This window comes from Lytechinus variegatus, chromosome 6 (genome assembly GCF_018143015.1).
Source record: "Lytechinus variegatus isolate NC3 chromosome 6, Lvar_3.0, whole genome shotgun sequence".
NCBI lineage: Eukaryota > Metazoa > Echinodermata > Echinoidea > Temnopleuroida > Toxopneustidae > Lytechinus > Lytechinus variegatus.
This window is the reverse complement of record NC_054745.1, coordinates 27,159,180-27,303,358: the sequence shown is the minus strand read 5'-3', so window position 1 is coordinate 27,303,358 and position 144,179 is coordinate 27,159,180. Positions and strand designations below refer to the sequence as shown.

The 144,179-nt window shown below is 37.5% G+C and overlaps 3 protein-coding genes across 3 annotated transcripts; all 3 read left to right on the top strand.

Annotated features, from left to right (window-relative positions):
* Window positions 1-24,708: 24,708 nt before the first annotated feature.
* Window positions 24,709-58,565, top strand: LOC121417296 (mucin-12-like). Its single transcript, XM_041610951.1, has 26 exons — window positions 24,709-24,792; window positions 29,352-29,496; window positions 30,444-30,554; window positions 31,382-31,529; window positions 34,526-34,648; window positions 35,338-35,484; window positions 35,855-35,941; window positions 37,995-38,048; window positions 38,784-38,976; window positions 39,286-39,313; window positions 40,812-40,907; window positions 42,664-42,768; window positions 43,410-43,592; window positions 44,289-44,603; window positions 45,086-45,475; window positions 46,200-46,329; window positions 46,504-46,545; window positions 47,497-48,030; window positions 49,939-50,289; window positions 51,405-51,545; window positions 51,834-51,983; window positions 52,616-53,127; window positions 54,161-54,434; window positions 54,778-54,987; window positions 56,589-56,759; window positions 57,605-58,565. Exons 2-26 carry the CDS (start codon window positions 29,389-29,391, stop codon window positions 57,631-57,633), a joined length of 4,632 nt encoding a protein of 1,543 aa, XP_041466885.1. The 5' UTR covers window positions 24,709-24,792; window positions 29,352-29,388; the 3' UTR covers window positions 57,634-58,565.
* Window positions 58,566-85,874: 27,309 nt separating this feature from the next.
* On the top strand, window positions 85,875-89,183 carry LOC121417295. Its single transcript, XM_041610950.1, has one exon. It carries the CDS (start codon window positions 86,023-86,025, stop codon window positions 87,358-87,360), a length of 1,338 nt encoding a protein of 445 aa, XP_041466884.1. The 5' UTR covers window positions 85,875-86,022; the 3' UTR covers window positions 87,361-89,183.
* Window positions 89,184-101,291: 12,108 nt separating this feature from the next.
* On the top strand, window positions 101,292-131,518 carry LOC121417294 (recombining binding protein suppressor of hairless-like). The gene is made up of 12 exons (XM_041610949.1): window positions 101,292-101,456; window positions 106,449-107,362; window positions 112,130-112,304; window positions 113,963-114,076; window positions 116,236-116,401; window positions 116,948-117,122; window positions 118,185-118,322; window positions 120,102-120,214; window positions 122,878-123,018; window positions 125,928-126,083; window positions 127,963-128,066; window positions 129,448-131,518. The coding sequence occupies exons 2-12, from the start codon at window positions 107,140-107,142 to the stop codon at window positions 129,776-129,778; spliced, it is 1,836 nt and encodes a 611-aa protein (XP_041466883.1). The 5' UTR covers window positions 101,292-101,456; window positions 106,449-107,139; the 3' UTR covers window positions 129,779-131,518.
* The last annotated feature ends 12,661 nt before the right edge of the window (window positions 131,519-144,179 follow it).

Sequence of the window (144,179 nt, the reverse complement as noted above, 5' to 3'; positions counted from 1 at the left end):
ATATGGCAGCCGTCAACGAGTTGTGCTTTTATCAAGGCTTTCCGATTAAATTTTCGATATCTTGGCCAATCAATGCGAGCGACAAGTTCCGAACGCACGCACATCAATATGTACAAGCGCAAAGCAGCGGCACAAATCGCGATAGGTAGCGACTGGTAAATACGTCTGTAATGATGATGATGTCATCCAAGATGGCAACTTACGTTGACCAACGAAAGGATCGAAGATGACGATGTTTCGATCATCATTTCAAAAGAATTAGCGGTAACTGCGGTCTAAGGTACAATATTTCTGAATTCTAAACATTTTTTCGTAAATATGGATGTGATTTCTTTTTCATAATGTGACATTTTATCAGGCCTCTACAAAAAAATTTTTCGTCACTTGCCCTGTTGGGCAAGTGATGAAAAAATTTGCTTGCCCGATAGAAAAAACTGCTTGCCCAATTTTTTAAATAATTTTTTCATTATGACTGCACTACTCTTATTTTTATTAAGGTATAGGCCTACAAAATAACAATTGAGAATCATGTCCAGTATAAAAGAACACACATTGAAAAGGATATTTTCAGCAACGTAGGCCTGAATCTTAACGTTTATTTTGGAGAAAAAAATCGATATTTTATGGGCATTTAAGGTTTTAAAAAATCCTTCAACAAAAGTTGCTAATATTTCATATTTTGCATCTTTAAATCCACGAAATGGCTACCTGCTTACCATATTTCCTTAAAATTGCTTTCATTTACCGTAGTTGGAAACTATAAAGAAAGCCAGTGAAAAATGTTCAGCTCTTAATTAGTTGGAAACCATCAAGTCTTTACTTCATCATTTTATGATGTTGCACTCGGTCAATAATTTTTATCTACATGTTTTCACATGCTACTTTTTTTTTCTATTTTGAGGAATACCTGTTCACTTATTAATGAATTATTACTAACATTGTTTAATATTGTATGACTTTTAAGTAATTTTTTTCACTATATGCTTAGAATCTTGGGTGTGTGTGTGTGTGGGTGCGTGTGTTTGTGTGACTGTGAGTTGAACTTTGATATAAATGAATTCAATATCTAATTTCTACTTCGCCTATTCCAGTACAATAACCTGTACTCGGCCATGTAATAAAGGCCCACATACCCTAACTTTTCCTGAAGTTCTTTGAAAACGCAGACTTCTACGAAAATTGCATTTCTCTATGGGGGAGTCTAAATTCGGTGAGAATGTATTCATTAATAACTTAAATATACATGACAATGAAGAAATCATCAAACTTTATTGGAAGTTTTGAATAATATACCCGAAATGTAAACTCTGTCTGAAACAGAAAATCACCATGTTTGAGGCCTTTACTGAGTGAATTGTCCCCCAGAGCTCTGGCAGAGAGACAGAGCTCAGACTGGCTAGCTAGTATGCGCACGTGCGTGAGCCTCCCGCCGGCCTTGTAAAATAGATGGAGCTTTGTTTGATGATTTATTGTCTGATATTTATCTAATCCCCTCAAAAAGGGAAAAAAAATGAATTTTAAGTTATAATTAACAAATACGGCAAGTTATTTTGGATGTTGATAGGCCGTTTTGAAAAGCAAAGCCGAATGACAACTCACCAACGGGAGGTTACTCGACTCTGTGATTTATTTCCTGTGTAATTCTAATTTTTTTATCACAGAATTGTGATATCGGAAGGGGGAAAATGTGCATTAGAAATTGCACATGGTGGTAGTCATAATGGACCCCTATACTACATTCAACTATTCCCGGCCATTGCGTTGATTTTTTTCATACCTGGTACCATGTGTATGGAAATACGTGGTACAGAAAAAATAACGCAATTTCGGAATTTGAAACTGCGCTACTCGCTATTTTTCAAGGCTTATTCATGATTTTGAGTGTGGATTTTGGATGATTTATGGAAAAACGAGGTACGGTACAGAAAAAAAGACGCAACAACTACTTGCCCGATCGGGCAATTGACTTTGAGAAGTGCTTGCCCGCACGTCATTTTCACTTGCCCCGGGCAAGCGGGCAAGCAGGTTTGTCGCGCCCTGATTTTATGTACAAAAAAACGATCGGAAAATCGGGTTTCCGCTGTTAGATCTAACGTTACTGCTAAAATACGTTGTCTGTACGTACGGGCCTCCAAGCTCTTCAGTCTATGTATTGGTGAGTGAGCCAACGCAGTTCAGCGGAACAACCAAAATACAGAGACTGAAGCTTTTGGTCTTCTTAATACTAACTAGCCATAACGTCAAACCCTTGTGAATGTTTCTTTGTTGATCGATTTTGATTTTTTTTTCTCCCATCTGTAGTTCTACCACTGGTAGAACATCATGAGGGTCACCAAACTTCTACACAGAATTTTGAAATTTTCAGTAGAAAATTATTTATGCTAATTTATTCAAAATTTATTCATAAATCACAGAAAATTCCTCTAGAGAGCTTCTTTTTATTTGTTGACTGATTTTGATTTTTTTTTCCTTCCATCTGGTAGAGCTGCATGAGGTTCATCAAACTTGTACACAAAATTTTAAAATTTTGTCTTAAAAAATTATTTATGGTAATTTATGCAAAATTTATTTATAAATCTCAAAAATGTTTTTTGTCTTCTTCATTAGTTGATCAATTTCAATTTTGTTTGCCTTATATGATAGCTCGAGGTGGTGATACAAAATTTCAACATAGAATTTTGAAACTCATTAAATATGCTAATATATGTCATATTTTCAAAACTCACAAAAATACCTAATTTATGTTTTGATTGATTTTGATTATTTTTGTTCCATCTTAGAGCTACATGAGGTTTACCATAATTCTACACAGAGCTTAGAAATTTTGACTAGAAAATTACTTATGCTTAATTTATCTCAAATTTATTTCAAAATCACAAAAATGCTTCTTAGTTCTTTGTCATTTCTTCATCATTTTTAATTCTATATCCTCAATTTATGTCACCATATAATTCACTACAGTGTCAAGTGAGCTGGAATCAAAATTGTGCTAAATTTTGTTGCGAGATGCCGTATGAGCTCCACATCATTGATGTGCTACTGAAAGTTATTTTCTTATTCAACTAGATCGAGATTCTAGATACCCTTTTAAAAAAATTTCCAGAGTTTCTTGTTCTTTCCTTTTTTCGGGGGGGGGGGGGGGATTTTTTTTCTCTCTTTTCTTACCCTCCCCCTTTTGTTTTATGGTTTTAACTCTAAAGCTGATGTGGTAAGATGTGTACCACAGGCCCGGGTGGGGCATGCGTGATACCCTTATAAAAAAAATTGAATGGTATACCATTGACTACCATTTATCATACACCATTGATATACCATTGGAATACCATTCGCAAAGCACCCACCATACACCAATGGTATACCATTCAAGCCTCAATGGTATACCATTCAAACTAATTTAAATAATTGGGACGTTACTATTACCATATTCATGAGCACCATTTACCATTCATATACCATTGATCAAACACCATTCACCATTGATCTACCATATGGCCACTATAGACAGGTTTACCATTGACCACCATTCACCATTCAGCCACCATTCACTGGCCTACCATTTACCATTCAGCCACCATTCACTGGACACCATTGGCCTACCAATTGCCTTTCACCATACACCATTCGCCTACCATTGACCATACACCATACACCATTCATGTACCATCCACCATCCGCGTACCATTCATCGTACACCATTCGCGTACTATTCACTGTACACCATTCACCGTACACCATTCGTGTACCATTCAACGTACACCATTCGTGTACCATTCGACACTCACCATTCAACCACCATACACTGTTCACCATTGATTGACCATTCACTTTACACCATTCTACCATACACCATTGACCTACCATTTACAGTACACCATTGGCCTACCATACACCATTGAACCACTATTCACCGTACACTGTAGGCTTACCATACACCATTGGCTTACCATACACTGTACACCATTGACCTACCATTTACCATACAATACTGTCATACCATACACTCTATACTATTAGTCAACCATTCAAATAACACCATTGGTCATACACTATAGACCACAAGCGTACATTCAATGGTAGACTAATGGTAGACAGAAGAACAAAGATGTGCAATGTATAGTAAGCCAATAAAGTACAGTGAATGGTAGACCAATGGTGTACAGCATATCTCTGGGGTTAATGGTAGGCTTGATAATGGAATAAGTATACACAAGAAAAATAAATGAAAGCAGTTATTTCAAGAACGTCATTAAATTGTTTTTACTATAAGAAGTTTAAGTACAGCATAAATGGCACAGAGTATTCACAAGTATAGACTTTATAATTAAAGCACATAAGTTATTAATATATATGACTTAGTCTTAGCTACTCGTTGATATCTCTGTCAATCTTGTTATGAAAAAAATAAACATGTATCAAGACAGATCGAGTTTGATTGAAAAACACAACAAATGAAGACTAACATTTCCAAGAATAAACCTGTTCTCTCTTATTGCTTTTTACATGGATTGAGTACTTGGCAAAACCACTGTTCTGCGTACAAACCTGATACTTGATGTTAAATCTGTTGTGTGTAATTGCTTTCAACAATATTAATAAACATTTTTTTACTGATAAGTTCAAGTACAAAAGAGTATTGACAGGTATGGCATAAAAGCACCATATTATGAATACATGTGACTGCGCAACACTACAAGAGATCAATGATTACACTCCACATAGGTATTATGTTAATCTTCCTATAAACAAATTTACATGCAAGACAGAATTTGGACAACAAACTAATGAACACCAAATTTTGAAGATTAAACTCAAAATGTGCGATAGCCTTCACATGGCCAAATGAATAAAGGGTACCACACCTAGAAGAAATGAAATATCCCCAAAAGATGGGAAAATAGTACCCCCGTCCCCCAAATTGTTCCCTTTTTTCTTTTCACCTAAAAAGATATATCAATGGCGTGTTTCTACAAAGAATTGTTAAAAAGTATTACCCGCCTAAGTATCCAGAATCCTGGATAAGTTTCCTGTAGAAACAAACGCGATGCAGTTACTTGATAAATTGCATCGCGCAAAATACGGTTTCTCATAACCATCTTTGAGAGGTGGTTATTGCCATGTAAATCCGTTTAACTTTTCTGTAAACATGGGGCAAAATAGCATTCATGTCTGGCTTAAGTGCTTGAACCCAGAAGTGCGATCTCACAGTATACATATATTCTGGCCTGTTTAATCTCGCCAGCTGATCGCGAAACATGTATACCTGCTACAATGAGTGAGATCTACCATGAATTTTGAAAATTTTCCTGACGAGATGCAATTTTTGACATACCAAAATGCAATGTTGATGTTATAGGTTGAATTTTCCGATTTCTGCCGTATTTGCGAAGCGAAATGCAAGTTAATCAGATTATTTGGTCTGTAGAAACAGCTTGGTTTAAGAGCGATAAGGTTATTCGAGTCTGGAAAAGATAAACTGTTTTTAATGATTTACTGTAGAAACATGCCAAAAGTTTATCATAAATACAATAAAGATACATTAAGAAATAAATAATATATCACACATAGAAAGAAAATATAATGAAAATAGGGAAAGAAAATTATTCAATTTGGAACACTAAAAAACATAAAAAAATAGAGACCTCTTTTTGCAAAATATATAGAAAATAATATATACAAGATACCCACTTATTTCTTTTCTGTATGTTTTTGCTGTGCTGAATCAGATGAATAACTCAAGTATGTGTGAGAAATAATATGATTATTGTCTTACACAGAATCAGTAGTCAATTGTAATTTTTTACAACCTAGCTTGGACAAAATTTGAATTCATATAATACAAAAAATATATAAATTGTGATTTTGTATATTCATGAGGACTTGAAGAGAACAGTTTTACAAAAAAATAACAACTTTAATTCGTCATAACTTCGTTAATCCTCAACAAATTTTGATGAAATTTTAAGTGCTTTTTGTTTGTCTGATGTACACTTTGAATTGTATCACATAACTTTCAGTCTCGAGTACCTCTAGCCCTTCAATCGAATGGGTTGGACGACTGGTTACATTTTATACATAAAATAGTTATAAGGAGAATGAAGGGGACCATAGAAAGAAAGCATGAGAAAAGGGGAGATTTTGGTAGGGAGAGAATGAATCAGAAAAGCATCATGCTGAAAATTTCATTAACATCTAATAATAACAAAGTTATTGAATTTGAAATTTTAACAATATTTCGGTAAAAAATATAACCTAATGTACACATGATCGTCAGGAATATTTGCTAGGCTTATTGTATAAAATGAAATCATAATTATTTAATATTTTCATACATGTGTGTATGATATGTCCCAAGTATCATATCATTATTTCCAGCAATGAATATCTTCACATTAAAGGTCAAGTCCACCACAGAAAAGGTTGTTTTGAATCAACAGAGAAAAATCAGGCAAGCATCATGCAAAATATTTCATCAAAATCGGATGCAAAATAAGAAAGTTATGACATTTTGAAATTTCGCTTATATTTCACAAAATAGTTATATGCACAATTTACCCACATGCATATGAGAGAATCGATGATGTCCCTAACTTTTTGGTTTGTTTTTCATTGTTTGAATTCTACAATATTTCAAATTTTACAGATTTGACAATAAGGACCAACTGGACTGAACCAAATAATGTTAAGCAATGGTAACTCCACATGTTCAGTGAGAAATAAAACTTTATTTCATAGGTCAATGGGGAGAAAATTATATTTCATATTCAAAAAAACAAAAGAAAAGTGAATGAGTGATGTCATCAGTTCCCTCATTTGCATACCGACCAGGATATGCATATAACTATTAAGTGAAATTGAGTGAAACTTAAAAATGTCATACCTTTCTTATTTTTCATCCGATTTTTATGTTTGATTTTTCTCTTTTTAATCAAATCAACATTTTGTTAGGGTGGACATGTCTTTGAAATAAATTTTCACTCCATTTTTTATAGTTCTCGGAGGACAAAGTGTAAATAAGCACGACTTCTTGTAATAAAATACAAAAGAACAAGTGGGGATATGACATCAGCTTGGGTACGTCATGGTCTAGTGGTTCTGACTCTCACCTTACAAACAGAGGGTCATGAATTTGAGTCCTAGCCATGGTGTGTTTTCCTTCAGCCCGAAATTTATCCACACTGTGCTGCACTAGACCCAGGTGAAGTGAATGGGTACCCGGCAGGATTAATTCCTTGAAGCTGTAATAAGAAATATTGGATGAAAACAATGCAAAGGACAGTATATTAGCTAAGGGTTCAAAACATCAATGCTTGTCGTGTGTGTAAGCTTTCTTTAGAAGTTCATATATTTTTTTAAATATCGAGAAATTTGCAGTATACACTACCATTCAATTGAATGGTGCCAATTAACAAATACCAACAAAACATTTTGTAAAATATGATAAATAAATTTATGTTTAACCATAGATGGGAAGAAAATAACCTATTATCTAATGGGAGGCCCCAATGATGACAAATACCACAACAAATGAATACCTGAGGACAAAGCGTCCACCCCTCCCCCTCAGCCAACATACTGATTTTTTTTTTCAGCTATGCCACTGCAGGAATACAATCTGTTTTATCTCATGAAGCTTTGCAATTTTTCCTACTGAAGAAAATTCTTACACACATACCTTTCATAACTCCATTTTTTCTTGTACACGGCACGTTTTCTGTGTTCAACACCCGTCGTGTCATTCCCAGATAAGGCTGGACCATTAACCTTATCATCCAGTGTATCCGTCGTCCAAACTTTGAAAATGAAATAAAATCAATTTGAGTGTTGTAAAATCTGCATGTATGTGCAGATACAAACAAAAATAGAATACTAATATAGAAATAGAAAAAGAATGATCTTAGAACTTTAATTTTAGAGATATTTTTCATGGATCTCTGATTACCAGCCCAGAATTCAAGAAAACAATAAGGAAATGTGATATTGTTCAGCTTAGTTCAGACAAGGCTGTATTATAACTGTGCATGATTTATACTAGTAATAGCTATGTCATCTGAAATCAAATTTCCAGAGCAACAATTTTCAAAAGGAGGGTAATCGATGACATAAATTCCATTTCCCTGGTATTGACAATCGCAGAAGCGGATCCAAGTGGGCACATTTGACCTGGGGTCCGTTGTATATTTAGAGTTGCAATAAATCGCAACTCTAAATATCATGCGCAACTTGATTTTCAACCAATCAACAGCGCACATTTGGGACTTGCGATTGATTTTTTACCTGCCTTTAAACGCAACTCTTTCTGCAATGGACCCCTGTGCCCCCACCTTGAGAGCAAGATAAGAATGTGGCTTTCTTACACAAGTGTTCCCCCCCCCCTTCGAAAGTTACAGCAAATATTTATATTGAAAATATTGTCTCATACAAGAGGATCTCTTTTTTGGTTTGCTTGTTATTCAAAGTTTCCTTGGGAAAATCTGCCCCACTACCCCCTTTGAGAAATCATGGATCCGTTCATGGACAATCATATGTCAGTGGATGAATTCCAGACATTGTTTTAGGCAAGTTTTGATCAGTAAATAAATAAAAACAGATAAAATGTGATCACAGGACAAACTTAAAAAAAAGGATAAAATTTACTTTAAAAATTGATATGCCTAGCCCCATGAAAAAAATCTAATAATACCCTCCCGCATTAATGCTTCACAAGTTTCACACCAGCCAACTTCGAGCAAAACTCCCCACCAGAAATTGTCTACACACATTTTGAATACACAATATGCCCACCACTTTTCAAAATATTGCGGATTGCTTGGATTTGCCGTTATGTTGATATGGACCGAAGTTATGCGACCAAAAGATTCGCATGAGGCATGTTGGCTGTTTGTTCGCCTCATGTAAGCATGATTTGTTTGCTAACTTCAGTCCCAATAAACATTACAGCGAATCCAAGTAATCCGCGAAGTGATGTCTACGGATTAGATCAACTCATCGAGATCGAAGACTAAATACAGCCGTTCCAGATATTTTGAAAAGCGGTGGTATTAACATCGAAATGTGACTGAGAGACCTGTCATGACATTTGGGAACAAATTTTGGTGACGAGGTATGCTGGTAATCAGCCGGTGCAAAACTGCATTAGCGCCATTTTTCTCTGCATAATTATTGCAGCCTCTGTAGAAAAATTGAATAGGAATCGTTTGTCACTCTGTCCAGTCACAGTTCCACACACAAAGTGCACATTTCACCATACGTGCCATGAGTGGTAGAGTGTAACTTTATAGGGGCTGCGTAGCCTTTATCATTTTTTAAACTTTAGGACCCCTTCCATGTTTCACCTCCATTTTATCTCATTTACCAACATCCATCAACAACAACAAATTTATAGGCCTAATTCCAAAACATTATTTGTCGGCAAGTTTTCAATTTCAGTGAATTAACGTTGTGCAGTATAGGCCCTACGTGTTTCACAATTAACGTTTTGACAGTCTTGACATTAGATTAACAAATCATTCTTTCATGAATTCAACGTATTCAGAGACGGTTTTTGTAAAACATTGACAATAAACATCAGGCAATATGAGCGAATTACTAATCTATTCAATGCTCCCCGAGCTAAACTCAGCCAACACAAAGCATAAGCACTCCCTATCGTCATAGCCACGTCCCGGCCGCGTAGAGCAGCGGCCAGCGCCAACGGGGCAATGGCGGTGGCAGTGTAGTGGTCGTGGCAGTACACCGACATCTAACATTTTGAGACAATTTGAGAAATAAATCAAAGAAAATTGTTATAGAACTTACTGTTTAGACTTCTACAAATGACTTTGAAGTCGCTGTCCGAATCTGACCCATGTTCCTTTAGTTTTTGATGAATTATCGACGGACTTATCAACAGCAAAACGGCGGTCCCGGTAGATGGAGTTTTCTTTTTCAAATATTGTAATTGGCGGTTAGACGCAAGTGCGCGCGCGCGCGTGCAATAGAGCTAGCTAGCAAGCAGCCAATTAAGCGGCCCGGCCCTGCTTGCCAACGCATATGGGGGGGGGGGAGGGGGTGGATTAAAACCAAATCAGGGGTGTCTTCTTTTTCCTCTCGATTGCTTCTGGGTTGGAAACCATGATGGCGTGAGTGCCACTGTTTTCCTTGGATCTTGGAATCTATGAAAAAAGTTTTCGATCCCTTCACTTTTTTTTCCTGTTCTCTCTCTTATTTTCTTTTTTATTTTCGTTGTCTTTTTTTTCTGTTAATCTTTCTTTTCTTCTTTGCCTTTTTTCTTTTCTTGTTTTTCCCCCTTTATATATATTTTTTTACTCACTCCTCTTAGTTTTAATTTGCTTTTGTAATGATTGAAATTGAGATTTCATTCAGTAGATTTCTTTTCTGTTACATTGTACTATACCCTGTATGGCGGCAGGGAATTTTGATAGGGGTGAGGGAGCAAGACCATGTGGATAAATCATTTCAATCAAGTAATGCCGGCCTATAGAATAGCTCTCCTCTTTATAAACGCCGTCCACAAGTGGGAAAGAATATTTAGGGTCTAAAAATAGAATTAGAATTTTGAAAATATCATTTGTAAAAAAAAAGGGTGAAATAATTCATGATTGGAAGCAGCTATAATAGCGTACAAATGGGTTCAGATGGGGCTTTTGACGTTGCAGACAGACCAAATCAGGGTTTGCGGATGGGAATTTGATAGAGGTTGGGGGACCAAGACAACCAACAGTGAATTCATTTTGAGCAAAATATGGGGCATTGCAAGAAACTTGCAATCGAAGCAATCGAACGCAAATCAATTTCAGACTCCAAAATCATGAGAGTCATACTTTTCATTGCAAACTTGCAACTGATCCATAAAAAAATCCAAATTGATATGTTCTAGATAAACTTAATGTATCATCACCTGTAAATTTGCATCTGATCAAATTTTGGGATTGATTGCAAATATCTTCTTGAAACACTCAATATATAGTTCTTTTTACAAAAAGCGGCCATAAACAAGCAAAATGATTATAAAAATAGAATAAAACTTATTAATTAAAAATTAAAACCCTTTTTATCAAAAAAGATTTCATTGACCGATTGATTTTATTTTTGCACCCATTGCATCAGATTTAAATTTAGACGGTAATATGTACAATTGTAAAATATAACAAATTTATAATATTGTATCATAACCACTGGATCAATAATATTTAAACACATATAGACCTTTTACTTAATAAGGACAAAGACAATTTAAAAGAATGAAAGAGACCATGTTTACAATCATGAGCGATTACACTTGATTTGGGGAAGCTACTCGCATAAAAGTCACAGGTCAAATATTTAATTGACTCTAAATACCTTTTAATCTTTGATATATTTTCTTTAAATCTTCGGAATTATGTTAATGGGTAATGCAATTGGGCATATCATTCACCATTAACACAAATGGCATTCATTAGGCAAACACCACTAAGCCACTATAGCTTTACAATTATCCAACATGATTATATATACCACTAGGCACATATTACTAAAACACCATATTGATACCAATCATACCATTATAGAGGCACATACTACTGAGACACCATTGAATACCACTGAGACACCATTGTATACCACTGAGACACCATTGGGTATATAATGGTATACCATGCAGTCATACCATTAGAGGCACATACTACTCAGACACCATTTGACACCACTGAGACACCATTGGGTATAAGGTATACAATTCATCATACCAGTCATACCATCATAGAGACACATACTACTGAGACACCATTGAATACCACTGATACACCATTGTATACCACTAAGACACCATTGGTGCATGGTATACCATTCATTATACCAGTCATACCATTAGAGGCATACTGAGACACTATTGAATACCACTGAGATACCATTGTATACCACTGAGACACCATTGGATGTATGGTATACTATTCATCATACCAATTATACCATTACAAGCACATACCACTGAGACACCATTGAATACCACTGAGACACCATTGTATACCACAGAGACACCATTGGGTATATTATGGTATACCATGCAGTCATACCATTAGAGACACATACTACTGAGACACCATTGAATACCATTCATTATACCAGTCATACCATTAGAGGCATATACTACTGAGACACTATTGAATACCAGTGAGACACCATTGTATACCACTGAGACACCATTGGTGTATGGTATACCATTGATCATACCAATCATACTATTACAGGCACATACTACTGAGACACCATTGAATACCACTGAGACACCATTGTATACCACTGAGACACCATTGTATACCACTGAGACACCATTGGATGTATGGTATACTATTCATCATACCAATCATACCATTACAAGCACATACCACTGAGACACCATTGAATACCACTGAGACACCACTGGGTAAATGGTATACCATTCATCATACCAATCATATCATTAGTCACATACCACTGAAACACCATTCGGTATATGGTATACCATTTACCATTAAATAAACTACCAATTACCATTAAGAACTTACCATTGAAACACCACTTAAATACCATTCGCGTACCATTTACCATTCAGATCACCATTCAACTACCATTCGGCACCATTCAAATACCATTGGCGATTTTTATAAGGGTAGCTCAAGCTCCCTAGTATCGAGGGATGGTGGTGGAGCAGAGATACTCCAGAGCAGGCTCAGCGCTTCTCCATCTTTTTTACTCGAGGACCACTTTGGCTCTCAAATTCTTTTCGAGGCCCACCTACCAAAATTTTAAGAAAGCGATATGACTACTTGACTCGACTCGAAGATAGACAATGGTTTAAGGAGCATATTAGTGCGTATACTTTCAGTAGCCCGGCCTTTGAGGGCCTTTGAGCCCCTACTTCAAACATATACAACCATGACAACATAAAAACTTAATAACAAGAATGCTGAATACCTTCAATATTTGACACACATTGCTTATGATTTTACATGTACATCACTGCCCATCATGATGAATCCAAATTTAATGCATTCAGGGTCATATTTTCTTACAGTTTTATTCAGAGACTTTTCAATTTGTTTCCTCCCTCACCCTTTTAAAATCGCTTTTAAAAAAAAGGTCCATTTTGATGAAAGTATGTTTTCGTGAAATTTGAACATAACCCTGAAGCACGTTCGAAACAAACAGTTCAAGAACTAACTGCATTTGCAAAGGTCGGGTAAATGGGCGACAATTAACTAAATTGTACACAATATGCATACATGATGAGGTTTACATCAAAGTTAGGTTGAAACCATCACAATGTATATGCATATTGCAACATGCATAAAGCATTTTTTAGCTTTGTTTGACCCACGTAGACCGATCAAACAACATATTCCGGCTGTCGAACAGGTCCAGGTCTGTGAAACATACTATAGTTTTTTCCCCCATTTTTTTTTCTTCCTCTGTTTGAGAAGCGCTGGTCTCGATCGATAGACTATATCTCTATGGATTGGATGGTGTGTGTAACACACTGGCTTGTCATGGAGCACTCACACAACATGCGAGGTTAGTAATACTAACCTCGCACAACGCATGTGATTTCATAGTGGACTTCGACGTTTTCATTCATCAGACGAATGTGAGGGAATAAAACACGCCGAACCTTTCAATATTTCTCCACTATGTAAATCTTGTAATTGTACATTCGTATTTTGAGTTCATTTTAAAAAGGAATTATTTATAAAAGTGTTTTTATCGCTTACCTTCAGAAGTTCAGATATCAACCATTTAATCCGTCCTTAGTTATCCTTAATACTGCGGTGGAAATTACGCAAACAACAACCGGAATTAAATTTTTCCTATCGAACATTCTCTATTCAAGTCGTCGGCGCATATTAGGAAATTGTACCAAAAATCAACAGGTTGCATCTCATGTATATACTTATAGGTAAAGTACGCCATCTTTTGACAAGATGATGAAGAAAGTTGATTGAACGAGCAAGAAAATAATGCTGATTGCCTAGAATGCAGCTAGCAGTACAAGCTGCAGAAGAACCGTAAACAAACCGGCTTATGAATAGTATCGTGCGCCCTCTTTAGGCAAAAATTGATATCCACGCTGATCCAGAGGCATCTACGTGAGATCATGAAAAAATGCTTTTATGTTATTAAAAAAACAGCAAAGAGAAGTCAACAAACGATCCATATGGTTTGGTAAGTGTCATAGCACAATTAGAATTCTTAGCTATGATGTAAAGTCATAGTTATTTGAGCTAAAAAGGTGTGAAAGATTCGCGTGTTCCAGGTGCATATGAATCTTTTACACGCGAGATGATTTGAAACCATGGGTGGTCATGGAGAAGAAACATCCATCCCTGTGCTCTCATCAGTGCATGAGTGCTCAACAATGAGTAGCGCAGTGCTGCATAGTCAGGCCTGCACCAAGAACTAATCCTCAGTATAAAGTATACTATGGGTTAGAGGCTGTGGGCACACGACAATAAGCCAGTTCGTAGTTCCTTTCTGTGCATGATCAAAAGATTCTACGCATGATCAGAGGAAGGTCATTTGTACTAAAGTGATAAAGCGGTTTAAAATCTAATGAGATAAGCACCAACTTTGATGTCTTGATTATTCATTTATTCTTTTGAATTGTGGTTTTCATTCACATCAACAAAAAACAACAATGCGTCCACAAACGACTGGTATTTCACATTTTGCCAAGTACATTGTGCAACATATATACTGTACATGTATGCATTCAAAGTAGGGAATGCAACAAATACCTTGATAAAGTGTTCATTGGTGTGCTATTCTAGTCACCTGGTCTATTCATTTTCTTCATCCTGCTATGTAAGGCAAGCTTAATATCTTGCTTCGAAATCTACCTATCTTAATGAAAGAAATGAAAGGTTCTTTGACCAAAATTGTCCCAGAAGTAACTACGAACTGGTCTATAGACCCAAACCCCAATTGAACTCTGCATTCATCCATGCTTGGGTGCACAACTCAGATATGCTGCATAGTCAGGCCAGTCAAGGGATCTTATCCTTACTTGGAGAGTCAGATATACCGGTACCGCTCAGAGGACGTGTTTCAACAACTACTACAGTACAACTCCTCCTCGCCCTTTATCTCGACAATCCGGGTTTCTTCTTACCTGGCTAATCCCCGAGGTGCATTTACAATAGGAATCAGTAGGTACACCTGTATTAAAAGAACTGTTTGAATTTTCTTATCGACAATAATGGAATAACACTTCATTCACAATAGTTGTGATAATTGAACCTTACTTTATTAGGTACTCATGTATTCAATGCGGCGCCGATAAGGGGCGAATTACAATCGTCACGAAAACATTATAAAAGCACTCCACCACAAGGTGGCGCTATAACACAACTTTAACTAGAACTCTAACAAACACTGGCGTGGTCACTTTTTATCTCTTCATGTTAATTTGATGCAAATGTACGCATACTAATCATTTGCGACATAACAAAACGCACCTCCATAACAAATGAAAAGGGTATCATCTTACATAAAATTTAAAGATATATATAGCCCTAACAAATAAAATATCTGCTAATTTGACTTCACGTATATCAATTCCATCAATAACATTAAAAATAAAATATTGATTATCAGGTAATACTGTCTGAACCTGCTTGCTATTCATGGTAAAACGCTTTCACTAAAATAATGTTACTAACACAACATCATTATTAAATCAAATCCCATTACCAGCCAATTACATAAAATAACCAAAACTAAGTAAACATATGTACTCCCGATATACCTTTCTCACAAAACGATGACGTACATAAATTGTAGAAGATTGTGCTGCGCACAGTGCACCCTGAATAAGTCTAAACTACCTATCCATAGAACCAAGCGGCCACGATAAAAGCCATGGGATGGATACATTGGCTGCAATATGACACAGGGCATTTTAACAAATCTGTCGTTCCAAACACAAATAAACTGTACACCATTATGTGACCTATAAACTTGCAGGCCTATAACAAGACATCTAAAATCTTAAACAAAACGAATTAATGTGTTCTTTAAAACAATAAAATACTGTCAATTACTGTTTTATCATCAATCTAAATAAGCATATTCACAGTCATAACAAAACCAATAGGTGTGAAACCAAAGGCAAGCTATGTAGGGCAACCTTTCGACACCAGGTGAGAGCAAGCAAGGATCATCTGTGTAGAATAACTGGTGTACCCAGTACAACATAAAAAAAATATCATGTTAAATGTAAGAGAACAAACAAAAAAAATAAACTGTTGTAAACAAAAAAAAATACACACGCCCAAACATGAATAATTCATGTCCCATGCCATCTAAGCAGAAAAACAACAAAAACTATGTGGTCATATCATCTGCATAAGCATAGTAATAACATCTTATTCTTGCCAAACAAAGATATCACTAACCATAAACCAGATATATACATCTATAAACCCTGGATCATATACTCTTTTTCAAAATAAAAAAAATATTTCATAACCCTTAAAACCATTCATTGCCAAACACACAAAATGGGCATTGACTCATGCAAAACCTTCGACACATTATTAAAAAACAATCAAGAGAGTAATTATACATCTGCACACCTCCACCAACAGTCTGTCACACCAGAGACCACATAGCTATGCAAACTTGCACAGATCACTGCTTGAAAACAACGTCCCACACACAAATGGTAAAATAAAAGGCGTATTCTTTTATAAAAAGATGTAATGAAATAATCTTGATTACCACATAAAAAAAAAATCAGACACCACGACATAAATCCTGCAAAAATACTCGCGCACCAACAATATGATATAGGAACTGAAATACATATCAAACACAAAAATTAATAAATACATGACTTTAATGATTGCATGTAGCATAAAGGGTGCATAAATACTGTATTTGACTCAAATATGTCAACTCCCCTTCATACAAAAATAAAATTTAGCATAAGCAGGCAGTACATATCCCGAAAAAAATACAACAAACAAATTCAATGACATACTGGAAATCAGACGATTCACATCAAAACCAAATAACCGCTGGACCATCCGGACCTGTGAAGAGGCAAATAATAGAAACGTGCATGACAAATATGTCACATCAAAAAGGGGTATGCCTTGCACAAAAAATAGTATCATTATACACTTCAATATAAAATTGTACAGAGGGAAATCATAACCTGCATAAAATGTGAAAATGGAAAGAAAATATTAACATAAAAACATCATACATGCAATCAAAATTGTTCATCAGTGCTGCACCATGAATAGGCCACGAACAGCTAAGGTAAAACACCCAATAAATGTCAACATAGTGAATGTTCAGTTTCCAAGGTTCCGCCTGGGAAGATGCCATATAGTTCTTAGGTATCTTAGATGAAATTCATGTCAGGAGGACGACCGGGACGGCGTCCTACGGCTAACCAAAACGTGGAGAGGTTTGGTCGTTCCTGCGACATAGGAGTGATGAGCAGTGCAGATGACATCTCAAGAACAAGGTGCAGATGAGCCAAATGAACTGTCATGTGAAGTGAAGCAAGGATGGCCATAAGAGCGAAAGACGCACGAGGCCCGTTGCTAGCATCGAAGGGGCGACCAAGTGAGTCTAGAACTTCCATGAAGAGGTCACGAGTAGGACTACTGTGATGGCAGTGACGGATGGTTATAGACACACTACTAACAACAGAAGTTGGACTTGAAGTAGGGCCCAGCGAATTCTTGTCAATCGCCGAACTGAGTAGGCATCCTCGTAGGTTTTTGTCGACATCTGGGGGTCGACCTGGTGGGTCTATAACCTCTGTTGTGAGGTCATCACGAGTAGGGTCGCTCTGGTGGTAGTGAGAGACCAAGGAACCAGTGATGTTCAGGGAAACACTGTCTACATAGTTAGCAAAGTCAGTTTTTGGGGTAGCTTCCAAGGAAGACTTGTCAACTTTCAAACACTGTAGGAGGTCCGGTCGATGAAAGAGATCGCATGGAGTTTGAGCACCAATACAGATATCAATATCAGCAGGAACAAAGGTGGTAGGCTTCAAGTAATGGTGAGAAACTGAGACAAGATCTGACTTAACTTGCTGGCACATGCTTGCATCCTTCTTGATACGGTCGTCTAAGCTAGGAGACGGGATGCCAATTACACCTGTGAGTGTGGTGCTTAATGGCGAGTCGACGACGTTACCTGAGGAGTCCGAAATAACGAAAGACGCGCACGACAATGTCTCAGTGTCATCGGGCATGTGCGGACTACAGACATGCGAATCCGGATTGTGAATGGCAAACGAACGATCAGGACCATAAGTGTATGATGGTCCATCACCTATGGTGATGCGGCGCTTAGCAGGACGGATGGTAATATCGTGCAATTCGATGAACGGGATTCCTGCATGAACTCGAATATGCGGCGCATCTACGACGTACGCGTCAAAACGGTAGTCTTTTCCATCCCTTGCGAAGGTTAGACTTGTTGTACCAGTAACTGAAAGACACGAGAAACGCTCAGCGTATCCCACAGATTGAAATAATTCTGTAGGCATAATAACACCACCAAGACTCTGCACCAAAGACACATCGATGAGGTTCTGTGGTGAACCACTGACGAGATCGACTCGGACAAGTTGTTGGCCATGGAAGAGATCAACGCTTGGAGTACAGGAGATGCTGGCCACTGGAGACTGTGGCGAATGTGTAACCTTGTCCTTGGATCGGGTCTCACCTAACTCCGGTGAGCCACTCTCTCCAATGCTGGAAGAATCTTCAATGACTACTTGCGGTCTGCCTGACTTTGGCAAGACCTCAACACGACCAAAAGAACTGATGTCTGCTAGACCTGTTCTAACAGGCAAAGGGTTTTCACCATATGAAATATTAGAACTATCATAGCAATCATCACTCTCAGATGAATCAGAAACAAGATCTAAAGACTCAAATCCATTCTGACAATCATAACTGAATCCCAAATGATCAGGGCAGACCAATCTAGAAGTGTACTTGTAGGCTTTATGACAATAATCAATGTTAGTTTCAGACTCTTGCGAGAATGAGGGCTCATTCATGTGATGGTGATTATAACTTGGACTAGGTTGACTAGCTGTATTATAGAACTGGTAATTATGAGTGAAAACACTATAGGGCTTGTCACAATTAGTAGATCTATCGTGCGAGTTGGAACTAATTTTATATCCGACAGAGGTGGCATTATCCTTAGTACTAGTATTATCTTCTTGCTCATACACTGTACAATGTAAAACACTACTGGCTTTAGGAAAGGACTGATAAGGGTATTCACTGTCAGAATCATCATCATACTCAAAATATTCATCATGATCATCACATTCATAATAATCGTTCAAATCACACAAATCAAGATTGACATGATCACTCATAATCATATCATTTGCGTTATCTCTATTAATTTGGATGAATGTGGAATTATCACGATTATTGATTTGTTTATGTTGGCTGTGTGTAGTGCAAACGTAGCCTCTCTCTTGGGCACGATTCTGGCGGCGGCTCTCTCGGGCCTGGGGAAGGTACCTGTACATGTACCGGGGATAACTAGCCATCATAAAAGGCTATGTGTGGGAACTGTAAGCCGTGAGAAGTACATGATCAACTAGTTAACAACTACCTATCACGAAAAATGCTGCTTTTCGACCGAATGAATGCTAGGGTAGCAGTGGCCATCCTATTGTGTGGATGACAGGGATCGAACCTGATGCCACCACGACAATAAAAGAATAACGCTTCATTCACAATAGTTGTGATAATTGAACCTTACTTTATTAGGTATACATGTCTTCAATGCGGCGCCGATAAGGGGCGAATTACAATCGTCACAAAAACATTATAAAAGCACTCCACCACAAGGTGGCGCTATAACACAACTCTAAATAGAACTCTAACAAACTCTGGCGTATACTGATAAGGCCCCCAAATCTGTGCAGTATCCCTTGTCTGTGCATACATGTACTGGGCATTTTCTAATACAGTGTAAATCAAGACACGCAACACCAAATTTAAGCAAAGTATTTATAACAAATGTACATTGTCGCATCTTAAAACCAAGCCAATTCTTATACCGTAATTAGGCTCGGGCTCTATGACACCAAAATTTATTAATATGCTTAAATTTGGTTTGTCAAAGTAAAATGCTTAAATAGAAATTAATTGAATGCAACAGTAAGCATTTTAAAGCCAGCTAAAATACAAAGTACCCTAATTTACTTTTTTTCAATCAGTATTGGCCCTGAAGTTTGATACTCTTAATTCCTTTACCATTATGTATTTCAGATTGTTTGGTTGAAAGTCTAGTTATGTCAGCGGTGGGTGCCATGGCCCAGAGCTCGCTCTACAAATCTATCCTGGCGAGCGAGATGGACGTCGACCCGGAGATGAGCAATCTAAGCTTTGCTCTCAGGTGAGTGTGAACTCTTTAAATATTAATAATAATAATTTAAAGCTAAATTGCCAGTTGTGGTAAAGATCTCAAAATGACTTTTTACAGAATCCAATATAATGACCACTCAAGTGTCTGTTTGTTGAATAAAAAATATGTGCCAAAGGATTCTGGAGGAAATTGTGTAATTGCTGAGAAATAAGCATAATAAGCAGCGATTCAAGCACTTCCGTTGGGTCTTTATTCCAACAATAATAATATGCACTGTCCCACCTTTGCCTATCTGTGTTGGCGATCTTTAGTGTGATCGTTTTTCAGCCTAGATTTTATGATTTCAGAAAGTTCAGTTTATTTAACCGTACCAGATCTAGATCCTCGATGATATAGTTACAATTAAGCCTGGTTTAACAGACTTTCTTGTGAAATCAGTGTTTACTGCAACTACTGTCATTTATCTTTAATTTTCTAGCACACCGTTTGACCTGGGTCATGAGAAACTTCCCGGACCACTGCCTCCGTTACCTGCTTGGATGTTGGACACACCCATGTATAGTAAACTACCCATGGTTCCAGCGCCTAAGGGCAAGATTGTTCTCTTCACTACTGGTCTATGTAAGAAGGTATGTATGTATGTCTGCTATTAATCTTTGGCGATAATAATAATAGCGGCATATTTACCCAGGGTAGCCACTTCAGTTCCAAAAACTGTTCTCCCAGCGGGCCCTGCTATTATTATTACTTTAGCACGGCTACCTTGATCGGGCGCTGGAGCATTCAAGGAATTTCTTCCCACCGGGTACCCATTAACCTCACCTGGGTCAAGTGCACCACAATGTGGATAAATTTCTTGCCGAAGGAAATTACAATGTAATAAAGATTTGCATTGTGTCACCGAAGACTGGATATCGTAACCACATTGAGACCTATATACATGCAGGCCTACTTCCAACTGGGTATTGTGGCGTGCGCCTGTAATCCAAGCTATGTGGGAAAGTTACAAATTGATGTGGAGGTTCAAGCCCTGGTAACGTCTTTTGGATGGTGACGTTAAAGGTCGGTTCCAGACGTAAATAATCATATCTGATTGATACATGTCTGACAAAACTCAAATACACACACACACACACACCTACTTCCTTATCTTACACTGGTATACAGATACGAGGTGGGTTAGTTGATTACCCTCCCCCAAAAAACATATTTAAATAAATGGATCAATAAAAAATCTGTATTTGTATATATATACACACCTGTACAAGAACATTCTGCTCAATAGGGCCGTCTGCACCAGCCCGAGTTTCCAAATTAGTGTGCTTATTTCTGATCCAGCAAATTATCCCGATCTGAACAATCTAGAGATTATTTGTAATGGAGATGCAATCATGGTGCTAGTTCGCTGGATTAATCGCAAGATTGCACTCCCTAGTCATCTTGGGATTATTGCAAAAAAGCACACTATTTTACGAATTATCCCACTAATTCGCAGGTGCAGATGGGATTATTCACAGCATCAGGCCATAATGCATTGATGCCTCGCTCGAGCAGTAATCGCTCTCCTTGCGATGGTGGAGATGGGGTTTCTGAATCTCGAGATTAATCGCAAAGAGGGCCGATTGGGCTAAAAACTCAAGATTGAGCAAACTCGGGCTGGTGCAGCATCGACTAAAGAGTTGAGGGGCCAAGCAATTCAAGCAATTGTTTACTCACGATGGTTTAGCCAAGCCCTTCCTAAAGTTTTTCTGATCAAGGGAGCATTCCCAGAAAGGACTTGTCATTTTATCATATGGTTTATTAACTTTAGGTCTTTTTATGGCAAGTTCCCCAAAGTCTATGCAGTCCCCTTTGTCTACTCATACGTGGATCTGCACGATTCTAGTAAAAGAAGATACGCGACGACCACAGTCTTTACTCATGCAATACATAGAAAGATGTTCCTTAAAAAATCTGACTCAAAATGGTGGAAAAATAACGAATTTGGGGCATTTCATGTGAAGACTTCAAAATTCAGCCTTTTTCATCAAAATCCCCAAATCGCTTGCAAAGGGAATGGGTGCACAGACATCGGGTACCATTTTTTGTTTCAATCTGGAAATGACCACTCGAGGTTTTTTCCAAGAAAATCATATATCTCTTTAAAATGTTTATGAGAAATTTGGTACACGTACTCATAATAATATAAGGAACATCCCTATCGTACTAGAGATTTTGGGAAATAAAAAGAAATTCATGTTAACCCTATCTAGGCCGGGGGGGGGCCTCGGAGGCCCCCCCCTCAACGAATCGCGCGATATTTTTGCCGTGCAAAATTTTTTGACCGCGCCGCTCGCTGACTTTTTACTTTCAAGTCTTGCGCAACTTTTGAGACCAATTTTGCATCACCCGGGTACGTGGTTCCGAAATTACGCAACATTATGTAAGTGCATGTCAGACCGAAAATTGCTCAAAAACGTGATTTCGTGTACAAAGTCAATGCAAATTGTGTTTTCAACCAAAATTCATAAATGTATGATTATTTTTAGTTTTTCTAGTCTAAATGTATTCATTTTATGCTTTTTATGATCACAGAAGAGTCCCCAACAAATTTCATTGAAAAAACAATGAAAAACAAAAGGTCAAAAAAACAAAGAAATACATAAGAAATTGCAAAAAACAATATAATACATAAGAAAATGATTTGATATCACAATTTTTTTCATGTACACTTGTTAAGGACACCACAAAGAGTTTCTGTACCAAAAATTAGTACATTTGGAGCTTTATTTAGGGAGTTAGAGGGAAAAGTATGATTTCGCATACTAATTACGCATAAATTAGCATAATCACTTAATAGCGATTCGCATGAAATAAATTACTATACAATCTTGTAGATTATGCCCAAGGCAACCCGCGTGCCAAATTTCGGCGCGATCGACGGCCGAGATCTTAGGGGGGGGCCTGGGAGGCCCCCCCCCGGCCATACGAACTACCAAAATACCCCGGCCTAGATAGGGTTAAATCTAACCCAAAATGTTAGTTGCGCAGACTTGAGGACCACCATCATGTATTTGGTCGGACACCTGTGCTGTCCAGCAAGTCAAAACCAAGGACAGTTGCCAGCTTTGACAGCTTGTCAGACCGCGAGAAATGTTGATGAAACGGTTTCCAGAACAGGTCATGTACATGTATAGTGGTAAGCAGTGGACTCGGCACTGAATGCAATGTTTATAGGCTCTGCGTACTTTTACCAAGGCTTTAACAAGGCTGATCGGTCACTCAAACGTTCAAGGAATTCCTTCCCACCACCCGGTCACCCACGAACTACACATGAAAGGCGAGTGTCGATAAATGAGTGCCTTGCCAAAGGACTCAAGTGCTGCATTGGGATTTGAACCCCCACCTTTTGCTTTAAAGTCTAGGGACTTATCCACTGATCCACAACACATTGATCAACCTTTTTTCTGTCATATTTCCAAATTTTTTTGTATTTAGCTTCATCAAACGCCAGAAAATCTTGACTTTGATCCCGTTGCTGCCGGGTTGTGCTGCGAGTATAAGAGCCTCCATGACCCTCACCTCAAGAGCCATTACACGAAACAGGTCACCTACGACAGACTCATCAGTTCGGGATACATCACGCATGATGGCATGGTAAGCAGAATATGATTAATTGATGGTCGTACAAAATGTGAGATTGGGAGATACATTGAGTGAAACATTAAAAAACAATATATAACTAGATAAACAGGTGGATCAAAGATAAACAGTTGGATCAATTGATACAGTAGGAAGAGATAGATGGATGGTTGGATGGATGGATGGATGAATGGATGGATGGATGGATGGATACATAGATAGATAGATAGATATAGGATAGATGGATGAATGGATAGATGGATGGATGGATAGATGGATGGATAAATTGATGGATGGATGGATGGATGGATGGATGGATGGATGGATAGATAGATAGATAGGTAGGTAGGTAGATAGATATAAATGAAGTGATTGATGGACGAATGGAGAGAGGGATGGAGGGAGGGGGGAGATGGATGGGTGGGTGGATAGATGGATGGTTGAATGGATGGGTGGATAGATGGATAGATGTATGGACGGACAGACAGACTGATGAATGGATAGATTCATATACATGTATGCATGGATGGTTGGATAGTCTCATTAAACCTGCATCTCTTGATGTTCTGGTAGGCTGAAAATGATGGACTTTATATATGAAATGGCTAAATAGTTGGACAGATGAAAAAAAATATATAGATTTTTTTTGTATGATCTTGTACTAGATGATGCACTTTTGTTCCCCTATGTTTGATCCTCCAGGTCAAATGTACACTGAAAGAGTTCAACGACTACCACCAGTACCTGAAATCTGTTCAACTTGAAAAGATCACACAGGAACGGAAGAGAACGGTGAGCTTTTAAACCTTTTCAATTGATGCAAGAGGCATATCCTTCAAACACAGACATGAGGAAGCATACACTTTACCCAAGAAAGTGGACTAAAGGCCACCGCATACCATTCGACTGTTCGCGATCCTATTTTGGAACAAATTGCTCTTTGCTCATTTTCTGAAAATGTGAATGGAACATATCATTTTATTTGAGGTTATAATTAATTCAAAGAATACTAATATAACAATTTTGAAAGATTGCAAACTTTTATTTTGGAGTCAAAGCCAAATTAGTTTCAAATCTTATGACGTCTTTCCGACTAGATATATATATTTAATACAAAGAATACTAATATAACAATTTTGAAAGATTGCAAACTTTTATTTTGGAGTCAAAGCCAAATTAGTTTCAAATCTTATGACGTCTTTCCGACTAGATATTAAATTCATTTTATTTTTTATGAAGGATGAAATCACAGTCACAGATTTGAACATAGGTATTCGTACGATGATTTCAAACATTACACAGTAAGATATTCCAAGTCTCAATATTAGCATCAAATTCTTCAACATTTTATTCTAAAATCGGGCCGAGAACAGTCACAAGGTGTGAGATGGCCTTTGATAACCATTTGGAATGTTTTTATCATGCAATGTCATCTATTTGTCTAGTTTCCATTCTTTTCTTGCTATACATGTTCATAAATCATTTCTTTCCCTATTATGGGTGCTTTATCATTCTCCCTGTCTAAATCTGTGTACTTGTTTTTCCTCACGTCTTTTCCCATGCACATAATCTGTCTTTTGAGTTTTCTTGCTTTTCCTCTCTCTATTGTTTCTCTCTCACTATCGCTCTCTTTCTTACTCACTTTCTCACTTTCCGTTGTACTCATTCTATCTCTGTCGTTATCTCTCTCCTCTCTTTCTCTCTATCTCCATCTTTCTACCTGTCTACCCGTTTTCTCTCGCCGTCTTTTCCATCCCCAAGTTGCATGAGGAGAGGGACCGTCTCCACCGACAGCGCAAACAGAGCATTCGCAAGGATGTTAGCGAGAGAGACCGGCTTATCAAAGATTCTCTCATAAAGCAAAAGAAAGTTAGGGAAAAAGAAAGAAAAAAGTAAGTAGGGGAAGAGTGTAGTAGGAACAAGGCCTGTTTTGCAAGGTTTTTATGACTTCCGCAAGGAAGATATACATATGAAAGACTCTTTATTTTAATTTTTTTTAAAGGAAAATGAAACCTTTGGAACAAGATCGCTTGTGTGAAAACAGAAAAAACAACAAAAGTTTGAGGAAAATTGAATGAATGATAACAAAGTTATGAGCATTTAAAGTTTAGATCATTATTGTGATGCAGATCCTATTAGGAATGCAACAAAGATGTGTGATATCACATGTTAACAACTTTCCCATTGCTTTTGTATATATATTTCACATGAAATGCCTCTTTTATATTAGTAGATCATTAATTCTTTTTGCAGGAGGGCTTGTAATACAGATTTTCAAAGAATATATAATGGATAAAGAGTTTGTATCACCATGGAAAAGAGCAAAATGAGACATTTTGGGGGATATTTTATAGTCCATCGAAGCGAACATTGTTCACATTTGACATGACACTTATCTGTCGCATTGCCAATGTGAGGATCTCCATAGCATTAGTGATCGCAATATTCAAACACTCATAACTTTTTTATTATTTGTCCGATCTTTTCCAAACTTTCTTTGATCTCATTCTTTGATATTTCCTTTCCACAAAAACCCACTTGTTTAAAGTTTTCATTCCTCTTTAAAGAGAGTTAGAGAGAAAGAAAGGAGTAGGGGGTGGAGTTGCATGCAAAGCATATTTTTCATGAGTGTTTACTCCTAGCAAGGAAGATATACTTTAACATAAATGTTTCGTATTACTGACCAGAATAAAGTTAGAAAGGGAAAAAAAAGAAGTAAGTATGGGAATTGATTGAAAAGAAAAACGACAATACATATTATGCAAGGGAGGCGCGATAGCTCAGTCGGTAGAGCGGGGGTTTCGGATTCCTAGGACCCGGGTCAGATTCCTACTTTGTGTGCTAGTGCCCTTTGGCAAGTCATTAATCCTCATTTCCAGGTCCCTCGGAGAGGACCTTAAGCCATTGGTCTTCTGGTTGCTTGCTTACAAGCATTCATGCTTTCTTAGCAATCAGGTTAAAAAAAGTCATAACCATAAGTGCAATTTAAATAGAAATACCAATTCTCTAATTTAACGGAAACCAAAACCTAAGAAGAGAAGCAATCTTTTTTGAAAGAGTAAAATGAGAGGAACAATTTGAAAAAAAGTTTCATCGAAATCGGTTATGATATAAGCAAGTTTTGGAAGTTTGAAAACTCTTGTCTTAGTTTCTATAGGGATCCTAAAATTGGCAAAACTTCAAAATGGCTGATTGATTTGTGTACAACTCTCCATTTGATTCGTACACAGATTTGCAGGTCTTCCTCAATATCTTTGAAATGGCATCTTGCCTCCTTCTGAGCACAATATATGTCATGGGAAAATATGATTGACATCACATATGTCAAGGTCAGGGGAAGATAATGTGAAATATGCAAAATAAAGGAGAAAAATTGAAAATTTGTGTACAAAACAAATGGGGAGTTGTCCACAAAATCAGCCATTTTGAAGCATGTTTGCAAATTTGAGGATACCCTTAGAAAGTACAACAAGACTTTTCATTTAAATGTCCATAACTTGCTTATTTCATAACCAATTTTGATGAAACTTTTCTAATTGTTCCTCTCATTTTACTCTTTCCAATAAGATTGCTTCTTTTCTTGGGTTTTGGTTTCCTTTCAAGCAGAAGAAGTGTTATAGGAAGGAAGAAATAGAGAAAAAGGGAAGAATGAATGGTGCAAATAGCATGTTGTGCAAGGACAGAATTCCACTGAGAATGATCTGTTTAAAGATAAATGCCAGTTAAGGTAACGATCTCAAAATGAGTTTGAACAGAATCCATTAAAATGACCACCCAAGTGTTTGTATGTATAAATAAAAACATGTGCCAGTTGACTCTAGAAAACATGTAATTGCTGAGAAATGAGCCAAAAAAAGCACAGAATTCCATAAAATGTTGGGTATTTTTCCCAAGTAATATTAATACACAGTTCCACATATGCCTTTTTGTCTCGCCCACCAGAGGTGAAGGCGAGACTTAATGATCCAAATGTCGTCCATCCGTCACAAACCTTGTGACACGTAACTCCACAACCGTAAGTCGCTTTTCAACTAAACTTGGGCTGGTAGATGGAATTGGAGGACCTGCATGTTATGCTGCAGTCTGAGGTGACATGATAAGGTCATTGCCAGGTCAACATTAAAGTTTGCATGCAGGACTTTCTGATGACACCTAACTCCGCAACCGTAAATCACTTTTCAACCAAACTTGGATGGTAGATGGACTTGAGAAACCTGCATGTCATGATGCAGTCGGAGGTCACATGGTAAGGTCAAAGGTCATTTTCAGGTCAACATTAAAGTTTATGTGCAAGACTCTTATGACAAGTGTTATTCCATCTCAGTCATTTCACAATGAACTTTCGATACAATTCTGTTGCGTGCCCTCGCAAATCATGATATTTCTGGTTATTTTCATTAGTTGGCGAGACACAAAATCGCTTTCGCTTTGTTGTAAAAGTGGTCATCAGAATTATCAATTTTCAGCAAGAATTTAATGATTTCACAAAGATAAGTTTATTTCAGTGTATGATAATATTGTGGCAATTAGATGTCAGGTCCACCCCAGAAAAATCTTGAATTTAATTCATAGAGAAAAATCAAACAAGCAGAATGTTGAAATTTTATTCAAAATCGGATGTAGAATAACAAAGCTATGGCATTTTAAAGTTTCCCTTCTTTTTCACAAAACGGTGATATATGCACAACTCAGTGACATACAGATGAGTCAGTCGATGATGCCCATCACATACTATTTCTTTTTTTTTTTATTATTTGAATTATGTAATATTTCATTTTTACAGATTTGTCAATAAGGACCAACTTGACTGAATCATATGATATTAAATAATGCTAATTCCACATGTTCAGGGAGGAATTAATCGTTGTTTCACTTGACAATAAGGTGAAAATTAGAATATTTCATATAATAAAATACGAAAGAAATAGTGAGTGGATGACGTCCTCAGTCTCCTCGTTTGCATACCGACCAGGATGTGCATATAACTGTTTTGTGAAATTAAGCAAAACTTTAAAATGTCATAACTTTCTTATTTTACATCCGATTTGATGAAATTTTCCGTGTTATACACTGTACTTGTCGGATTTTTCTCTTTTTATTCAAATCAATTTTTTGTTGGGGTGGACTTGTCCTTTAACCTTGATTTCCATAGACTTTCTCATGAAGTGATTGGTGCAACTACTTTCTATTACCTTTAAACAGAAAAAAGAGAGATTTGTGGATCAAAGTTTCTCTCATTAAGGAGGTTAGAAGAAGGAAAGTAAAATGTCAATGATAATAAAATGATAATAAGATCACCAATAGTAATACTACTTCAAAAAAAAAACAATTACTGTTATGTTCTACAATAGGTTATCCCGCAAGCTCCAGAATGACTACAGGAAGACAATGATGAGGCTGTTGGACCAACGCCGTAAGAAGAAGGCGCTCCAGCAGAGCAGACGTAAGGAGAGCGAGGAGAAGCATCACAACATCAGGGCAACGCTGGAAGAGGAGGTGAGGGGAGGATGAAAAGTGGTGGTGGTGGTGGTGATAGTGGCAGTAGCAGTGTTGATGATCTTGATTGTGGTGGTGATGATTATAATGAAGGTGACGGTGCTGATGATGATGATGATGATGATGATGATAATGATGATGATGATGATGGTGTTGTGGTGGTGATGATTATGATGATTATAATTGAAGGTGGTGATGATAGTTGTGGTTGCAGTGGCGAAAATGATGATGTTCTTGGTGGTGATGGAGATAAAGATAGTGGTGTTGATTTGTGAATGTGATGATGGTGATAATGATGATGATGATGATAATGATGATGATGGTGTCGCTGGTGATGATGGTGATGATGATGATGGTGGTGTGGATGCTAATAAATGATGATAATGATGATGATGATGATGTTGGTGAGGATGCTAATAAATGATGATTATGGTACTAATGATGATGGTGATGTACATTGTGGTGGTGATGATTATGATGATTATAAATGAAGGTGGTGGTGATAGTTGTGGTTGCAGTGGCGAAAATGATGATGTTCTTGGTGGTGATGGAGATAAAGATAGTGGTGTTGATTTGTGAATATGAGTGGTGATGATGATGATAATGATGATAATGATGATGATGGTGTCGCTGGTGATGATGATGATGATGGTGGTGATGATTAGATATAATGTATATTTTACTCTCTTTTTAACAATTTTATGAATGTTTTGGTCATGAGCTATATAAAAAAAATCAAAAGAATGAAGTAACATTGAATAAAAATAAATGAAAATAAATCTTTATCAACCCTTGCAGTAAATACACATACGTATGATGGTGTCTTGTTTTACTCAACATTTTTCTCATCTCTTGAATGAGATGCTCTTTTGTCCATTAACCATTGTATGGATACTGAAGTGAATGCAACTTATTGTTTTTTCATCCCTGGCTCTCGATCATAACAGGCTCAATTAAAGAAGAACATGATCAAAGCTAAAAGAACGTCCGAGGAGATCAGACGAGAGGAGCAACTAAAAGCACAACATGAAAAGGAGAAGGAGGAAAAGGAAAAAAAGGTAATTCAAAATAGTCAAGGAAAAAGAAGTAAGTAATTTTTTTTTTATTCAAATTTATAGCACATCATGAAAATCAGATATTTAAAAAGGGTAATATGCAGTGATGAATGTGAATGCTAATGTAGCCAATTCAAAGCATACAGGCTTTTCATATGAGGCTTCAAAATTCTATTTGTTACCATTTCTAATTTGATTTCTGGTCGATGTAAACGAATGTCGAAGTTGAAGATCAGTGGACTAATTGGACTAAAAGCTAGATTAATGAATTAAACTGTTCTCACAAACTCCCCCTGACCAGGGGGAAAATTACATAGGGGTTTCTGGGGGATTTCCCCCCCAAAGAAAACGTATATATGTATATATGTTTTTTTATGTATATGTATATTTATATAGATAAAAAAAAATGAATAAATAAATAAATAAAATAAATATATGTATCAATAACTAAATATATGGATGAATAAATCAAATTAAGAAAAAAATAAATAAATGAAAATCAAATTAATAGATAAACATATCAATAAATATATAAATAAATGATAAATAAATAAATAAATACATGAATACATAAATAAATAAATAAATAAATAAATAAATGAATGAAGAAATAAAGAAAGAAATGTAAATAAATAAATAAATCAATAAAGAAAGAAATATAAAGAAATTAATTTAAAGAAATGAGCAAAATGGCCATGGATTTTTTTTCAAAGAAAGCCTTGGAATAATCCCTATTTACTGCTATGTTGATGCTTGTCCAATGTTACAAATTTAAAAAGTGGCTCCTGGGAATTAAAAATTATTTTTCTTTGCCTGTCGTGACGTTACAGTTGGAAGATCAATGGACTCGTCGGGAACTCGCCCGGGCGAAGAGGATGATGAGAGAGAAACTCCTAGAGGCCCAGAAGAAAGAGGAGATGCAAGAGAGAGTGCTGAGGAGAGAGGAAATGGTTGCTAAGCAATGGGAGACACAGGAAGGTAATGATGCTCTTTTGTATAAAGGCCACCGCACACCTTACGACCCGACTGGCTTGCGACTGAGTGAGGGGAGGTGTGACGTCCCAGCCCTTGTCAGCTTGGGAGTCGTAGACCGGGTCAGAGACAAGTCGCAAGGAAAATCGGAAGGATTCGACATGTCGAATCCTTATGACTGGATCGCAAGCTCAATCCAACTTCCAGCCAATCAGACAGCAGAGTTGCACTACGCGTATATGATAAACAACGGGCACACTTGGTAGTAAGCGCATTTTCTCAGTTGCTATGGCAAATGCAAGAAGCGTGCGCATGAATCGCAGATAGCATGGTGGTCGGATCACAAGGTGTGCGGTGTCGAGGCTTATGACTACCTTGCGATTTATCTTTCCTCAGTCGCAGACCAGTCGGGTCGTAAGGTGTGCGGTGGCCTTAAGAGATTTCAAAACTTGGCAGCACGTCTAGTTTCCCTCACTAAAAAAAAAATGACCATATAATACCTTCTCTTAAACAATTGTACCGGATTCCCCATAAAATTTTGCATAAAGTTCAATGTCTTCAACTTGGGCGCGTCGTGGTTTAGTGGGTCTGACTCTTGCCTTTCAAACAAAGGGTCGTGGGTTCGAATCCAACCATGGCGTGTTTTCCTTTAGCAAGAAATTTATCCACACTGTGCTGCACTCGACCCAGGTTAATTCCTTGAATGCTTGAGCGCCTAGACAGCCCAGCTAAAGTTGGGGTTATAATAGCAGGGCCCGCTGGGAGAACAGTTTTCGGAACTGAAGTGGCTACCCTGCGTAAATATACTGCTATTATTATTATTATTCTCCTAACAATCAAATCTCTTCATGGCCATGCTCCAAAATATTTCTCTGAATTAATCCAGGCACACATTTCCAATAGGTCCCTTCATACTGTAAATAAAAATTTCTTAATTTTCAAAGAAGCAAAAACTAAATTTTTTGGTAATGGGTCCTTTTCAAGCTTTGCACACGTCTTTGAAATACTGCTCCCTTCGTTGCATCCCCGATATCATATTGTCCAGATCCAATTTAAAGACTTATCTCATAAGAAAAAGACATATTCAACATAGCTCCATTTACAGTGACCTTGATGTTTAAAAAAAAATTATATAATTCTAAATTCTCTGTTTGTATATTTCAAATTTTCTACAAGGTAAAGCCCTATATAAGGCTAAATTATCGTTACTTTTTATTCCATAAAACAAAGTAAAAATATTCATATTTTATTGTTTGAGATAGTAATCAGAAACAGAAATTCTCTGAAAATTATGTTTGCCCAGTTGATCGTGGACACGGCAGACACTGAGCAGTGCCAGTTTGACATAGCTCTAAAGGGAAATGAAACCTTTGGAACAAATAGGCTTGTTTCGAAACAGAAAAATCAAAGAATAAGAACAACAAAAAAATGAGAAAAATTTGAGAAATAATTAGAAAGTTATGAGCATTTGAATATTGAATCACTAACGCTATGGAGATCCTCCTATTGGCAATGCAACAAAAATGTGTGATGTCACATGTGAACAACTTTCCCTTTGATGGACTCTAAAATACCCCCAAAATGTCTCTTTTTGCTTTTTCTTATGGTGATACAAAAACTCTTTATCCATGATGTTTTCTTTAAAAATCTGTATTACATGCCCTCCTATATGATCTACTGATAGATGTGATAAAAGAGGCAGTTTAAGTGAAATGTATGCTAAAGTAATGGGGAGAGTTGTTCATAAGTCCCATCACACATCTTTGTCGCATTGCCAATGTGAGGATCTCCATAGCAATAGCGATCGCAACATTCAAATGCTCATAACTTTCTCATTATTTGTCCGATTTTTCTCAAACTTTCGTTGATCTGTTTCTTTGATTTTTCTGTTTTCACACATGCTATCTTGTTCCAAAGGTTTCATTCTCCTTTTATCGTTGAACACCAAACAGGGTAGCAGCAACTCTCCCATCTTTTTGTTCTGAGACGCCGGCGGGACATGAATGTTCTATTGAGCAAACACTAATGTTAAAAGAAATATGACCTGGCACACCCCCAAAGCTCTAAGTCACCAAAATTGATTTTGATAAAGATCGTTCTAAGTTTTCCAATAATATATACATGTAATGTAGAAGAAATCTACTGAATAGATAGGTAAATGAAATAAAATATAAATCATGGATAAATGAAAAATAAACATTTTCATGCACAAAGGATTGAGTATGTAAAAAGATAGAATATTGAATAGATAGAGAAATACATTTTTTGATGACATAATAATTGAATACAAAGTAAGAGATGTATTCAAATCGAAGACAAGATTAGTTCATTTTCACTATTATCGTGAAACATTCTCTGCTGGGCACAGGCCATAAGTTTATTCAGCTGTTTCCATGACATTTGCTCTGGCGACAATTGCTTTGATGGAAAATCTGCACTTTAAGCCAAACATAAAACCTAACCAACACAAAATAAACCCTAATCCTTGTCTTTACATTACTCTGAACCAAAAACTCTATTAATCGCAACTCTAATGCTATGCCCTCTGAAATATTAGGACCGGAGCAAATAGCAAGTTTTCGATTTTGCACGTCGACTAGTGGACTACGACGAAAGTGCGTCATAATAGTCTGCTTTATGTTTATGGTATACAGAACCGCTGGAGTAAATCACCACGTGGCTTCAATCAATGGGCAAGGATTTTATTGCTCGTTAACTACATTTCGAACGAGCGTGATCTGAGCAAAATCCACGGTCGTCGTCATGAAGATGACGTGTCAGGAATGGCTTGCACATGCTCAGTGCCTTCCAATCATGTGCTCGACTGACTTTGTATACCATCAACACAAAGCAGACTATTATGACGTACTTTCGTCGCAGTCCACTAGTCGACGTGCAAATCGAAAACTCCCTAATGTCGCAGGAGCAAATGTTGTATCGCCAATTCCCATGTAGGGTGCTATGATAAAGAACAACAAGTCATGTTGTTTTCCTGTTCACAGATAATCTCACCCGTATTAGGGAATATAGACAAAAGTCGGCCTTGCGAAAGGAGGTCTTCGTTGCTGAGCGACTTGAGAAGAAGGTCGAGGACTTGTGCCGTAAATACACCGCAGGACCAAAACGTAAGTATGAAAATGCAAAATAATGGAAAATTGGTGATGCCATACATGTACTTCGGGGCCCTGTCTTACGAAGAATTACGATTGCTCCGATCAACCTCAAATATATGGAAGTCCATCAACATCATACTATTTTTCTTCAGGAAATTTGCAGTGTCATTTGTAAACAAAGAGGAGCACGGCAAATTTTTAAGAGAGCAATGAATGCATGAATACACAGCTGATCTACTGTAGGAAATGTATTGAACAAACATGTATCATAGATACTAAATAGGTTCATTATTGCGGATTGAAATAATCGCTAGAGGGTATTCATTTGTCTCGCAATCTACTATGGTCAACAAGGAAATTCGTGATCACTCTCGCAAAAAGTGTTCACTGGCTTTCTAGGAAATTTGTGATCACTCTCGCAAAAAGTGTTCACTAGCTTACAAGTTCACGAGCTTTCGAGTGCCGCTGCAACTCTTTATCAAGTGACGAAAATTGTCTGATATCGTACTCTATTTATACTAATCTCCAAGACCGTACGCACGAACGCGAGAACAATAGGTGGGCACTGATCCGTTGTGCGATTGGTCAGGAGTTATGCAAATAAGCCGGGGGTATATGCAAATACGCCGTGGGTCGGCAGCGTTGCTGGCTTTCCATAGTTGTGGTTGATTAGATCAATCGTAACTCACTCTTATCATTAGGCGGGAGGCGGAGGTTCCCACCAATCAATCCCAAGCTGACTACCAACATGACTACTTGGAATGTGAAAGAGAAACTCTGCAAGGAGAAAGATGAGGCGGGCTCCACTACCACTAGTACTGATAAGCTTCCTCCAATCATATATTCAGGTGGGGATGGTGATTGATGATGATGATGGTGGTGATAATGATGGAGATTATGGTGATGATGACGATAATGACGATGGTTATGCTGATGTTGATGATGAAAACGATGATGATGATAATGATGATGATGATGACGATGACGATAATGACGATGGTTATGCTGATGTTTATGATGACGACGATGATGATGATAATGATGATGATGATGACGATGATGATGATGACGATGGTTATGCTGATGTTAATGATGACGATGATGATAATGATGACGATGATGATGATGATGCACAGTTTATGGCAGTTTGAAGACCGTCATGAGCCACCATCTGTTGTGATTATTGCTTGAACATTTTCATTTTGTGTTCATTTTCAGATGAATCAGGAATAGACAGACGTCGCAGTGGCCCGGCCTCTATGGTCATCTTTGAAACATCTTCTCTACCTTCTGTTAAATCCTCAGGTAACACATTGATCATTTGATACCCTACCACATGTTTCCTTGCAAGCCTTGTGGGCAGTAGCATACCTAGGATTTTCCACAGGGGAGCAAAATCGTCCGCCCCCCAAAAAAAACCCAAAAAAGGTCTTCAACCACAAAGGATTTCGTACCAGAAAAAAAATTGATAAGCAAAAAAAAAGGTCTTTGTCAGGGATTAGTTGTGACTTGTCAGGGTGGGCAGTCTGCCCCCCCCCATAGGAACGCTAGTGCTTGTGGGTGACATGGTGATGACTAATTATGCTACCTGCTAGTCACCCGCATGATCTTGCTTGTATCTCGCACGCAGGAGAGCAACAAGTCTGATTTGCCTAAAGACCACTTTTGAACGTGCTCAAAACTTTGTTCCGGGTGATTTACAGGTGGTAACCCACAACTCGTGCACGGAACGATGTGACAGGTTCTTTAATGAGGGATATTGTATTATTTGTATTCACATGTGCTTCTTTTGCTATTTCTTTATTTTTTTTTTCTCTCTTTGTTTAGCAGTTTATTCATGTCTATGTTTATCATTATGATTTCTTTGATACCATTATTTTGTCTAGTTATTGTTTGATAATTCCTAATCATTTTTTCTTTACGTTCTATTTATTATGTAATTAAACAATATAACATTGCAATTATCCACTTTTTTGAATGTCAGACCAATATATATTTTTTTTTAAATTGGTACCTCACTGTATGACCTGCTCAAGCCAGAGCAACCAACTAGAAAACATAAATAAATGATTTTAATATAGAATTGCCCAATTGATGAATTTTTCCCTCTCCATTTGTTCATTCATTAGTAGTATAGTATAGTATTTATTCAAACCATATCAAACACAAACAGTGGTACAAAGCATAACATCATAGAAATCGGAATGATAGGTTTGGGACCCAAGTGATCTGAAGCAAAAGTAACATATTTACAATGAGTATAACTTAAGAACAATTGAATTAACAGTATAACTTCATTTATTTCATTTATTCAATTTTTCGGATGACATACATGTATGTCTGTCCAACGGAGGTGAAGGCGAGCGTTAGGGAACCAAATGTCGTCCGTCTGTTGTCCGTCCGTCACAAATTTAATGACACATAACTCCACAACTGTAAGTCGCATTTCAACCAAACTTGAATGGTAGATGGACTTAGGGGACCTACATGTCATGCTGCAGTCAGAGGTCACATGGTAAGTTCAAAGGTCATTTTCAGGTCAACGTTAAAGTTTACATGCAAGACTCTCTTGTGACACCTAACTCCGCAACCTTAAGTTGCTTTTCAACCAAGCTTGGATGGTAGATGAACTTGGGGAACCTGCATCTTATGCTGCAGTTAGAGGTCACATGGTAAGGTCAAAGGTCATTTTTAGGTCAACGTTAAAATTTACATGCAAGACTCTCATATGACACCTAACTCCACAACCGTAAGTCGCTTTTCAACCAAACTTGGATGTTAGATGAACTTGGGGGACATGCATGTTATGCTACAGTTGGAGGTCACATGGTAAGTTCAAAGGTCATTTTCAGGTCAACGTTAAAGTTTACATGCAAGACTCTCTTGTGACACCTAACTCCGCAACCTTAAGTTGCTTTTCAACCAAGCTTGGATGGTAGATGAACTTGGGGAACCTGCATCTTATGCTGCAGTTAGAGGTCACATGGTAAGGTCAAAGGTCATTTTTAGGTCAACGTTAAAATTTACATGCAAGACTCTCATATGACACCTAACTCCACAACCGTAAGTCGCTTTTCAACCAAACTTGGATGTTAGATGAACTTGGGGGACATGCATTTTATGCTGCAGTTGGAGGTCACATGATAAGATCAAAGGTCATTTTCAGGTCAACATTAAAGTTTACTTGGAAGGCTCTTATGTCAAGTGTTCTTCCATCCCAGTCATTTCACAATGAAGTTTCAATACAATTCTGTTGCGTGCCCTCGTAAATCTCGATATTTCTGGTTATTTTCATAAATCAAACCAAATCGCTTCTGCCTTGTTCATATTATTGTGGGTTTATTTATCATCTATGTAGAGTTTTCCAAGGAGATTGTGACCATAGTCGAGGAGTTCGAGCCTCCGACTTCAGGTAGGTGATATCTTGATAATGATGTTGGTGATGATGATGATAAGGACGATGACAGTGATGATGATGTTGATTGTGACGATGACCATTGTGGAGGAGTTTGAGGCTGGGACTACAGGCAACGTCTTGATGATGATGATGGTGATGAAAATCATGTTGGCGATGGTGATGATGATGGTGATGATTATAATGATGATGATGATGGTGATGATTGTGATACATTGATTGTGATGATGGTGATGATGATGATGTCGCCCAGTCTCACTAAATGAATGTGAAAGAGTGACATCAAAATACAGGAAGAATAAGGATTAATAATTAATCTGTAGAACGAGAAATTTATAATGAACGTTGGTGCAGCATGTGGAGATGTTGTAGTGTAGTGGTTAGATCACTTGACTCTTAAACCAAGGGTTGAGGGTTCAAATCCTACCCGGTGCTATTGTCCTTTGGCAAGTTACCCACGTTTGTCACTCTCCACCCAGGTGTTAAATGGGTACCTGACAGGATGTGAACCTCAGTGTGATAAGATTAGCATGTTTGCATTGATATGGTTGCCTGGCCAGGATACTCCCCAGGGAGTGGAGACGGTTTACTTTATGTTTGGAACAGTGATGAATCCTATGACCGGGGTAATAATAATTACAATGTAAAGCACTTAGAAACCAATGTATTAAGCGCTATATAAATGTAGCTATTACTATCATGAAATGCTTAAATTTCTCCATAATATCCCAGTGGTGTCTATGGGGGATGCCCCTGTATCTATGCCAGAAGTCCTGGACTCCTTCACTGTGGTTGCTAGGCAACTCGTCACCGGCGTCTTCAAGGAGCTGAAAGCCGATCCAGAGTTCGATGACGTGGAATGGGAAGAGGGAAACGATGGCACGTGGAAGACGGATGGACAGAAGGATAGAGCTCCATCAGAGAGGTGGTGGAAACATTAATTGATAATGATAACATTTTATTTACCCACTGCCCAGTTCAAATTTGCTTTTCCAGCGTTCCCCGGGCCAACATTCAATTCGATATTTAAATCAGAATATTGGTATTTTGACCCAGTATTTTGCTTAAGTAAAACACTTAAAATATTTTTTTCTTTCCTCATTTTGATGTGAAACTAGGTTTGATTCCTTTCTTAACACTTGCTATTGATTTTTTATAACCTTTTGTGATTCATTGAAATTCATATTCGAATAATTGTAATTTCTGTTTTTGTTTGTTTTTTGCCCTTTTATAGGTCTGGTAGTCCTGATGTCTACATTGATGTAAGTATCTTGTTAAAAGGGTACCCAATACTGAAACAACTTTCTTCCACATAAAATCACATGATTTATTTTTGCAGAAAAGAATCTGCATGACTTTCCAAATTATCTGTTGCATTTCTCTTTATACAAACAGCGAATAAGAAAGAGTTCATGAATAATATGGTATTTTACATATCTTGTGCGCATCAGCATTTAAGCATGACTCTAAGGCACAATCACAGAGCTGCCAACCAGTACGTTTTGGGCGTATTTAGTACGTTTTTGCAACCAAAATACGACAGTATATTTTTGTCTCACCTGCATAGCAGAGTGAGACTATTGGTGCCGCTTTTCCGACAGCGGCGGCGGCGTCAACATCAAATCTTAACCTAAGGTTAAGTTTTTGAAATGACATCATAACTTAGAAAGTATGTGGACCTGGTTAATAAAACTTGGCCATAAGGTTAATCAAGTATTACTGAACATCCTATTAGAGTTTCATGTCACATGACCAAGGTCAAAGGTCATTTAGGGTCAATGAACTTAGACCATGTTGGAGGAATCAACATCCAAATCTTAACCTGAGGTTAAGTTTTTGAAATGTCATCATAACTTAGAAAATATATGGACCTAGTTCATGAAACTTGGACATAAGGTTAATCAAGTATCACTGAACATCCTGCATGAGTTTCATGTCACATGACCAAGGTCAAAGGTCATTTAGGGTCAATGAACTTTGGCCGAATTGGGGGTATCTGTTGAATTACCATCATAACTTTGAAAGTTTATGGATCTGATTCATGAAACTTGGACATAAGAGTAATCAAGTATCACTGAACATCCTGTTCGAGTTTCAGGTCACATGATCAAGGTCAAAGGTCATGTAAGGTCAATGAACTTAGGCCATGTTGGGGTTTTTTGTTGAATAACCATCATATTTCTGTAAGTTTATTGGTCTAGTTCATAAAAAGTGGACATAAGAGTAACCATGTATCACTGAACATCTTGTGCGAGTTAGAGTAGTATTCAAAGTCAGCACTGCTGCTATATTGAACCGCGTGATGCAGGTGAGACGGCCAGAGGCATTCCACTTGTTTCTTTTAAAAGTACCATTTTGTAAAAAATATATTTAATATATATTTTTTTACAAAATCGTAATTTATTGAGAAAAATCATCTCTATATGTCTCTATTTCATAAAACGTACACAAATATGGTTATTGGATCAGTGAAATTTCAGCTAACTTTTTTTTTTCAATCATTTTGTTAAACCAGGGTGAGATATAAACATGTTTCAATGTTTTTTCATCTGCAAGAGCAGTGGGCATTTCAGCTTGCATGCAGCTTGAGCGCTGCGACGAGCATGCGCGCCACATATTTTATTATGAAATACATTTTTTTCGATCACAGAATACAGTTTGTTATTCCCAGAGGTTGGCAGGTCTGCACTCAAGTCTTTGTGAAACGCCCTCTTCCCGGACGAATATTAACCATCTATTTTTTTTTCTTGCTGTTACTAGGCAAGTGAGGTCAGCCCCTACGCGAGTCTGATGGTAGCCAATGCCTTGAAGAATGTCTTGAACCAGGTAGAAGACACTCAACCTTCCTTGATACAGGTATTCAAGGTTTATTTTCATTTCGTCTAATGCCAAGTCGTCCAATTGCCAGCTCGTCTACTATTATTTGATTTGAATAGTAATAAGTCAGAAAGAAGAGGATCGAGGGTATTTGAATTCCAGTTCATCGTGGCTTAACCGTGAACCAGAATAGCCTGGTGGTTGAGTCGCTGCCCGGAAAGCAGTAGATGGCAGGTTCGAATTCCCACTGGTTCCAATTTTTTCTGACTTATGATTTATGATTTTCATACAGATCGAGCATACTGATCTTATGATTTTCATTACAGATCGAGCATACTGATCTTAAACAAATAGGAGTAATGAAGAAAATTTGTTAAACAAATTATAATCTCCTCCTATAAATAGCCTCTTAATTTACTATTATTTGATTGATTGAAGGATTTTATTAAAAATATCCATTCTCGCAGTCCAAGGACTGAATTACAGTGGTTACAATGTACAAGATAAAATAAATAATACAATTAAACATTTGATTCGAGAAATAAATAGTAAATGAAATAGTTACATACATGCACAATTGAAAGTAGTACTTTTTGTGGCAATTATTAATGAGAAATAAATGTGTATTCACTGCGAATAGCAATTCAATCTAGGAAGTATGATATTACTAGAAAGTTATTAGAATTTAATATTTGGTATACCATCAGTTCATTCACTATCCAAATGGTCTCTATTGCCAATTTGTCCACTCACAATTTTGTCTAATAACCAGTTATAATGTGAAAAAAAAATTGGATCCCTCCTTGAACAATTCGTAATTGCTTTTATTGAAACCTTTTGTGCACAACTGTGTGTCATCCTTGATTCTCTCATTTGCATATTGCCCATGTTGTGTGCATAAATTGTTTTGTGAAACTTGGCAAAACTTTAATAATCCATAACCTTTTTTGTGTTCATCTTATTTTGACGAAATTTACAGCATTATGCTTGGCTAATTTTTTTATTTTATTCAAATCAACCTTTTTTTTTGGAGGGGGGGGGGTGGAATTGGCTTCTAATGGGAACTGTCATGCTATTCACTTGTTTAGGTGTTTATTGTGTAAGTTTATCGATGATCAAAGATACACACGGCACTCAGATAAAATTCATGAGAATTTTGCACGAACTGTAGAAGAAATGTTTTAGGAGTAGATAATAGTTTCCTGTGAAAACCGCAAATTATGCAATTATTCTGATTTTATGGAAGGTTGATTTTGACCTTGTGCTGCAGACTTCATGGTAGATAGATTTCCGAATAGTGATAGAAAAAAGTTAAAATGAGAATAAGTACATGTAGAATGGAAATTCATATTTTATCCAGAATAAAGAAGAATCTTTGGTCACTCTATCATTTAACCTTAAATGATTATATCAAAAACAACACAGCCTCTTTAAGTTGAGGCCACTCCATCATATTTTGAAATGTCTTATGTCATTTCCTAAGTTTTATTTCATAACCTAAAAATGGGTCTACTTTTTAGACCATGAGCCGGGTATTGTTTTTCGTTTTGTGTTAGGTTTCCATGATTGAAGAAAGGGCTCCATCTATCGTATCTAAAGTTAAGGAGGGCGCACTTCATCATTAATAATAATAATAGCCAATTTTTATAAAGCGCTATTCCCAGAATGGCTCAAAGCCTGTTACAGCATATTGTTCTGTAATCATTATCATTCTATCTGGTCATGCCTTCCACATATAAAACTGAGCCAAATTTATCAGAGTATGAGCCGACTTTCTGCTTTCCTTTTATGTCAGATTTCCACGATTGAAGAAAGGGCTCGGTCTATCGTCTGTAAAGTTCTTGAAGGAGCCATTGAGAGGGTACGTCCATCGAGTCCTGTGGAAATGGTACAAAACAAGGTAAACTACATTGATGTTGGCTCAGTGGTAGAGCGTCCGCCTCATGAACGGGAGGTCGTGGGTTCGATCCCCGGCCGAGTCATACCAAAGACTTATAAAAATGGGACCTTCTGCCTTCTTGCTTGGCGCTCAGCATTTAGACTGCATGGAGAAGGGTAATGATATCATTTTATGTTATGCAGTGCCCGCTGGAAGAGCAGTCTTATGATTGAAGTGGCTACCCTGGGTAAATAAAATGTTATTATTATTATGTTTCGTCACGTGACATATGGGTTTAAAGTTTGGCTGTGTCTGATGCCTAGTTGACAAAGAGTAGCTCTAAAACCAATTTTTCCAAACTACCTACATGTACATGTATTCTTTGATGGGTGAAGGTTTGCATGGTGGTATGAACAATCGCGGAAGTTGTTTACGGTACACCATGTGTAAATTCCACTGTGCCTGATTGACTTTGACGTAAAATGTTTCTATTTAATTGATTATATACATGTACCAGTTTGGCGCTATACCAATCAAAATCTGTCCTACCAAGTTCCTACGGGAGTTACCCTAACTGCAAGCTACAGAAATTCCAAGAACAAAGGGGCATGTTAATGAAAAATGAAACTAATGTCGTTTACCCGATATGTTTCTTACAATAGCGACCTTCATCGTCCGAACAAGCCAAAACCATTGTCTCATCTGCCATTGAGGGCGCACTGACCCGTATCCAGACTGCAGAGGATGTGAGTGACGGAGGTCAAAGGTCATATGATTTAGATGACCGGCTTGGTGAAGAGACTGATGAGGCAGTGGATCTCTCATCCATCATTGAAATCTTTAAGGTAAACAGACGATTCTTTGAAAATTTGTATGGAAGCTTTAAAGTGTCAACAAGTTGCCAAGTCGACCAATGAGAAGTTGTTATAAAAAGTAAATGGCAAGATTTAATGTGACATCCACGTCATGCATGCACCACTTCCTGTTTGAAACAAAACCTGGGCCCTGTTGTACAAAGAGTTACGATTGATCCGTCAATCGCAACTATGGACAGCCAGCAACGTCAACATCTACATGTATTATGCATGTTTGTTCAAAATATTTTCTAGCTGTGATGTATATTCATGCATTCATTGTTTTCTTGAAAATTCACTGCGCTTCTCTTTGCATAAAAAGGACATTGTGCAAATTTTTTCGTAGAAAAACTTGTGACACTGATGGATTTCCATAGAATTACGATTGATCGGATCGATCGTAACTCTTTGTACATCAGGGCCCAGGTTGTGACATGGCGGGCTATAGATCGAGCTGTGGATTAAAAAATATTCTTGCCATTTACCTTTTTTATATGTCACTTTGGCGGGGTAAATTATCTCCTTATCTCGCTGTCACTTTACAGCTTCCGTAAATTGAAGTAGGCATTTGTCCATTGCGCCTTGTCCACTAGATCTGGCTGTGGCGCAGGCATAGATTGATTTTGGCCACTTGCACTCAAGCACCCGTCAAGTTATCTCTTTCTGTTCGTTTCTCACCTTGACCAGGAGCCTGTTGACTCGATCCCATCCATCACGCACACCCAAGCCTCTAGTGAAAGCGAGAGCGAAGCCGAAGAAGAAGGCGATACTGTCATCGGCATCGTGGAAAACCCGATCCTCATGGACGAGATCCAGCACACCGGTGGCCCGTCGGGCGATACCGACGTCGACGAGGGCCTGCACGTCGTCATGCACAAGGCCGATGACGGTCACTTGGTCATGGAGGGTGCGGTGCTGACTGCTGAACACGACACGCAGACGATCACGGAGAGAATCCTTTCCAATATCACCTTGGAGAGGGTTTCAGGCAGTTTGTCAGGGGTAAGGCTACACTAACAACTGTTAGAAGCTATTGATATTCTTAAATTTCATTGGTTGATAGCAATCATGACACGCAGACATCCAAGAGGCAATTCTATCCAATATCACTCACCCTGGGGAGACTTTCAGGCTGCCTGTCTTGGGGAAATTGTATACTACATTATGTTTTCATTTCTGATCGGCTGATTGAAAATTTGTCATTGAAATTTGTTGATACAAAGCCTTCATGCAAAGGGTTCCATGACATTTGTTCCGACGATAATTTCTCTGATGGAAAATCTGCACGTTAAGCTGAACCTAAAACCTAATCTCCAAAACTAAATAAACCCTAATCCTTATCGTTACATTATTTTAATCCAAAAACTCTTCTTCAGTCTTTACTCTAACCCTTTGCCCCCTGAGAGCAAGTGTCGTGTCAGCATAAAAAGACCCAAGATTCTGGCATGTAAGTGGTGACTCATGTCCGATCTGTTTCCAAGCAGGCATCAAGCTCCCGCAGCGGACTGACCCGAGAGGAACCAGCAGTGCCCTCATCAAGCAGCTCCGAAGACGAAGGCGAAGAGATCCCCGAAGACCACTCCTCGATCATCCCGATCTACCAGAAGAACCTGATCAATGTCGGAGGACACATGGTGGAGTCCCATCTCTCGGCGATCTCCATGAAACCTGAGGCAGACGGGAAGTTCCCCAGCAAGGGCAAGTGCGCTGCCAGGAACTCCTTCAGGAATATCTTCCGTCCAGACATGACGTACTGTCAGGGTTCAGCCAGGATGCTTCGGGATACCCTGGTCAGAGACATCTCGAGCCGCCACACGGCCAGTCTGCCGACGGGGATGGACATGGTCTGCGAGGTTCTGGAAAAGGAGGAGCAAGTAAGTATCATAGCTTTTCAAAATCATTATCTCACATTTTTTCAAAAGTATCAGATTGTATGAATATTGGTAATTGTTGCTATACTTTGCAAGATTTGTATGCTAGAACAGCATTCCAATATAATGCAGATCATTAAATGTTTTCTGACTTCAAAGAAGGATTGTCTGCAAGGGAGGTCAATGTGACAATATGGAATCCTGTATTTCTCTTATACCATTCCAACAAAACTTTTCTACATCCATCAAAGTGAATCCATTCCTTTGACTATAACCATTCTGTTTTAATAATAATAAAAGCTGGATTCATATGGCGCTTTTTGCCAGTCTTTAACTCGACTACCTCTTATGGGGTGTTGCAAGAAACTTGCGATCAATTGCAAGTCTATTTTATGGGTCCCTAAATCAATCATATATCTTGCATTTAATTGCAAATTAGTGATTGATTGCTAATTTGCTCCTTGAAACACGTAGTTTAAACTGATTTTTTATAAATACTGTTGATCTATCAGTTGTAAAATTGAAACAGAATATTTGTTATTGATCGCAAGTATTTTCTTGCAACACCCCCTAAATCAGCAACATCCAGTGCATTCAAGGAATTTATTTTACCGTGTCCCCATTCACTGTGCCAGGGTCAAGAACAGTGCAATGTGGATCGATTTCTTGCTTAAAGAAATCATGCCATGGCCGGGATTTGAACCCACGACCCTCTGTTTTCTTGTAGGACATCATGGAGAAGCATTCGGACGAGGCTCTGGTCGGCGTGGAGGAGACAGAGGGACTTTGTTACCTGCCAACCAAGAGGAGACCCAAACCGCCTCCACCCCAGACACCTGCCCCCGAGCCAGTCCAGGGTGAGACTCCTGCAACTGAGACAGTTCCTGCCACCGAGCCACCTTCAGTTTCTGAGTCGCTCCAGGTTGGACAGACACCTGCCCCTGAGCCGGTCCAGGGTGAGACTCCTGCAACTGAGACAGTTCCTGCCACCGAGCCACTCCAGGCCAGGACAGATCTAGACGCCGAGCCAGAACAGGTTAAGAAGAAATCGAGTGACACTCCTGGTAATGATGGTAAGTTTCTTACACTTTTAGAATCTGTCAAAGAACCAATGAAACAAAACCCCGTTGAAAAAAGGAGGCAATTTATGTCTAAAGGCCACTGCACACCTTACGACTGTTTGTGATCCGATTTTGGAACAAATTGCATTTTGCTCATGTTCTGAAAATGTGAATGGAACATATCAGTATATATGAGGTTAAAATTAATTGAAAGAATACTAATATAACCATTTTGAAAGATTGCAAGCCTTTATTTTGGATTAAATTCCAAATTAGTTTCAAATCGTAGTCAATCGTACAACTGCTATGACGTCATTACGACTAGTTATTAAATTTGCTTTTTTTATTCTAAGAAGGATGATAGCATAGTTACAGATTTGAACATAGGTATTCGTAAGATGATTTCGAACATTACACAGTAAGATATTCCAAGTCTCAATATTAGCATCAAATTCTACTATGTATATTCCAAAATTGAGTCGCAGACCAATCGTAAGGTGTGCGGTCGCTTTAGATTATGTTGGGTTTTGGAAAACTACTTTATCATCGAGTCATCCTTTGCAGCATTTTTATGCCTTCCTCCACCGTAGATGGTTGACAAAGACATGTTTTCAGGTTGTCTGGTCGTTCATCTGTCTAGCTTTTGTTCTCCTAATTAATAACTAAAGAAGTATTGAACAGATCAACCTCGTACTCAATCAATTTTTTGCTCCCTTTTCATAGATTACTGCAGGGAAAAACTCGTGTTGTTTTTCATATTTTTGCTAAATTGGGAGGCCTTGTACAACACAAATAGCGAACATTCTTATTTGTGCAATGGTGCAAGATTTTGCATGAGCTGGAAGAAAGATGCTCTATTCAAGAGGCGTTGAGTTGATTAGAGCGTCTCTTTCTTTCACCGAATGCGAAATCTCGCACCATTGCACTCATGCCTATTCGCTATTTGTATACTGTGTCTTACAGGTGTCCTAACAGCAAAGAGCTCAGAAGATAGATCTACCAAGCCTGATGGTGATCGTAAGGATGCTTTGGTGGATGCTGATGGCACAGGTGGTGCAGATGCTGCAGCATCAGCAACGGAAGGGAATCCAAAAGCTACCACTTCATATCATACTGAGCATCAGGTTATTCCATCATCCAAGTCGGCTGAAGAGGCACAAGAGAGGGCGCTCTCCGCAGAGAGAGAAAGCACTAGGCGTGAAGTCTCCACGCACTCTGTCGACGCCTCCCAAAACCTCGCCAATAGCAGCTCAGGAGAGGACAGCGAATGCCCCAAGGGTCGGAAATCGAAGAAGGTGAAGTCTTCGGGCGGGCTGAGCGGGCTGTTCTCTCGCATCAGCCATGTGTTTTCCGGGACACGCAAGTCAAGCGCCAGCATCCCGTCACATGAAAGCTCATCGGAACCGGCTAGTCGGCGGTCATCAAAGAAGAGCATTGAGAGATTTACCGTCGGGGCTTTGTCAGATGGTACACAAGCACCCGAGGAAGCACCTAGCAGTAAGTCACAGAATACTTGGGTTAAACAAGGGCTTGGCGCTGGCTTGTAAATGATTTAATTTTCATGCCTCTTAAAGGTGAATGCCAGTTGTGGTAACGATATCAAAATGAGTTTGTACAGAATCCAATGAAATGACCACCAAAGTGTCTGTTTGTATGAATAAACAATATGTGCCAAAGAATTCTGGAAGAAATTGTGTAATTGCTGAGAAATAGCAAATAAGCACAGGATTCGGGTCAAGCGTCGGGCCGACATTCAAAGCAATAATAATACACTGTCCCACGTGCGCTTATATATGTTGGTGATCTTCAGTGTAAACATTTTTCGGGCGTAGATTTCACAAAGTTCGGTTTATGTAACTGTACCGAATCTAGATCCTCGATGGTATACTGACAATTAAGCCTGGTTTTACCGACTTTCTCATGAAATCAGTGTTAACTGCAACTACTGGCATTTCTCTTTAAAAAAAACCACTGGTATTATATTACCTTCACAACCGAACTCTGTCGAGACGGCTTGTTCCTTCAACAATATTTCCCTTTCTTCTTTTTTCCCATATTGATCAATCATTTCTTTTAGATATCATGGATGGGAAGGGGACATACAGACTACTCTAATATCCATCTCTTTTCCTTTCCTCCCCCCCCCCCATATTTTGTAATATTCCCCTTAGATATCTCATAGGGAAAGGTGACTGATAGTATAAAGTATTGAAATGGTAGTTTTTCAGTCAGCGTTAACTTTATTTGATGCGCTGTCGAGTTGACCACGTTAATTGAAATTGAAGGCAAGTTACCATCATGATAATTTTATCAAACTTTTCTGCTAAATCATTAGTAGATGAGTAAAGACAACTTCCCTTTATGGCAATAACAACTATCAATTCAATTTGTTTATTCTTTTCCATTTGATAAATACAATCAAATGTACATTCATGTTATGAACAGTTTAGGTATTACATGGATATTAAACAGATATATCAGGCTTTGAGAAAGAATAGTGGAATTATTTATCCGAGGTTGGTCTGGCAATTACTATCCCGAGGGAAATATCGTAGTTTTGCCAGTCCAACCGAGGATTAATAATTTCCACTATGCTTTCGAATGAAACGCCTGATATATTTGTTTATATCCTACTTTTAATAATTTATAAGCAAAATCTATCCACTGAGCTCGCAAGTCCGGTGACTTGCGTTGAATTACCTACTTTTCTCCGAGCCACCGCGCTCAGCAGAACGCAGATTAGTGCCTGCACCGACGCATCACGGGACTTGCCCGGGAGAGAGAGCTCGCTGGCCGGTGCGCCTGAGAGTTAAGCTAAATATCCAGTTTTCTGAAATAATCACGTCAGAATATTGTTATAGCGAAAAATATATCGAGGTCTGACATCACGCAACATCATAGTGGAAATATATTTGGTCACATGATGCTATTTGAACCAATCACTATACAGGATTCAATCTATGTTGGATATAAAAAAATATATATATCAAATACATCACCATAACAAAATAAAATTATGACTGTAAGATTTTTTTTAAATGGCAAATCGAACACCTGTAGAAACTTTTAGAAATGCTTATTAATGACGTGTCAAAAAAAAAGTTCTTTTACAGATATGTTTACCTACCATGCGATAATAAATGGCGCATGTATTTGAATTCGACACCTTACCCCCCCCCCCACTATTACCATCAAACAATGGCTGCATCAGACCAAAATGATGTTAAACGATAAGAGTAGCTTCTCCCCTGTTTGTCATTCAACAATGCAAGGGATAGAGCTTCGTCAATCTGGTGTTGCTGCTGGGCCCACGATTAATTGGGCAAAACGTATTTCTGAGAACTTCTGTTTCTGATTTGTTTCGAACCATAAAATATGGATTTTTTTCATCATTAACAATATCAGGTGAGACAAGCCGACCTTCCTCCGTCGGCTTGCACCAAGACTCGAGCAACCTCCAACGTTCCAGCATCCACTGCGGCTCTAGCATTCACCACGGCGCCAGCGTCCATTTCACCTCGATGACCATCGACCCTCCAGCCAGGAGAGAGAGTATCTATGCTTCCCACCGACCCCAGACGCCCATCCCTGCCATGCACCATGATCCAACCCTCGATGACGATGACGACGACGACGATGAGGTGGTCATCGATGTGGAGAATCCGAAAGGAGATGGTCCGGTTCGGGAAGGTGTCAAGGAAGCCAGTTCCGAGGCCTTGGCAGCGGGAGAAGATGCGCATGCAGCAGACAATGAAGGTGAGTGTTATGTGAATAGAGGCTTTCTTTGGTGCATTAACCATTTGGAGACTCAATGGCCCAAATTCACAAAGGTGGTTGTTAAAACCGTTGGTTGAACCCATGGTTTATGCAGATTGCCTGTATAAATTACGCTTATTTACTGCGTATATTGAACAATGTCCAATGCCGATGCGTGCTTTTGTCATAGTTAGTGCCCCAAAAATTGACGTCTGTTGCCATGGTTATCCACGCTATTTTATTCATGAGTCCACTGTTTTGAATTAATGAGTCCACTCTTCAAACAGTGGACTTGTGAATAAAATAGTGTACTTAACCATTGCAACAGGTATCAATTTGGTGCACTGTGACAAAAGCATGCATCATCATTGGACATTTTTTTTTATATATGTGGTAAATCAGTGTAATTTATACAGGAAATCTGTATAAACCAGAGTTCAACCGATGGTTTTCAAAACCACCTTTGTTAATTTGGGCCAATGGTTTTGCTATAACACATGTTTTTGATAGACTCCAGTCTGCATAATAATAATAATAATAATAGTCAGTTCTTGTATAGCGCATAACACATTATGAATAACGTCTCTATGTGCTTCCAAAAGACTTGGATATTATCACCCCAGCTGTAGCTCAAGCAGCCTTTCCAGCGCTCGGTATTTCAAGGAATTAATTCCTGCCAGGTACCCATTCACCTCACCAGGGTTGAGTGCAGCACAATATGGTTGAATTTCTTGCTGAAGGAAGCTTCGCATATATGCAGGGTCTGTCTCCAGTGACTTAAAACCTGCGGTTTGCTTTTTCTAATTTGACTGTGCCATAACAGAGCATATTGAATGATTCGCAGAAATATGATTAGTTCCCCACAGACCTAGGTACAAAACATTCCATTCATTATTGTGGTGCAGTGCATGGTCTAAAGAATAATGATACAATAGCGATGGTGATAATATTGAATGGTATTTCATAAATGTTACACTTGTTAGGCCAATATTGCACTCAACTACATTGTGGGACTTAAAAAATCAATCGTTTACAGGCTAGTAAGAAATGTGTTTCGAATACTAAATTATTATTATCATCATCATTAGAATGGATATTCCTATTTGTATTTACAGAAGAAAAGCAAACACCACGTACTGATCAGCAAGAGAAGGCTGTTGCCATGGAATCAGATACCGAGGCTGTTGTCATGGAAACAGCCACCACTGGTGAGGCCGAGGCTGCTCCTGCTGAAAATGAGCTTCCAAAAGCAACAGGTAATGTCAAAAAAAAAATCCCTGTAAGCTTGAGACCAGCCGCTATAGCAGAAATGTTCCGTTTGAACAAAACTCAAATATTCTAACTCAGATACCGGTAATCAAACTTTAGTCCCAAATTTGTATTTATATTTGTTCATTATTGAGTTGACTTTGGTTTTGAGGGCTTGGTGATTCCACATGGTCAATGTGAATCCATTACAAACATGTTTTACATGGTGCAATTCAGTCTTTGACGGTTATTCTAGTTTATTATTTGGTTTCCTTTCAAATGTTTAACTCCTGAAGATGAGAGCTCTGTTGCCATGGAAACTGATGGACACACCCCTGAGGAAGAAACACATGAGCCAGAGACTAAAGGTGCAGATGAAAAGACAGAACCAGCTGAAAACACTGATGATGTTCAAGGTGAAAAGGAAGTTCAAGAGGAAAAACCAGGTACGTGGAGCCTCACTTGAATGCAAGTCCTTTCAAATATCAATTTTATTTTCTTGAGCCGTTAGAGATGGAACCCGCATATACATGTATGTAGACTGGGGTCCTTCATTCAAAACAGTGAACTAATTGTTGCAATGACTCTTATTAAATAGCATCAATCTAGCATGCTCTTATAAAAGAGTGCATTCATTATGTAATGCGTTCTCAATATCTCAATATATGAGCTGAATTGGGAGGCGCAATAGCTCAGTTGTTAGAGCGGGGGTTTCATATTCTGGTGACCTCGGATTGATTCCTACTTTGTGCACTATTGCCCTTTGTTAAGGCATTTATCCTCATTACTAGGTCCCTCAGAGAGGACCTTAAGACATCAGTCCTCTGGTTGCTTGCTTACAAGCATTCATGCTTTCTTATTAATCGGGTAAATATTCAACGCCATTTACTATTTCCCAATTGAGCATAATTTAATGCAAGATATATGCATTAGCCATAGATTCAAATCAGAGAATCTAAAGAAACTGTAAATTTAGGCCTAAAACCCTAAAAGAATAAAATTTAGCCTATCATGGCCAATTTGAAATGCAATAATTGTTAGGCTTTGAAATTCCTGATTTAATTTTCATGTCTTGCAGCTGCAGCATCTGAAGATGATCCGCCCACTGAAGATCCCTCAAACCCCGAGACTCCGACAGAACGCCCGCTGCAAGTCGAGAACGACAGCAACAATTCAAACACTGACAGCGGTGCCAAATCACCCGACCGTCTTCCCTCCATCCGTACAAGCCAGCTGCAGTCCCCACGAACACCCAGCACGTCGTCATCTAGCCGCGCATACGGGGTGGCTAGTCAGTCGGGAAGTCGTACTTCTCAGGCTAGTCAACGGCCCATGCCCCCAACATTGAGGCCACCATCAGATCGGAGTCCCTCAGGGTCCCATTCTATGACCATCACTGGTCGTTCATTGACACCTGCAGGATCCAAGATGGTCAAGTCAGTGACATCGACCTCGGAGAAAGGAAGGCACGGTGCCCTGAGTCCTAAGGCTCCAGCATCCATGCGGAACAGTCGGGCAGGGCTGTCGAACCACAAGCGGATTTCTTCCCCGCGTAAGAAGTCTACCGTGTCGAGCCAGTCAGCTGGCAAGGTTAGTATGCAACAATGCTTTGCTTTGACAGTCACTCCCCACTTACTCTCTTCTCGTTGTTTCTTTGGGTTCTTAAGTTCCACAAATGCTACTCTCTACAAGCAATCCCCATGAGCTTGGGTTCATAGTTTTGTTCTGTCCCCTAAGAAAGCAATCATCCTCTCATGGCAGTCCATGTACAATTTTTTGAAAGGGAATCCCTGGGCCCCGTCTTACAAAGAGTTACAATTGATCCAATCAATCACAACCCTATGGAAATCCATCAGTGTCACAATTTTTTCTACAGGATATTTGCACAATGTCCTTTGTTAACAAAGAGAAACACAGTGAATTTGCAAGAAAACAGTGAATGCATGAATATACATCAAAGCTAGAATATATTTTGGACAAACATGCTTAATAGATGTTGGCATTGCTGGCCGTCCATAGTTACGATTGATCGGATCAATCGTAACTCTTTGTAAGATGGGGCCCTACAGATCTTTATAGGACATGATACATAACAGTAAATGCCTCACCTAGATACCCTTACACACCCAAACATGTGATTACAGCAAAACTGCCCAATTGAACATTTTATTGTATACCCCTGTCTAGAGAATCCCTCTCCTGCAAAGTGTGTATACTATAGCATTTTTTAAAAGTGAATCCTTGATCTTTGAACAGGAAGCATACATTTACATGTATACTGCATAATAAAGTATCTTATATTGACATGCTTACACACCCACACACACAAAAGGTGATTATGGCCAGATTGCCCAACTGTAACTTGGATTGGCTATCACTTTGTGTACCCCTTTCAAATGACGTAATTTCCTTCAGCTAGAACTTGATCCACATTGTGCTGCACTCAACCCAGGTGAGGTAAATGGGTACCTGGTAGGATTAATTCTTTGAATGCACCAAGCGCCTTTACCAGCTGTAGCTATAGCTGGGGTAATGCATATTGCGCCATCGGATAGGTAACTAGATAATCGTTGCCGCCTCATAAATGCTATGTATTTATTTCATGAATAACTCTGCCCCTTAGGTCAAGAGTGCGTACGGAAGCTCTGCTGGTCTTTCAGTAAGTGGATATCAAATCCTCCCTACCAAGCCATCCAACACAATGTCCTCCAGCAGACGTGCGTCTCGCAATCAGGCCAGTCTGATCAGTGCGACGGAGCTTGGAACATCGCGGACTTCAAGGACCAAGCAGGGGAGTCGCGGTAGCGTGATCATGCCTAGACCGCCCTCTGGTATCAAGCCGTCGGGTTCCGCTCAGTCGGGTCATCGTGGGGTCAGGCAACCATCCGAAACTCAAGGTAGGTTGATATTGAGAATAATATGAACTGGTGAATATGATGGTGGTGGTGAAGATGATGATGACGACAGTGAGGATGACGATGAGGATGATGATGGTGATGGTGATGATGATGATGATGATGATAAAGATGGAAAACACTAAAGAGAAAAGGGGGAAGGAAGGAAGTGAGGAGGAATAGAAAGATAGGATGATGAAGCAGAAGATGATGGAGGAAAAGCATAATACGCAGAAAAAATAGAACATATAATTTTTTTTTTAGTTTATTGTAATCAAAATTTTAATCTTGATTGCCTAAATATTTAGCCCTCGATAGTAATCCTCTATCTTCCTTTCCTCTACAGCTGTGTCAAACCCAACCCTTACAACCTCCAAGGGGAGCTCTTCAGTTCTTGTCAATCATCGGAGCTCCAACGAAAGGCTGCTGCCACGTCGGGCATCCCTTGAGAAAGAAAACCGGATGGAGCGCCTGTCTACGGAGAGCGTGACTAACAAAAGATCCAGCAAGGAGAAAGTCGGGAAGAAGAAATCCAGTGGGACCCAACAAGCAACAGGTACAAAGTAGTAAAATTGGCAAGCCGTTATCTATGATTGCCACTCTCCACCAAGGTGTAGTAAATGTGTGTCCGGTAGGAAGGAATTCATTGAATGCCTGAGAGTCCGATCAGGATAGCCATGCTAAATTTGGGGTATGCAGCACTTAGAAACATCTGTATTGAGTGCTATATAAATGTTGCATATTATTATCATTAATTACACAGAATGGATCTTATAATAGGCTTTTGTGCTGCAGAGTAGTCTTGATTCATAAACCATTTGATAAAACAATGGAAAATATGTTTGCCCATATTCTGAAGTCGGGTTTAAACTCAGGTTCAACATTGTGGTTTAAGTATGGATAGCCAATTGTTACATAAATCATGCACTAACAGTAGAGATATCATATTTCGGTTTATTTGGCTCTCGAATCATTCATAATTGTCTAGGAAGTATGAATAGATGATTCTCTTCACCATTAAAGAATCGGGAAAGAGAGCAGTAAATACAATAAACATACAACTTGATAAAAATTTTGACATTTATGGCTTCCCATAATTTTAGCACAGAGTTAGACCATGGTCTAAGTTAAACCTGACTTCAGAATACGGGCCATTGGAAATAGCAGGTATCTGAAATTGTGACTGTTCTTCAGAAAGATTAATTACACAGTATGGATCCTGTTATGTAGACTCCTGTACTTTTGACTAATGTTGGTATAAACATACCTTTTGGAAATCAAGTTAGGTCATTGCATGGAATCATGCTCTTTGGAATTATTTTCCTAACTTATTCTTCATCTTCTTGGGTGACAACACAAGTCCTAGGCCTGTTCAGTGGAGGGTACAAGGGTTGGCTTTGGGGTTCGAAGATAGGGACGGTGATTTTCCGTTTCTAAAAATGGCCTTTTCCGTGTCAGAAAATCTTAAATTCCGTTTCAGCGTGTCTGAAAATGGTAATTCCGTTCCCCCATAGACTTTGTGTACATGAAAACGTGACAATTACGTTAACATACAAAACCAATACGCATGGAGTCGAGATGTCAAAATACTCACGCTGGTCAAAATTTGCATCTGCCTCTATACTGACAATGCTTTAAAATCGATTTTAATTGAAGATATTCAAGTACAAAAACTATTCAAAGAAACATGATCGATATGAATACATCCTCACCTTTCATATTTTTAGCATTATTTTATGGTTAAATGAGGTTTTATCGCTGATTTGGGACCTTTTTGGACATTGTTATGAGCAGTTGACAACTTTCGCCTATCCGCCATTTTGGATTTGTTGAATCACCATGATCATGCTTACGACCGAACACAGAGGGCAGCAACACATGGCCGTGTTTCTGCCTTTATGCGGACGGCTCTAGTAGGAGGGGGCAGACCACTAGGTGTTGCATCCCTGCTGAAGCCCTATTTCTGCATAAGGACTTTGCACTGTCCTGTTCCAGGTTGGCCATTCCTCACATTCAAACCCGGGGGAGGGGGGGGGGATGTTTTGCTAGGTCCATAGCAGAGCTTGTCCTAATTTTTAACGTGTCACCTTTCAATCCAGTTCAATAGAAAATGGACCCTTCCTCAAATAAATATTTGTTTCTCCTCTTTCTTCTCAGAAGAGCCGGTTGACGACCAAAAGCCTGCAGCCCCTATGCCTAAGATCAAGGAGTCCCTGACCCCTCGACCTCCCAGTCAACCTGCGACCTCGAAACAGAGGTCGCGACCTAACTCAGGAATCAAGAGAGCTGCCGAAGATAATACCTCAGATGCCGGACAAAATATGCTTGGTGGGGACACAACTATTTTAATGATTGCATGCTGCGTTTGATCCTCAAATTGGCAGCGGTTATGAGTTCCTTCCAAGTTAATGTACATGTACACTCGTCTATTTCAAACTTGGCCACTCATCACATGGTCTACCTTCATTTTGTCTAATGCCATTCCGTCTATCAACATTTCGTCTAACAACCATTTGGTCCAATAACTGTTATTTTATCCTCACTTCTTGTCTAATCTCCAATTTTTCTATGACCACTTCGTCTCGTAACCAGTTGGTGTAATGTCCATTTTATTTTGATTAATTTCACCCATTTAACACTTTTTCCAATTAGACCAAATGGTGTATGGACTAAATGGCTATTAGACCAACTAGTTATTAGATGAAATGGTGAGTGACCAAAATGGCAATTAGACCATGTGGATAGTGGACGAAGCGATTGTAGACCTCATGATATTTGACGGGTTGGTAATTGGACCAACTGAAAATACACTGTTTTAACAATTGTATTGATATTGAATTCACAAAACAAAGTTAACAGTTTTTGTCTAATTTATCGTATTATTCATATCTGAAATGCCTCTTGATTTGACTAGTGCAAAATCTATTTGCTTTTTATGCTTTTCACTTTATGTTTTGAGGCGATTCCTGGTAACATATAATGAAAGGCGTAGTCAATAATGAATGCTGCAATTCTTTCATGGTGTACATTATGTATGTATGTCTCATTTAATCAAATATCATCAATTCAGTGGCTAATTACAAAAACTGTAATTGCATGTAATAACAAGTATTATTATATGAAACATACTCGATCTGTATGCTTATTTTTACTTTTTTCCCCTTTTCTGACAGGGAATGACCAGGCGGCATCAGAGGACTAAAATAAGAGATCGCAATCTGAATGTGATGATACTGCAGTGATAAACAAACAAATCATAAAGGAAAAGAAATTGATGAATTGCTCTTATAATGAACTGCTGTGATTAGAAATCAGGATTTTACTACAGTATTGAGGAAGCATAAACAAAGGCTTGTTAAAATTGCAATCTGAATATGATGATACTGCGGGATAAACAGACAAAAAGTAGAGGAAATTATACCAAGGAACTGCTATTATTAGAATTGCTAATATTAGGCTACAGTAATTAGAAACTGTTTACTAAGGGGGAAAATGGTTATAGTTTCAATCAATGTTTGTTTTTAATCATGTTAGAGGAATCTTTGAAGAAAATCAGTTTAGAAAAGAAAATAGTGATTAACTTATGGGAATCATGGTGAAAAAATGCTTCAGTAGTTATTAATTAATTTTAGGAAAAGGAAATGATTATCAATGCAGTTTATAATGATTTATATGGCAGTGAAAATAAAACAAGTCATTGATTATAGTAATAATTTCAAAAGAATTACAGCATATCTTTATTTTTTTTAATTAGTAGTAATCTTTATTTCTGATTTTCAAGTTTTGACTTGAGAAAGTTACCCAATCCTTTAAAATGAGTGTATTAATGCGAATTAGATGTGATATCTGGAGAAAAAAAAAACACCTTGAAAAATTCTTGCAAATAATGTTGGTATGCATTGTTGATAACAGCATAGACTCTTAGATAAGATTATTTATTTGTGAAGAAATAATTTTGAAAATGATGGCTATAATAGTATAAAGCATTATTTTACTTTTTTGTGAATGTAAGAATATATTTCATAGGAGCAATATAATGAATAATTTCCAAAGCAGCTGATCATATTCAATGAATGAAATTGTTAAAACGAGACCAAAAAAAATCTTGCCAGGCATATTTTTTAATTATTTATAGAGGAGACCAAAAAATCATTTAGTATATATCTTTACATCATAAAATGATGAATTAATTTATCTTTGAATGAAATCATACAAGGGACAAGTGTGTGTTATTGTGGATTTTTTTTGTGATTCTTAACACTCCTTGTTAGATATATTTTTATCATTTAGAGAGGAGAAAAAATACATATTTAGTCTATATTTTTTCATCATGAAGTGATTAAAAAAAATCATATTTGAATGAAACCATTTGAGAGACAAGTGTGAGTTGATAATTTATTTCTGTGTGTAATTAATGGAATTATTGTTGCAAGATTGAAGATTTCTTGCAAGATATATACATATATATATTTTTTTTTCACAGGAGATTAAATATTTTACTTATTTTTCCATCATGAATTCATGAATAAATTTATATTTGAATGAAACCATGTATGAGACATATGTGTTATTTTTAAATATTTATTTTTATCATCTCTTTGAAAGAACATAAGTCTAGCCTTTAGGGTACTAGGGAATGATTGGTACAGTGAATTAAAGGGGAAGATCACCCTGAAGAAAAGTTTGATTAAAAAATAACAGAAAAAATAGTAAAAAAATATGGGGGAAAATTTTGAGAAATATCCATTAAAGATTCAGAAAGTCATTGGAATTTTAAGTTTTTGATTTGTGACGTCATAAATGAGCAGCTCCCGCACATGTTCTGTAATATAAAATGCATAAATTTCAATTTTTTTCATGATTTGTGATGTCTTGCCCTTGTTTTCTTTATAAGAACGGGTGTGAAATTTATCTGTTGATGTACTAAAGATACAGAAAACACTTAAATTTCCTGAGAAAATGACTTTTTATTGATTTTCTCCCATACGATACGTAGAAAAGCTGCTCGCATATGAGATCACAAATTAATTGATTTAAATTCTAATCACTTTTTTGTATTATTTGATGGATGGTTCAAACATTCATCTATATTTTGTCACTATTTTTTCTGCTATTTTTACAATGAACTGTTTGTCAGGGTGAACTTCCCCTTTAATAAAATTAATTCTTTGTGAGATGACACTAATTCAATGAGATCTGTGTCAAGGCGCAGATCCAGGGGAGGGGGGGGGGGCACGTGCCCCCTTTTGAGAAGCCAAATAAAAATTTGTAATGTAAAAATGCCATTAAAAGCGAGGTGTGGCCCCTCATGAAATTGACGCCCTTTTTTGGGGGGGGCTTATCAAACATTTTCAGGTACAAATTTAATTGATTTGTGGTTAAAAACTTTTGGGGGGGGCTTTTCTAAATTTTCCTCCGAAAAATTTGCCCCCCCCCCGTCTGCGGCCCATAACACAAAGCTTAGCAATGCTCGTAGAAACACTTTTCTACGATCGATCCCATTGACTACAGTAGTCTGGGGTTCGATCCCCGGCTGCGGCAGCGATACCAGTGAGGAAGGCATTTAATCTACAATGCTCTTTTATCCTGCTTTCAAATAAATGGAAATGCTATATGCATTACTGGTAACTAGGTGTGCACTTGTTAAAAAAAAAACAATTGTACAAGCAATCGTGGAAAACAAACGTGCAATCAATCGCTACCCTTTGTGTTACTGGACCCTGCACCCTAATGACAAAGAGATTTGATTGATCCGTTCAAACTCAACTGATGGATAATAGTAATAATGATAATAGTAGTGATAACGGGCAGATCTAGGATTTTCAAAAAGTGGGGGCACATTTTCCCAAGGGAAATTTGACAAGCAAAAAAAAAAATCACCCAAAATCTAAGGTCACTTCGTCCAAGGAAAATCTGTAAAGCAAAAAAAAAAAAGGGGGGGGGGTCCTCGCTTTCAAAACGGGGGTGGGGGGCACACTGGAGATAAAATGGCATATCTACATAAATGTTGATTATGCCTCTCGAAAGGGGGGGAGGCTCAGGCTGGATGTGCCCATCGGCGGAAATCTGTCCCCAAAGGTAGGGGGGACAAGGGCCTGGAAAATTTGACAAGCAAAAAAAAAAAAAAGGTTTTCACCTAAAATGTGAGGTTATTCAGTCCAAAACACATGTGTTATTTTAATTGTGAAGTGATTTAGTTTTCCTTAACATATAAGACCACAAATAATAGGGGGACATTTGATATTGTTCCCCCTACTATTTTTGGTAGGGGGGACCTGTCCCCCCTGGGATTTCCGCCCATGGATGTGCCCCCCCCCCCCTCCCCACAATCTGCCAGAGAATGATGATGATAAGATAGAACAATGATTATGAAAATGTAAATTGTGCATGATGATAATAGAAATACGATGTGTAATACAAATCAAATATTCATAATTATTGATCATTTGATATTTTCATCATCCTATTCCATACAGGACACTGATGCTGAAATCAAATATAATCAAATAAAAATTGTATACCACCCTCTAGTGGCAGGATTGTTCACAACTTCTTTTTCAGCAAAAAAATAAAAGTGAGAAATCTCGCCAAAAGCTAACGTACCCCCCCCCCCAAAAAAAAATGTATTGTGGTCTATTAACATAATACTGAAATAATCCCCCTTTTTTAATGAATCTGATAAAGGGGCAATAGGCCTAACACTCATTTTGGTGTACACACACACGATACCCCCCCCCCACAAAAAATAATAATAATAAATAAATAAAAGATAAGGGTAGTTTTCGACACCATCAGTCACATTTATCTGCAAAGAAAAATAGCCCTTCGAAATAACTCAAAGTATATCCAATAAAAAAATCCAGCCATATTTGGTGGAAAGGTTTTTTTTCTTCTTTTATTAATTCCTATATGTATTTCTTTCTTTTTTCTTTTTTTTGTAATTAAAGCAATAAAATTAGAGAGAAAAAACGTACCCTCTTATCTTTTGGTAAACTTTGTTGGTTAAAAATTGATCCAAAGCTGTGCTAGCCCTATTGTCCTGATATTTAATTTGGACTATATAGGGGCTGTGGAAGTTGAAACTGTTTTTTAGAAGGTTGATTGAGGTGACCATTATTACAAATTGTTTAAATAAGAAAGTTATGACATTTAAAAGTTTCGCTTATTTTCACAAAATAGTTATAAGAACGAGTCAGTAACATGCAAATGAGAAAGTCGATGATGTTGCTCACTCACTATTTCGTTTGTTTTTGATTGTTTTTTTTTTTAAATAATTTGTTGCTATCTAAGTTAATTCACTAAACCCTATATCTACGTTAGGCCTATATTAATTGTGCACGATTTTGGGCTCATCTTGCCACTGCTTTGTCGATCACCTTCTTCTCAATCATAATTATTTTCATAATCTTTTTTTAATGAAGGAATTCCTTTTGTTCATCCAGACATGAAATAGAACAAATAAGATTATTTTATAGGGCATCATATGCTGAAGCAATATCAATCAAATTAACGGTATTTACCTTTTTAATCAGTGAGTTCAAAGATTATTTGGTCAGTTTGTCACATATCTGAAATATGACTAATATTACACATTGACTTATTCAAACAATACTAACTCTGTAATATATATTTTTTTAATCGCCGGATGGCCACACCCACTCAATGACCACTTCTTTGAAAAGGATTCGCTCCGATGAACATGAAAACCACCTCCCACATGACGTCATGCTGTGATGCAGATGGGGCGAATACTATATCGGATATTACTTTCGACTAACGCTCATTGCATGCATCGGCGCTAGTGGCAGTAATTGTATCCGATGTAAACGCCTCATATGTTAATGATGTCGGCATAAACGAAACTGCGTCTCCCAACGACCGGTCGAGATTGAAACCAGTCGAAAGATACAGATCTTTTGGGGATACAGGGATAGTAACATTTAGATGGAAGATAAGTATTTGAGGAGATTATAAGATGGACCGAGCTGGCTTATGTTGACTTAGATGGTAAGTAATTTAGACTAGAATCTAGTCAAGATAAAAATACGAAAATAAAAAAATCTGCCCGGCTCGAAAACGCAGTCTCTCATCTGACTGAGCTTGAGCTGTGTGCATGTCTGTGGCTGCGCTGACTTTTTTTTGATAGGACCCTAAGTCAAAGTGTTTTTGTGAATGAGTCGAACTTGATTTGATTTTGAAGACTTAATTTTGACTGATCAATGTTGATGCACTTGACAATGTCTGTATAAATCCATGGAAATATTACAGCACCAGCAGACGCACTCGGTCTTCATCAAGTTCATGTCATGATTGTGCACAGGCAGTCAGTCTCAAATTAATGCAGCCTTTCTCATGAAGAGCTCCGAATCGTGTGGAAAGTGAATGGGTGCGCAGACATGGAGTACGGTATACTTGTAGTGAGTGATTGTATTACCGACCGGCCTTGCATTACCGAACGCGCGCATCATACACATCAGAAAATAATTTCATACGCTCAAAATTTTGAACATCCTTCCAAAGAGAACTTGAATAGAAAGATGATGAAAAATGGTCAAAACACAATTTCAAAGTCTTAAAAGACTTAACATTCTAAAGATAATAAAATATGGTCAAAATAGCTCATCAGTGACTTTGTTGTTTTCTCAACTTTTCCCATAGAAAACACGTGTGTGTGTGTGTATTTGAGTTTTGTCAGACGTGTATCAATCAGGTATGATTATTTACGTCTGGGACCGACCTTTAACGTCACCATCCGAAAGACGTGATCAGGGCTCGAACCTCTGCATCAATTTATAACTTCCCCACAGCTTGGATTACAGGCGCACGCCACAACGCCCAGTTAATACGGTAATACGATACCTTTTTCAAGTGACCAAAATATTTCACATGCGAACAGGGGTCCGACTGTAAGCTAATATTGTAAAAAGGAAAAACGATTTCGGCAAAATTTTTATATATTTATATTTTGTAGGTAATTGTGTATTTATGGAAAGGGTGAAAGTTTGGTGAAAGTTTTACAAAGCCCAATTGCATCTATTTAAGAGGGTTCTTGGAGTCCCAATAACAGCGGCGGACGAGATTGTATATCTTCTCACCAACCTCTTGCCTCTCTCCATCCAGATAGATCTCGATAGATTGCTCCTTTTCGGCCAACTCTCCAATCTGGACCACAACCGCTTCGAATACCGGACATTTCTGGCAGCTCTCGGAGCATGGACTCCAACTATCCAAGTCATCCAGGATACGTTGAGAAAGTATGACCTCCCTGATCTTCACAGTACTATCTTGAAACCACTTCCTTACTCCACCTTTAAGAAATTGATTAAGTACAAGATCTACACTGCCGTCAATGATCTCGTTGCCCAGGGCATCCGTGTGAAGTCAACTCTCAAGTTCTGGATTGATCACATACCACCCTCAGTTAATCTCCTTTATCCGAAGTCCTCACATTCTCCTGTAATCCGTTTCGCACTCATTGTGAGAGCCCAGCTACTCTCATCCACATATCTCACTCACTGTCGCCTCCACACATTGGGAAAGTCCTCCACTCGTATCTGCCCCCTTTGCGACTCATATGATGAGACAGTTGAACATTTTGTTGGATCTTGCTCCGCTCTTGACCACCTCCGCCAAGACTTCATACTCAGAGTAAAGGAGTGTCTCACTGACTTCCCACTTTATCTAGACGTGTATACTGCTGATGACCCACACCAATTCACCTGTGCTACCTTATTAACCCATCAACCTGGTCTCCCATCCGAAGTCAATACCTGTCTGCTCCTTAAATCTCTCTTTTTTCTACATAAAATGCATGGCTACCGTTCCAACCTGTTGCTGAACCTGTGATTTACCTGACTGGGAATTGTTCTATTTGAATCTTAGAATCTCCAGAACAGTGGAGGGATCACCTAAGAGAGAGAGAGAGGTGAAGTTTATTAGAATAATATATTTGATATGATTGAATTCATGAAAAGTGTTTGGTAATAGTATATACAATCCACTACCATACCATTTTTTTCACTCTGAAAATGACTGCCCAAGGTTTTTTTCCAAGAAAATTCTATATTTCTTTCAAATTTTTATGAGATATTTGGTACACCTAGTCATAATAATATAAGGAACATTATTAACTGAAAGATTTTGTGAAATAAAAAGAAATTCACGTTAAATCTGAACTCAAATTGTTAGGTGCACAGACTTGGGGACCACCATCATACCGGTATTAAAGATAAATGAAAGTTTGAGAATAATTAGACAAATTTAAAAACAATAAAGCTGACTTGACCTTTAAGAAACCAGTAAACCACCAGAAGAAATACTTTTCTATTTAAAATCAGCGACTTGTTCATAAAGAGACCACAGACATTGGGGACTGAAAAGAAACCAAACATAAATCTCAATTCTTTGCCCCATGAGTTATTGAAATTCCTTCAAGCCAGCCATTGAGCGGGCTACACTATAACAGCAAAATTGTATGGCTTCATGAATATTCTGCAAGCTATTCATGGTATGCATCATATTGTAAATGGAGGGTATAGATAGTGCAGTACCGGTAGTTTGCTTCAAAGGGAATTGAACCATTACAAAGCTTGTTTTCTATTCTTTGCGATTATAAACCCCTGTCCTTCCCTCTTTGAAAAAAAAAAATCCATAAAAGATCTCCATTTTTGTAAAGATATGAGTTGTAACCATCTTCAGCTATGGATATTTTCAAGGCATGGTAGTACCAGGGATGCCAGTTTTCAGGCAAAAGCCTGAATTCAGGCTCTGGCAATGTATTTTCAGGCCATAGTTTTCGCATTTTTGTGTACAAAATATTGTATTCTATGTGATTTTCAGGCCCTCTGATCAATTCCAGCTGGCATCCCTATAGTACATAGTTGGTATAAGGGGGAGCATAATTGATGAAAAGAACCATCACAAAGCTTATTTTTATTTATTTTAAAAATTTGCCCCCCATATAGTCTCTACTCTAGACATAGTAATCAGATTTACATGTACGAGTCTGTGCTTGCAGTCTAATTTCTGTGATTGGCATGTGTAATTGTTCGTACATGTACAGTGCAGTCACAGGTTTTTACAAGTTCATGTATTCTTTAAACATTTAGCAATTTTGCACGTACATAATAGCTCCATGACAGGAATTCAAATCCCCTTCATTAAAATTGTTGGACCACAATTTGTCACATCTCTACAATAAATACCAGTTTTGAAACCCCTTTTTAATATTGTTGAATATCTTTTCTCTCGAGCACGTTGAACTCTTTGTCATGAAACCAGTTCAAGTCGCTTGAATAAGACCCTGGTCGCACATTCCATCTAATACAGCTCATACTGTGGGAAATATCCGTGGAATGTCATTGCACTATTCGTACTAATCCATATGGTATCTTGAACTTGAATAATTTCCACGCTAAAACCATGCACGACCACGTACCAATTCACTGCACACACACACACACTGTCAAGTGTGCATTGGGCCATATTATGATTCTTATAGATTTCTTTATGCTCTTTGTTACAGGTAAAAAGACAGTGCTGTATTGTTGCAGCAAACAATCATGAGAAAGTCTTTTAAATCAAGGTCAAAACTCAACACATTTACCATACCTGTACATCAAGATCTGGTACATTAATGTAAACTTATCTTTGTAAAATCATGAAAGCAATAATTCTGATGATCACCTACACAGAAAACTGAGAAAAGCATATGTGGGACAGTGTATTCAAATCGGTTCGCGAAATACCTGACATTGGATGGAATTCCATGGTTATTTTGCTAATTTCTCAGCATTTACGCATTTTCTTCCTGAGCTATTTGTCACACTTTGTGGTAATTTCATTGGATTCTGTTCAAACTCATTTTGAGATTGTTACCACAACTGGTATTTATTTTAGAAATGTTCGTCCTGTAGTCTCTCAAATTTTTTTTGCCCTACTTTTTTTATGGAAATCACTGACACATAATAATTACCTTTGAGGTTATGAAATGTCAGAATGTTTTCCGATTTCATGGAGCATGTGAAAAATTTGCACAATAAATGTCTTGCTTTTGATTACATGCAATGGTGCACCTGCATGTCAATAACGGCTACATTCATGTCTATCTATTGAAACGTGTCAATTGTTTACACACACATGATGCACAATCAAATCCAATAAATCTAAATTTGACAAAAGGACAGATCTGTCAGTTTCTGGAAGTGGGAAAAATTATGACTTGCGTTTCATCAAAATGTGAATGGGTTTCTGAACTTGTCACAAGCTGTGAATTGATTTTTTTTTTCGGGGGGGGGGGGCATGTGCCATTTGAATGGGCCACCTCTTCTGATCGTCTTTTTAAATTTTCACATTCAATGTACATGTACAGTACATGGATGGTTTGGCACCCAAGCCTGGCACCAAAATTGTGTGGGGACAAAGAGATTTTGAATATGCTTCATCAAAAAGGCAGAATTCTTTGATTCTTCTACAGACTTGTACAATGTTTATAATTTGTTTGATGTATTATTGTACATTGCTATGAATATCCTTAACCGAACATGTAATACATGTACATGTATACATGTATCCAATACATGTACATTGGCAAACAAGTAGACTACATGTATGCAGTGGAACTCTTCCAAGTCCCCCGGCTCGCGGCGGACAATTTTGTCAGGGCTTGGGAACGGAGGTGTTTTGTAACAGGGGTCTTGGGAGCTGGTTGGGGTGGCTTATGAACGGAACTTTTGTAAAATGTAGATGCTAGAGAACTGAAATTTAGGTCTGAAAAGGGGGGTCTTCAAAGCGGCACGTCCCCGTACCACTATATGTGAGTGCCCCCCCAAAAGTCCCTGCAATGTACATGTAGATTACCCAAGTTTCTAAAAATTATGTACAAGTATTGGGCCCCCAAAATAGAGAGCATTCATTTCCAATTATAAAAGATAAATGAGTTCGAACAGAATCCAATGAAATTACCACCAAAGTGTTTATAAAGACATGTATGTGAACTGATATACATGAAGCTCTGGAAGAAAATGCGTAAATGCTGAGAAATTAGCAAAATGAGCACAGAATTTTTTTCCAAATTCTCTGATGTTGAACTGTCTCACGTATGAATGTAACTGACCTCTGAGGGATAAATCATTGGTCTGGACCAATAGACCTATCATTGGTCAGGGCTTGTGGTCAGCTATCTATTGTCATCGGTCAAGTCTCTCTGTAAAGGAGAACAATAGGAGGTGCTCAAACTGACCTTGGTGGTTTGGGATTGCCAATTTACACAACTTTAATAGTATGCATATATCAATGCACAAGAATCGATAATTGACCAATTGGAATGATGTACATGTACATGTATACCTCTAATATAGTGAATTCTTCCCACAAGTTCCCAGATGTTAAAAGCAGGGGATTTCTCTATCCCAGCACTTGTAGCCTACAAAGGCTACATGTACATTGCTATAGAATACATGGAGGTAGACTAAAGGCTGCAGCTTTATCCTTGCTTATAGAATTACAATTTACATACATGTACGTGACCCTAAAATTTGCAAAATCAAGGAAGTCTTGTGTTATTTCTGGGCTGTACATGCACTACGTAAAATCCCTACCTCAGAAGTAGATATTTAAAGTATTTCTTAGTTTATCTTTATTTTAGTGTTTTACCCCCGAATTCTATAATAGGTTTTCTGTTTTTCTGCTTTTATACATTTACATGTACTTTCAGGAATTATTATGGGGTTATCATTTTAGTTAGAATTGAAAAAGGGAGTAGAATTTTGAGCAAAATAGACAGGTTGATGAACATCAAAGCCAATGGACATGATCATGATTGAGGGGGGGGGGGGGCGTGTTATGGAAGGGTTAAAAATACACTCCTGCGTAGTATTTGTACATGTACATGTCCATGTCTGGTGGATGCCACGATAAGCCACTGGTATGTAGAATAACTTGGATTAGTTATATAATCAAGGATTAGAGGGGATTCTGATTTGAAATGGAAAAAAAATGGAAAGAAATGAAAAGAGATTATTACACCATTCTTGACCTACTGTTGCACCCATTTATCATGGAATTTCCTTGGTTTCATTGTCATTATGTAAAATATTAGAAGGACAACGCCACCCCAACCAAAAGTTGATTTGAATAAAAAGAGAAATCTCCAACAAGCATACTGTACATGTAACACTGAAAACTTCATCAAAATCAGATGTAAAATTAAATAAAACAGAATATATCCTGGCTGGTATGCAAATGAGGAGACTATGATGACATCCACTCACTATTTGTTTTGTATTTTATATGAAATATTCTAATTCTAAAATGGTTTTGAAATCTAAGCATATAAAAAAAAAATGTCGTTGAAGGTACAGGGCAAGTCCAAGAAAAGGTCACCCTGGAAGGCAAAATTTCATCTTTAATTTAAGAAGTTATCTTTGGTGGGGTAAGAAAGCCCAAATGTTGAATTTTTAAATTTCATTTAAAAAAATTTGATAATATGCATATTTATGCTAATTTGGGGCTCCTAATTTGCATAATCAGTAAAATGGGCGTTACGTATGGGACAATTATAAAAACTCATAGAAAATGAAAACAAAACTTCTGAGATTTAGTCATAGGTGGGACATGGACCCCCTTACATCTTATTACTTTTGGCAGAAAAAAGTGGTGTCATCTAATTAATTATGCAAATTAGGTCTTGTCCAAGGATGGAATGTCCCATACGTAACATTTTGAGGATGTTTTTTAAGTTATTTCTCATAATACAATACTTGTATTGTTGCATCTCTGGGAAGTTCTAATTTATTAAGTATGAAAATGTTATACCCCAATAAGTTTCAAAAATGGAGTTTACTTTTTAATTAAAAGTTAATTAAAAAAATGTTACGTATGGGACAACATGTTACGTATGGGACATTTATACACAATGTCAATGGGGAGATTTGTGTACAAAGTGAATGGAGAAAAACAAATTTCAAGAGTGCTCTAAAAAGTGATTATTTACCTTTTCTTTAGTTTTTAAACACTGATTTGTTATGAATACTGATTAATGAATACAATCCAAGCAAAAAAAAATTGTGAAAATGGAAAAATATGAAAAAATAAAAACAATAGAAATACATAAGAAATTCATAAAACCATGAAAAACAAGGAATAAAAAGGTTGAAATGGCTAATTTCCCCTTCAGTCATATCAAATATGTGTCAGTAAAACATTTAAAAAGAAAGAAACTCTTTTGTTATTTCCATATTTTAAATTATTTCAATTTTTTTAATTATGGGAAAAATTGTGTACGTTCTCTATGGGGACAAAATGTCCCATACGTAACTGTCCCATACGTAACATGTCATTAATTTGTTTAATTAGAGTCTGTAATTAGAGGGATTTGGCTTATGACATGAAACTTGCCATAAATATACTATAGTATTGAGACTTCTATCACACTAACTTTTAAGTTGTCAAGTGAAATACTTTAAGAGAATTCTCAACTTGAAAAAAATGTATTAGAAATTGTCTTTTCTCTGCGTCCCATACGTAACGGCGCATCTTTTCACTCTAAAAGGTCAAGATCAAGGTCATATGTCACAATTTTTTGCATGATTATTCTTCTCCTAGATGTCTACCATCATTAGGGTATTCAATCTAATCAAAGTCATTTAACACTATTTTTAAGGTCATTAAAGCCTCTGAAATGTCCCATACGTAACGCGCGCGAATTCTTGGACTTGCCCACCACTATGTAGATGCCAAGTTCAAAGACCAGCTATGCATGAGATTTTCTGTGAATCTGAGTGAGATCACAGACATTGTGTACATGGGGATAGGCTGTGATAGTTGCGTGAGACAGAAATTTGAGGGATGAACAAGAGTCCAAAATGCTTGAGTCTCATGCATAATGCATGAGACTTGGTAGCTCTGCAGTTGTGAATTTTTAAGTTTTGATTTTGTCTTACATACAATGCAGGGATGTATCATTAGACACATCATTTTATGCCCCCTTCTTAAAAGATGTTCCAAGAACAGGAAATTGACATGGGGGAGCTAATGTACTTGCATTATGATGTCACAAATTGAAAATATGCTCCAACCGAGGTCCAATTATCCTGGAGATACTGCAATAGAGCCCTCAAAACAGTAAAAAAAAAATAAATAACAAAAAAAAAATAAAAAAAAATACTGGTAAACAGGAGAGGTCCGAGAGAGTAAATATAATTTGGAAATACTACATTTTTAATAATGTATTAAGGTTGGGCGAAAAAAAGCAATGAATGCACTGATTCTGCTCCTGGGAGAATGATCCTCCAAATAGAGAATGAGAGGACCAGTTTTATCAAAAGATTTCTATTTTAAGTGTCCCCCCTGATTCCAACCTAAGACCTACATTGTATGAGATCAGTAGAAGCCTGAGTGGATTGTCATTATTCAAGGGTTTCAATTGTTGAAAAAAAGGTGATTCGGAAGGGGCCTAAAAGGGGGTGCAAGTGTTAACAGCAGATTTTTGTAAACAGATCGCTGAAAGCTCAGTGTTCAGACATACAGTGTACAGTACATGTACACGTATACATTACAGTACATGTTAGCCTACAGTTTTCCAGTGCATGAGATTTCATGGTCGTTTTGTGCATACTGTACATGTAGATCTACTATATATAAATTGTGGGACCATATCAGTGTGTGCTTAATGCCATTTGCCAATATGATTGAAAACTGCCTCCACTAAATAAAAATACCTTTCTTGCGGGTGATAATTCCTATTTACATGTACATGTATATCGATGATCTGATTGATACACATGTAGGCACTCTTTTCCATGTAGACTGCATGTACACCGACACTGGCACCGGTCCAACGGTCTCAGTCCAGTTAAAATTGCTGTTGGGCCAGTAACTCTTCAGAAATACAATGTAGCCAGATTTACTGGTCCGACATGACCAGTAAAAGACAACTGATACAAATGATATCTCTTTTGTACATGTAAATCATATATTTAATGGCTCTTGCATCTTAAAAATTGCTCTCACAAATTATGTTTTGTGTGTGTGTGTACTGTTCGTTTTTATGATTTTTTTTTTATTTGGGGGACCAGTAAATTTAAGGTTCGGACCAGTAAAAAATTGAAAAACTGGGTATCTACAGGTCCAACATTTACAAGTTGGACCAGTAGAAAAGAAAAAGTTACTGTGGAGCCCTGACTATGTATAGCCTACATTACATCAGAGCTACCAAGTCTCATGCATTATGCGTGAGACTCAGACTCTTGTTCATCCCCTTAAATCTCTGTCTCACGCAACTCACAGCCTATCCCCAGGCATATACATGTACATTGTACACAATGTCTGTGATCTCACTCAGATTCACAGAAAATCTCATGCATAGCTGGTCTTTGAACTTGGCATCTCTGCTACATGTATATTTCTTTAACAGTGATTTTAAGAACTTGCTCAAACCTTGCCTGGTCTCTAAAACATGATTTCAACTGAGTGATAGGTGTTCAAAGTTTGAATGTTTTTTAGACCCTCATAACTTCACGTTTTTAAAGAAACCAGATTAATTATTTATACCACACAAATTTTATTCTATATTCAGAATTTTGTCCGCAATTCGTATCGTATCCATTCTCTCAATATTTGAAATGAAGCGCATGTACATGTACACTATGCATTTTAGCTGCTAATTTTTCCCCAAAACAGAGGTTTGAGCCATTTCGTAAAATCATGCACACTGATTTGTAGCGGCACTAACCACGGTTTGAGCCAGTTCGTAAAATCATTCATGCCACGCGCATAATATTTTAGAGGCACAAACCCTGCGCGAAGCACATACTCTCAGCATCTACATGTAGGTCGGGTCTTTGACCTGAGCACACCACTCCAGAGACTTTATATGTAGTACTCAAAGAATGGTTTGAGCCAGTTCGTAAAATCAAAGAAGGCAGTTGAGCTGGAACTTCGTAAAAAAATGAATATATACTCTTATTCTTGAAATAATACAAATGTTGATCTGAAATTTGGTAAATCAATAGAGTGAATTACAGGCTTTCAAAATATGCAAAAAAAATAAATTTAGAAAATTTAGCCGAAAATTAGGTTTGAGCCGGTTTGTAAAATCACTGACGAAAATATAAAGTTTCAATTTCAGTCTAGAGTTTTCTTGAGAAACAATATTGTGAAATTATCCATACAGTGTACATGTATGACAATGAAAACAAAGTCCAATACACCTACATATAAAGCTTTAATAGACTAGCTTCATTACATGTAAGATTTGAAATGTCATGGATCATGATTTTGTATTTTGGTAATTATTTGCAATTACAGGTATAGCCTACTCCCTATATACATACACACAATTGTTTACTCATGACTCATGCAACTTGTGCAAATACATACACATGAAGCTTCATGTTTAAAATTCGTTGTTTGATTTATAGGACAAAGTACATACAGGATTTGTCTTTTGAATACATAATCAGTTCAATTGATGAAGCAATTTAAATTTGAAAAGCAATTATCAGGCTGAATGTTTACTTGTAGGCGTTTACATGTGTACAATGTTACATTGTAGGCCTAAAGTTTCCAAGAAAATAATTCCCGGTAATTTTTTTATAACGGTGCATGCCCGTGCACTTTAGATGAATAAGGGGGTTAGGACCTCTGTCATTGTAGTTTAAATCGATCAACACATCATTCGAGTGCAATGTCAGGTAGACATACATGTACATGCGTTTTGACATGATTTCCCTCCCCGGGGGGGCCACTTCCATTCACGAGTGGATACCATGCGCGACCATGGGGTCTCGAAAAGCACCCTAAACACGTAATTTCCATATTCTGAAAATGCACCCCTTAACAAGTATTGGCGTGTGAAACCCTACCCTTAACAAGTATTGGAAACAAAACGATACTCTTGGCAAATATTCCCTGAAATGAACCCCTAACAAGTACAGGAATGTTTTATTGTTACGGGTCCTTCGGTCGTCGGCTTTACCTTATTTGGTTTAGTACGACCCCACCTTCTACACCTTGCGCAAATCGGACTCTAAACACGAAGTGTTGGGGCAAAAAGGACATCCTTTATAGAACATTTAAATTTTGTTTTATCATCCCCGCAAATTCGACCCTAAACACGTAATTTTCCTATCGAAATAGATACCCTTTTTTCATTATTTATGTGTTTTTGACACCCTTATCACGTTACGTACGTAACGTGCCCTATCGTGAAAAAGACATCCTTTTTACGTGTTTTTTTGGTCGCGCATGGTATCCACTCATCAATGTCAGTGGCCCCCCCGGGTTTCCCTCATGACAGCCTAAGTAATACCTCAAAATTTTTATTTTCTTTATCTCCAGAGTCTTGATTGTTCAAAGTCTTTTCCAGATTTTGGCAATGGTACGTGCATCACTACATGTACATGTGTGTTCAGTACTGTGCATCACCCGGCCGAAAAAAGCATAATTTTTACATGATTTTGTGTAGAATGGTGGCCCCCTTGTAGTGGGCAGTGCCCCCCCCATCCTCCCCTCTCCCCTACAGTTAAAGCAAGTTCAGTGACCGGTACCAAAACTGAAACCCTGAGTGTGTCAAAATGTGGTTTATATGGGAATAATAATATGAATGATAATATTAACACTGTCAACATGTTTTTTCTGGTTTTCAGATGTCGCCATAGAAATGTGATGGTGCGTTCCAATAATTCTAAAGTTCAGTTGACTTGAAGTGTATCACTTGACATTTCTCTAGCAAACATACAATGTACACAACTGCATGGAAAGCTTGGCACATGTACAGTAAAATGCAGCAGCAAAATGAGGAAAATTTGAGGTAAAGATAACATTGTGACCAATAATTGATGAATTATAAACTTGATTATTAAGATAAATGCCAGTTGTGAACTTGCGGTAACGATCTCAAAAGGCGGTGCTGCACCATCCCGAGTTTGCTCAATCTTGAGATTTTAGCCCGATCGGCCCTCTTCGCGATTAATCTTGAGATTCAAGAAACCCCGTCTCCACCATCGCAAGAAGAGTGATTCCCGCTCGAGCGATGCATAATGGTCTGACGCTGTGAATAAATGATCCTGAGTGTGTCTGCACCTGTTGATTAACGCGATGATTCGTAAAATAGCGCGCTATTTTGCAAATAATCCCAAGTTGACTTGGGACTGCAATCTCGAGATTAATGCATCTCCATTGCAAATATTCTCAAGATAGTTCAGATAGTGTTCAGATCGGGATAGTTTGCTGGATCAGAAATAGCGTGCTAATTTGAAAACTTGGGATGGTGCAGATGGCCCTAAAATGAGTTCGAACACAATCCAGTAAAAATTACCTCCCAAGTGTTTGTATAAATTGTAAAAAAAACATATATGTGCCAAGTGGCTCTGGAAGAGGATGCGTTGTGGCCCAGTGGATTAGTCTTCTGACTTTGAAATAGAGGGTTGTGGGTTCAAATCCCAGTTAAGGCGTAATTTCCTAAAGCAAGAAATTTATCCACACTGTGCTGCACTCAACCCAGGTGATGTGAACAAGGAGATATCACCTCAGATATCTCCTTGATGTGAATGGGTAACCGGGAGGAAGAAATTCCTTGAATGCTTTGAGCGCCCTGGCAGCCCAGCTAATGCCGGGGTACATGTACAATAATAGCAGGGACCGCTGGGAGAACAGTTTTCAGAACTGAAGCCGCTTCCCTGGGTAAATATATTATTATGATGCGTAATTGCTGAGAAATGAGCAAAATATATGCACAGAATTTGAGCTAAGATTTCATGACTTCACAAAGATAAGTTTACATATTAAATGTACATGTACCAGGGGGCCGTTTCATAAAGCTGTTCGTAATTCAAGAGTGACTTTAAGAACGACTGGTGAACCTTTCTTGTTGTATGTAAGTAATTCACCATTAAATGTTCATTGGTGATTATTGATAGCAGGTATTAAGAAAGGTTCACCAGTCACTCTTAACTTTTAATACGAACAGCTTTATGAAACACCCACCAGATATACATGTATCACTGGCGGATCCAGGAGGGGGGGGCACAGCCAGCCCGTGCCTCCCCCCCCTTGTGTGAAGCAAAATGAAAATTTGTAATTAATGTAAAAATGCCATTAAAGAGAAGTACGCCCCGCCCCCCCTGAAAGTGATGACCTTGCTTTTAATATTTTTCCGGTAACACAATATCCTACTTTTTTTTTCTTGTCAAATATTTTTCGGGAATATATATTAATTTTGTTGTGTTATAAAAACTTTTTTTTGCCCCCCCCCTGTTTGGAAAATCCTGGATTCGCCCAAGCCTTTATAGACTTGATTGAATTTCTTAATAGTTAAGAACTCAAGATGGGATACTGTCTATAGCTTACTTCCAAGAAACAGATTAATAAAAAAACAAAACAAGAATAACCAATTACATTTATTTCTTTAGTAAACTGGTGCCACATTTTCAGGGGTACACCCCCTCCCCCATGATTATTCAAGTAGTGAAAAAACAAATTGTTAAAATAAGAAGAAAAAAGGGGGTAGAAAAGGAAGATTGGAGCAAAAAAAGAAGCTCAGCTGTCCCAGGGGGGGGGGTACTCAACCAAAAAAGTAGTAGGTATGTGCTGCGGGCGAGACAAAAAACAGGCCTTGGAGCAGGCTCATTGTAAAAAGGAGGGTCCTGGGAACAGGCTTCGGAACTACAAATGTTTGTGAAAACGGGGGGTCCTTGGAACAGATCGCCTGCGTGTGAGTGCGTATGTGCATCCCTATGGAACGGGCATACGTGCGTGCTGCTAGCCAGCGGCACGGCCACCCGGGTGCGCTGGCCCAGAGGCGATAGCTAAGGGCGATGGTCGGACAGCGCTCTGAGGCTGCTTTTCACTAGAATTGTAGTGGATCGATGCGGCTGGCACCCGGTAACGAAAAATATGCGAAGCTTTGGAGTAGATTTCTTCTTTTTTTTCTTGATATAAAGAAGAAAATGCTTTGAGCACTATGGAGCTGCTTTCTTTGTTCTTTATCCTCAATAAGATGAAAATGCTATGCTTTTAAAAACGGAAATTTGAGTGTAAAAATGGGGGTCCCCTCCGTAGCTCAAAGTACATGTAAAGAGAGAAGAGCTCTCTTGTCTATTGGTTGTAAAAATCTAAACAAACAATGTTTTATATTTGGTATGTGAAAGCAGTCTTTAAAAGATATACTGTACAGCTAATTTGTGACGCGAAATACTATAAAAATTACATTAAACATCTGTAAAGTGCATTGTGGGAAAAACTGAATTGATTTTTAATTTTTTTTTTAATTGGACAGTTTGTACATACATGTAAATGTAGGTAATGGATTCATAACAAAGTTGTAATATTTTTCTTTTGTTTTTCTTACATGAACCAGAACAATAATAATATGCAACTTTCAAGAGTTGGTCTATTCGCACATGCAAAAAAAAGAAATTACAAGGCAGACTTGTACTGTACATGTAACTTTAGCTGTCAATTGTCTCTCAATTGAGTTTGGGAAAAGAATAACACTCTGTGACTATCAATACAATGAACAATCATGGATCGGCCATAATTGTGTTTACACACTCAAACAGAGTAGAATGCCATATTGTATTGCATGTTTACTATTATGCTTCAATAGGTGGTTTCAGACCACCTCAAAGTTCGTCAGTTCCAGGTATTCTCTGATCGGGAAATTTACCCCGATCAGAAAATACCAGGTATTTTGGTAATGTGAAAGCAAACTACGCGTAATTTCCCCGAAAGAAAATACCCGCTAAATAGTAGGTACTTGGCGAAATTACGAGAACTTTCGAGGGGATTTTTCCAAGGTCGCAGGTATTTTGGCGATGTGAAAGCAAATTACGGGAACTTTTAGCCCAGCGTGTCGTTGGGTGCGGCGCCGTGCATGGGTTGCTGCTGGGCTAGTGATTTTGAATCTCGCGCCTTGCCTGCTTATCAGACCATACTGCGCATGCTCGTAACTTCAGGAACTTATCCAGAAGGGTATGTTTCAGGGCGGTGTGAATGCAGGAATAATTAATGGGTATTTTTCAGCCTAAAAAAATTCTCGTAATTTAACGGGGATTCTTGTGATCGAGGTGGTTTGAAACCATGGAAATTATATCTTCTGAGTAATGGATTCCATTCAGAAATAGTCTTGACACAGAGACCCATTTCTTGCAGCAATCAATAAATTATCATCCATCATTTGCGTAAGGATTGACCAACTTGCAGTTCCATGACATTTGCTCCGGGAACAACTGTAAATTCCACACACTAAAGCAAATAATTCAACCCTGTATTTAACATTACAAATTTATTTCTAAAACGAAAGCCCTCTTGTAGCCCTAACCAGTGCTAGTACAAGCATGGAACAATTGTCACAGTCCATGTTGTGTTACCCCAAATGCAAATCTTTAAAGATATATCATAAAATTCCCTGTCTGATTTTTAAACTTTTCAGTGATGTGTTTTTCTGATATTTTTTCTCTATTTGTTTATTTACCCCTTTTTAGTGAAAAATGTACTGGAAGCAAAAAAATAATTACCCGGTATGAAATTGATACCGTTATTAACAGTACAGTATTAAGTATTTACGTATATGGTAAATAATGAATGTGATGAAGACAACATCACTATTTTTTTTTATTGGCAACTACTGTATTCATGTACATGTAGTTTTAAGACATGATGTATCCATAATGTATGAAAATGAAGAGAAAACTTATGAGTGTTGCCAATTTGACAAGCAATTAAGGAGATTGATTTTGACCTACATGTAGGCTATGTAGGCTATACATTGTACACGGGCCTAAACATTTCCCATAGACTAGTGTGTTAAACTGGCACTTTGAAAAAAAATCCTTAAAAAATTAGGATGAAATTCGGGGTCAAATGCTTACTCCCAGTGGATAGGATACACAGTATATCTGACCTGAAGAGGATCCCTTGACTGGCTCACTTTAAAAATGAATCAGCATTTATAAAGACATCTTCTGAAAAAGTAAAATAGCCCTAATCCTTCTGCCAGTCAAATATACATGTAGTTCCAAAGTTGGTAATATTTCTTCCCAATTTGGGGAAAATAAAGTTCAGTAGTTACCCTCCATCTAGATTCAGTGTTAGATGGACAATCATATACCCCTTTCATTAAACCAATTATGTGGCTAATAGCAGCATAATTTGGTCGTAAAATTGGAGGAGGACCAGAGTTATCCGCATTATTTTGATGCTGCTATTAGCCGTATAATAGCAGCATCGGGACAAGATTTTGAGTTTATGAACGCATATTCAGGGTGCTACATATTTGGCCGATTGCCCAGGGCAAGTAAAAGTTAGAGTCGGGCAAGTGTTTTGAAGTAAACTGTAAAGACCAAAAGTGAAACTACTTGCCCGAATTGGGCAAGCTAAATTCACAAAGTAGAAAGCAACTTTCTCACAGTAGAATGATCGAAATTATGGTCGATACATGTATATCTGATATTGAACCTAAATTTGGTCATGGCAGGCAAGATACAATCACTTTGAAAAAGAAATGCAATGAAAAGGTAGATCAGTTCATGTCAAACGAGAAAAAGGTCAATGGTTTTATAAAACCGCAAAACTTTATTTTGAAGAGGTAAAACTTTTTTTCAAGGATTTTTTCGGGCAAGTGAAATAGATTTTTGGGCAAGTATATTCCAACTATTTGAAAATTTACTTGCCCAACCGGGCAAGGTAAGCACTTCTAAAATGTTATGTAGCACCCTGATACACTTTTAGTCAATCATACATGTATGTAGAAAAAAAATGAGAATGGGTGGGCTCGAATGAATAGGGGAAGGCGGGGTAAGTTGTGACAGTTTTTGCTTTTTGCATGTTAGAATTGATATGATTAATAATCTTGTCGAAATAAGTATCTTGCCTTGAAATTTAATTCTTCTGAAATATTTTCCACCTATATATAACTTTCTATCCCCACACTGAAAGTCATCGTGACCTTTGAAAAAAACGATGTCAAATGGCTCAACTTGCCCCATATATGGGGTAAGTTTGAGCCACCTTCTGGGGTAAGTTGAGCCACAAAAACTATGTACAAAATGTATGAGGAGAGAACCAGCATGTCAATTTTTTGTTTAAAGTCTTTTCACTTACTAATTCTCTATAAATACTAACATCCTTTAAAAGGAAAAGAGCAGTCATGTTAATTTGCTCCTTTCAGCCAGCATTTCAATCGATTTTTATGGTTTGTTTGTTTTTTAAGATACATTACCATAGAAATTACCATGGCTCAACTTGCCCCATGCTGTTTGGCTCAACTTACCCCAGTCCGAACTTAGTGCGATAATTTTGTATCCACACATTTATTATGCATCCATCATATAAAAGACTATGACAAGAATGAAGATCCATACCTGGACTAATAATGTTGCTATCATGTCTTTATTATATTTAAAGACGTGTGTGTTTATAAAGCACTTATCTATTTCACACTCTTTTTTACTTTTTTTGCTGAAATTCATATTTTTCCCTCTAAAAAACTACTTTTTGTTTCAAAGTTGAAAACAATGTGGTGGGGTTAGGGGTTATGCTATGGGTCATCAATACATGACACCACCACAATGTCTGACTCATTCATTATTGGCCTGGGGCTGGTGGCTCAACTTGCCCCTATGCTCAACTTACCCCGCCTTCCCCTATCTTTTGCATTCCTGTTGTTAATAGGCCTGTGCAACCTGTTAGACTGTGGGATGGACAAGGAAAATGTCTCTAGTTTTTCATTTCCGTGGGGCGGCAAATACAACCACGGTTCTTGGACATGATAATATGTAAAATATTATGAATGAATACATGCACAATGTTGCCATCGGTAAATTCTGCTCCTGACCTCAAAATTAAAATAATAATATGCAAAATCGTACCATTGACTCGACTGGAAATTCCGCCATTCACCCCGTGTGTTAAGGACTTCCGTGAACGCGCGCAAGCGTGCACAATGCATGTAACCTCGTTCGCGTTTTATTTTTTTTATTCGCTGTACATGATATACGTTATATACAGAATATACGATGGCGGATAAGATATCGTCGTGTTCGTCGTGTTTTGACAGCGAAAATGACGATTTATCACTAGCAAATATATGCTACATGCACGTCTTACCCAAGGAAAGAGGGCCAGTAAATTCCTTTCAAGTAAAGAGCTAGAACAAATTTAAGCCTTTGCTGCATTCGTTGATGTAGACTACCTGGGACTTCAGAATAAAAATAGCTATTCGTGCACTCAGCAGAGAAGTTTGCGATTGACTTGCATGCAACCCGGCCCATCCCAGGGAGCAGTGGCTTAATCAGTGCAGGGGGGGGGCAAGCTATCCCCCCTGGCGGAGTTCACCGGGAACTTAAAGGGGAAAAAAGAAAAGGGGGAGAATGAAAGGGGAAAAAAGAAAAGGGGAAAATGAAAGGGAAAGGGGAAAAAGAGGAACTGGAAAAGGAAAGAAAGAAGAACAGATAGATTGTCATGAAAAGGTGATTTTATTTTTTTTTAAATAAGCATGCAAAATCATAAACAAAATCTTGTTTACCGTGGCGTACAGACCAAGAAAAAAAGGGAAAAGGAAAGAGAGAAGGGTGAAAAATATGTTATCTTCTTTAACATTATGTCAAAATCTGAATTGGATTTTTGTAATAAAAATGTATAATTTTTTGCTCACTCGCATTGTTTTTGTACCCGATACACCATATCGCCCCTCAAAATGTTGCCTCATGACGCCATTGCCTGGCCCCCCCCCCCCCTTTTGAGAAGCAAAATACTGAAATTTGTAATGTAAATATGCCAAAACAAAGGTGTGCCCCCCTCTTTTGAAATTGAAGACCCTTTTTTTCGTGTACGAAATATACTTCATTTGTGGGTGAAAACCTTTATTTTTATTTTTTTTTGCTTGTCAATTGGTTGAAAAACTTTTTTTTTTTTTTTTGGGGGGGGGGGGCTGGTCGAAACTTTCCTCTGAAATATTAGCCCCCTTTTGGAAAATCATGGATCTGCCCCTGATAAGACCGGAGATTTTTTTGCTCTTGCCCCTCCTGCATGGCCACCGACCCGTTACGCTCCTGCCCAGCCCGACCATGCAGCATTGCAGCAAGATCCGAATGGATCAAACTAACGTTATAGATGTAACGGGTTACATCTTGCTCAGAGCCAGGTCAAACATCGTTCGTATCACCAGCATTCCAGCAATCAAGGTGAAAAAGATACAGAGGATGATTTTGAGATGGTGATCCTTGTTATAGCGATCTTTGTCCATGCCAAATTTGTTTCACTTTGTGCTTTTGCATTTCATTCTCTGCAAAAGTGAAGCAGTACAAGCTTGGATGATTTTTGTATAGGTCTAGATTTCTTAATTGAATCGATACATAATGTGACTCATGTCATGACTTACTTAACCGCCACATTTACAAGCCTATGAATAGAAGACGAAGTAAGTCATGAGTCACATTATTTCACATTATTCATCGACTCAATTAAGAAATCTAGATGTAGACCTATACAAAAATCATCAAAGTTTGCACCGCTTCACTTTTGAGCTCTTTTGCAGAGAGTGAAATGCAAGAGCACAAAGTGAAAACAAATTACCTTCGATCGCTTGATTGCTCAATGCTGGTGATATACGAACGATGTTTGACCTGGCTGCATGCAAGTCAATCGCAAACTTCTCTGCTGCACGAATAGCTATTTTTATTCTGAAGTCCCAGGTAGTCTACATCAACGAATGCAGCAAAGGCTTAAATTTGTTCTAGCTCTTTACTTGAAGGGAATTTACTGGCCCTCTTTCCTTGGGTAAGACGTGCATGTAGCATATATTTGCTAGTGATAAATCGTCATTTTCGCTGTCAAAACATGACGAAGACGACGACATCTTATCCGCCATCGTACATTCTGTATTATAACGTATATCATGTACAGCGAATAAAAAAAAATAAAACGCGAACGAGGTTACATGCATTGTGCACGCTTGCGCGCGTTCACGGAAGTCCTTAACACACGGGGTGAATGGCGGAATTTCCAGTCGAATCAATGGTACGATTTTGCATATTATTATTTTAATTTTGAGGTCAGGAGCAAAATTTACCGATGGCAACATTGTGCATGTATTCACTCATAATATTTTACATATTATCATGTCCAAGAACCGTGGTTGTATTTGCCGCCCCACGGAAAGTCACAATTTTAGCGACCATCCCACAGTCTATGTGGGCCTATATTGGCTATTACATTGTACATGTACATGTAGGCCTATACATTTCAAATGTATACATGTAAATTCTCCAATTCTGACTGCTTTCAATGTAACCATGAAATGCATTGTATCCATCAAGAGACTTTTATGCATCAAAGCCCACTCTATTGTAAAGAGTTTTTGTAAAGACTGGCAACAATAGCATTATCACACTCAAATGATCTGTAATCAAAAGAATGCATTGATCTGCTTACACATTCTTCTGCAGTCTCTTGTATTTCGTGTCTTCCCCACTGCGAAGAATATTTGACTTTCACGGGAAAAATATGTCTGGCATTTTGTTTGCTTTCAATTTTGAGTGAAATATGGAGAATTCAATATTGTTCTGACTTTGATCTCTGCGATTCAACGACGTGTCTTTATTTGGACCAGCCATGTGTAAATATTGATGCCATTGACCATTTGCTTGCATGTACCTACATGTATGAACATATAAAATTAATTTAATCTTTAAAAAAATAAAGTTTAGAGATATAAAGGTCATGAGATTTGATGAGGATTGTAAAATGTTGATTATCAATTTACAATCTACCAAGGTATTTATATGCAGGGTACAAATTTGTACAGACCTGTAATTCATTTAATAGATATCAGCATTCTAGACAACCTAGTAAGTACATTATCACTGACTGAATACATTTTCCGATTCATCTAATGTTTCAACAGTGTATATTAACAGATTAAGGAAAATCAGACTAAAAATAAAGAAAACACAGAAAATGTGATCAAAATGAGACAAAGAATACACAATTTTTATTTTGGATTACTTTGGTGAAACACTTACTTTGTATTTTATCATGAAATTTTGCTTGTTCAGATTTTTACCTCAGTGATTGAAAAAAAATGGATAGACAATGATTGCTTGTGCAGTGTGTCATTTTTTTTCTTTTCTTTTGATTACAGGATTCTATTCTCAAATGGAATCATGATGTCAGTTTGTGAAAGCTGGACCTTTGTTGTCTTCCTGCCAATGGTGAGTCAGTGGTAGGGAGTGTTTAACAAAACTATGCGTACAGTACATTGTACTTCAACTTTGTATAGAGTAATGCATGACTGTACAAATTATCAACATATTTCCCTTCTTCTTGAGAGAGTAGGACAGAATAAAAACAAATTTTTAACAGTATTTTTTTTTCATTAGAGTGCCTGCTATATAAAGAATTATAAAATGCAAAGGTTCAGTGTAAGAAATACACTGTACATGTGGGCAGTGAGTGATCTTTCCCTCATGAAATCCAAAATTGCCTCTAAAGTTGAAGGAATTTGGGCGACCATCTTTTTTTAACTTTTCCAAGATCTGCCACAAACAATAATCTAGAAAGTTTTGAAAATCAATTTTCTACATTCAGGACTATATTTAAATAAGATATATTTTTCAGCGATGTTAGATCAAAAAGTTGCCTTGAAAAGTTGAAATGAAATGCCCCCTCTTCCCCCCCCCCCCCAACACAAATTCAATACTTGCCCCAATGTTGTAAGAATAGCTTCTAAAAATGAAAAAGTTCATGAATGTACCATAATGTGTACCTTGCAGTGAATACATTGTTTTTCATATACAGGAAATGTGATATTTTCTACTGGGCCTATCATGTATGCATATACTCTGCATATTGTGGCTGTGGGTATTTCATAAAGCTGTTCATAAATTAGAGTGATTGTACAAATGAATGGTGATCCTTTTTGGGGAAGTAAATAAACACCAATAAGAATCTTGTGTACTCATTTACTACAAGAAAGGATCACCAGTCATCCTTGAAGTCGCTGGTATGTGTAACTTTAGGCTTAGCTTTATGAAATAGCCATCAGGTTATAAATCACACCATCTACTTTGAGAGTTTACAATGTAGGACAATTTACAATATGTACAGATGTAAAAATGGGGAGATAATTCACTTTTTTATCAATTGTGTATAAATGCTATTAAATGGTGATTAAATGTACAGGAGTGGCCTAGTAATTTGGCTAATGACATTCTGACACAGCTCATTTCCCAACTACTATACCACATTGGACTGCCATGGTATATTCAAGCAGCTTTCTAATCATGCATTGGAGTGGGTCTTTCCATGAAGAAACAGGATCCTGCTTTCTTGATACCCAATTTTCCTGTCAATTTTATACAGGCGGCATACAGGGGCCCGTTGCAGAAAGAGTTGCAATCGCAAACTCTAAAAATCATGCGCAACTTGATATTCAACCAATCAACAGCGTGCATTTGGGACTTGCGATTGATTTTTTGACTTGCGTTTAAACGCAACTCTTTCTGCAACGGGCCCCTGTGGTTGGTCTTTGAAATGAATGAACACTTTTAATGAAGAGATACTTCAGCAGTACTGTATATTATTAAAACGTAAATCATAGAATTGAATTTGAAATACCTTTAATGAAAAATAAATTTTGTTAGTGATGAATGAATTTGGAGCATTTTGGCCCATTGGATTAGTCTTCTGACTTTGAAACAGAGGGTCGTGGGTTCGAATTCCAGCCATGGCGTAATTTCCTTCAGCAAGAAATTTATCCACATTGTGCTGCACTCAAAGGTGAATGGGTACCCGGTAGGAAGAAATTCTTAGAATGCTTCAGCACCTAGGCAGCACAGCTAAAGCCGGGTAACAATACAGCAGGGCCCGCTGGGAGAACAGTTTTCAGAACTGAAGTGGCATCCCTGGGTAATATACCTATATTATTATTATTACTATCATTATTATTATGAATATTCATTTCCAAGGGCCAATCCCAGAATGAAAATGCTGCCTTATAAAAATGTGAATGGGAAGATGAGGTGTTCGAAAAAAAAACTGGGGCCATTTATGGAAACACCACACTACATGTACATGAAGAATCACTATCACAACTGGTAATCAAAACACCAACATGATACAGCAGAAGAAAGTTCAAGTAATTTTATTCAATGTTTATTCACCGTCATGTCAATTCAACACAGCACTGTGCAATTTGACCTGGAAGTATTTGGAATGTACATATAAATGTATGCAACGCAAAGCATGTCCGCACTATTCTGATCATCTGCATTGCAAAATAGTAACCATGGTGTAGCAATTATAAAATTTGTGGTTGAATTTCAACCTATCTTTTGGCAGAACTACTGGTTTCAACTTTCCATTAACCCTTTGGTTTTCCAAATAGTGAAAGATACATGTACATGTACAAGTGGTTGACTACCTTTCAATGTATGCTAACAGACCTTTTCGTGATATTATCTCTGCAGATGCTAAAGGAGTCAGCATGAAGAACTACCAGAAAGGAGAACAACATTCTGCACAGCTACATCATCAGGAAACTTGAAGCATTATTTTCTTGTTTGAGTGGAAGCAGTATTCAGGAGACATAACCATGGGTTGCACACACTCGAGGTCGGAGGACCTCTATAAGAAGTCCATCATCAACTCAGAAACATTTATTGGCAGTATCACCGAGACCCCAGGGTACTTCAGTCGGACTGTCCACACCTTGGACTTCCTGGAAAACAAGTTCCCTAATCCAACAAGAACAGAGATGTCCTATACTGGGCCCCCTTCCCACCTTCAGAACTCCATCGACGTCCATCCATTTTGGAGTGAGTTTGGGCGCGAGTTTCAACCGACTGATCGTTACAATGACATGTCGAATGGTGATGTCCCGCGAGGGTTGCTTCCTGGAACAGACACAGCCCAGGAGATGAGAAATCTTGAACAAAAAGAATCAATGAAAGAGTTGCGGAACCAGGTGAAGGCCAAGTTGGCCCAGGTGAGGCCGATCCCAGAGGAAGAGCGGGAAGAACCGTCACAACCGCTGCCTGGTCAAGGTATGGACGAAGTAGACTCTGTAAACATCCCACCGCTGCCACCGAGTGAACCCGTCCAGACAAAATCATCAGAATCAAAGAGACCGGAATCACCGAAAACAAAAACGGAACAATACGCTTTAAACACCTCAGACAGTACTTCGGATAAGGACGCAGGAAGTTTCCAAGCAGAGAGAGCGGCCTTGGATCTGTTGGACTCTGTCATTATGGATAGCATGAACCTTGAGGATGAAGATGACGAAGAGGATGTTGTTGTGACTCCTCCAGTCATAGAGGACAGCAATTGGTCGCTCGGTACAGAGTCCTTCATGAAAGTCGAAATGCGCAGGCGGAACATGGACAAGCCTGTTCCAGGCGTGATGCTTGACACCAGTAATAGGAACTCTCAGAATGTTCTTCGGACATCCATGTACTTGCCGGATGCAAATTTCATGAATCCGCATAGCGCAGCTGCTAAGTCCACCCAAAATACATCCGTTCTGGCCTACAGGCTCGAAGCGGACCATCGAAATGCTCTAGACATCCGACCCCGACCAAAGAGCTCACTAGGTTTTCCAACGGACAAATCTCTCAGTAATGGGCTGGGTAATAACAGTATTGATACAGGAGTGTTTTCCGACAGCGGAACAACGAATAGTGCATCAAGCAACGACAGTGGGATCGGGTCGGGAGGGGGTGTGCGAGACTTGGTGAAGATTTACAACGAACAGACGCGAGCATCGATAGTGGAACCGTCTTGGAAGAGGCATTCAGCGAACCTTGATGATTACGGAAGAGGTGCGCAGAGCCGAATTGAAAACTTGCCAAAGGACAGCAACCCTGTGCCTAAGAACTCCGCCATCCTGGATGAAATTCGTAAAGAGCTTCAATTGAATCTCTCAAGCTAGAAATATCAATTTTGTGATGGTTTTTTAGTGAAGCATGACTAGGTCCAAGTCTGTCATGCGGGTCCACCAAATACTTCTGATCTGATTTCCGTTTACAACGTACCCTTTCCATTCCAATGGAATGGCCTAGTGCTTGTAGAACAACTCAGTCTACCTTTATTCTTATGTGTGGTCTTTTTTCATAATAGCTTTTATAAGCAAATGAGCTCTGGAATCTGAATTTGCATGTGGTATGTTCCATTTTCTTCTGCGAATATTTCAGTCTCATTGCTTCAATAATAAACAGGTCCCAAACTATTCTGAACACATTTAGAAATCTATGACACTTGCTTTTTAAAGTATACATGTAGCCAAAAATCCACCTCTGTTTACAGGTTCAGGTTAATTTATAACATCTTGAAACAGCAGTTCAGCATCAGCATTGTTTTGTTAATTTGTAATCTATCCTCATCAATATTTTGACAATTGGATGTCTTTACATTATTAATACGCATGTACATCAATTTGTAATTATGCATGCACATGTATGAACAGATGTTATACTCAAAACTATTATTTACATACATTGTGTGTATTGATTTTGGTGTAATACATGTATTCAGCTTTTACTGTACTTTTATTTATTGTGGGTGTAGAATTGTGGTTGATCATTGCCCTACATTTTTTGTATTCCAGGTATATGTATTAATTTCCATCTCTCTGAGGTAAAAAGCTTGGTGGTATGTGTACAATTTAAGTTGTCTAAAATTTCGAAATTCTATATAAGGGAGACTGTTCTTAATGACAGAGATCAATTGAATTTGAATAATATACAGGCGTGTTCATACGTGTATATATTGCGATCACGCTCAATTCACCCCTGCTGGAAAGTACACACTGTCACGTCGTGTGAACACAGTTTGTTCACAGTGTGGACTATTTATGTGTGAAAGTATTATTCACACTGCTTAAAAAATGTTCGAATTCAACAGTGTGAATATATTTTCATACTGTGGACACCTCAACAGTGCGACTGTTCACAGCGTGTTCACATGGCCGACTTTGGGATGCACACTCACTGTTGAATGTTAAAATTCAACAGTGTGGATATATTTGCACACTGTGGACACCAGTGTGACCGTTCTCAGCGTGTTCACATGGTGGACTACAGTATGTGAATACATGTATGTGATCCACACTGTTGAAATGTTCAAATTCAACAGTGTGAAGGTGATTTCACATTGTGTTCCACACTTTAAACACACTGTGGCACAATGTGTTTTTTTCCAGTAGGAACATGGCTACAAGTATGTAAATACATTTATGCCAGTACAGTGAATATGCGTGCATAAGGTGTACTGTATGTACAAGTACAAGGTGTACAGTATTTCCAAGACAGTGTGGATGACCCCTGCATAATGACAATATACTTGTGTGTTAATACGCGTATTTAATTAGCTTGTAAGCATTCCAGTGAAACATCACCTTTAGCATTATACAATGTATGTTGTATTGCATTCACATAAATGGTCTGTAGGTGTATTCATTTTTTTTATTTGAACAACAGTCAAAGCTACACATGAAGACCTCCCAAGGAAGACATGAAAAGTGGTCTTCATGAGCAGGTGGAGTTTTTTGGACAGGTTCTTGTGATACATGTTTCACTCTTGCTTTGCGTTCAAGCCAGTACCAGCTAGTTTTTCAATCATTAATATGGGTCATTTTTTTTACATTATCATTGTATACAATGGACATTGCTGACTATGAAAATAACAGTATATTGTTTGGACTTTGAAATAAAGATGAATTTGATTTTTACCATTTTTTTTCATAATGTTAATGGACTATTGGGGATAAGCAGGGAATTGTAATTAGTACATTCATGGTATACAATCGTATAGTTCACGTCAACAGAGCTAGATATTGCTTTAGATAGGGTTTATTTTTCGAAATAATTTTTCTGTACACACCCTTGATGGGAAATCAATTTCTTTCCTAATTTAGACCGAAATCAGGGCTATTTTTCAATCAGAAATGTTGATAATTTTCTTTAGAGATTATGCTTTTCTGCAAGATTGGAACAAAGTCTGAACATGCCTAAATTTCATGATTTTTTTTTACATTATTGTTATGGGTAATTATTATTGAACAGAACACATTTTTTTTTACAGATGAAGGTGCTATTACACATACAAATATTTTTGGTCTTGCTTAGGTGACTGTTTTATTTGTTTAAATAAAAAAAAATTGTGAAGGTTTTATAAGCCAGCCTTTTTATAATTTGTAATCAAGAATAGAATTAAAAATCATATGGTTTTGGTAATGATCCGTAAATTTCAGAAAAAGCGAATGACATATAAGCTGCATTTTTATACGTACATATAGGTCATGTTTTATTTTTCTTTCCATTTTTTAATCATCACCAAGTGTGAAAGCCTCTAGGACCACTAGCATTACAGAACGGTCTGTTGTTTTTTAATTTATAGTATAATCATTGATAAATTATTTTCACTATAAACCAAGTACATATACATGAGACTCTGAACTGTAATTGATTGTAGCGGGAATGATGTCAAGATTTAGATGTTGGAAGTTTGAAAAGATAGTTTGAGGTATACTTCCCTGCATTTAAGCCGAAAGTTTATAATGTCAACATCACTTTTTTTGGACATCGTGATAATTGTCATTATAATAATGCAACATTTATTGAAGAAAATTCTTGTATGTGTTGCATGATCACCCCAGCTAATCTGAGCTACCCTGAATAGATGCTTAAAGGGGAAGTTCACCCTGAAGAAAACCTTGTTTTAAAAATAGCAGAAAAAATAGTAAGAAATATTGGTGAAGGTTTGAGGAAAATCCGTTAAAGAGTACGAAAGTTATTAGAGTTCAAAGTTTGGATTTGTGACGTCATAAACGAGCAGCTGCCCCATGTGTTATGTAATATAAAATGCTTGAAATTCAAATTTTTTATGGTTCCTGATGCCTTAATTTTGTTTTCTGTTCATGATCTGGTGTGAAATGATTTGCCTATTGATATACAAAAGGTAGAGTGAAAACCATATTCAATTTTCTGAGAAAATGACATTTCATTGATTTTTTACCATTCGCTATGTAGGAATGCTGCTCGCATATGACGTCACAAATCAAATAATTGAAATTCTAATAACTTTTTAATTATTTGATGAATTTTTCTCAAACCTTCGGCAATATTTTTCATTAATTTTTCTGCTTTTTTTACAATAAACTTTTTGTCAGGGTGAACTTCCCCTTTAAGCATTCAAGGAATTATTTCCTACCAGGGGCCCGTTTCATAAAGGACTTGCAACTGTGGTAACTTTGCCATAATGGCAACTACCATGATTACAGGGCTCAGCAGCCAATCAGATTGAAGGTTTCCATGGTAGTTGCCATTAAGGCAAAGTTACAACTGTTGCAAGTCGTTTATGAAAACGGGGCCCCAGTTATCTATAATACATGCACATGTTCTTCAGAGTGGGAAATGTACTTGTAGTTCTGTCGCCTTTTAAACAGAGGGTCGTGGGTTCAAATCCGAGCCAAGGCGTGTTTTCTTTCAGCAAGAAATTTATCCGCACTGTGCTGCACTCGACCCAGGTGATGTGAATGGGTACCCGGGAGGATTATTTCCGTCAATGCGCTGAGTGCCGGTGATGGTACCTTGAGCTAAAGTTGGGGTAATAATAGCAGCGCTTTGTATCCTCAGGCAAAAAGCGCTTTATAAATCCAGCTATAATTAATATTATTATTATTATTACATAAAGACCTTACCAGAGGATGACAGTGTTGTTGTGGATTGGAACCCTACACCTTGTGATTCAAAATCCTACCCCCTTTCCTTGCAAAACAATCAGTTATTTTGTTGATATTGTGTGACATGCAAAGAACATTCATACATTCATGTAGTTTTTGTGTTTATTGTAGCTCTTTCAGCTCCGACGTGTGCTTTGACATTATTTTGTGGTGATCCGTTGTGTTTTGTTTCAGATGTGTATTTTCATACAGATTTTACTTCATTATTTACAGTTTAACTAACAATATTTTGCATGATGATGATTTGTTATAAAAAAAAGAATATGAAAAAGGGAAGAGGAAATTATATCTTGATACATGTATTTAGCTTCTGTCAACATTATGGGCACGATTATTGATGTTATGATAATCTTATTCCGCTTTATCATGTATCCATTGCTTAATATATTGAAACAGTATCTTCAAGCAGTTTACAGGGGAGCGTTTCATCAACATTTCCATCCGACAAGTTGTCAGATCTGACATCTTTCCTTGAGTTTGATTGGCTGAGAAGCCAGTCCGCATACTGTTCCTATGGCAACTGTCGGACAAAATGGGACTTGTCAGATAAAAAGTCTGACAAGTTGTTTCATGAAACGCTCCCCAGATGTACTGTACGTGTAGTTGAACCTGTCCATTATGGTTATTATAAAGGGGAAACACAGAAAATCGGCCACTGTAGACCTTTATAGACATATTTTTCTTTAAACACATATTTATAATTGGGAGACAATTTTGGTGGCTGTTAAAGACAGGTTCTTATTATAGTCAGTTTGTCAATAGATATGTGTATTATGTGTATTCAAAATCCATACAACTCTTTTTTTAATGGTTTTTAATGAAATCTGTGTTGTGCCTTTTCTGTATTAATCCACCATTCCAAGTTATAGTATTTGTCAGTATTGTTCACCAGAGGTTGTACATGTAGCGTAAGAAGGTAGCATTAACCGTTAGATAGAATTGGATGTATTTATGGTGTCTGTTGAAAATATTTTAATCATGCCTTGATTGAATTCATCAAATATGATAATGCGATAATGGTACATGTATGAACATAGAAATGGAAAAAATATATATTTGGTTGATGAATTAAACCAGGGGACATTTCACAGAGCTGTTGTAAAGTTGCAATTGACTTCATGAATGAGTTCATAGTGACAGCAATATAATGTGAGCTAGTCCGCAGGCACAGACCCTAATTGAAACTTTGATCAACAATTGAGTCTTCACCAAAGACTAGACCATAACACTGTTTCAAGCGAGAGGGCCTTCAGTGTACAAGACATCGTAGGCTACACATTCAGACCCTTGACTCGATTGAAGGGTTTGCACATTGAACAATTAATATGAGCCTTTCTAGGGTTAAGAAAATGTCATTTTCCCCCAACTTGGCTCGCCGTATCCCAGTTGTTCATAAAGTCATTCGTAACTTTATTGATGAACATCTTTGTGAAACCGTGCCCACGAACAAACGTGTACATGTGCTACTCAACAATAACCTTGTGTGTTTTATGTTCAGGAAAAAAAATATATATTGTGGGTATTGGTAAACCTGAAGTATCGTCTAATAAAAAAACTCTTTTGAAAGACGCCAGTTTATTTTGTAAATATCCAAACTGCATAAATGTACTTCTATTTAAATATGAATTTATTTCTTCAAATGCACTTCACATGAAGTATATTAATATTTAACAAAAATATGAATTTTGTATCATCTAGATTTTCATTTAATGCAGCATAATTAATTATGTATTCCCTTGTGAACTGCCATCATGGTTTTTTTATTGTGACTGAAGTTTAATGTGTACATGCATATTATATAAAAGAAAATGCTCTCTTTTTCATTTCCTATTAGTAAATATTCTTAATGTTGACCTTTGAGCCCAGAATGATTATTTTGACGAACACAGAAAACATCTTGAAACCTGATACATACATTTTCATGGATACGCCCACATTTTGAAAACATGGTTGTTTGTTCTGTAATATGGTCAATGAATAGTTTAGAAAAGGGATATATTGCCATATACAATGTATGTACATGTAGTATAATTCTGTTCATATTCATATGCGATTTTTTTTTATTTGTTCAGAATCAAATTTTCATTTCACTCACAAATAATACTCAATCTCTTTGTTTTGTGGTATATAAGTTCAGTTTCCCTTGGAGTCAAATTTGAGAGTCACGCCATTCTGGGTTAAAGTGACTGGATACTCTCTGAACACTGTAAAAATTGAAGTGCTAATTTAGCACTTACGGTGCTTGTATAGTGACCGCACTACCAGTTCTGATTTTCCAGTTTAAATTTGAACTAGAAAATCAGCACTTGTAGTGCAGTCACTATACAAGCACCGTAAGTGCTAAATTAGCACTTCAATTTTTACAGTGAAGGAAGCCTCAACAGAGAAAAAAAGACACTCCTTTTTTTTGGAATGGAATGGACTTAGGTATAATGAAACATACTACCAAGTTTGAAGTATCCACCTACATGTAATTCAGGCATTTGAAACAAATTGCTTTTGTTTATTTGTATGTATGAGGGTAATAATGCACATCCTCCCGCATAGGAGTCAATCAAGGATATACTTTTTTTATATAATTTTTTATTGCCACCTAAACTGGCCCATGACAAAAGGCATAAGTGACATTTCAGTGTTTTTGAGACATTGTGGGAAACCATGGGCTTTACTACTTACATGTACTTGAAGAAGTTGATGCCGTGTACTTCTAACAGGTGGATTATGAAACAAAAGGGCTTATTTCTGTTATTTTTGTCTCGCTCTCCTTGTTAATTATTACTTACTGAGTATTGTAAACTATTCACATGTTACTCATTTTCAAATAGTAGTTATGCCCTTTTGTCACCAGAGGCACTATAATATATTATCACCTTGCTTCATTTTCACATTGTTACAAACTAAAGCAGTGTCATCAAATTTCCTCATTCTAGCACAGTTTTTTTTTACGATGTCACAGAACGATCACCGACACGGAGCATTAAACACACACAAACAGAAATTATTTCTATTTTGCAGCTGTATGCGTTAGGTGACAAATTGCCAACACTTAATTGCGTGAAAATATGCTTTTTCACATTGCTTCAACAAAAACTTTTTTTTATTCATTTTCTTTTGCCAAAATATGCGGTTGTGAAGTAAACATCAGGGATTGTGTAGAAAAGCTTGAAATTGTCGACATTGGACAGGATTTGGGGTATGAATGCCCAGGGGGAGTGTTTCGCAAAGATTTGAGCGACTAAAAATCACACTTAAATAAATTCTCGGTTGCGTGTGGTATATAACATACCAATGACATTAAACTTCGACCACACTTCTATAGAGTGCCCGTTGTCAACTCCTTTACTGTTTATTCTATCATTCCAGTTCTGCGGCCAAAAAAATGTCCAGAAAATTGATCATGCTGTGAAATCAGAAGAATTTTTATACTTAGATTATACGGTTCGTTCTATTGAATTATCTGGTACATTATAGATACAAAGAGTACAGAAGTGTCAGAATTTAAAATTAGCTTTTCCATAGATGTCAAAGTTTGAACTAAAACTCTTGTTCTAGTTTGGGGTTAAATGTTTTATCAGAATAACACCCCATGATTTTATTATAATGTATAACTTTGAAGTACTCAGTTGTATTTTAAAATGGGACACCATCTTTTTTTAACCCAGCATTATTTATTACTTGTGTAAGTCACTTTATAGGAGGGTGTTTGAAATGACCTTGTAATGTATGCGATATATATTTTTAATCAGAACTTGTACTGTAGTTTTTTCCATTTTATTTAAAGAAAATATAATCTGTGTATTCTTGCTCATTTTTTATATATATATTTAACTGCCATTCTCCATTAATGTAGGTATGATGTATGAAGAGGATGAGAAATTGTATCCATTCCAAGCATTACAATAATTTTGATTAAACAGAGAAAAGGTATATCAACATGGTTTTGTCTGAAGCATTTGTTGTCATTTGTGGATGTACACATGCTCACACCCCCCCCCCCCCCCCCCCCCCCCCCCCCCCCCCCCCCCCCCCCCCCCCCCCCACCCCATAAAACAGGAAGTTCACCCAGTCGATAATGTGGTTTAAACAAAAATTTTAAACTTTGGAGAAGAAAAAATGTCGATGAAATTTTGATGAAAATCCATCAATGGGTATAAGGGAATATGAGTTCACCCCCCCCCCCCCCACTTAAATTTGTGATGTCAGTGACATACCTTCCCCATGAATCATGTTATATGAATTCCAATTTTGTTAAAAGTCAAGTCCAGCTCACAAAACTGATGATCTGAATCAATAGAGAAAAATCAGTTAAGCATTATGCTGAAAATTTCATCAAAATCGGATGTTAAATAAGAAAGTTATGATATTTCAAAGTTCCGCTTATTTTTTTTTCAAATAGTTATATGCACAATTTAGTCACATGCAAGCGACAGAGTCGATGATGTCTCTCTTTGTTTCTTTTGTTTTTAATTGTTTGAATTATACACATTTCATTTTTTATAGATTTGACGATAAGAACCATCTTTAACCATAGAATGTTAAACTGTGGAAATTCCACATGTTCAGGGAAAAATATAGCTTTGTTTCACGGGATGATGAGAATATTTCGTATTTCATATCATAGAATACAAAAGAAATAGTGAGTGATGTCATCAGTCCCCTCATTTGCATATCGACCGTGATGTACATAACTGTTAAGTTTTGTGAAATTAAGTAGCCCCCCTCGCCCAGGGATACTCCGAGATGAAGATATTTATATCTAAATAAAGAGAGTAAAATTCACAGAGCAAAATGCTTCAATTTTCATTCAAATCGGATAACAAATATCAAAGTTATTGAAATTTCAAGTTAAGCAATATTTTGTGGGAAAACAGTTGTATGCACGTCATCATGAATATTCATTATAGGTGGGCTGATGATGTAACATCCCCACATTCCTTTTTCTACATGAAATCATAATTGTTCCATTTTCTCATACATGATTTTGTTAATGACGTGTCTCCATTGTGATGATATAAGTAGCAGCAATAAATAACTAATGCACTTAATCAGTTGTCAATTCAATTGTTTTAGTTCTTGGTAGAAAAAATTTAAATAAACCTTAATTATTTCATATAATAAAATACAAAATAACAAGTGGGGATATGACATCATCAGCCCACCTAATGAATATTCATAAAGACATGCCCTATAGAACTGTTTCACCGGAATAATGCAAATCTTTAAAATCCAATAATTTTGTTATTTGTTATCCCATTTTGTTCCCATTTTCAGCATTTTGCTTTATGAATTTTACTCTATTTATTTATTTAAATATTAGTATTGTCAGCCTCGAGTATCCCTTTAAGATTTAATAAAACGGGCTTTTGTTTGGGATTCATGATCTCACCCCCCCCCCCCGAAATAAAAGAATATCCTGTTACATCGTCCCACTATTGTATTGAATGCACATTAGTAATATATCTCTATGATTGCACTTAATTCATTTAAACTGTGAACTTTCCTGATCTTACTTTTTTTCTTCACTTAATTTATTTAAACTTAATTCATTTAAATGATTGCACTGCATTCATTTAAACTGTTATTTTCTTTTAACTGAATATTGATTCTTCTTGATATTTATTTTTCATTGCTTCATTACTTTGTAAAACTTAAATGTATCACCTTGATGTTATGTCGCATATATTATCTTGAATGCAGAAACAAATAAAATCAAATGAAAATCAAATCAAATTAACCCGACATCATTGAGATCTCCGCACAAAAAAAGGAAAAATGAAAATCATCGATCGCAAAACTGAGATGCTTTAGAATCTTCAACACGAGATGGCGGTATACAGTTTGGGAGCAATTATAGTACCGATCATTAAAGGTCAAGTCCACCCCAGCAAATCTCTTTGTATTAAGAAGTTTTTTATTGACAACTTCAATTCATATACAAAATACAACACATATAACAAATAGAAGTTTGACGTCTTTACAAATTGATTAATACCTTGACAACTCATAAATTTAACACTATAATTTTTCTACTATTAAACACAATATCAGACATATTCCAATTCATAGTTGTGAATAACATTGATGAAGATAGTAATATACATTACGAATATGCTTCTACAAGAAATTCAACATATTCATTTTTTCCCAGTGTAAAATATTAACATAAAAAAGAGATTTTCCGAATATACAAAATTTAATCATGAATAAAACCTACACGAATTGAAGCCATCAGTTTTTATTTGTATCGATATAGAAAAAATAAACAAGTATAATGCCGAAATTTACATCAAAATCGGATGTAAAATCAGGAAGTTATGACATTTTAAAGTTTTGCTTATTTTTTTATAAATACGTACAATTTGGTGATATGCAAATGAGAGAGTCGATGATGTCCCTAAACTCACTATTTTTTATTGGTTGATTATTTTTTATTTGAAAAAAAAATAACACCGATGGGAAAACAATCGATTTCATTTTTCTGGTCCTACTTTATGGAATCATCTGCCAAATAAATTAAATAAAAGAAAATCGATTAAGAAACTTTGCGATTGCCCTTTTTTCCCGCTCTCGCAGCCTATATTGTGTGCCATATACATTACAAAATTACCCATCATGCAGTGTTATGTCTCACGCCTACAATACCAAATCAAGTGAAGTCCAACCCAGAAAAATGTTAATTTGGATAAATAGAGCATAATAAATCGCGCATACATTCGTAATTCCGAAGCTTCGTTATTCCGAAGGTTCGGATATTCCGAAGGTTCGTTGTTCCGAATGTTCGGATATTCCGAAGGTTCCTATTTCCGAAGGTTCGTGAGTCCGAAAACTAAATGAGGTTCGTAATTCCGAAGGTTCGTTAATCCGAAAACGAAATGAAGTTCGTAATTCCGAAGGTTCGTTAGTCCGAAAACTAAATGATTAACAAACCTTATTTCGTTTATGGACTAACGAGCCTTCGGAACAACGAACCTTATTTCATTTTCGGATTAACGAACCTTCGGGACATCGAACCTTATTTCGTTTTCGGATTATCGAACCTTCGGAATAACGCCACAAATGTTCGGATTAACGAACCCTTTTATGTTTTCGGATTAACGAACATCGAGGTATAGGCAATTTACGTGTTTCGGAATTACGAACCTTCGGAATAAAGAACCTTCGGAATTACTAACCTCCTATATTACGAAGTGTAACCATAAATCGAGCATTATGCTGAAAATTTTATCAAAATCGGATGTGAAATAAGAAATTTATGAGTTTCGCTTTGATATGCACAACTCAGTGACATGCAAATGAGACAGTCGATGATATCCCTCACTCACTATTTTTTTTTATTGTTTGAATTATAATTTATGCAATATTTCATTTTTTTTTGACAGTATGAACCATACAGTATTAAACAATGCTAACGCATGTTCAGGGAAGAATTAAGCGTTGTTTCATACGACAAACAGGGAGAAAATTGGAATGTTTCATGTTCTTAGGTTTTGAAATAGAGGGGGAGGGGAAAGGGGGGGGGGGAGAGAGGGGCCGGGGGTGACACCTAAACGGATGAATGTAATTTAATTCTCTCAATCTTTCTTCTATATCAATAAAATGGGAAAAATGCTAGGTAAGTGGTTTTGAGAAATTTATCATACCGTGTCCTGTCGACAGATACCGAAACATTCTTTGAGTCCGGGCAGCGTCCGGCGAGGCCGCTATCTCAGAAACGCTACCTCTGTTTTTAAAAATTTGATTTGCAGTTTAGTCGACAAGGGTGGTGCTATATTGTTGATGGTAAAATGAACTACAGATGAGACAACGTCCTTTATTCTTTACCAATTAATAAGTCAGAAGACAATTATTAGAGTGTGTGATTTCATCATTCTTTATATTAGCCGTGCCGTGTATAATGACTACCGGTATTTTCTTTTTAATAACTTTTTAATTTGACACCTGATTTTGGTATTCTTGAAACACGCCTGTAAGAATAAAATTGCCCGTAAAAAGTATATCAAGCGACTTGAAGCAGGAACAGAAAAGTCAAAGAGAAAATGCAAGCGTTGAGAAATGTTTTATCACTGCATAAAAAGAGGGACCAATTTAGTAATGATTCCTCAAAATGGGTGCGCGGAGCAGTGATATAATTTTCTGCCCGAGCCAAGAAAATAAAATAAAATAAAGAATAAATAAATAAAAATAAAAAATGAAATAAATTAATAAACAAATGATTGAATAAATAAAAAAATAGGCTCTAAGTAATTGATTGAATAAATCAATCAAAAATAGAACAAATAAATGAATGAATAAATAAATGAATGAATGAATCAATAAATAATTTAACAATTAAATAAATCATAAAAACACAAAATGAAATACGACTCATCGGGCCGATCCCCGCACCGTCCTGTCAAAACGTTGACGTCAAGGTGGTTTAATAATTGAATCATTCCATCGTATTAAAGTGATTGGTTAACATTGGTTTGACTTTTAAAAGATCTCAGCTAGAAGGTCACACTTGTCACCTGTGTCTGTGATATGTTACAAAAATGAAGCCCAGAAAAAACTGCGTTCGAAAATCATTATTTAGTGCTTCAAAAATTGAAATATAAAGTGACCGGAAACACCATCTTAATTTCATCTCATACACTTATGTGTACTATTTAGGTGTCTATAAGACGCCTGTTTACAAAATCGGGGTTTGCCTTGTAGTTTTCGCTTTTCGTTCTCAATAATGGTTGTTTTCGGGGTTTATTAGTTCTAATACATGCATTTGTACACATGTTTCATCTTGGTTGGAGAATTTTTAAATCGGCTGCTCACAAAGTTAAACAATACCTTTAAATGAACGATGATGATAGAGAAAGATCACAGCTAATTACTGTTCATTTATATTTCATCCGCTTTTCTTCTTTATTCATTAATATCTAATGGATTTTAATTGTTCTTATGTATTTTTAATCATTCCAATCTCATATAAATTTGTTTTTTATCTTACATTTTTTTTCACATTCAGAGAGAGAATAAAAAAGGAGAATAAAAGTGACGATAATCATGATCTCTCTGTGTCGTTTGTTTGACAATGGCCTGATACGATGTCCCATATTTTTTCTTGTTCAGAGAATTGAAGGGGCGGCTTCAGCCTTTTCAAGTTCAATTTGCCCTGAACATGACTGTCAACTAGGTCGTAGTTCCGAAACCTAGCTATGTACATTGTGTGCTGGGAAATTGAAGAGGTAAAAGAAGTTTCTTTGTGCCTTGGTATGGTAGCTGCACAATCATGGACTATTCGATTATAACTAAGGGGATCCTCAGAATTAAAAAAAAAATAGGAGATGTATATTGTTCTGCATAATTCATAAAAAACTTGATGAATGAAAACATTAAAAAAAAGGTTAGACAGGCAATTGTTTTATCAGTCAGAAATATTGATAGTAACCAAGTAGGGAAGATCATTTAAAATAACAGTCTCATAATTCTCCCTAAAAATAATGGACGCGTCCACCAGCCTTGCCTGGGAAATCTGTATGCAAATTAGGCATTTGCCTTTTTATCCACATGTCCCCTCTGAGGAAGCCAAGGTCAACATTGGAATGAACTTTTTTTTACTCGATGTTGAAAGAAACTGTAAGCTTTTCCCAGATCAATGTTGTTTTGGGGTCGAAACATATCCTCCTTGCAAATCTTTAATAATGGCAACTCGAGAACGGGTAGCGATGTTATGTTAGAGATTTTAATCCGAGATACACAGCAGTGCAGGGCATGGGGAAAACAGGAGGTCTATTGCATTGTTCGAAACCAACGGCAGGGCAGCGAACAAAGGCCGAGTCGCCCTTGTCTGACCCCGTTATCTAATCCAGGGGGAGGGTAGTTTCGATGGGAACAGCCATTCCCACGGCTCATAATCAACTATGTAAAGTTCCCACGGTGTGCTTTTCAGGACCGAAACAAGCGGTGGCCAATTTCACACGTTATTTTCTTGGACGGATTTCAGCAGGATATTTGATAATTTTTCTTTCAATATTCAATTTTTATTATAGTAATTCAAATTATAAAAATAATTATTAGTAGCAAACAGTATTTATAAGATATGATAGACTTATCAAATTGAAAACACTATTTAAAATCTCTACAAATTTCTAAAAATGTATTTCTAAATTGTATTACGCAAATTGATCGTGGGAATTTGCCGAGTGGGTGAGAAAATTCGCCCAAATTAACGCGAAGTTGGTGTCTGGAGCTGGAAGAAGAAGACTCCGTAAAAAGTGGTGGTGAAACTTTTCGTCGTAATTGGATTTAATGCGGTAAATATATAATTATCGTTGCTTATCAGGCTAGAAGTGACGAATGATTGTTTTGGATGATGTTCAGAGCGTTTGATCTTGTTTTGTAAGATTAGAGGGTTAATTATGAGAAAGATGAACTTGCGAACGTTGATGATGTGATGAGGGTGACAAGTGCAGGCCCTGTGCAATGCAGTGGTCTTGATCTATGCACTGGGCCTGGCTTGCGAATGCGGCTGCTGATTTTTAGTAGCAGGAGCGAACTAACGTTACGCTGCACTCTCTGCAAATGCGCTTGGCGGTGATTTTACACCTTTTGGTAATCCTTACACAGTTACACTGTAAACTATGGCACAGGTACAGCGTAAAATACCAGATATTGTTAATAATTTAAGTCCCTAGAAATTAGAATTAATTCCGGGGGTTATTCTTGTCCACTCACACATTGTACGAGGTTAGTATGTACTAACCTCGTACAATAGACTGTGTTTGACCCTGGATTTCGAAGTAGTCGGCAAACATCGCTTCATTGCTGAAGTAATATTTGCCGAAGCTCCTTCTCGCTACGCACCGGGGCTCTTGCCGGTAAGTAGCAAGAGTTTTTTGAATATAAAATAATAATAAAATAATAATCCGATAAAAAAAAGCACATTTTGCTTACCTCGGCCTCGAAAGTGACTTCGCTTGTCTCTTCCACGGAAATACAAGGAAGCCCGTTGGTGGCGCTAATAATTTCACAACCTTGATTCAGCTCCTCGGTAATTTTATAACTGTATCTAAATTCTTTGAATGCGCAATCCTCATGATTAATTTACTAATTATGGGCACCAATTAATGAAATGCCTTCAAAAAACATAATTAATGATTATTATTGGTGATGATAACACTCATTTGCATTAATTTAAAAAGATGACTGATAAAAAAAAAATGAAAATAATATACGTGCCTGGAAAGAAACCAGCAGTACAAGCTTTGACGAACGTCAATAATACGTATACGGTGTACCAAAGTCTATACAATGAAAAGATTGGACACTTCACGGACTTTGCGTAATGCCTTGCGTCGATATGCGTGTAAAATAGTGTAGGTGCCTATTCTTTCCCTTTTCGTGTCTTTGATATGAATATAAATCGCGTGCCCTCTTCAGGAGAAAATTGATATCAACGCTGACTGATTTCTATCTCCGTAAAATCTTCACTAAAGATCAAGAAAATATACATATTTTTAGAAAGAAACTTCAAGGAGAAGTCACGGAAGGATCTAAATGATTCGGTAAGTGTCATAGCAGGATGTGGAATGTTTATTTAAACAAAATATTTTATGTGGGCAAAAGCCCACTGTATTTTCGAAGTGTAGTGGTGTGTCGCGTGCGTATGACTGATAATCCTTCACTCGCGAGACGATATGAACCCATGGGTGATTCTTGTCTAGAGACTAGACTAGTCTCTAGCACGATAACTATTTTGTCAGTGACACTGTGATTAACTATGAAGTATCGTCATAATCCAGTACGCAATATACCAGTACGACAATACACCACCAGACGGTGGACTGTACTGTTTCCAGAAGAAGAAGAATCAGTCCCTACAAAAAAAAGAGAGGAAATGTACAGCATTTAAGGGTGACCATATTATATAAAGTTGCGCACGTTTTAGAAATTATCATTATGTCAATATTCCATCAAAAATTTCTCACAATTCACACAAAATCAACTAAATTCATAAATAGGTCTACCATATAACGAACGGCAAGATCCCAGACTAGAAAATGCTCGATGGGATTATAAAAAGGGTCGAGGGTTTCGCTGGTATTGTGATCTCAGAATTCTATGGTGATCGACCAGTGCGCGTGCGCACTCGGCTGAAAAAAAGTGTTGTGAAAAAGAGTGACCTTAATTTGCGCTTGATACTTTTGCAATGCTTAACAAAAAAAAGAAGTCAAGGAGACATCTGTACATGAAATTGTAATAGAAAGGGGTTCAATGCCATAAAATCGGTTGGTATCACATTTTATTTGTTTGAAGACCTCTGCTTGCAAAGTCGTGATTTCTTGATGCTTGTCAAGAAGTTCAGATTTTCTCTTAACAGATCTGGGCAGACCAGCTAATAATAGATAGCTTATTTTATGAAAAAAAAAAATTCACTCTGAAAAAAAGTTGGTTAAAAAATTTCAATAAAACTTTAAAAGCATAAAAATAGAGTAAAATATGGGGTGATGGTTGAATGAAAGTCTTTCAAACGGCAAAGGTTAGAAGAGGTAAATTTTACTTTCTTTATATTTTTTTAATTTGTGACGTCATACTGCATGACTATGAGCAATTCCTCCAAATATAAATTCCAAATTTCAATATGATGATGGAGCACGATGAGTCAGAAAAATAAGTACCCAATACTCTTGGAGAGTAGACTAGTCATAATATCAGTAGATTATCATAGATAACCATTATATAACCCATGGCTTTCAACAATTCCTGTTAGCTCAGTGAGTACATGTACATGTAAAGCGACAGACTGGAGATGCTTCGTTCTGCAGCGAGAGGTTCGAATCCAAGATCAAACCTGAAGTAAGGAGGAAAAAAAAACGAAAGAAAAGCGTTTTGGAGAAGTTTTTTTTTAGATTAATGGAGGGGACATAAAGGCCACCGCACACCATACGACTGTTTGCAATCCGATTTTAGAACAAATCGCACTTTTCTCATTTTCTGAAAATGTGAATGCAACATATCATTATATTTTAGGTTAGAATTATAACCATTTTGAAAGATTGCAAACCTTTATTTTGGAGTAAAGGCCAAATAAGTTTCAAATCGTAGCCAATCGTACGACTGCTATGACGTCATTACGACTAGATATTAAATTTGCTTTTATTCTGAGAAGGATGATATCATAGTCACAGATTTAAACATAGTTATTTGTACGATGATTTCGAACATTACACAGTAAGATATTCCAAGTCTTAATATTAGCATCAAATTCTACATCATTTTATTCCGCAAATTGGGTTGCAGACCAATCGTAAGGCGTGCGGTAGCCTTTAAGGAAGTCTTTCCTCACAACATACTGCCTACATGCAATATCTGTAACATTGGATATTAAAGAGAAATGCCAGTAGTTGCAGTAAACACTGATTTCATGAGAAAGTCTGTAAAACCAGGCTTAATTGTCAGAATATCATCGAGGATCTAGATCTGGTACAGTTACATAAACTGAACTTTGTGAAATCTTGAAATCTACGCTGAAAAACGTTCACACTGAAGATCACCAACACAGATAGGCACACGTGGGACAGTGTATTATTATTGCTGGAATAAAGACCCGACGGAAGTGACCGAATCCGCGCTTATTTTGCTTATTTCTCAGCAATTGCACAATTTCTTCCAGAATCCTTCGGCACATATTTTTTATTCATACAAACAGACACTTGGGTGGTCATTATATTGGATTCTGTAAAAAGTCATTTTGAGATCGTTACCAAAACTGGAATTTATCTTTAAGCTATAAAGCATTACAATGAATGGGGGTTTCCAGGGCTCTGTTGAGCACTTGAGGGGCGAAAATTGCCCTTGTTCCCGTAAGAGGTGTATGTGCTGCATCCGCTTCGTCCGTAATGCATCTACACTTTCCGAAATGCGTCCGTTTCACAATTTTTTCCGGGTGACCCATTTGGAGCTGTCATCCACTTCCAACCGCTATGCTTCCTACATGTAGGACAGTCCGTTTATTACATTCCCAGGGAGGGGGGCCAGTCAAATATATTGCTGTACACACGTGTGTCTCCCGAAACACGTTTAAAGGGGTGTTTTTTCAGTTTTGGACGAGGGTTGCGCGTGCACTCATATTATAAAGGGTATCAACATTTATGAAGCACTGATTTAAAAAAAGGGGTAGTTTTGAAAGACTGGTCAATGGTCAATCGCAGAGTCAAACATATTTAGGTTACATACATGTTTTTTTTCCAAAGCTTTTTTTTTTAAGACTAGCCAAACGTGTTTAGGGTATGTTTTATGTTTTTTTTTCCTCAAGCTTTTTCCCCGGGGTCAAATTCTGGCAACATCTTGTTTAGGGGCCAAAATGTGTATAAAGCCCGCAAAAAAACTTGTGTACATGTATGTAGGTGGTTATATTTTGCACACAGAGAAAAACTTGTTTAGGGGTTTTTGGAAATAATTTTACCACGTGTGTGTAAAGCAGTAAACCAATATTGTCAATTTCTGGTGCAGATGAAAACGGATGGAGCCACCCCCGAAATTCCACTGGTCTGCTGGGTCCTGTATGGGCATAAAATTTCCTATTCGCCCACTGCCAGCTCATCATCCACTCACCACATGGTGTACCTTCAAAGACTATTAAATGCCGTCCATCAGTATTTTGTCTAACAACCATTCAGTCCATAACCATTTGGTCTAATCATCACTTTGTCTAATCACCAGTTCGTATATGACCACCAGTAGATAAAATGATAGTAGACGAGTTGGCAATTAGACGAATTGGCATTGGACCAAATAAACCCCTATTTCAGGATGCTACATGTACATGTATATAACTTCAGGCAAGTAAATTTTTAAATAGTTGGAATAAACTCGCCCAAAAATCTATTTCACTTTCCATAAAAATCCTAGAAAAAAAAAGTTTTACCTCATCAAAAAAAAGTTATGAGGTTTTATAAACCATTGACCATTTCTCTCTTTTGACATGAACTGATCTACTTGTACCTTGTTATTGCATTTCTTTTTCCAAAGTGATTTTTTATCTTGCCTGCCATGACCAAAATTAGGGTCAATATCATATGATATCGACCCTAATTTTGGTCATTCTGTGAGAATTTTGCTTGCCCAAATTGGGCAAGTAGTTCTGGTCTTTACTTCAAAATACTTGCCAGACTAACTTTTAGTTGCCCCGGGCAATCATGCAAGTGCTTATGTAGCACCCTGCCTGTATGCATACAGTATGTTTTGTGTTCATCCTGCATGGCATCTGCCAGTGTGACTTGCATGTTTCTTTTTTTTTTCTCTAGGATTTCTTCTTCCAAGATGGGCCCATCGAGTGATGTTCGGAGGATACAGGTCACCTGGGGCATTCGCATCGAAGGAGACCTGCAAGCCAACGTCGGTTCCATGCTCTGAGTCGGTCTCCCATTCGTCGATCATTCCAACTTCCCTCAACACGACGCTTTGATACCAAGCGGTTCAAAAGCGAAGAAAGAACCTGCATGCACCGCATTATGTCAAAACCAGCCTTGACTGTCTCTACATTGTGGGTCCGAAGTTCCTGTGAAAATGCCGTCATCAGATTGATCATGTGGGACTGAAATTAATTTTTCTATACATACATGTAAATGTTATACCGTATGCAATTCATCTTTCATCTTTTGTAACCAAACCAAACATCGTGCCAATTCTCCTTGTTGCTTCCATTTTAATACCACTTTGAGATATTTTCCAAGTAATTTTTGTCAAAGCAAACATTGTATGATACGTGCCTAGATGCTAAATATTACGCAAAATTAGGCATCCTGGACTGAGCAGTAAAACTATATATATTTTCAGGAGCTTATTGGAGTTGTTCACCTTAAAATCAATTGAGACTTGGACAAAAGACTAGTCATGTAAGCGAATATCATTCCCCCTGACATAGCAACGAGACTAAAGTTTGTGAACACATATGTGAAGCAACAATCGGACTTCAACTACTTAGGAACTCAATATATGCAACTCATAACACACACCAGTATGAATCAGCATGCGTCGTACGAGGCGCTTAACCTGTCGCAACGTGGTATGGGCGTCGCCGGTCGGAGGGACCTGAGCGATGACCTGCACATGATGTCACGGGGTCAACATCAACTCATTATGGGCGCAGTGGGCGGGGCTTCGGGTATCTCATACGGAACTGTCATTCAAGTGGCGAACGATTCCATGAAATATCACAGTAAGTTTTACAGATTTATCTTTAAATGCTGTTTTTAAAATTACAGGTATTTCAATTCAGATTTTAATTACCCGGTACTTTTTTTTTTCAATTTCAGTATCATTCATTTATCAGCTTCATTCAACTCTTTTTCATAAACTTATTTTTTTTCAATTTGATATTTAATTTTTCAGCATTCATGTACTGTACAGTATGTATTTATTTTCAGTTTTGATTATTCAAGTCTTAATTCGTGATTTTTTCTCCTTTTTTCCATTTATATTTTTTATTACATACTGTCATAACTTTCTTATTTTACAACCGAAGTTGATGACATTTTCAGTTTTATGCTTATTTGAATTTTCGGTTTTTATTAAAATCAACTTTTTGTCGGGTGGACTTGTCCTTTAATATCTAGGGGAAGTTCATGTCCACCCTGATAAATTAATCTGAAAAATAAAAGAAAAAAATGTTGGCAAAGGTTTGAGGAAAATCATTCAAGGAATAAAAAAGTTATTAGAATTCTAATCATTTGAATTGTGACGTCATCGTATGGTAAAAAATAAATGAAATGTCAGTTTCTCAGAAAATTGAAAATTGTTTTTATTGTACCTCCAGTATATCAATACACAAATCAAATACAGTATGCTCCTAAGAATAAAAAAAATACATGTAATCATCACAAGACATTAAAAAAGTTCTTGAAATTTATGCATTTTACATGTACAGTGTATATTACATATGGGGAAACTGCTTGTTTGTGACGTTACAGATCAAAAACTTAAAAATGTGATATTGAATAGATTTTCTCAAATCTTCACCAATATTTATCGTTTTCATGAGCTACAACAAACTATTCATCAGGGTGAACTCCCCCTTAAGTTTAACAGTACTTAGTAAAAGTCATTATGAAAGATGCAAAATGTTACATACATGTACATGTACATGTAGATCTAGAGTTTGTAGAAACTCACCCATGTGCGCATTGCCATTGAAGTTAATTAAAAAATGGTAATGTAGAAAGGATCATATTTCCAGTAGGAGAAACACAAAACACAATGGCCTGTTGATAGTCTTGTAAAACAGACCTCTTCCAGATTTAAGTTATAAATATACCATTACATGTATGGTAACTTTGCCATGCTCTGTCAACTTGCATGGAATCCTTGATTCTGATTGGCTGTTGATCACGGTTACCATGGTACATGTACATGTAGTTAGCATTGGATGGCAAGTAACTTTTATGCTGGGGGGCCCTGTTTATAATTCAACATTTCATGTTGTACAACGCCTACTTACATGTAGCTTGTTGTACACAAGCAAATGAGACGCTGAATGTCAAACATTCGTCCCGTTGCACACCATCCAAAATGTATCATGGCTTTAGGAGGTGATGTCACAATATGATTTAATTCATTGTGCTCAGTAAAGTGAAGGTGCAATACGCGTATAAGCCTGTTGGCTAAATGCGCAATGCTCCCCAAGGTCATGTGTGCTTGTGGGGTTTGCTTTTCGCTTTCAAATTTTTTTCTCCTTTTTCATAGATTACTGCAGGGTAAAACTCTTGGTTTTTGTCTCACTTGCGAAGCAAAGTGAGACTATAGGCGCCGCTTTTCCGACGGCGGCGGCGGCGTCAACATCAAATCTTAACCTGAGGTTAAGTTTTTGAAATGACATCATAACTTAGAAAGTATATGGACCTAGTTCATGAAACTTGGCCATAAGGTTAATCAAGTATTACTGAACATCCTATTAGAGTTTCATGTCACATGACCAAGGTCAAAGGTCATTTAGGGTCAATGAACTTAGACCATGTTGGAGGAATCAACATCGAAATCTTAACCTGTGGTTAAGTTTTTGAAATGTCATCATAACTTAGAAAATATATGGACCTAGTTCATGAAACTTGGACATAAGGTTAATCAAGTATCACTGAACATCCTGCATGAGTTTCACGTCACATGACCAAGGTCAAAGGTCATTTAGGGTCAATGAACTTTGGCCGAATTGGGGATATCTGTTGAATTCCCATCATAACTTTGAAAGTTTATGGATCTGATTCATGAAACTTGGACATAATAGTAATCAAGCATCACTGAAAATTTTGTGCAAGTTTCAGGTCTCATGATTAAGGTCAAAGGTCATTTAGGGTCAATGAACTTTGGCCGAATCGGGGGTATCTGTTGAATTACCATCATAACTTTGATAGTTTATCGGTCTAGTTCATTAAACTTGGACATTAGAGTAATCAAGTATCACTGAACATCCTGTGCACGTTTCAGGTCACATGACCAAGGTCAAAGGTCAATGAACTTTGGCCGAATTGGGTGTATCTGTTGAATTACCATCATAACTTTGAAAGTTTACGGATCTGATTCATGAAACTTGTACATAAGAGTAATCAAGTATCACTGAATATCCTGTTTGAGTTTCAGGTCACATGATCAAGGTCAAAGTTCATGTAAGGTCAATGAACTTTGGCCATGTTGGGTTTTTTTGGTGAATAACCATCATATCTCTGTAAGTTTATTGGTCTAGTTCATAAAAAGTGGACATAAGAGTAACCATGTATCACTGAACATCTTGTGCGAGTTAGAGTAGTATTCAAAGTCAGCACTGCTGCTATATTGAACCGCGTGATGCAGGTGAGACGGCCAGAGGCATTCCACTTGTTTCATATTTTCGTTAAATTCTGAGGCGTTGTACGACACAAATAGCGAATATTCTTATTCGTGCAATGGTGCGAGATTTTGCATTCGGTGAAAGAAAAAGACGCTCCATTCAACTAAGTTAACCACGCCTCGTTGAATAGACCATCTTTCTTTCACCTCATGCGAAATCTCGCACCATCTCACTCATCCCTATTCGCTATTTGTATACTAATTGGTACAGTAAATGGGGCTATGCCACGATGGAGGCTCTCGTAAACCGCTTTTTTAATTTGGTCTTGAACCTTACACGTGACTCTGCCTTCATTGGGGGAGGGGTCAGCTTGGAGGCCCTCCCTCGACTTTTGGGGTAATAGTTTTAGAAAGCAAAAAGCTCTCTTGATATTCTGTGACTATTTCCTTTGTATCTCCTGTACCTTCCAAGACCAAATTTGTGGTTCCGAAGATCCACTTCATAACATTGTCAAACCAAAATTGCAGCAGAACATAATTTTGTGTACAATTTAAAAACAAAACATGATTTCTTGAAACCATGAATGATTTTTGCTACATGTATGAAATTTCTGTTTCAAAATATTAATCTGATGCTGTTTGGGATCACATATATATACATACACCTGTAGTGACAAATTTCATAGAAAAAACGTGAAAATCAAACAGTTGCAAAAAACAATACAATAATACATGTATGCACATCTAGGAAATTTATCTGATTGTCACAATTTTTAAGAACATTGGGTAATAACACAATCAGAGTTCCTACACCAAAGATGAGAAAATCTGGAGCTTTTTGAGGTACGGTAAAAGCAAAAAGAATGATTGCATACCAATTACCCAAAATGAATGATTTTGCATAGTAATTACACAAAAATAATTATTTAGCGTACTAATTATGCATACAATGTACATGTACATTAGCGTTATAATTAAGAGCAAAATTTTTATCACGGATTATTAAAATAGATGATATTTTTTTAGATTACGTGTAGGTCCAAAGCCACATGCAAGGCACAGTATTTTGGGTGTGATTGCGCATCTACATGTACATGTATGAATGGTCAAGTTCTGAAGGGGGCCTATTAGAGGCCAGGGGCCTGTCTTACAAAGAGTTGCGATTGATCCGATTAATCGCAACTATGGATGGCCAGCAACGCCAATATATCAAATGCTTGTTCAAAAACTAGATATGAATGTATATCCATAAATCATTTATTTCTTGACAATTTGGTGTGTTTTCCTTTGTTTACAAAAGACATTTTGCAAATTTCCTGTAGAAAAATTATGACACTGATGGATTTCCATAGAGTTACGATTGATTGGATCAATCTTAACTCTTTGTAAGACGGGGCCCTGATATATACATGTACATGTAGGAAGCCAGCCAAAAAAGGGGGTCTGCAAATCAGACTACATGTAGGCATTTGATGATGATCATGAGTGCATAGTACAGATGTCATTGGGCCTCGATTTTCCCATCATTTGTTACACTGTGTGAGGGAGGTTGCTTCACAGACAGGAGATACCCGATGCAGAATTATGGATTCAAAATCATTTCCCATGGCTAGATGTACATGTGTAATGTACTTTATCAGGAAGCGGATGGCTCTCCTGTGTATATATTGAGGGCCGCACCTGAATGTGAATTAAATCAAGCTGATATAAAACTTTATTTAAAACTCATGAGAACAGATACTTTTAAAATTCATTTTTGATCTACAGTACCTGTAGATGGGTAGATGGTGACGTGAAATACATGTACATGTACACATTGTGAATGATTGGTATATTTGTTATTTTCAAGTCATTTTAACATATAAATTTGTATTGATAATGACGTACAATGTACATGGGGCAATCATGTTTTGTCAAGTGCACCTGACCTGTTTTGATTATTATCATCATCATCTTCAAAAACATTGCTTCTCATTATTGTTATGATATTTTATATTTTTCATTATTATCAATAATAAATTGTATTATTGACTATAATATTATCATATCGGTATTTATTAATGCAATTCATGAATAGTCATTTCATTTTGTTTACAGATATTTTTATGTATTAAATGGTCCTCTCCATTTTTATGACAATATTTATAATCCATTTCCTTGAATTCAGGTTCCGCCAGTATCCCGTCACACTCGCAAGCATTGAGCATGGTCGCCAGGACGTCAAGCCCTCACCATAGCAACACCATAGCAACCTCAGTACATAGCCCTCCCAGCCCCGCCCTCAGCTCTTCCCCTCCCAACGCTGGGACAACAGCTATGCATGCGGATGAATTACATTCAAGGTATGAAATCAAATACTTTATTTTTTTGTACTATTAGAGTTGTTTTATCATTCCTTTCTTATAGCTATACTCTTTTTATATTTTGATTTGTCTAATTTTTTTTAATAATTCATTTTTTTTAATGTTAATTTGATCATTATTTAATTCTTGCCAAAGATAACTCTATTAGAGTTGTTGTATCATTTCTTTCTTATAGCTATACTCTTTTTATATTTTGATTTGTCTAGTTTTTTTTTAATAATTCATTTTTTTTAATGTTGATTTTAATATTAAATTCTTGCCAAAGGTTACTCTATTAGAGTTGTTTTATCATTCCTTTCTTTAATATAGCTACACTCTTTTTATTTTTATTTGTCTGATTTTTTTAAATTAATTAATTTTTTTAATGTTAATTGTATCGTTATTAAATTCTTGCCAAAGGTTATAAGTTAGAAAATTGTTTTGATTGCATTTACCTGAAATTAGCTCTGCTTTATTAGCCTACATGAAATTCAATTCAATTCAAGATTTTATTCAAGACACAACTGCATATAAAGCAGAGGTCCATATATTACAAACATCAGAGAATACATCAAGGCAGGCATACAGAGATATAACTAGATTATAAAGTTTAAACAAGGTACATGTGCACTAAAATGGTATTAGAAATTAACAATGAATACCGGTACACAAAACAAAGTGACAGCAATGTATAAAAAGTACAATGGAAATATTTACAATGGCCAGATCTGCCAACCTGAACAAGAACATTTTAGTATTTTCAAGGCTGAAAATCAGTATTTTGGTAAGGAAAGTACATGTAATATTTTCACAGGAATACCATAGGACAACACATAAACTGAAACTTAAGAAATCAGTATTTTGCATGAAACCATCAGTATTCTTCTCTATTTTCAGTACTAAATACGGAAAATCAGTACTACTTGGCAGCTCTGAATGGCAATATATTAGTAATTTGTTTCAATAAAAGACAAATATAACTATTTTAGTACATGTAGATCCTGACTCCTGACTCTGCCATTAAATTGTTATACCAATGCTTCCACAATTCTGATGTAAACCTCGTACATCAGTGCCAGGGAAAAAAATACACGGGGGCTCGGGGCGATTTTGCCCCCGAAATGCCCTAAAGAGCCCTGGAAAACTAAAATGGAGCCCCTGAAATTCATATATGGTCCAATGTAAACTTTAACACAAATTAGGATATTTGGGCTAGTGAGCTCAAAAATAGCCCCGGAAAATAAATTATTAATTTTTTCCCTGATCAGTGCACTGGATAGTATTTTCAGAAATGGCAAGTCTCTCATACCCTTTTTACACGGGATTTTCTTAGCCCCGGACTATCGCTAACCCTGTGGGGCTAAATGGCAATTTAGCCCCACCTACATGTATAGTACGCGGTTAAGGAAATTTTAGCGTGTGTAAAAAGGGTATCAATAAACTTGAAAGTTAAGTTTCTAACAACTGCTTGACACAAGGGTACATGAGCATCAGCACTAGAGTGTCTGGGTAGGAGGTGTACCTATAAAGCTACATGTACAACAAGTTTCCTCAAACTGCTCTTCCTGTGATCTGCACCACAAATGTGCAGTATACAGCGGAGTACGATATGCTCGTGATATTTATCTTTGCTTTGATATCATTTTCCATTATTGTAGAGGCCAAAGATTAACCAAAGAATCAATGAAAAAATACCTAGAGGACAGGTGCCACCAGACGGTCGTCATACAGCATGCCAAAGTAGCCCAGAAATCTTATGGGAATGAGAAGAGGTAAGAACTGTTCCTGGTATTAACCCTGTCAAGTGTTGTGTTGGCGTAGGTTCTAATGCTCTTTAACTTTCAACCAGACTTAAAATGAGATGAATCGATGCATGATGTACAGTTCATAAAAGATGGTAACTTGATGATGATGACAAATTGAGTAAGTCTGATGATGACTATACTCTGAAGATGAAGATGATATATATGCTGCAAACTAAGTATACTTTTCTGTAGCTCTAATCTCCAATCTCTAAAACTGATGTGGGTTCAGAAGTGAACCCCTCTTATATTGGTCTGGTCAAGACTCTACAGCCAAACAGGTGTTGGTCAAACTTGGATGCTTGACCAAAACAACCTGTACGTCACAACTTTACCCTGAATTGGGGGAGTTGACCATTTAGGGAGAACATGAAATGTAGTGAAGAAGAAGCCCATAAAATGTGTGTGTGTCAGAAGTTTAGCTGGAAGATGAATGAGTAATACTTTCCTAAGAAAGTTTGAATTGGTAGAATTATACATGTAGTTTCCTGTTATACTTCCTGTAGAAGCATTGATTAAGTATTGATTATGTATTGATGAGATATAGGCTGAGGAATTGGGAAGATCATGAGATCATATGGCCGGGATATTAAACGAGGGGGAAGGGGGCAGTGAGATCTTGGCCGTTAACCGCACGTCTAAAATTGGCTAACACGTTGTCTGGGACGTAACCTACAAAATAGTATAGTAATTTATGTCATGCAAATTACTATAAATTGATTATGCTAATTTATGCATAATTAGTATTCAACGGAATATACATGTACATTTGTTTTCTTCTAACTCCCTGAATAAAGCTCTAAAAGTTTGTTGTAGAAACTCTCTTGGGTGTTCTTAGCAAATGTGCTAGAAAGAAATTGCGATATCAGATCAATCTGTAATGTACATGTGCATGTATTGTATTTTTTTGTAGCAATTATGCATTTTTTTTATAACCTTTTTTTCATTGTTTCTTCAATTAACTTTATAGGGGACTCTTTCGAGATCATACGATAGCATAAAATAATCCATTTAGACCAGCAATTTGAAAATAATCATACATATATAATTTTTGGTTGAAATAAACATTTTGTATTGACTTTGTTAACGGAATCTCATTTTTGAGCAATTTTTGTCCTTACATGCTCTTTAATACAAAATGTTGCGTAATTTCTGAACCACATACATGTACACGGGTGTCAAAAATTTTGTCTCAAAAGATGCGCAAGACTTAGAAGTAAAAGTCTGTGAGCGGCAGGGTAAACAAATTTTGTGCTGCAAAATAATGAGCGAAATTTTCTCTCCCTCTATTCTCATGCTCTGAGGGAAGATATTCTGGAGTGAGGTTTTTTTACATGATTAGGATAAATATACATGTAGGAAGCGCGATCGCTCAGTTGGTACTGGTAGAGTGGGTGTCTCAGATTCCAGTAACCCGGGTTCGATTTTCACTTGGTGCGCTACATGTAGTACCCTTTGGTAAGGCATTCATTCTCTTTACCTGGTCCCTTGGAGAGGACCTTAAAGGGGAATGAAACCTTTGGAACAAGTGGGCTTGTGTGGAAAGAGAAAAGTCAAAGAATAAGGTCAAAGAAAGTTTGAGAATAATCCGACAAATAATGAGAAAGTTATGAGCATTTGAATATTGTGATCATTAATGCTATGGAGATCCTCCAATTGGCAATGCGACAAAGATGTGTGATGTCACATGTGAACAACTTTCCCTGTGAAAGACTACAAAATCCCCCTAAAATGTCGTTTTTTGCTCGCTCTTATGGTGAAACAAAATCTTTATCCATAATGTATTCTTTAAAAATCCATATTACCTGGGCTTTTATAGAAAGAATACATGATCTACTGATAGATCTCATAAAAGAGGCATTTTAAGTGAAATATATACAAAAGTAATGGGAAAGTTGTTCACAAGTGACACCACACATCTTTTGTCGCATTGCCAATTGGAGTATCTACATTATGATATCTCCAGTTCCCAGAGATATGTGATTTCTAGGGGGAGCAGATTCCAAAATGAAGTCTTCAAAATCAAACCCATGACCTCCTGTTCATGTCATGTGCACTCTACCACTCTGCCACCATGCCCGATAAACAAGGTTAAACTATTGCTATTTTTTTTGGGTGTTTTTGTTTAGGTTCTTCTGCCCCCCTCCTTGTATCTATCTTCTAAACCCTGGCTGGAAGAGGAAGCGGGAACAGATGCTGAAAGATGGAGAGACGGAAGCCGGAAGCCAGGTCTGTGCCTTTATCGGAATCGGTAACAGTGATCAAGATATGCAACAACTCAACTTAGAAGGAAAGGTAAGTTATTAGCGAAGATTAGCGTGAAGATATTCTTCAAAAACGGGATGGATAGATTTTGATTTTTTTTTGGGGGGGGGGAAATTGTGTTGTAAACATGCGTTTTACTCAAATGGTCTGAAAAACTTTAATCTTGAATCGTTATTATTACAGGATTAATGTTATGCCGGCATTGATGTTATACATTTCAGACTCGAACAAGAGAAAGCATTTCTTTCTGAGCTTGAAGATATTTCATGGAAACTGGGAAGGATAGAGACTTTTTTTTTTGGGGGGGGGATATTGTGTTGTAAACATGTGTTTTCTCCAATGGTCTGAATAAACTTTAATATCGAATCTTTATTATTATTACAGGATTACTGTGCTGCTATTGATGTTATACATTTCAGACTCGGACAAGAGAAAGCATTTCTCTCTGAGCTTGAAGATATTTTACAGAAACTGGGAGGATAGATAATGATTTTTTTTTTGGGGGGGAGGGCTATTGTATTGTAAACACATTAACTTTGATCTTGAATATGTAATCTTTAATCTTTATTATTACAGGATTACTGCGCCGCCAAAACGTTATATATTTCAGACTCAGACAAGAGAAAGCATTTCTTTCTGAGCGTGAAGATGTTTTATGGAAACGGGGAGGATATCGGCATGTTCAACAGCAAGAGGATCAAAGTCATTTCGAAACCTTCCAAGAAAAAGCAATCGCTGAAAAATGCTGACTGTAAGTATAAACTTTGTTGTTGTTTTTTTTCTGTGCTCTCTGTCTGTCTGTCTGCCTTTCTTAGACATATTGGCCAGAATTCATGATGGTGGTTTTGAAAACCATCGGTCGAACCCATGGTTTATGCAAATTTCCGGCGTAAATTACGCTTAATTTACCATGTGTACTAAAAAGTGTCCAATACTGATGCGTGCCTTTGTCACAGTGCGACGAATTGACGCCTGTTACCATGGTTGAATACGCTATTTTATTCACGAGTCCACTGTTTGAAGAGTGGACTCAAAATTTATTTTAAAATAGTGGACTCATGAGTAAAATAGCCTTGTAAATCACACTATTATCATGCCAATTTTCATGGCGTCCGTGTTATCGGCGGCCAAGACCTCAAGGCGGGATTGAATCAACTAACACCCAAAAAGCCTGGCCTGTTTAGGGCTAAAGTTGCCTTAGTACAAAACCACACTTTCTTTATTTTTTCAAATTCCAGTACGTATTCAGTATGGGTCGACAGTGGTTCTCTTCGATCAATTGAGGTTCCCCCCCTTCAGCTCACACCCAAAAAGCCTAGACTGTAAGTTGTCTTGGTACAAAACCACACTTTCTTTTTTTTTTCAAATTCCAATGCGTATTCAGTCTGGGTCGACATTGGCTTTCTTCAATCAATTGAGGTCGAAGCCGTTGTCCTTAAAGTTGCCTGTCGTATATAATAATGCTTTTTTTTTCAAAACTCAGTATGTATTTAGTTCAGTCTGGGTCGTCTGTTGCTCTCTTCTATCGATTGAGATCGCAGACCATGTCCTTACAGTTGCCTTCAGTATAAATCACTCTTTCCTTTTTTTCAAATTTCAGTATACATCGACAGTAGCTTTCTTCAACCAATTTAGATCGCAGACCATGTCCTTAAAATTGCCTTCAGTATAAATCACGCTTACTTATTTTCAAATTTCAGTATGTATTCAGTCTGGGTCGACAGTGGCCCTCTTCAATCGATTGAGATCGCAGACCGTGTCCTTACAGTTGCCTTCAGTATAAATCACACTTACTTTCATTTTCAAATTTCAGTATGTATTCAGTCTGGGTCGACAGTGGCCCTCTTCAATCGATTGAGATCGCAGACCGTGAGCACCAGGTACCTCCATGTAGAAAACAATAATTTCAAGGCAAGCTCTCAACAGTGGGGAGCCTTCACTATCCATCTCTGTAAGTATGAAATGGTGATCATGTACGATGGGTTTTTTTATGGTGCTTACCCACTATCCGGTGCGCCCTCTATAGGTTGCAGACGACGGGCTGATTGACTAGCTCTGCGGTCGACATTGCAGGCAGCGCAATGTGCTAGTGTACTGTAATCCCAGGGGGGGGGGCCACTTACAATGACGAGTGGATACCATGCAAGACCAAAAAACATGTAAAAAGGATGTCTTTTTCAAGATAGGGCACGTTACGTAACGTGATAAGGGTGTCAAAAACACAAAAATAATGAAAAAAGAGTATCTATTTTGCTAGCAAAGTTACGTGTTTAGGGTTGAATTTGCAGGGATGATAAAATAATATTAAAATGTTTCATGAAGGATGTCCTTTTTGCCCCAATACTACGTGTTTAGAGTCCGATTTGCATGAGGTGTGGAAGAGGGGGTCGTACTAATTCAAATGATGTGTAAAGGGTAAAACTGACGACCAAAGGACTCGTACGTGATACAACAATAAAATATTCCTGTACTTGTTTAGGGGTTCATTTCAGGGAATATTTACCAAGAGTGTCGTTTTGTTTCCAAAACTTGTTGAGGGTAGGGTTTTACATGCCAATACATGTTAAGGGGTGCATTTTCGGAATATTAAAAATATGTGTTTAGGGAGCTTTTCGAGACCGCATGGTATCCACTTGTCAATGAAAGTGGCCCGATCCGCACCCCCCCCCCCCCGGGACTGTAATGTGACTGTGATGCTACAAAAAGAAACCCATATGGCGGTAGTTCACCGAAAACGGTCAAAATTTCGCAAATATGCGGGCAAATCTCTCTCCCACCTCCTGCACCCTAGTTCACTGCAAATCCGGTCAAACCGCGTCGGCAAGCCCCGAATAATCGCGCGCATGCACTTTATTACTAGCGCGTGCAACAGGTGCCGACTTTTTCCCATGATGCATTGCGAATTTCGGCCTGTCCGCTGCAACGGATAGATGGTGCAACGTATTGTGAATCCACCAGATTGTAAATGCAGTGGTCAGGATAAAGTAGAAACAAATACCGAAAGCTTCTCTGATTTTTTTCTTCCTTGCATTTACGGTCTGCCCGGGATGACGTAATCAAATTAAAAGGCATGCTGGGAAAGATGAATCATTTCAAGACTTTAATACTGTAGAGGTGTTGTGGCTCAGTGGGTAAGTCTCCGGACTGTAAACCACAAGTTCCGGGGTTCAAACTCCCACCGCAGCACGAGCGTCCTTTGGCACGGCGTTTATCTACATTTGCCACTCTCAACCCAGGTGTAGTAAATGGGTACCCTGTAGGAAGAAATTCCTTGAATGCTCGATGCGCCCGATCAGGGTAGCCGTGCTAAAGCCGGGGTAATAGTATGCAGCGCTTAGAAACATTAGTATTAAGTGCTATATAAATGTTGCATATTATTATTATTAATACTGGCTTACACCTAACAAATAAGATGGCATGTTCGATCTGAAAAAAAACGTTTGAATTAACTCTTGGGACCAGAAGAACTTGTTTTGTTACCTTTAATTTTCTTAAGGCCATTTCCCAGTAAAGCACAATACTTCAAATAATTGGTGTATTTGTAAAAATAATTCTTATTTCTTGTAGTGGACTATGATGATGTTTGATCTAAAAAAAAATTGTCCAAATTAATTTTTGGGACCGAAAGAATTTGGTTTGTTACCTTTAATTTGCTTTTGGCCCTTTCCCAGTAAAGCAAAATACTTCAAATAATTGGTTTATTTGTAAAAATTATTCTTATCTCTTGAAGTGGACGATGATGAATCGGAGAGTGAGGAATTTACCGTCCGGGAAGGCTATATCCATTATGGCTCTACCATCAAACTAGTCGATACAATAACTGGTATGGCGTTACCAAGATTGGTAAGTTATCTGATGGCATTCTTTTCTCGATGAAATTATGATGAGGGATGTCACTTGTTATACCTCAGTTACATTTCCCTAAGGCGAGTCAAAAACAGCCATTTTACATGTCTTGTACAAGCTACTTATGGGTAGTTTGAATAAAATTAGAAAAAATGTTTTTTTTTCGACTCCCCGTATGTCGGCCGCAGAGGAAATGGGTCTGAGGTTTTGGACTAAAACATGAATTCAGGCTTTTTAAACTTATTTTTTTAACCGTAGAAGACACGATTTCGGCCATCGCAGGCACTAGTGAACATTCACTAGTGTTTGAGATGGTTGATTATATCTGAACGGCAATTTATAAATGAATGTAAGAAAAAAAATAGATCTCAATCGGAATTAACCAAGTTGATTGGCAGTGAGAGCCTCACATAAGAGTCTCCAGACTTTGAATCACTGGGTCTGTGTTCAAATTCCCTGCAGCACTTGGAAGATGTTTATCTATTACCTGTGCTTCTCCGTGACACCGGTTTAGCAAATGGGTACCCCAGAGCTGCCAAGTAGTACTGATTTTCAGTATTTAGTACTAAAAAGTGAGAAGAATACTGTTTGTTTCATGTAGAATACTGATTTCTAAAGTTCCAGCTTTATGTCTTGTCCTATGGTATTTTTGTCCTATGGTATTTTTTTAAAATACCGTACTTATTTCCTCACTGAAATACTGATTTTCAACTTTACCAATACTGAAATGTTCTTTTTCAGGTTGGCAGGTCTGGTACCCAGTAGGAATCTTTGAATGCTCGCTCGAGGCCCCCCCATAAAATTCCCCGTGCTAAAGCCCGGTAATAGTATGGTGACACAACATTTTTTCCTGCGAAAATCGCTCTGGGCTTGATTTCGTCTTGAGATGTAGGGTTAGGGTTGCAATAGGGTTTTATGTTAGGCTTAGGGTATAGTGTTAAAACCCGGGCCCTGTCTTACATAGGGGGCGTTGCAAGACAATATTTGCGATCAATTTCAAAAATTCTGTTGCAAATTTAAAACTGATAGATCAATGTTAGCTGTAGCAAATAAGATTAAACTTCTTGTTTCAAGGAGCAAATTAACAATCAATCGCGAATTTGCAATTAACTGCAAGACTTATGATTGATTTAGGGACCAAAAATTGACTTGCAATTGATCGCAAGTTTCTTGCAACACGCCAATAGAGTTATGATTGATCCAATCAGCCTCAAGTATATGGAAATCCATCAATGTCAAAATCTTTTCTTTAGGAAATTTATGCATTGTCCTTTGAAAACAAAGAGAAGCATACTGAACTGTCAAGAAAACAGTGAATGTATGAATATACATCACATCTAGAAAACATTTCGAACAGGCATGAATTTTAGATGTTGACGTTACTGGCTTTCCATAGTTGTGGTTGATTGGATCAGTCGTAACTCTTTGTAAGACGCGGAGCAATTGTCGGAGCAAACGTCATGGAACCAATCTTATGCAGTGCTAAGAAACTCTGTTGCATAAATGTTGCATATAATAGTTCAGCTAGTCATCTCGACCTCAACATCTATCTCTACTCCTCTAGAAAAAAAAAATACATGTGTGGTAAATTGTCAATTGGTCTACTGCCAACTCGTCCACTCACCACATGGTCTACTTTCATTTGGTCTAATGCCATTCTTTCCATCAACAGTTTGTCTAACAACCAGGTCCAGTAACCATTTGTTCCATTCATCACTTTGTCTGATAACGACTTCGTCTGAGACCATTTCGTCTCATAACCAGTTGGTCTAATATCCATTTTGTTTTCATTCATTTTGCACGATTAACACTTCATTTTGCACGATTAACACTTAGTCCAATTAGACCGAATGGCAATGGAGTGTACTAAATGGCTATAAGCCAGTTCGTAGTTCCTTTCTGCGCATGATCAAAAGATTCTACGCATGATCAGAGGAAGGTCTTTAGTACTAAAGTGACATGGGGTCTGTTGCAGAAAGAGTTGCGTTAAATGCAAGATAAAAAACCAATCGCATGTCCAAAATGCGCGCTGTTGATTGGTTGAAAATCAAGTTGCACGTGAATTTTAGAGTTGCGTTTGATTGCAACTCTTTCTGCAACGGGCCCCTGGTGGTTTAAAATCTAATGAGATAAGCACCAACTTTGATGTCTTGATTATTCATATATTCTTTTGAATAGTGGTATTCATTTACATCCGCAAAAAACAACAATACGTCCACTAACGACTGGTATTTCACAGTTCGCGAAATACATTGTGCAACATACTATAACATGCATTCAAAGTAGGAATGCAACACTTGGCTTGAAGTGTTCATTGGTGTGCTATTCTAGTCACCTGGTCTATTCAGTTTCTTCATCCTGCTATGTAAGGCAAGCTTACGTAATATCTTGCTTTTAAATCTGCCTATCATAATGAAAAGAAATAAAAGGTCATTTGACTAAAATTGTCCAGAAGCAACTGCGAACTGGTCTATTGGACCAACTGGTTATTAGCCGAAATGGTGAGGGGACAAATTGGTAATTAGACCATGTGGATAGTGGATGAACTGATGGTAGACCAAATGATAGTGTATGAGTTGGCAATTGGACGAATAGGCATTAGACGAATTGAAATAAACCTATTGTTTCATATTTCTTTGATCTTTTCTGCCTTTCTCCAGATAATCCGCAAAGTTGATAAGCAGATGGCTCTGATGGACGCGGATGACCCGGTTTCACAACTCCACAAATGTGCCTTCTACATGAAAGACACTGACAAGATGTACCTCTGCCTCTCCCAAGAGAGAATCATACAGTTCCAGGTACTGACCAGGGTCACGGAACAAAGTGACTGATCTTACGATTGATTTTTGCAATCCGTTGTACATAGTATTTAATGCATCAGTCATAAGAGTTTGTTCTGTGATTGATTGCTAATTTTTTGTGTAACAGACCCCAAGGGAGTGTTTCATTACATGTAAACAGTGGGTGATTTCAAGTTCAGTGTTGACCTTTTGGTGTTGGTGTTGGGTCAATTTTTACACGAATATAACACCAAACATAAAATGAAGATGGTCCCGAAAAGTCACTCACTAGTTGTTGAGATGTCAAGAATGTGATCTGGGTCAATTTTACAAACTCTGAATAAGTTTTTGAGCTAGGGGAAGCAATCCAACTTTCAACACCAACACTGAGACCAACACCATACTTCAAATCACCCAATGAATTTAGCTGTTAACATACTCTCTGAATATATAGAATCCATTTTAATATGTTTCTCCATTTTCACTATGCCTCTCATTGGCCCGTGTTCGTGATTCAAATTCTGCCTTGGTTGAATATGTATAGCCAATATTAGACTCTCAAATCATTCATTACTGACTGGGAATGATTACTGAAATAGCTCTTTTCGTTATCAAAACATGAAGAAAGGGGCAAGTATAGATAAACATACATGTACAGTGTAAATGTAATTTTAACATATTTGGCTTGCGGTAGTTTAACAGAGATGCCAACCCTCCCGATTTCATCGGGAGGCTCCCGAAAATTCATCCCAACTCCCGCCCTTACGATTACCATCCTTATCCTCCCGAAATTACGATTTTTTTGCATTGATCAAATTGGATTGGCTCGTGGCCACTGGATTTGTCGAGTCGTGCGGTGGAATATTGGTGTGTGATTTCGGCGTATTGATGGGTTGATATTGACACGAAATGGCGGAAAATCAACAAAAGAAGACCAAGAAATGGTCTCAGAAGTATAAGACTGAATACAGTCTCCAGTACCTGTGTGTTCGGAAGTCGGAAAGAGGAATTTACCATGCATTTTGCGCAATTTGCAGCGTGGACATTTCAGTTTAGCAGGGAGGTCGTGATGATAATTCGGAAGCACTTTCGTTCGGGAGCAAACGGCATAGGCCTACGGACATTGCGATGACAAGATCTTCGAGCTCCACTAGTACCCTGTTGTTGTCTTTATTTCACCAAGCAAGGGACCAGCGCTGAGCTTTTCTTTACTGGATTTATAGTGGAACATAACCTGCCTATAGCCTTGATAGCCGATAGTGATAATTCATCCTTATTATTGTTGTTGAACAGGTACTTCTTTTGTCCCCTCATTTTTTATTTACATGTGAAAATGCATATTTGATATTTTTAATGTTAAAAAAGTGGGATTAATGTTTATTTCAAAACATGTGAAATGCCCCAAAATAAGGGTCAGATTGCACCAGAGAGCATCTAGAAACCCAGAGCTTCCAGGGCCCTAAGGCGGGCCCTGGACCCCGGTCGAAAGGGTCGAGCGCTCCGCGCTCGAGATGTGCGCTACGCGCACATAATTTGGTGGCGGTTGCAAATCCTCCCTACTTCTGATTTCCAAAAGTTGGCAACTCTAGTTTAAACTCAGGCCAAACGCTATCCAGGCTTAAGAATATAGCAGGGTGCTACATAAGCACTTGCCCGATTGCCCGGGGCAAGTAAAAGTTAGAGTCAGGCAAGTGTTTTGAAGTAAAGACCAAAACTACTTGCCCGAATTGGGCAAGCAAAATTCACACAGTAGAAAGCAACAATATCACAGTAGAATGACCAAATTAGGGTCGATATGACATGATATATTGAGTTATTGACCCTAATTTTGGTCATGGCAGGCAAGATAAAATCACTTTGGAAAAGAAAACAAGGTAGATCTGTTCATGCCAAAAGAGAGAAAAAGGTCAATGGTTCATAAAACCGCAAAAACTTTCTTTTGAAGAGGTAAAACTTTTTTTTTCAAGGATTTTTCTGGCAAGTGAAATAGATTTTTGGGCAAGTATATTTACTTGTCCAACTGGGCAAGCGCTTCTAAAAAGTTATGTAGCATCCTGATATAGGTCAGTTTTACCGCTTTCAGTAACTCATGATTTTGGCCCTCACCAGACCATCACTGAAATAGTCTGCACCACGCCTCTTTTAAAGGGGAAGTTCACCCTGAAGAAAACATAAAAAAAAATTGTAAAAATAGCAGAAAAAATTGTAAAAAAAATTGGTGAAGGTTTGAAGAAAATCTGTTTAAGATTAAGTTTTTAGAGTTCAGTTTTGGATTTGTGACGTCATAAACGAGCAGCTGCCCCATGTGTTATGTAATATAAATTGCATGAATTTCAAATTTTGTATGGTTCCTGATGACTTAATTTTGTTTTCTATTTATGATCGGGTGTGAAATGATTTGTCTATTGATATACAAAAGGTACAGTGATAACCATTTTCAGTTTTCTGAGAAAATGACATTTCATTGATTTTTTTAACATTCGCTATGTAGGAATGCTGCTCGCATATGACGTCACAAATCAAATAATTGAAATTCTGAATTATTAGATTAATTTTTCTCAAACCTTCGGCAATATTTTTTATTATTTTTTTCTGCTATTTTTTACAATATACTTTTTGTCAGGGTGAACTTCCCCTTTAATAATGATGACGATTCAAGAATTTTGGCACATAAGGGATAACTGCCATGGTTAGTGAACACAGCATATACAGAGTAGAAGTGCTCCGTGCGAGGAGGAATTTGGCCGGGCTTGTTGCTGCTATCGATCATAAACTCTTTGGTTGGGCCTGGCATGGTCTATTCTAGCCTGCGCAATTCATGAACTCAAAATTTCACGACTCAGCCAGGGCCTGGTCCGGACCAGCAAGTTACTGAAAGCGGTATAAGTCTATCAACTTTATTTTGTTTTTTTTGCGTTTTCTCCAAGGCCACGCCATCGCCGAAGGACCCCAAAAGGGAGATCATCAATGACGGGGCATCGTGGACCATTATCAGTACAGACAGGGCCGAGTACAGCTTCTATGAAGGCATGGGACCCGTTAAAATGCCTGTTACGCCCGTACCACTTGTTACAGATTTATGTGTAAGCACTGCGTTCACATTCACTAGGTTGTGTTTATTACGCTTGTACCTCAGTCACTTATCCCCTAAGGAGAGTCGAAAACAGCCGTTTTCACGGGTTTTTTTTACCATCGACATTCAGGTGGTTTAAATAAAACGGCTCTTTTCGATTGCTGTATGGCCAGCGCAGGGAAATGTGAGTGAGGTATTAGATCTACATATATGAATTTAGCTTTGAATTCATATTTACTTTATGTTAAAGGAAACCAAAACCATGGAAAGAGAAGCAATCTTATTTGAAAGAGTAAAATGAGAGGAACAATTTAAAAAAAGTTTCATCGAAATTGGTTATGAAATAAGCAAGTTATGGACAATCAAAAAGTCTTGTTGTACTTACTATGTGGATCCTCAAATTGGCAAACGTGCTTCAACATGGCTGATTTTGTGGACAACTCTCCATTTGTTTTGTACACATATTTTCAGATTTTCCCCTTTATTTTACATATTTCACATTATCTCCTCCTGACCTTGACATATATGGTGTGGATTATATTTTCCCATGACATATGTTGTGCTCAGAAGGAGGCAAGATGCAATTTGAAAGATAATGAGGAAAATCTGAAAATTTGTGTACAAAACAAATGGAGAGTTGTCCACCAACTCAGCCATTTTGAAGCACATTTGCCAGTTTGAGGATGCCCATAGAAAGTACAACAAGAGTTTTCAAACTGCCATAACTTGCTTATTTCATAACCGATTTTGATGAAACTTTTTAAATTGTTCCTCTCATTTTACTCTCTCCAATAAGATTACTTCTCTTCTTGGGTTTTGGTTTCCTTTAATCAGTCTATATAGATTAATATGAACACAGCTTTTATGAAGGCATGTGACTTTCAAAAATGCCTGTTGCACCGCTACCACTGGTATCAGAATTACATGTAAAGACTGCATTTGCATTCACTAGACTAAGTGTATTATACTTAGATCTAAATATTTATTCAGCTTTGATTTCATATTAGCTTTATGTTAATCAGTCTATAGATTAATATGAACACAGCTTTTATGTAGGCATGTGACCTGTTAGAATGCCTGTGAAACCGGTACTACTTGTATAAAGATTTTACATGTAAAGACTGCATTTACATTCACTAAGTTATGTATATTATGCTTAGATCTAAATATATATACAGGTCTGATTACATTTACTATGTTAATCCTGGCCACGATATAAATGCATGCTTTTGGCGAAGGTGGCTAAATGGATGCTTGAATGAAACGTGATCATACAAGAACTATTTTTCGTGGTAAATGTGTAACACAAATAAGAATCCGCCAAGACTTTATTCCGTCAAGTCTTGCGCAACTTACGATGTGGAGGTACACGGTTCTGAAGTTACGCAACATTTCAGAAGTACATGACAGACCCAAGATTGCTCAAAAATGTGATTTTATGTACAAATCCATCGCAAAGTCTGGATGTAGCTAAAATTCGTAAATGTATCATTTTTGCTTTTATTGATTAAAAGGAACTGATTTCATGAATTTTATGACTGTTCCACTGTATTATGGAACTATGTTAAAAATATGTTTCATTTATATAAAACAGCTATTATAATAGCATATACTCTACTGCGTTTGATACTTGGTATCACATTATTACCCTGGCTGTGGCTGAGCCGCTGTATAGGCGCTAAACCATTCAAGGTATAAATCCTACCGGGTACCCATTCACCTCACCTGGGTTGAGTGCAGCATGATGTGGGTAAAGTTCTTGCTGAGGAAAGTCACGCCATGGCTGGAATTCAAACCCAAGTCCCTCAGATTGAAAGACGAGAGTCGTAACCACTAGACCCCCCCCACCAAAATGTCTTCAACCTGTTTCTTTCCGTTTGCATTCTCAGCTAAATGGCGGCGGTGATGTAGCGATGCTTGAACTGAGAGGAGAGAACTTCGCCCCGGATCTACGGGTGTGGTTCGGATGTGTCGAAGCAGAGACGATGTACAGGTAAGACCTTTAGGAAATTGCCACTTGGTCTACCCCACTTTGTCTACCTTCTGGGTTCCGAGAAGCTAATCACAATGAAGGCTTCCACGGTAGTTACAACATTGACAAAGATACCGTAGTTTAAAGATAAATTCAACTTTTGGTAACGATCTCAAAATGACTTTTTACAGAATCTAATATAATGACCACCCAAGTTTCTGTTTGTATGAATAAGAAATATGTGCCAAAGGATTCTGGGAGAAATTGTGTAGTTGCTGAGAAATAAGCAAAAAAAGCGCGGAATCGGTCACTTCCGTCGGGTCTTTATTCCAGCAATAATAATACACTGTCCCACCTGTATTGTGTGTTGGTGATCTCCAGTGTGAACGTTTTTCAGGGTAGATTTCAAGATTTCACAAAGTTCAGTTTATGTAACTGTACCAGATCTAGATCCTCGATGATAATTCTGACAATTTAGCCCGGTTGTACAGACTTTCTCATGAAATCAGTGTTAACTGCAACTACTGGCATTTCTCTTTAAGAAATGCATGCCTGGGTCCTGTCTTACAAAGAGTTACGTTTGATTCAATCAACCACAGCTACACGTATGGAACGCCAGCTATGTTAACTTTTAAAATGCATGTTCGTTCCAAAAAAATTCTAGGTACGATGCATATTCTTTCATTCATCATTTTCTTGAAATTCGGTGTGTTCTCTGTGTTTGCAAAGGACATTGTGCGAAATTCCTGTAGAAAAAATTATGGCATTGTTTTATTTCCATGTAGTTAAGGTTACTCCGATCAATCGTAACTACTTGTAAGCAGTCCATCTGATTGAAAGACAAGAGTCGTAACCACTAGACTACGCAGCCCCCACGGACCACAATGCCCTCACAGAATAAAAAGAACAAGATTTTTTCACAATCAAGATTGACAGCCATATGTTGCAGGGTACTACATAACTTTTTAGAAGCGCTTGCCCGGTCAGACAAGTAAATATTGAAATAGTTGGAATATACTTGCCCAAAAATCTATTTGACTTGCCCGAAAAAATCCTTGAAAAAAAAAAGTTTCACCTCTTCAAAAGAAAGTTTTCAGTTTTGTGAACCATTGACCGTTTCTCTCTTTTGGCATGAACTGATCTATCTTGTTATTGCATTTCTTTTTCCAAAGTGATTTTATCTTGCCTGCCTATACCAAAATTAGGGTCAAGATCATATCGACCCTAATTTTTAGTCAGTCTACTGTGAGAATTTTGCTTTCTACTGTGTGAATTTTTCTTGCCCAATTCGGGCAAGTTGTTTTGGTCTTTATTTCAAAACACTTGCCCGGGCAAAGGGACAAGTGCTTATGTAGCACCCTGTGTTGACAGCTGTGTATTCTGTTTTTTTCTCCTCTCCTAGAAATGCTGACCTCATGTTCTGCGTGGTGCCGGATATCTCGGCGCTCTGCGGCGAATGGAGGTACATCCAGCGTCCGACCCAGGTCAACATCATGCTAGTGCGGCAGGATGGGATCATCTACCCGACGGGCCGCATGTTCACCTACACTCCGGAACCATGCGCAACGTCCCACTGCCGAGCCATCGACACCATCATGCGGCGGGAGCGGCTCCCGGAGATGAACTTGATAGGTCCCGACAGCATGCCGGCAATGGACGGTGCGATAGGGGGGTCGCTTGCCATGTCGGGGGAGATGATGGCGTACAACGCCATGCGCATGAGCGGAAAGTGAATCGGTATCAGTACTTGTTTGGACTAGTACAGACATGAAACGGGGCTCGTTGTGTCGAGAGGAGAATCAAAGCCTTTCCGGAGGATATCCCTGTTTCTAACCTAGCGCCTCGCTTCGTCATGCATCTGTTGTCGTGGAGGAATCTACTTCTTCATCCTTTCTGAGTTAATGTGAGGTCGAGATAGGTTGCTACTGCTGTAGATAAGATCTGTGCTTTATCTGACCTCTGACCTTTCTTTGACCTAATGAACATTGTAAGTGACCTTAGTAACCTGCTTTGTACATCTCATCATTGTGGAAGTTAGGGTCAAAGGTCATTCGGTTTAACCGCACTAAGTGAGGTAAATCACTCTGTATTAAGCCTATCAAATGTCCAATGGGAATATACAATCCTGTAAACGATGTTTGAATGGATGTGCAAAAGTATAAGTCAGTATTTCAATACTTCTGTGTTCTCATATTGTCTGAAATCGAAATCGTGAATGCAAGACAGATTTTCTATTTGTCATTTCTTTGTCCGCCAGTCATATTTTTGAGGTAATACTCCTGCCTTATCATGTAATACACAATATTCTCTGGTGATTTGTCGGAAGATGGCTTGGTGTTGTAGTAATTTGTGTAGTTTCCTCTCTTTCAGTTGATTTCAACCCTAAATAGACTGGGCTATTTTGATGCCTAAGAAGAGAGGGGTGGATGGGTGTTGATTCAGCCCCCCTTATGATCTCGGCTGTCGATTGCATGATTGTGACGATTGTTGGCGCGCGCGTTACCCATGGCATAACCTACAAAACTATAAAATCAAGTTTTGCGAAAAATATCATTGCTTATTTATTATGCTAATTTATGCGTAAAATCTAAAGTTTGCTCTAAGTAACTATATAATGGCCGTAAAATACTAATTTTTGGTTCACAGACTCATAATTGGAAGTTGATCAAATATACCCTAAAAAATGTTGAACACATGGCATAACCTACAAAACTATGAGATCAAATTTTGCGAAAAATATCATTGTTAATTAATTATGCTAATTTATGCGTAAAATCTAAAGTTTGCTCTAAGTAACTATATAATGGCCCTAAAATGCTAATTTTTGGTTCACAGACTCTTTATTGGAAGTTGATCAAATACACCCTATAAAATTCCAGCATCACATTTATTTCGTTATGTATTTTATTGTTTTTCTAAATTTCTTATGTATTTCTTTTTTTTTTTTTTATTGCTTTTTTTCTATGGAAATTGTTGGGGCCTTGATTTAGATTATGATTAAGATGAAAATGATTTTATTCAGTAAAAGGAAAAATAATGATTATGAATTTTGGCTAAAAACACTTTGCATTGGATTTGGACACAAACTAACATTTTTGAGCAATTTTGGGTCTGCATGCATATACGACATGTGTAATTTCGGAAACGCATACACAGGGGTTGTAATTTTGGTCTTGAAAGTTGCGTGAGATTTGGAAGTAAAAATTCAGCGAGCAACGAGGTCAAAAAATTTCGCGCTGCAGATTTATAGCGAAAAATTTCAGGGGGGGGGCTGAATCAGCCCCCCACTCTTCTTGTTAGGGGTAAAAGTAGCTTGATGGTACTCCGTATTTCTGTTTTATGAACAAATATGAAATACAATATGTAAATGATATTGAAAACAGAAACAAAACACAATAATGTGTTCTAAGCAAAGGGAAATGTCGGGCAAACTAACTTGAGGAATGTTGAACAAACTTTACCAAATTATCGCATCTAGAAAGTGCCTACAGTTGTGCCAAATGTTGCTGAACAGTTCATCAAGTCATCAATTTTGGGTTAGTCGAACTTAATACAAGAATATGGAATACAAGAAAGAAGTCACGGCAGGGATGTCATCTCAAAATTCAAAAATTTCGAGATACAAAAAATTTTGAGAGCAGCAGAAAAACAATTTTATATTTTTAGGTTGTGACTTGCGTAGCAACCTTCTTTTTGCCTGTAAAGAATTCTCCATAGTACATACATGTAGGAGACTGTTTCCCCAGACGCTATGAGATTGCCAAAAATGCCATATTTCTAAAATACCACTTTTTCAATTTTGAGATGCTTTGATTTAAAGGAAACCAAAATACAAGGAGGAAATCTATTTTATCAGAAAGAATGACATGAGAGGAGCAATTCAAAACTTGTTTTTTCGAATCAGTTATAGAATTAGTAAGTTATGGTTTGAAAACTCTTGTTGTATTTTCAATGGGGATCCTCATATTGGCAAACTTGCTACAAAATGGCTGATTTTATGGATAACTCTCCATTTATTTTGATAATAATAATATAGGGTATTTACAATGCGCACATATCCACCTTGTTAGGTGCTCAAGGCGCTCCTATACTATTTTCCTCATTATCTTCCAAATTGCATCTTGCCTCCTTCTGAGGACAACATATGTCATGGGAAAATATAATTCACAACGCATATGTCAAGGTCAGGAGGAGATAATGTGCAGTATGTAAAATAAAGGGGAGAATCTAAAAAATTGTGTACAAAACAAATGGAGAATTGTCCACAAAATCAGCCATTTTGAAGCACGTTTGCCAATTGGAGTATCCCCATTGAAAGAACATCAAGACTTTTAAAACGTGCATAACTTGCTTAATTCATAACCGATTTTGATGAAACTTGTTTGAAATCATTCCTCTCATTTTACTCTTTCCAATAAGATTGCTTCTCTTCTTGGGTTTTGTTTTACTTCAACATCCTATCCACAGTGTACAGAGTAGTCAGTATTAACCCATGATATCCTTAGGGGGGGGGTGTGTTTCACATATAATGAATTCGGTGGATTCACTATGCAGTGCGCCCTCTGTTGGTTGCAGCGGACAGGCCCATTTCTAACTTCGGGGTAGATATCGCACGCTAGATATACATGTAGGCAGCGCACAGTGCTAATGTACATGTACTGTATTGTGTCCGTGATGCTTCCAAAATGAAAACCATAGGGCAAAAGCGGAGGAAGAATTCACCGAAAACAGGTCTTCTTTTCCCAAAGAAATATGCGGAGAGTTTTTCCCCCACCTCCTGGGCCCCGGTAAACAGCGTAATTTCATGCGAATCGCCCGAACCGCGTCGGCCAGCGCAGCATATCACATACACGCCCTCTGGTGCACTCAACAGATGTCAACTTTTTCCCCACAAGACATTGCGAATTTCGGCCTGTCCGCTGCATCCAATAGCTGGCGCACGGTAGGACCTATTGTGCATTCACCCTATTGTGAGAGTCATGCCTGAATGGTCCAGGGTGCTACATAACTTTTTAGAAGCACTTGCCCAGTCGGGCAAGTAAATTTTAAAATAGTTGGAATATACTTGCCCCAATATCTATTTCACTTGCCCGAAAAATCTTTGAAAAAATTTTTACCTCTTCAAAAGAAAGTTTTTAAGAAAGGTGTTATAAACCATTGACCTTTTTCTCTTTTGACATGAACCGATCTACCTGCCATGACCAAAATTAGGGTCAATATCATATCGACCGTAATTTTGGTCATTCTACTGTGATAATTTTGCTTGCCCAATTCGGGCAAGTAGTTTTGGTCTTTACTTCATAATACATGCCCGACTCTAACTTTTACTTACCCTGGGCAATCGGGCAAGTGCTTATGTAGCACCCTGATGGTCACATGACACAGTTCAACCAATCATTTAATTAGGATGCATATCACTATTTTATTTAAGTTTTGAAATTGATGAGTAGGGGAAGGCGGGGTAAGTTGTGACAGTTTTTGCTTTTTGCATGTTAGAATTGATATGATTAATAATCTTGTCGAAATAAGTACCTTGCCTTGAAATTTAATTCTTCTGAAATATTTTCCACCTATAAATAACTTTCTATCCCCACACTGAAAGTCATCGTGACCTTTGAAAAAAACGATGTCAAATGGCTCAACTTGCCCCATATATGGGGTAAGTTTGAGCCACCTTCTGGGGTAAGTTGAGCCACAAAAACTATGTACAAAATGTATGAGGGGAGAACCAGCATGTCAATTTTTTGTTTAAAGTCTTTTCACTTGCTAATTCTCTATAAATACTAACATCCTTTAAAAGGAAAAGAGCAGTCATGTAAATTTGCTCCTTTCAGCCAGCATTTCAATCGATTTTTATGGTTTGTTTGTTTTTTAAGATACATCACCATAGGAATTACCATGGCTCAACTTGCCCCATGCTGTTTGGCTCAACTTACCCCAGTCCGAACTTAGTGCGATAATTTTGTATCCACATATTTATTATGCATCCATCATATAAAAGACTATGACAAGAATGAAGATCCATACCTGGACTAATAATGTTGTTATCATGTCTTTATTATATTTAAAGACGTGTGTGTTTATAAAGCACTTATCTATTTCACACTCTTTTTTACTTTTTTGGCTGAAATTCATATTTTTCCCTCTAAAAAACTACTTTTTGTTTCAAATTTGAAAACAATGTGGTGGGGTTAGGGGTTATGCTATGGGTCATCAATACATGACACCACCACAATGTCTGACTCATTCATTATTGGCCTGGGGCTGGTGGCTCAACTTGCCCCTATGCTCAACTTACCCCGCCTTCCCCTATACATAAATGATGCTTCCTTACATTATTAAGTCCACACTGCCAGTACAGATAAAGAAAGAAAAATGAGAAGTAATCTATTTTTATAATGCAATATTTCTCAGTAGATGATGTATATAAATGTATTTTTGTCAACTCTTGTAGAACGCTCTTACATGTATAGTGTATACTTCTTTCCTTTCCAGTATTGGTTGCACACAGCAAGGGGGGGATGGGTTTAGAAGGGGGTTCGGGGGAAATTCACCCCAAAATGCCACTGAGAGCCCAGGGGCCGTTTGCAAGAAAGGGTCCATGCAAGAACTGTCTTTCGTGTCGCTCATTTATGTGAAATGCATTTTCAATGAATTACCTGTAAACTTTAATATTGTATTCGTCTGTTAGAGTAAACCAAATTTATGTGAAATGCATTTTCAATGAATTACCTGTAAACTTTAATATTGTATTCGTCTGTTAGAGTAAACCAAATCATTGTTCATAAAATAATATGAAATCTCATGAAATTATATGAAAATTTATTTTAATGCTAGCTAGCAAATTTGATTTGTTTATCATAAATTTTAAAGATATCCTGCATACAGCGCATGGTAAAAAAATAAGCGACACGAAAGACGGTCCTTGAAATTACCTTTTCTTTCGATCGGCCATTGGAAAACGGAAAATTACCCCCTGAAATTTCTAACCTGGAATACAATGTAGAAAAAATGAGTCGTCTGGGCTCCTTCTTACAAAGAGTTGCAATCGATCCAGTCAGCCACAACTATGGAAAGCCAGCAATGTCATTGCATAAAATGTCTGTTTACTCAAAATGTTTTCTAGATATGATGTATATTCATACATTCATCATTTTCTTAACAATTGAATTATGATTATGATTTGTTTACAAAACGGCAATGTGCATATTTCCTGTTGAAAATTCTGATTTTGTTGGATTTCCATATGGTTGAGGTTGATGAGGGCCCCATCTTACGAAGAGTTGCGATTAATCTGATCAATTACATCTATGGACGGCCAGCAACGTCAACATCTAAAATGCAATTATTTTCTAGAAATGATGTTTATTCATACATTCACTGTTTTCTTGACAATTCATTATGATTCTCTTTGTTTTCAAAGGACATTGAGCAAATTTCCTCAATTTTTTTTTGACATTGATGGATTTCCATACAGTTGAGATTGATTGGATCAATCATAACTCTTTGTAAGACGGGGCCCAGGTCAAATGCAACACTTTGTAAGACAGGATCTGGTTTGTAGTTCCATTCTGTGCATGATCAGAAGACAGTCATTTGAACTCAAATGTCAAGGTGGTTTGATATGCAATGAGATCACTCACTTGATGTCTTGGTCATTCCTATAATCTTTTGAATTATGCTTTTTTATTAGATCCACTGGAAAGTGGCAATGTGACTGATATCTGAAATTTATTGGTTGGCCAAGAAACTTGTAATAGCAAATTACAACTTTTTCTCACCAGATCATGAATAAAGTAATACCATCAAATTGGCCAATAAACATATGATAAGATCAATTTAAGATTTAAAAAGATGAATTTTAAGCATAACTTTCTGATGTATTAGCACAGTTAGCATTGCAAATTTGTAGGAGGAGATTGGTCCAAAGAAATGAAGCTGCAGAGTCAATGAAAGTTATACCTGTGTATTTTTCCACAGCGTTGAGTATTAACTTTAAATATTCACATGTCTGTCTGTTCGAGCTGTTTTTAGTTGGAGATAATTCTATTATGTGAAAATTTAAGTTTTTACCAGTTTCTGTTTTTTCCTTAAAAATATTCAATATCAGCTGTTAGCACTAGAAATTTTCATCATTATCAGCAATGTACTTATGAACATTTTTTATATCGATTTAGTAGCATATGATTTAAAAAAAGCAATTTCAGCCATTTCCTTTTCTTTCTCTATCTCATTTATGTGCTTGAATGAGCCTTCATCATAAAGCCCCAAATTTTATTGCTTATTGATCAGTTGTTCCCACTTCATCAAGTTTTTTATAATTCTGTTGTATTGAAAAAAATCATGAAAATAAAAATATTTACAAGAATTATTGCACAAGTTTGCTCATACATCCCTCTTTCTGTTATACATGTATTTGGGGATTAGGGCTGCTGAAATGTTGCTTTTTATTGGAGATAAATCCGGCAATGAAAGTGCAGGATTGTTTATCCCACTCTGAAGAATATCTCGCAAGATTCTTTCTTTTAGAGCAAATAAAACTCATTACTATGAGGAGAAAGCAGATTTTTTATTGTGATAAGAATGTAATTTCATTTTATCCCCCATACTCTTGCTTACAACAAGCTTTATTACCAGGCGTTGTACAATAATTTATAGCGTTTAGATGAAAAAAGTTTTCCTTTTCTTACAGATTTCGCTGCTCCCATCTTGCTTTCGCAAGCTGTGTAAATATACACTTTATTCTAGTTCATTTTGAGCCAGCAAAACTTTGTATGCAAGGTGTTTTTAACTTTTTTTTAATTTGCTCTTTGTTTAATATTTTGGTTAAAAGTAAACAAATGTTTATCTCAGTGCATATGCTACAGAGAAATATTAAATCCTTGTTTGATGAGTTTTTTTCCCATCAAATTGGCAATGGTATTTTATTTCTTAGCTTCATTATTTCAGTTAAAGTTCATATATCAGAAAAAAAAGGATTGGTTAAGAAAATCTGTAGAAGAAAGATAGTTGCCAATTTGGATGGAGCAACAGTGATTCAGCAATTTAATTGAATTGCCAAATTAGGGATTTAGTGATTAATTTCCATTTTATATACATGTATTGTTAAACATTAAACAAGGATACTAGTACGATAAAAATCGTAGCAAAGTTTGTTTAGAATAATCATACTCCTATTTTCTCTTCCTGGTATAATTTTAAGGAAATGTGTCAAGTTATTTCAGCGTTATGCGAGTTGATTTTTCTCTATTTATTCAAATCAACATTTTTCTGGGGTGGACTTGACTGTTAATGGGTCAAAAATGTGAAATTTATTTAAGTGCCATTTAACATTCCATTCTAAAAAAAAAGCACAAGTAACCAGCCATCTGATGTTTGTTTTAACTGATATTCTGTGAAAATTTGAATAGTCAAATCAAACATATCTAGCGCCCACTCTCTCCTAGTGATATTTAAATTTCCTTCTAAAGGATTACTTCAACATTTTACCCTACAAATTTGGGGATTTGATATCAAATACAAATGAATACCTTGTGTATTACATCAAGTTGTCAATCAATTTTTTTTTGTTCAGTCTTCATGGTCAAAATTTAAATAAATATAATTTCATATAGTCAAATACAACAGGACAAGTTGGGATATGACGTCATCAGCTTGCTCGTTGCATATTCATGACATAACTGATACATAGGACCGTTTCTCTCAACTAATGCAAAGCTTTAAAATGTCTGAAATCCATTATTCCTTGTCCGATTTTGATGAAATTTTCAGTGTTGTGTTTGTCTGAAGTCACTTTGTCATCTGTTCAAACCATATTAATTGTTGTGGCCCAGTGGATTAGTCTTCGGACTTTGAAACAGAGGGTCGTGGGTTCGAATTCCAGCCATGGCGTAATTTTCTTCAGCAAGACATTTATCCACATTGTGCTGCACTCGACCCAGGTGAGGTAAATGGGTACCTTGCAGCATACCCCCCTAAATTTGAGGAGGGGGGACGGTCCCCCCCTAAATTTGTTGTTGATGACCTTTTTTTTGCTTGTCAATTTATTTCCCTACGTTCCCCCTAAAATTGTTGGGTCGAGAACTTTTTTTTTTTTTTTTTTTTTGCTAAAATTTTTGGCTTCCGCCGCCAATGCCTGGCAGGAATTTATTCCTTGAAATGTCACCGCACTGTAAAAGGCTGCAGGGCTAAAGCCAAGGTAATAATATCAAATTAAGCGCATAGGGATGCATTTGGCAGTGATATGCGCTATATAAGCAACCCCTCACGCATGGCATCTCCATACTTATACATCTGAAGTCATATTGTTGCACCAGCAGGTTCCGAGCCATTGATGACAATGCTAAAGCTCTGTCTTTAATATCGTCTCATGAAAAAAATATGTAAAAATGCTCTTTTAAAGGTAAAAAAAAGTAGGTGCAGCTAACAATTATTTCATGAAAAAGTATGTAGAATCAACTTCAAATTCCACCATAGTATCAGATCTAGTTCTGGGGGCCGTTTCATAAAGCTGTTCGTAAGTTAAGAGCGACTTTAAGAACGACTGGTGAACCTTTCTTACTCGCTAAACCATCGCCAATGCTGTATACCATTTACCAAAAGAAAGGATCACCAGTCGTTCTTAAAGTCGCTCTTATCTTACGAACAGCTTTATGAAACACCCACCTGGTACATTGAAATAAACTTATCTTTGTGAAATCATGAAATCTTAGCTGAAGACCGATCAGTTCTGATGATCACTATCACAAGAATGTGTATGTGGGGCAGTGAAATGAAATCTTAGCTGAAAACCGATCAATCCTGATGATCACTGACACAAAAATGTGTATGTGGGGCAGTGTATTAATATTGTTTGGAAAAATACCCAACATTTTATGGAATTCTGTGCTTATTTTGCTCATTTCTCAACACTTGCACATCTTTTTTTCCTCAGAGCCATTTGGCACATATTTTTTTTATCTATACATACAAACACTTGGTGGTCTTTTTATTATATTTTGTTCGAACTCGTTTTGAGATCGTTACCACGACTGGTATTTATCTTTACTTCATGTGTTGCAGCTCATTTTATTTGTATTGTTGGGGAATGATGCATGTTTATTTGAATAGATGAGGAATATTCTGTTGAGCTATTCAGTGTATGCATGTATATTATGTTGTACTTAATAGGAACATAATTTTGTTCACTTTGAAACGAGCCATCTTTTAATCAAATTAAGTTGTATCAGGTTCGAATGATGTACTCTGCTTCATTGTTTTATATGCCAATTTGTATTTGTCAAAAAAAAAGGAGAGACTTATGCCCCTTCCCCCTTTTGTTATACAGATGAATGTATTTTGCGTCATATTTAATATCTTGGGCAGTATTTTTTATGAAAAAAGGGAAAAATAACTTCTCTGCCTTTTTAGATTGCAACAATAAAGTACATTTTTATGAAAAGAAAGAACATTGTGTCCTGCTTTATCTCCCTTGGTCAGTAATAGAACTTTATTCATGTTTTTGAAGTTATGCGTGACATGAATGCAGAGGCGGATCCGGGATCTTCCAAAAGGGGGGGGGGGGGGCAAATTTTTCAGAGGAAAATTTTGGCAAGCCCCCCAAAAAAATGTTTTCTACCACAAATTAAGGATTTTTCGTACACGAAAAATATTTGACAAGCAAAAAAAAAAAGGTTTTCAATTTCAAGAGGGAGAACACCTCTGTTTTACTCGCATTTTGACATTACAAATTTTAATTCTGCTTCTAAAAAAAAGGGGGGGGGACAAGTGCCCCCCCCCCCCGGATCCGCACCTGCATGAATGGTATACAAAGCACTTCAGTTTTATTTGGCAATTTCACAATATTTACAGGTATTACGAACCAGCTGCCTTAATATCCCTACCTCAAGTCTTCGGGATAAGCCCGTCAGTCATAAGGACCATAAGTCATAATACTAACTGGTCATAAGGACCGCTAGTCATAACGTGTAAAATCCTATACCCAAAAGCTCGCTAGTCATAATAGGCAAAAGGGGTCGCTAGTCATAAGGTCATAAGGACCATGGGTCATAAGGTCCGATTTTCATAATGCAAGATAAGGGTTGCTATTCATAATGGACCATAAGGGTAATTGATCATAAGGATCGCCAGTCATAATCAACAATGAGGGTCGGAATTCATAATACTAGATGAGGGTCGCTAGTCATAAAAAGGAAGAGGCTACATTGATCATAAGGGTCGCCAGTCATAATAGGGGATGAGGGTCGCCAGTCATAATGGTAGAAGGGGTTCGCCAGTCATAATAATGGATGAGGGTCGCCAGTCATAATAATGGATGAGTGTCGCCAGTCATAATAGGAGAAGGGGTTCGCCAGTCATAATGATAGATGAGGGTCGCCAGTCATAATAGTAGAAGGGGTTCGCTAGTCATAATGGTAGATAAGGGTCGCTATTCATAATAGTAGAAAGGGTTCGCCAGTCATAATGATAGATGAGGGTCGCCAGTCATAATAGTGGATGAGGGTCGCTATTCATAATAGTAGAAGGGGTTCGCCAGTCATAATAATGGATGAGGGTCGCTAGTCATAATAATAGATGAGGTTCGCCAGTCATAATAGTGGATGAGGGTCGCTATTCATAATAGTAGCAGGGGTTCGCCAGTCATAATGATAGATGAGGGTCGCCAGTCATAATAGTAGAAGGGGTTCGCCAGTCATAATGGTAGATGAGGGTCCCTATTCATAATAGTAGAAAGGGTTCGCCAGTCATAATGATAGATGAGGGTCGCCAGTCATAATAGTAGAAGGGGTTCGCCAGTCATAATAATGGATGAGGGTCGCCAGTCATAATAGTAGATGGGGTTCGCCAGTCATAATACTGGATGAGGGTCGCCAGTCATAATAGTAGAAGGGGTTCGCCAGTCATAATAATGGGTGAGGGTCGCTATTCATAATAATGGATGAGGGTCGCCAGTCATAATAGTGGAAGAGGGTCGCCAGTCATAATAGTAGAAGGGGTTCGCCAGTCATAATAATGGATGAGGGTCGTCAGTCATAATAATGGATGAGGGTCGCCAGTCATAACAATGGATGAGGGTCGCCAGTCATAATGGTAGAAGGGGTTCGCCAGTCATAATAGTGGATGAAGGTCGCTATTCATAATAGAACAAAGGGTTCGCCAGTCATAATAATGGATGAGGGTCGCCAGTCATAATAGTAGAAGGGGTTCGCCAGTCATAATGGTAGATAAGGGTCGCTATTCATAATAGTAGAAAGGGTTCGCCAGTCATAATGATAGATGAGGGTCGCCAGTCATAATAGCAGAAGGGGTTCGCCAGTCATAATGGTAGATGAGGGTCGCTATTCATAATAGTAGAAAGGGTTCGCCAGTCATAATGATAGATGAGGGTCGCCAGTCATAATAGTGGATGAGGGTCGCTATTCATAATAGGACAAAGGGTTCGCCAGTCATAATAATGGATGAGGGTCGCCAGTCATAATAGTAGAAGGGGTTCGCCAGTCATAATGGTAGATAAGGGTCGCTATTCATAATAGTAGAAAGGGTTCGCCAGTCATAATGATAGATGAGGGTCGCCAGTCATAATAGCAGAAGGGGTTCGCCAGTCATAATGGTAGATGAGGGTCGCTATTCATAATAGTAGAAAGGGTTCGCCAGTCATAATGATAGATGAGGGTCGCCAGTCATAATAGTGGATGAGGGTCGCTATTCATAATAGTAGAAGGGGTTCGCCAGTCATAATAATGGATGAGGGTCGCTAGTCATAATAATAGATGAGGTTCGCCAGTCATAATAGTGGATGAGGGTCGCTATTCATAATAGTAGAAAGGGTTCGCCAGTCATAATGATAGATGAGGGTCGCCAGTCATAATAGTGGATGAGGGTCGCTATTCATAATAGTAGAAGGGGTTCGCCAGTCATAATAATGGATGAGGGTCGCTAGTCATAATAATAGATGAGGGTCGCCAGTCATAATAGTAGAAGGGGTTCACCAGTCATAATGGTAGATAAGGGTCGCTATTCATAATAGTAGAAAGGGTTCGCCAGTCATAATGATAGATGAGGATCGCCAGTCATAATAGTAGAAGGGGTTCGCCAGTCATAATGGTAGATGAGGGTCCCTATTCATAATAGTAGAAAGGGTTCGCCAGTCATAATGATAGATGAGGGTCGCCAGTCATAATAGTAGAAGGGGTTCGCCAGTCATAATAATGGATGAGGGTCGCTAGTCATAATAATAGATGAGGGTCGCCAGTCATAATAGTGGATGAGGGTCGCTATTCATAATAGTAGAAGGGGTTCGCCAGTCATAATGGTAGATGAGGGTCGCTATTCATAATAGTAGAAAGGGTTCGCCAGTCATAATGATAGATGAGGGTCGCCAGTCATAATAGTGGATGAGGGTCGCTATTCATAATAGTAGAAGGGGTTCGCCAGTCATAATAATGGATGAGGGTCGCTAGTCATAATAATAGATGAGGTTCGCCAGTCATAATAGTGGATGAGGGTCGCTATTCATAATAGTAGAAAGGGTTCGCCAGTCATAATGATAGATGAGGGTCGCCAGTCATAATAGTGGATGAGGGTCGCTATTCATAATAGTAGAAGGGGTTCGCCAGTCATAATAATGGATGAGGGTCGCTAGTCATAATAATAGATGAGGGTCGCCAGTCATAATAGTAGAAGGGGTTCACCAGTCATAATGGTAGATAAGGGTCGCTATTCATAATAGTAGAAAGGGTTCGCCAGTCATAATGATAGATGAGGATCGCCAGTCATAATAGTAGAAGGGGTTCGCCAGTCATAATGGTAGATGAGGGTCCCTATTCATAATAGTAGAAAGGGTTCGCCAGTCATAATGATAGATGAGGGTCGCCAGTCATAATAGTGGATGAGGGTCGCTATTCATAATAGTAGAAGGGGTTCGCCAGTCATAATAATGGATGAGGGTCGCTAGTCATAATAATAGATGAGGTTCGCCAGTCATAATAGTGGATGAGGGTCGCTATTCATAATAGTAGAAAGGGTTCGCCAGTCATAATGATAGATGAGGGTCGCCAGTCATAATAGTGGATGAGGGTCGCTATTCATAATAGTAGAAGGGGTTCGCCAGTCATAATAATGGATGAGGGTCGCTAGTCATAATAATAGATGAGGGTCGCCAGTCATAATAGTAGAAGGGGTTCACCAGTCATAATGGTAGATAAGGGTCGCTATTCATAATAGTAGAAAGGGTTCGCCAGTCATAATGATAGATGAGGATCGCCAGTCATAATAGTAGAAGGGGTTCGCCAGTCATAATGGTAGATGAGGGTCCCTATTCATAATAGTAGAAAGGGTTCGCCAGTCATAATGATAGATGAGGGTCGCCAGTCATAATAGTAGAAGGGGTTCGCCAGTCATAATAATGGATGAGGGTCGCTAGTCATAATAATAGATGAGGGTCGCCAGTCATAATAGTGGATGAGGGTCGCTATTCATAATAGTAGAAGGGGTTCGCCAGTCATAACAATGGATGAGGGTCGCTAGTCATAATAATAGATGAGGTTCGCCAGTCATAATAGTGGATGAGGGTCGCTATTCATAATAGTAGCAGGGGTTCGCCAGTCATAATGGTAGATAAGGGTCGCTATTCATAATAGTAGAAAGGGTTCGCCAGTCATAATAATAGATGAGGGTTGCAAGTCATAATAATGGATGAGGGTCGCCAGATATAATAGGATTTATTTATTGGAAACATTTCTTAATAACTTTGGCGCAATCTCAAAATGTATCACTGCAAGGAAAAGACTCCCTGCAGATTATTCAAATCCAAACGTTAACATATATATATCTCAATTAATTATGATATCAAATTATTTGGGATAAGATGAGATAGGCCTATCCAGCCATAATGATTATGCATTCTCCTTTGGCGACTTGCTGTTTTGAAATTGACTGCGGTATGGTTTCGAATTGGGAGGGGGGGGACTCGGGTTAGGTAAGTTCGAAATGTTTGTGTGTGTTTGTGGGGGGGGGGGGGGGTTAACATTGTACTGGTTTATTGAAAAGGACGGCAAGGGGAGGGATTGAGCCTCTCATGGTCCCGGTTTCCTGGGCCAGTCAGAATATCAAGGAAAAGTAATATTACATTTCAAG

Excerpts from the sequence above, each read along its gene's own strand:
- LOC121417294 (XM_041610949.1), top strand. The coding sequence starts at position 107,140 with ATGCAACTCATAACACACACCAGTATGAATCAGCATGCGTCGTACGAG. Across the intron at positions 112,305-113,962 it reads GCGGATGAATTACATTCAAG|AGGCCAAAGATTAACCAAAG; the intron begins GTATGAAATCAA and ends CCATTATTGTAG. Across the intron at positions 114,077-116,235 it reads TCTTATGGGAATGAGAAGAG|GTTCTTCTGCCCCCCTCCTT; the intron begins GTAAGAACTGTT and ends GTTTTTGTTTAG.
- LOC121417296 (XM_041610951.1), top strand. The coding sequence starts at position 29,389 with ATGATGAGGCTGTTGGACCAACGCCGTAAGAAGAAGGCGCTCCAGCAG. Across the intron at positions 46,546-47,496 it reads TGACACTCCTGGTAATGATG|GTGTCCTAACAGCAAAGAGC; the intron begins GTAAGTTTCTTA and ends TGTGTCTTACAG. Across the intron at positions 51,984-52,615 it reads AGTTCAAGAGGAAAAACCAG|CTGCAGCATCTGAAGATGAT; the intron begins GTACGTGGAGCC and ends CATGTCTTGCAG.
- LOC121417295 (XM_041610950.1), top strand. The coding sequence starts at position 86,023 with ATGGGTTGCACACACTCGAGGTCGGAGGACCTCTATAAGAAGTCCATC.